This window comes from Trichosurus vulpecula, chromosome 9 (assembly GCF_011100635.1).
Source record: "Trichosurus vulpecula isolate mTriVul1 chromosome 9, mTriVul1.pri, whole genome shotgun sequence".
Taxonomy (NCBI): Eukaryota; Metazoa; Chordata; class Mammalia; order Diprotodontia; family Phalangeridae; genus Trichosurus; species Trichosurus vulpecula.
Window position 1 is genome coordinate 191,826,084 of NC_050581.1, and position 144,179 is coordinate 191,970,262.

Below are 144,179 nucleotides of genomic sequence, written 5' to 3' on the forward strand. Positions count from 1 at the left end.
TGCAGAGTAAGTGGTGGAGGGTGGGGCATAAGGTATGGGGGGAGGGGAATAGATTATGAAAGGCTTTGTACACTAAACAAACTTTAAACACTTAGACACTAAACATAAGATTTTATATATGATCCTGGAGGCAATAGGGAGCCACAGGAGTTTACGGCGGGGGGGATTGTTGATGGTGATGATACCATCACACTTGTGCTTTGGGAAGATCACTTTGACTGCTGGGAAGAGACTTGTGGCAGGCAGACCAACCAGCAAGCTTCTGAGTGGTCCAGGTGTGAGATGAAGAGGCTTCTCATTAGCCCAGGATGGTGGCAGTGGCAGAGAAGTGTGGATACAAACAATATTATAAAGGTAAAATCAACAAAAGTGGACAGCAACTTAGATCCACAGGCTGAGAGAGTGGGTGAGAGAGGCTGACTCCTGCAAAGTGCTTTGCAAACCTTTAAGGGCTGTGTAAACGCTGTGGTCATTGTTATTCTCATTCATTCATTCATTCATTCATTCCTTCATAGATGGAGCATTCTGCCTTCTCATCCTGCCTAGAATGAAATACAAGTTCTCTTGCTTGGCATCCCCAGGCCTGACATCGCCCACAAAATATTTACAAGAAGATGTAAAATGAGACCTCCTCTTACATCATTCAGGTCCCCTGGTTTATAAATTTCATATTCACAATGCCACGCATGGGCTGTATAAATATGCAGTAGCTTGATCTGTACTTCATGACTGTGGCTAGAAAACTTTCTTCCCTACTGCAGGAGACACTGGCTTAATAAATAGAAGTTTTTTAAAAGCAGATCCTGCTCTGACATAAAAACAATTTCCCAGATACTCTTGGCCAGGGGTTGAGAGATCATTTGTACCATCCCCCTCATTTTATAGCTAAGGTCCAGAGAGGGGAAGGGAGTTTGTCTGAAGTCACACAGCAAGTGAGCAGCAGAGATAAAGTTGGGCCCAGGTCTTATGACTCCCCATCCCTGCTGCCTGTTGGGTGTTCTTTTCTTCCATGGTGGAGGTATGGCCCAGGGCTCATGTTCAGTTCCCTATTTTTCTGAAGCATGGCCATGGACTGTGAAACAGAGTCTGGGAAGTCTTTACCAAGCTGCCCTTTCACCCTCATGTTATAAAAAGGGCAGAGAAAAGCAAATTCAAAAAATTAAAAGGATGGGAGATGGTATTCTTAGAGGAAGAACAAGAACAAGGCATCTGTATACCCCAAGCAAAGTCTGGCAATTATCATCTCTGAATGTGACTGTATGTGGAAGGCTTCTACTCTCAAAGTAACAATGCAAGCTGAAGTATAACAGTTTAGCTATCTATAAGTCATGGACAGCTGGTCTTAAAAATATATGCATTTACAAAAGGTCTTATTAAGAATCACTTTCCCTTCCTCCTCCATGAATATTGTGCCCTAGGAGGCTGCCCATATTTTCTACCCCTAGTTCCAGCTCTGCTTAGAATTCTTCTCATTGAGGAAAGCTTAATTTTATAAAGATGTGGAACAGTTTTATAACTTACTCAATGGCATGCAGTGTCATAGAAAGAGCACTGAATTGGGAAATCAAAGACCTGGGTTCCATTTTGGCTCAGCCAGAATGGAACTTACTAGCTGGGTGACCTTGGGAAAGTCACCTCAACTGCTTAGAGCAGGGATTCTTAATGCGTGGTCCATGAACTTAAAATTTGTTTTTCCTTTGCAATCATGGGATACCATTAATAAAAAAATTACTCTGAGAAGTTATGCATAGGCTTCACCACTGTCAAAAGACTAAAAGCCCTTTTATTAGAAACTCAATTATTTCTCCTGAAAGCCAGGGGTAATAATATTTGACCCATCCTTAATTTTCAGGACCATCATCATAATTCAGTAAGATTCCTGGGGGTTGGGAATGCCCTCCAAAGGCAAATGTCTATGCTGAGACCTTACCTTTGCCTACCATTGCTAGTCCCCCCCCATTATTTAGAAAGCCCCAAGACATACCCTTGCTGCTGGTGGTATCAGAGAAGGCTGGTTAGAGTCCCCTGGGGGTCTGAGGTTGGGGGTGGGGCATGGCATTCCAGGGTGGATATGGAGTCAAGCAGCAGAATCTCTTGGAGCAGAATTCATAGTGAGCCAGAAGGAGCAGGGCAGCAGGGTTGAGGACATGGGGGGTGATCAAAGGGCAGGCAGCCTCAGAGCACATGGGGTATCAGTGTTGAAAGCGCATCTGACTCCCTGTGAGTGTGTCTGAGTGGTCCATGATAGGGACCATGGACGGGATGGCCCTTTGCAAAGTGTTGTGCAAATCTGAGGGATTAATTTGATCATAATTATGGATATTTTAGGGACATGAAATGGCCCCTGCCTCCAAGAGGATTGTATCCTTTTGGGAGAAAGCAACCTGTAGACAGATAACAACAGGGTGGTCCTGTGACTTCAGTGGTAGAGGGAGAAGGGAATTAACTCCTTGCTATCCATGCAAGTGGGCACCTTCTCCCCAATTTAGTCTTAGAGAATTGTCTGGGGCACTGAGAAATTTGAGAGAGAAAGTGCCTGGCTCAGAGTCACACAGGCAGGAAGTGTCAGAGGTGGGGCTCCTGACTTTGAGGACGGACAGTTCTTTGCAAAACATAAAGTGCCAGTCAATGTTAGTTATTATTATTGTTGTGGTTGGCATCGTTTTCTTTATCTATGCTGCCATGCTATGTTTTCTTGTTGTTACTATTAATCCTTGAGTAAAAGAGAATGGATTCTACCAGCGCTGGCTATGGTCCCAATTTCTGCTCCCTCTCCTGAACCCCCACTTCTGCCCACCTGCTTTCTCCTTTCCAGGAAAAAGGAGGAAAGAGAGTATGACGGTCATGATGAATGAGCAAGACGGAAGGAAGGGGTGTTGGGAGCTATCTGTGCACACTGGGAATGTTGGGTCCTGAATCTGGGGGCAAGCTGAAGAAGTGGTGTTCACTGAAGAACCCTGTGCCAGATCATACTGGCACACTCAGAGGTGTAGGGGGTCCTGGAGTTGCTTCCCCCTTCTTGTCACTATGCTCAACATCCTCCAATTGCCTCATAAGCACCCAAGGTGAGACTGGATGACTTCCTCTCCCCCCACCCTCTGTCCTCCAAGGAGCTGAGAGCGGGGCCTACATCCAAAGTCAGTTTCGAAGTCCTTTCCGTGTCTCACTTTCCACGATTCCCTGCCCATTGGAGATGATTACAGTCAGAGGACTGAGGGCTTTCCCAAGATTCTGAGCCAGTGGCCCTGGCTCTGAGTTCCTGAGTCTATAGCTCAGGTTTAGGAAAGAAGCAGGGGCCACTGGTACTTAATGGATGGCATGGGTGGAGCAGAAATTCCTTGAAGGTGGCCTTTGGGTTTTTGATACTGTTTTTGCCTTTATCTCTCTGGTACCTGCATGAGCAATGTACATTTTAAAAATATTTTTAGGTCCTACTTGATTTATTTTGGGAATTCCTGATATGGGAATGTGTTCCACTGATGCACACCAGCAACTCATCCATACTCAGAGTCTTAGAATTGTGCAAGGCACTCATGAGTTAAGTGGCTTGCTCAGGGTCACACAATCAGTATGTGTCAGAAGTAGGACTTGAACCCAGGTCTTCCTCACTCCAAGTCACTATGCCACAGGGTCATGCATAGTAACCTTGCACATCGTAGTCTCACACATCTGCCTTGATAGAATGTAAGCTCCTTGAGGGGAGGAATGTGCTCATCTGTCTTTATATCTCCAGAACCAATCTAGTACCTGGCATATAGCAGGTGTTTAAATGCTTATTGAATTGAGTATGGTTTCCCCCATCCAAACTGAATATTGGAATCAATCATGGGATCATGGTTGGGAGGGACCTCAGCAGCCATCTTGCCCAGCTCACATCTAAAGGCATCCTCATTATACCTGGTTATCCACTTATGGGTCTAGAGGTAACTTGGGGCTGTGGTTAGAACACTGGATTTGGAGAAGGGAAGATGAGCTTGAATGCTGCCTCAGACAGCCCTCTATAAATAATGTTAACTATTACTATTATCCAGCATATATTTGCATGGGCTGTGCTCCGCCTTTGGAGACAGCCATCCCATGCCATTATTAGGACAGTTATCCGGATACCCAGCCTCGATTCACCTTTTTGCTGAAAGAAGCCTTGCAAGCCTCTCATTTTACATGTGAGAATCGAGGTCTGGGCTGGTAGAGAGAGTGACAAGCCCAGGACCCTCGTGCCTGACTTAGATCCTTTCGTGCTTCCTTGCTGTGTGACCTTGGGCAAATTCCTTAATCTCCCTGATGCTCAGTTTTCTCATATAAAAACTGAGGGGCTGGGATTAGAGGGGACTGAAGTTTTCTTCCAGCTCTAGCCGCAGAGAGACACATTTCAGCTTGATGTTGGAAATATCCAGAGAGTTAGAGCAGCAGACCTATGCTCCCATGGTCACCAACACCAACTACTTCAGGAGCAATTAGCAGTAATGACTGGAACTAATTTAGTTGTAAAATACTAATGGCAGAGGAAGGGAAGGGGGGTGTTAATGACAAATGTCAACATCATTTCATTTTTAAAAAATTATCTTTTTAAATAGGATGTTGGTCTTGACAGCAAATCTCCCTTTAAAAACATCCACTTTAATAGCTGTACCCACATCCTTTTACAGCATCTCCAGTGAGTGGTACATTGGGCCAGAGGGGGTGACACTGGATTTCTAGCATGCATCCATGCAAAGTTCTAACTAAGGTCCCTGGTCTCCACAGGTGATGTTTGCTGGCCTGGCTCTGTGCTCCAACATGCTGGTAATCATTCCAATCCTGAGAGTTTTCCCCGTGGGAGTCCCTGCTCCTCTTGTCTCCCTATTAGAGAAGGGACAGAGGAGAGAGGAGAAAACTCCTGGTGGTCTCAGTGACAAGGCTAGAGGAATAAGCTTCTTTCTTCTTCTTTTATTCTTTATAGGGGTATTGGAAAGCACTCCTGTATCCCACCCTGCCAATGATGAATCTTGGGGCAGGCAGGTCAGATGGAAATATAATAACATTATGGGTCCGAATTCTCTCTCTCCCTTCTGCCCAGGATTGTAAGAAATCCAGTTCCAGCCACCAAAATTAAAAAAGAAATGAAGATGAAAACAGCAGTGCCTTGTTTTCTTTTTAAATAAAGTTGGTGCTTCTGGCCCTCACCTGGCAGACCAGTTGTTTCTCCCCCAGTAGGGATGGCTAACCCTGAGGCATCCACATGCTCTTTCCCAAACTCCCCTCTCCCCTAGGCCCTTGGCATGCATTTATGAGAGGTGGGCTGAGCCTGTGGGGCTATCTCTGGTCAGAAAAAAAGCTAAGGATGCATGAAGAACTGTGTATGAGTTTCTGCTGATCAGATTTCAGTCCTGTCCAGAGTTCTACATTGATGATGCCTTGTCCAAGTCCTGAGATAGCTGGTCATAGCTACCATCTTCCTCCTTTAGGCCAGTGTTGGATGTATCTAGTTGGCCTTCCTCACTGAGCCCTCTGGTGACGCTGTCATAAGATGGGGGAAAAGACATGGTCGAAGCAGTTTCTGATTTGTCTGGAAGCTCACTGTTTTCCTTCATCATGAATTCAATCAAGGCTTCATCTTCAGTGGCCTGCACACAAGGCCGTTCACCAGCATCATTTGGACATACAGTGGTGACCTGTCTTAAGGAGTGGTGCATGAGGTAATTTCTGTAGGCCCTTTGTATGATGACAGCAGACAGATTTTCCTGTTTTGATCTCAGAGTAGTTGCAATTGGTTCATAAGAATCTTTAGAAGGATTAGCAGCCATGAACTTTTCCTCCATCTGGGCCTTCAGTGTGTCCATCTCCCCAGATTCTCCCAGCACTCTCTTGGTAAAGGTAAATAAGATGTCTAAACAGTGAATCTTGTCCCCTGTGACCAAAGGCAGGTCCATCTGGATGAGTACATTCTGGTTGGGTTTTGGAATGCGCAGTGGTCCTGTCAGAGCATCTGCAAAATCTGAAAGAGCTGAAAACTTAATGAATTGAGTGGCCTCCGGGTCGAACTTCTCCCAGGTCTCGTAGAACATGTCGAAATCATCCTCACTCAATGGCTCCGCGCTCTCTTCTGTGGCCACGTTGAAGTTCTCGAGGATGACGGCGATGTACATATTGATCACGATCAGGAAGGAGATGATGATGTAACTGACAAAGAAGGCGATCCCTATTGTGGGGTTTCCACAGTTTCCTCGGGTCTTATTGGTGCTTCCTGCATCTGGGTCACAGTACGGCTTCCCGGTGTTGAGGATGGGGCTGAGGAGCCCGTCCCAACCAGCAGATGTGGTGATCTGGAAGAGGCAGAGCATGCTGTTGGCGAAAGTCTGGAAGTTGAACATATCGTCAATCCCGGCCTCCTGCTTCACGTAGGCGAAATTGGCCATGCCGAAGATGGAGTAGATGAACATGACCAGGAAGAGCAGCAGGCCGATGTTGAAGAGGGCAGGGAGGGACATCATGAGGGCAAAAAGCAGCGTGCGAATCCCTTTTGCCGCTCGGATCAGCCGGAGGATGCGGCCGATCCGGGCCAGGCGGATGACTCTGAAGAGCGTAGGCGAAAAATAACTTTCAAGCGACTTCATAATGCCCGAAAATACCAAGCCTTTAAAGGAAGAGGAAAGGGGGATTTTAAATCTTTAAAATCCCAGGATCCAAATCAGAACAAGGACAACACAAACTGTCATCTCTTGGTCAGTTCCTTGACTGCTATACTTCTTTCCTTCTTTCCTCCCCTCCTCTCCTTTTCTCCCACTTGCTCCTTCTCTCCTTCCCTCCCTCCCTCTCTCCCCTCGTCCCTTCCTTCCTTCCTTCCTTCCTTCCTTCCTTCCTTCTTAGCTTTCTTCCTTTCTCCCTCCTTCCTTCCTTCCTTCCTTCTTAGCTTCCTTCCTTCTTTCCTTCTCTCTGGTACAGGGCCTTGTACATGGTGGATGCTAGATAAATGATTGCTAACTGAGTGGATTACTGAATTCTACTATATACATCTATTTACAACTTAGAAAGGCATTAATGCCGAGGGTGTCATAGTGAACTTGGATGTAAGTTCTTGGAGAATTTGCTTAGCAACCATTGTCCCATGCTCTAGAAGTTCTTTATTTTTCTGGAAAATGACTTGGGGGAGAATCCATTTGGGGTTAATGGAAGCTGGGGGGGGGGGGATGGAGAAATGAACTCAGAGAGGGAAGCATGAAGTATTTCCAGGTATTTTTCTCCCTCTCCTTCTTTCTCCTCCCTGCCCCATCCCTACCAGGTGAAATTTTGGAGAGGAAAAACAAGAAATTTTGACTTTTTTGTGGTCATGGTTATAACCTGAACTTGAGCTGGGGGAGATTTTTATATAACTGATCATTGTAACAAATCAGGTTCCAGTTTTCCTTCCAACAGAAAAATATCTCTGGAACAAAGCCAATGGTTATGGCATTGTAAAAATTGGAAGAAAGGAAGGAAGGAGGAAGGAAAGAGGAAGAAAAGGAGGGATGGAAGGAGAGAAGGGGCAAGCAGGAGAGAAGGGGAGGAGGGGAGGAAGGGAGGAAAGAAGTATATTATTTATGGCAATAAATACAGAGTTTTCTTGACTTTCTCCAGAAAAACATTTCAGAGAGACTCTGAGACATGGCCCCTGGTTTCTTGGATTCCGTGTGGGAAGGACAGCTGGAAACATAGCTGATTTCTACAAAGGCTGGTCTCTCTCTACATTGTACTTTAAATGAAGTACAGCTGGCGTGCCATTATGAGTTCACTTCCCATGATGCATGGTGTCGAGAGAGGATTGGTTATGGGGAGAGATTCTCAGGACTATGTGGAACAGTCCCTTTTTATTTTAAAGAGGGGACTAGACTTGTGAATTCATTGGTACAGGGAATCCTCAGTGAGGAAGCTCTCTCTAGCAATGCAGAAGGGCAAGTGCTCTGTAATGTGGAGTTTCAGATAGTTGCCTGGGACATTGAAAGGTGAAATCATTTGCCCAGGATCACACAGCTGATATATGTCAGAGATGAGACTTGAACCCAGGACTTCCTGACTCTGAGGGTGACTCTCCAACCATTCTGATGCCACATAATTTGTTATAACAAACTCCAAAGCACTTACTCCAACCAAGATTAGCTATCTCATCAAGAAGACTGTGATGGTAAGGACATGCATGAGGGACCTTTAGTAGAGCCATGTGGCTTCTTGGGTGAATGCATGGAAGTTCAAAGAAGCATTGCTTTGTGACTCCCTCATCAGTTTCTAAAGCATCTCAGTCACTCATTCCACCCAGACCATGAGCCCAGGGCTCCCCCTTCCTCCCCATGATCACTTACTTGCAACTGAGAGGATCACAACAATTAAATCAAAGATATTCCACCCATTGATGAAATAGTAATGTCTCAGGGCAAACATCTTCAGGACACACTCTGCTGCGAAGACAGCAACGAAGAACTGGTTGATCCGGTTGAGGATTCTGGTCTTCTCCTCACTCTGGTTATCTGTTTCTACCATCATGGTGATCATATTAAGGCAGATGAGGACCATGATGGCCACGTCAAAGGCTTGTTTGGTTACAATATCAAACACGAAGCCTTGGTATTTGTTCTGGGAAAAGAAGGGATCATGTTGGCCAGTCAATAAACATTAAGTACATAGTATGTGTTAATGAGAAGGGTAGGAGTGGGGACATAACTAAAAATTCTGGTGCCTAGGACAAGCACTTCAAAATGCTTTCAGGGCAAGACATATTGTGTGTGTGTGTGTGTGTGTGTGTGTGTGTGTGTAGGGGGATGGGAGGAATAGGGATGGGGAAAGACGGAAAGACCTTGAACCACAGGACATGAGGGATCTCCTATCACAGAGGAGGAAGCCTACCATCTATTTATTAGATTAGTCTAGTTAACTCAGTCCTACACTCATTTGTAGGACCAGATCAAAGCTCTGGTCATCCTCCCCTGGACATGGGTCTGGGTAGAGGTTCTTTAGCTAATGTGTTTTTTTTAACCTTTGGCTTCTCCCTCTTTCCCTCCCTCACCTTCCATGGCCATTCTGCCCCCAAGTTGTGCTGATTCTCCCATCACAGAATATTTTCATTCCCATCATCACCAACTAATTTAGTCCTTCATTGTCTCCTACCTGGGTTATTGCCCTGGACTCCTAACTGTTCTTCTGGCCTTCAGTCTCTCACCCTTCCTCCATGGGGATTAGAGGTAGGTGTAGTGAATGATGCTGGTTTTGTACTCAGCAGGCTTGGGTTTGAATCCTGGGTCTGATACTTACAATTTTGCCTTAGGCAAGTAATTTTACCTTGCTATATTTCCTTTTGCAGACTTCTAAATGAGGGGGTTGGACTAGATGACTTCTGAGTTTCCTCCCAGCTCTTTGTCTATTATCCTATGGTCCTATCACAAGGACTATATTAAAAATAATGACAGCATCAAGATTGGCAACAGAAGAAGAGATTGGAAAGACCACAAGAAATTAGTGGCCATTGTTATTGATGGTCTAGTTCTTTCTTAAACAACTGGGAATACTCTGGAGTTCTTGGAGCCTTGTGGGATTTTATTTTTCATTTCCTTCATTCATCTGAAATTTTGCTGTTGTCAGTGGCTTTCTGTTGAGTCGATTTCTTTGCCCAGAGGACCTGTGATTGTATCCTAATATGAAAACTTCATTTAGCAAAACAGACCAGGAACACTTCTGTAACTTAGAGACTGAAGGAGTTTACTTGGGGCACCAAGAAGATGGGACTTGCCCAGGGTCACAAAGCCAGTATTGTCAGAGGTGGGATTTGAACCCAGGTCTTCCTGGCTCCAAGACTCATTTTCTAGCCACTGTACCATACTGCCTCCCTGTTGATGGCTATTAAATTTACCAGACAAGATATATATATATATATGTATATGTATATGTATATGTATATGTATATGTATATGTATATGTATATGTATATGTATATGTATATACATGTAAGATCATAAGAAATTCTGGGGCTCACCGGAGGTCTTGGGATTGGTTTTTGAGGTTTCTTGGATCCTAGTTTTTTCATGGCATTATAATATTTCTTCTGTTCTTCAGTCATGAATATGTCTTGACCACCTAAGTACAGGAGTTAATATTACCATTATCAAAGAGGAAAAGTAAGGCTGGCCAGCTGGACACACACAAGGACAGCTCCCACAAATTCACAGACTCAAAGAATTTAGAACTGGAAAGGATCCAAGACATCTCTTAATCTAGGCTCTTGGCTCCCATAGAAAGTCACTCTATTGGACAATGACCATATTCAACTCCACTCTCCTCACCCAATGACTCAAACACCTAATCTCATTATCAGCTCCATCTCTAGGACCACAAGGCTATATCCATCTGTAAATTCAAACTCTCTTTTCAAAAGATGCATCACAGACAGCCAGGGGCCAGACCTTGTTAGGTGCAAATGTGTGACCAGCTTCAAAGGCAGATAAGGACACTCTTTGTGTAGTCTTGGGATTTGTTGTCATATACAATAGAGCCTCAGGCAGCTGTCCATCCCACCTGCCTTTCAACCAGGCTATCCCCAGCATCATGTATCTGTGTTCAAGCCTCATCCTGGACTATAAGCCCCATGAGGGCAGAGACTATGTCTTAGGCTAAACTTTTATCTCCTTCAGTACTTAGTGCACACTGTAGCCACTTAATAACTGTTTTCTTTAGTGAAGAAAGAATCCTTGGGTAGAAGAGAAACTGGAGCCTAAAAGGTTCTTTTCCGGCCACCTCTACCCCGAGGCTGCCACCACCTGGTCAGAGAGAAGGAATTCCATTAAAATGTGAGCTCCTTGAGCACAAAGACTGTCTTTTGCCTTTCTTTGTATTTTCTGCTGTTAGTACAGTGCCTGGCACTTAGTTTGCAGTGTTTATTGACTGTTGGAAACAGGACCTCTGCACTAATTCAAGAGCCTCAGAAAGCCACAGGTTGAGGGCACAGAAGAGCTTCACCAGAGATTCAAGGGGTTAGAAACTTAAAAGAGACACTTATCTTTTTCTTTTGTTGATTGAAATTGTCGATTATGACTCCAACAAAGAGGTTCAGTGTGAAGAAGCCCCCGAAGATGATGAAGATGACAAAATATAGGTACATGTACACGTTGGCCTCCCACTGGGGCTGCTCCTCTTGCTACAGCCAAACAGAGCAGAGGAAGCATCAGGAGCTGGGGCTACAGGCTTGTGTGGGCAAAAACAAACTGAATGGACATGGACCCAGGGGCATCCTCCAAGGGCTGGCTGCCCAAGGCAGGGTTCAGGTTTGGCCCAGCCTTAAAGATGGGCCTGGAATGGAAGCTCATGGCAATCAATGAGACAAGGTCATGAAAAATTTGGATTGAAAAGTAACAAAGCACAAATCTGACTGAATGAGAAACCTTGAGCAGAATCTTGACTGCTGGCCCTTGATAGGATTTCTAGGAGAGCCTGTGCCCATGGAGACACTGAAGAGGGTTCCCTTCCTTTCCGCTTCAGGCATCAAAGTTAAAAGATGCTTTCAGATCTCGATGGTTAAAGAGCAAAACCCACAGGAGGAGTAGGTAAAGGGTGCCAAGTAGGTGTCTTTCTCCAAATATCTTCCCCCACTGTCCTGATATTGGGTCTGAAACTACCTCCCCTTAAAGATTCATTCCTTGGCTAAGGCATGGGCTGATATAGGTCTCTGTCTTAAAATGCAAATTATCTTGGGGAGAGAGGACAGACATGGTCAGGGTTTTTTTTTTAACATCTTAGGAGAATGATTATGTCATATAGATGCAAGAGAGTTGGAAAATACCTTCACCCCTTCCTGCCTTCCCCCTCACCCCTTTATGGGTATCTTGCCCTCTAAGCCTCCCTTCTACCTGCTCCGTATTTATCTTTTGTGTACTGCTTTGTAGATGTTATTTCCCTCATTTGGAATGTAAGTCCCTTGAGAGCAGGGACTATTTTTGCTTTTTGCTTGTCTCTCCAGCATTTAGCATAGTGCCTGGCACAGAGGAAGCATTTAAACATATTTGTTTACTGATTGATGGCCTGAAATGCTACCATTAATTTCATTACATCAAATTAGGAATTGCTCTCTCTGGTCTCCTCTTTTCAAGGCCCACAACAGCTCTGGAAGGACCTCAAAGTCAGTCTCTAATTTCTCATCAGATGACTTCCTCCTGTTTGGGAATGGGGAGGAGTGCCAAGAGGAGGCCAAAGGACAGAGGGAGCACTGGGGCTTGGGGGTGTCTTTTCTGACACCATGATTTGGCAAGGAGCTGGTGCTAATGACAGGCAGTCACTTTTCCTCTCTAGGACAGATAGGAAGGTCTTTTTTGGAGGTGGGGAGGAAGACAATTCCTGTCAGCTAAGCCTCACTTGTGGGAGAAAGCTCCTCATTCATGATAATTTCTGGCATGCAGTCACTGCTTTTGCCTTTAACTATGAAACAGGGGGATTGTGATATTGCTGCAAACTGAGAAAAAATGATATGAAGACATGAGGCCCCAAGGATTCTGCTCCATAGTCACCAACCCACCTTCCGGGAATCCACAGCAGCATACATGATGTCCATCCACCCTTTAAATGTTGCCTGGAAATGAAGGGTACATGGCAAATTTGAGAGTTGGGCAGCAGCATGTGTCTGAAACTCCATTTCCAAACACTTTATATCACTTATGTCCCCATACAGTTGGCAGAGAGTTCTTGTCTCATGTGTCTTCATAGAAAGAAACACTTTTGTCTATATAACTGAAGGAACTTCCAAGGCTCTCTTTGGCTTCCATAAACATGTTTGGGGGCCAGAAGCCTGGGGACAGCATGGGAGAAGGTTCCCAGAGATATGAATAATCTATCTACATCTGGAACTTTGGGAAAATGGTGAATGAAATCAGCCATTCCGTGGGTCTGACCCAAAGCGCCTTTTACATAAGTATGGTATAGTGAAAAGAATGCTGGATGAGGAATGTGGGGATCTGGATTCAAATCCTGCCTCTGCCAGTACCTGGGTGACCTTGGATTTGACACTTAAAATTTTGGACCTCAGTTTCCTCTTCTGTAAAACAAGGGAGTTGGACTAGATGAGCTTTGAGATCCTACTCAGTTCCATGTGTATGATTTAAATCCCAGATATGTTATTTACAGCATGTGTGACTCTAGTGGCACAGAGTGGCAGGTTTGCAGTCAGGAAGAACCGAGTTCAAATCCATCCTGAGATACTAACTAGCTACGTGACCCTGGGCAAGTCAGTTAGCCCTTACTTGCCTCAGTCTCCTCATCTCTTACACGAAGATGATAATAGCACCTACCTCCCAAGGTTGTCTTGAGGACCAATAGTACGGGGCCTGGGACATTGCAAGGGCTAAACAAATGTTAGCTATTGATATTATTATTGTTAATAATCTTTGTGGGCCTCAGTTTCCTCCTCGGTAGAATGAGAGGTCTAGAGTAGGTGACCTCTGAGTCTTGGGATTTGTATTTTGAATTTGCGATCTAATGATTCTAGTTGGTGCCTGACAGACGTTGGATGGAGAGAAGCAGCCAAGTGTTTACACTCCTATATTCCTACTTTAGAGAGTGTCATGGAATAAGACTGTCATGCAACCAGAGCACCTCCAGCTTGGCATGGCTCATCATTCATCCTGGCTGATATTTGAACAAGAATCCCTTCTATACTATCCCTGACAAGCAATGTCTCCCTTTGAAGACTGTCAATGATGAAAAGCCCATAGCATTCCAGGCAGTGCTCTCTGCTTTGGGGAAATATTCCTTATAACCTGAATTTGCATAAGTCAACATAAACAGTCCATTTCCCATGACAATCTTGGCAATACTTGAAGATAGTTATCATATACTGTCCAAGTCTTATCTCCTCCAGACTAAATATGCTTGGTTTCTTCAATGGCTTTTCTTAAAACATGGCACCCAAATGAAGGCCATAATGTCAAATGGATAGTCTGAGCAAGGAACGCTACAATGAGGCCATTGGCTCTCTTGTTGAAAACATTGGTCCAAACACTAGGAGTAGGGAACTCCTATTAAGTAAACTCCCTCTACCAATGCAGAGCAGCACCTGCTCTAAGACTTGAGTCTTGTAGGGTTTCCTGGATCACTAAGAGTTTAAATGATCTGCCTAAGGTTGAACAGCTCATATGTGTCAGAGGTAGGATTTGAACCCAAGTCTTTCTGACTCCAAGTGCATTTCTCTAGGCACACTCTGCCATGCCATGGACATCATGCCTCTCTCAATGCAACCTCAGGTTAGGTTGGCTCCTTTGGTTGCCATGTTATACTGCTGATTCATATTGGGTTTGTAGGTCTCTGGTGTCTACCCATATGGCAGCCATCTTGGATTTGTACCAATCTGCCCTTTATTCATAGCTGTCACTTGACACTGGAAGAAACAGAAACATTGCCCACTTTCTGCAGTCACTGGAAAATTTCTCCTGAAGAGGAAGTGGAAAATTTTCCTTTCCATCCCTACTTGCTGGAAGTGATAACCCTTCTTTCTTTGTCATTCTTAATAGTAGTTTAATACTAGACAGTCAGTTTATCACATCTGGGGCTTAGTTGTGATGGTGATGGGGTATCCTCAGCAAGGTTCTATCCATAGTGGGCTCCCCACCTTTTCTTTTTCTGCAGGTTTCCCCAATTTTTCTTGTGAGTCTCCTCTTGTTTGCTCAGCTGTCTTTTATTCCTAATTAGTAGAGGTCTGCTTCTAAAGCTCTAATTTCAACAGAATTTGCTGGCAGCTATTGTCTCTGAGAAGCTCTTAACTAGAAATCAAACTGGCAGGCTTCTCTCACCTCTGCTTTTCTCTCAGGTAGGTGGTTCACTTTAATTCCTTGACCAGAGTCCCTCTGCTCCTGGCACATTACTTGGGCTTCTCAGAAAACAGACCATCTGGGCAAGGCTCAGATGTGATGTAGTCTATGAAAGGAGACTGTATACATGGAAGATTGACTCAAGGCACAGTCTTGAGGTGTCAGGTATGGTGGAAACTGGTGCAGTAAATGGAGTCACTAGGCTGTTTTCATGAGGGGTTGCTATTAGTCAATCCGGTGGCCAGACCCTTGGCATGGCAGCCACTCCAGAACATAAACAACCATCATAGCTCCCCATGGGTGTTAAGGAATTAGAATAGGTCCCAGAAGTCCTTGGGGATTGTGCTCATGGGGTCCTCTGTGTAGGTGTAGAGATTCATACAAGCTGGTATTCTGTTGGAGATATGGCCACCATATTTTACAGGTGCCTGTATATGCCATTTTGAATAAACCCATGTGTCCCACTGCTGAGTTGTCACACTATAACCCTGGTCTGATGATTATGTTTCTTTTAGTGGAGGGGGTGGAGTACTCTGGTGCATGAGAGGAGTAGCCCATCCAGCCCTGCTGGGAGGGTACAGAGATATGCATCCTGAGTTTGCTGCTGGTGAGTCAGGCCTATAAGACACAGCTGGTGTGGAGGAGCTGTTTAATCTTTTGGCTGAGATAGCACCAGGATGGGTGGTTGAAGATATAAGTTTTGTACAGTGGAAAGAACTCTGGACTCAGAATCTGGAGAGTCCACACTCACTAGCTGTGTAGGCATGTTGACCTCTCTGAACACCTGTGCTTAGCCTCGCCTTTAAAGTGTAGATTAAGACATTTGCCTCCTGTACCTTGCAGGGTTGTTGAGATTTCCTCATTGTAGGGAATGCTTAGTGTAGAAACTCCTTTTCCTGATCAAGAAAGATTTGGTTTGGAGTCAAAGGACATTGGTTCAAATCCAGTTCTGCCATTTACTGTATGGGTGACCTTGTGTAGGTAATTATATGGATTATATGGATTATAAGACCATGGAGCTAGAGCTAGAAAAGACTTTAGAGGCCAACCCCTTCATTGTAAGGATGAGGGAACTGAGGACCAGAAAGGTTGAGTGAGTGGTTGGACCAGATGGTCTTGACAGTCCGTTCTAGCTCCAGATCTATAACCCTATGATGCAGATAGCCACCTCTCCTGCAGCTTCTTTATCTCAGAGAGATTCTTGGGTCACTGCAGGAGTGGGGCCATGCCCAGGGCCTCACAACCTGTGTGTCAGCTGCAGGATTTGAGTCTTCCTGCCTGTAAGACCAGAATGGCTTCACTTCACTGTGTAAACTTTAAAATGCTATAAAATAGTGTGAGTTATTGATACAATGTGACAGTTCCTGGGATGAGGCATTGGTTTGATGGCTGCAGCCTCTAGGAAAAGATAACACAGAAAAGTTTTGTAGAATCACAAATTTGGAACCATACAGGACTAAAGAGGTCATCTAGTCCAATCCTCTCCTTGTAAAGATGACTTAACTGAGGTCCAAGGCCACATCGAGGTGGGATTTGAAACCAGGTCCTCTGACTCCAAACATGCTGCTCTTTCCCTTGTACTTTCCCTTGTCTATTACTTATTAGATTTAATTGGACTTAAGTTTCATTAATCCTTTGATTATTTTGTTGTAGCTGCAGACTTGGGATGTTGATGCAGCAGACTCCTGAGGATTCGGCATTCCCATGGCAAAATAGGTGATGCACACCCTGGGAAACAGAATCTTTTGTACTGACCCATTGAGCAAGATTATATGCCTTCTGTTCCCTAGCTTGCAACCCAGTGCCAATAAGGCACTATGGGGAACAGAAGCAAAGGACTCAACCTGGAGAAGTCATTTCCTCTGGGAATCTGTAGAAGGGGCATCCTTGCATGTATGGTGTGTGGGGGGGAATGGGGTGAAGATTTTTTCTCTTTATTCTGCTCTGCTTATTCTTTAAATGTCTTTTGCCATGGACTAATAAATCTCTGGCTGGTTTAGTAAAACAGCATTGGTGGGGGCTCGTGAGCTGAGGCTTTAAGTGAAAGCTGATCTAAAACATGCCTTTAACCTAGAAGAGCTTTCTATGCTTAGAATCTGTAAAGACTAGTTATACTGAGCTGTCCACTTTAACGAATGGCATGAGCTTTACCTATGCATGGATTCCCATCACTGTGTCCATTTCTTCCTGCCATTCTTGGAGACAAACAGGAACTGGCAGAGTGCTCAATGGCATTCAGTTTATGCAAACTCTTGCTGCCCATGGGCTTTTGGGTGCCACATTTCTATGACTTCTCTTGGCCATCTCCTCTATCACATTATTCTCCCAATGGCAAGAGAGAAGAAAAGGACTTACCACCTGCAGGAGAGCAAGGTAACCTATTCCCACATTATTAAAGTTGACTTTCACAGTGTCCCAGAAGAGACCTGAGCTATTCTGGTCATCACATTGGCTCCTGTTATTGGCAATGGACACATCCACAGGGGTGAAGTCTTCCAGGGTGATGTTAACGCATCTGCTAAATTTTCCTGAAAAGAGATTCACTCCCATGATGCTGAAAATGAGCCAGAAGATAAGACAAACCAGAAGGACATTCATGATGGAAGGGATTGCACCAACCAGGGCATCTACAACCACCTGAAAATAAAAAGAAGGGGGGAAGAGGGAAGGAGAGAGAGGGGAGAGAGGAAGGGAAGGGGTGTGAGAAGAGAGGGAGAGAGGGGGGAAGGGGGGAGAGAGAGAGAGAGAGAGAGAGAGAGAGAGAGAGAGAGAGAGAGAAAGACAGAGAGAGAACAGTGACTATAATTACTTATAAAATGGACAAGTTACAGACAAATAGAGCTGATTGGACAACAGAATAATTTTGTCTCTGAAAGTGGTAAGACACTGGGATTGGACACTCATCGGGGTTGCAGAATTGTTTTTCCTCAGGGTTTTTAGAAAAGTGATTGGGTTTCATTTGTTAGGAATGGATTCACAATACTCTGCCTAAGACAAGGCACACCAAGGTCCAGCAGTATGGTACAGTAGATAGAGCACCATACCTGGAGTCAGGAAGACCAGAGTTCAAATCCTGTCTCAATCCATTTGTCAGCAATCTGATTCGGTACAGATCCATTAAGCTCTCTGAGCCCCAGTTTCTTTAATTGTAAAAAAAAAAAGGGACTTTGTGTAAAGCATTTCACAAAGCTGCAAGCACTTACATAAAAGCCAGTAATTTCTAAGAGATAAGGACGGACAATTTCACAGTCATACCGAACACACGCATGCACTCACACGTGCAGACACACACGTGCACACACATATACGCACACACACTTACACACATGGGCGCACACACACATGCACGCACATGCTGTGGATCCTCATTTTGATATAATGAATTACAACATGGAATTTGGTGCCTTGCATCCCTCTGGCTCCCAGCTAGCCAAACAACAAAGCAGACCGAGATGCAGCCATCATCACCAGCAGCTGCAGCTGCTGTATTTTTCTATAGTGTTTTTAGGTTTGAAAAGTACTTTACTTCTACGCTCTCATTCGAGCCTCACCAGAGCCCCAGAGGTGGCCACTATACATATTATTATGAATAAGGAAACGGAAGCACAGAAAAGTGAAGTGACACAGGTAGCAAGTATCACATTTGGAATTTGAAGCCAGGTCCATCCTGACTCCAAGTCCAGGATTCTTTCCATGTTAGCATGATTCTTTTCCAGCACACATTCTCACACAGATGCATGCTTGCCTGTCCATATGTGAAAGTGGGGCCCACTCTAATGCCTATAATTACAATTTTGATTATTCTTAGTATATATTGCCTTTATTATTGATAATTGTTGCAGGAATTCTGGAGGCAGGGTAGACACACAGGTACACATTAAGGTATGTAATAGCAAGAAACGAGCCATTTTGGAAGTCTGGCACATAGGACCTGTCCGAGCAAGAATCATTGCTGACATTTATATAGTGCTTTGAGATTTGTAAAATATTTTATGCATTTTCTCATTTGCATTACTTGATTCAAGACTGGAAATATAATCAAATTAATTAAAAAAATTTTTATTTGATAAAAGTCAAAACTATGATTTCAGAAGTAATTCAGTCAATTAGAAGTGCCTCTTCCCCCATCATTAAGATGAGGAAGGAGGACAACATAGTAGACAGAACCACTACACTGGGAATTAGGTATGAGTTTGAATCTTGGCTCTGTACCAGAATACTGGTATAATGTTTGCATGAACAACCATGTGGCAGGAAAGTGTGGAGAAACTTCTGAGGCAGCATCAAGTAGCCTGGCTTGGATGCCTTTTCAGCTATGTGTACACATAGAAAATGCTTACTCAATGTTTGTTGGATTAGATTGGGTCGGATGTAGAGAAGTCACTGGTAAGACTGAATAGAGAGGGTGGGGCTATCTAATACAGGGCCTTCAGTGCCAGGATGAGGAAAATGGAATTTGTCCTATAAGCAACAGGGAGCCATAGAAGATTTTGGAGCAGAGGAGTAACATCATTGGAGCTATACATTTCTGGGGTCCCTCTGCTAGCACTTTGTAGAATGGATTGGAGAGAGAAGACTAGTTAGAAGACGACTGAGATAGGGCAGCTCTCGTTTGTCTGGTGGGAAAGTTCACGGATACGGACCTTAAGGTAAATACGCAGGGGCCTTGAGAAATCATTGGCATGAAATTGACTATGATGCGGGTCCATTTTGCAACCCCTTCGAAGGGGCTCCTTCTATAGGGACCAGGAGGACCTGGCACAGCCTAGTCCCAAATGTATTTACTTACAGCAAAATGTAGACCCTATCATCATAATAATTAGCATTTACATAGCAGCTTAAGCTTTGCAGAATGCTTCACATTTCATGATCTCATTTGACTCTCACAACAGCCCTGGGAGGTAGGTGCTGCAGATCTTCTTATCTCCATTTTGCAAATAAGGAAATTGAAGCTTGGACAAGTTGAGTGATTTACCCCAAATCACATAGCCAGTGAGTCCCTGAGGCTACATTTGAACTCAGGTCTTCCTGACTCCAGGTCCAGCTGCATGCAGCCTCTCATCTATCGACCTCATTTTTGACAGTTAGATTGTTGGAGACACTTCAATGACGTACCCAGATCTGAAGCTAAAAGTTCCATGAAACATGCAAATGTCCAAACCTGGATGAGAAAAGACACTCAAGGAGTGACAGCTCACTCACTGTAGCAGGAACTTTTATTCACATGTTCGTTTTAATTTTCAAAAGGGACTTTCCCATGTGATGGTGATATCTGGAGAGAGACTAAGAAATCCTTCTAAACACTTCCCAGTTGGATATCACTCCCTGTAGTGGAGATCAAAAGCAACTACCTTATCCAGATAAAGACAAGCACCATTTCCTGTATCAGGCTTGTCCTGTGTCAGTAAAGACACACTGGAAAGGGTGCTGGATTTGGAGTCTGAAGGTCTGGGTTCAAATCCTAACTGTCTGTTCTCGGTGTGACCTTGAGTCAGTCACTTCATTTCTATGGGGATGAATTTTCTCATCTGTAAAGTGAAGGGAGTTGGACCTGATGGTCTCTGAGGTCTATTCCAGCTCTTAATTTATGAACCCAGGGGAAAGGAAATGGTGGATTTCAAATGATTTGGAATGGAGATGATTTTTGCAGATTTTACCATTTCAGCCTTACCCTCATGCCTTCAAATCGTGACAGTGCTCTCAGGGGTCTCAGTGCCCGGAGCGTCCGGAGGGATTTAATGGGACCAATGTCATCGTAGCCAAGTGTATGTGCTATGAGGCTTATCATTGAAACCTGAAAGAAGGTAGAAAAGTTACAGAGGGTCACATTGGGAGCAAAACTGGTTCTTTGAATTAGTTTTATTCACCAAGAGGAAAAAACCACGCACAGAATTGGGAATGAGAGTAAATACAGCAGGGGTATGTTGGTAAATGTTTAACTGTTTCTTTGGGGGGGAACATACTTCCATGACACTTTTAATTCATTGTTAATTTAGCATCACTTTCTTATGTCCAGACAATCAAAACCAATAAATCAAGCCTTAACTTGTCACATTTGCTGATTTTTGAGGTATGAGTGCTCACATTTGAATGGAAGCATTTAACCCACCCAGTTTTGATAGAACAGCCATAGAATGGCAACTGAACTAAAATGTATGTATGTGCGTATATCCATATATATGTACACATATACATCTACATACAATTGACTCCATGAGCTGGGATGATCTGGCTCCAGCACACCCCTGGGTCAGGCTAGGGATCCAAAAAAGTCTCAACAGGCTATAAAACATTGGGCTGAATCTAATCAAATGAGGTCCTCTGGGGTCTCTAGCAATACTGAAAATCAGTGATTTTGTTATTCTTGTGGCCTGAAGCACTGGGCTGGACACATAGGAAATATTTCATAAATTCGTCTTTGATTCTGGATTTAAAATCAGGGAATCTATGTATGAATCCTGTGTTTCATATACAATTGTATGGTCCTGGGCAAATCTTCTCTCTGAACCTGTTTCCTCATCTGTAAAATGAACTGGAGAAGCAAACAACAAACTGCTTCAATATCTTTGCCAAGAAAACTCCATGTGGGGTCACGAAGTGTCAGACATGACAAATGACTAAACAAAAACAGCCAAAATGAGAGGGTTGGACTGGGTTGGGGGGGGTGTCTAAGGCCCCTTCCAGCTGTAAATCCTGGAATCTCATGTTTCAAGATGGATGTGAGGTAGGTTGCAAAACAATCCGTGAATACTGTCTGCTTGAGTTGCTTGGGTCCTTCCCCAAAGTTTGCTTATTTAACAGTCAACAAGGGTTCCAGTCCTTGGCCCTGGACTTTCTCAGCTCCCATTCCAGTCTTTCTGCAGTCCTGGTGCCAATTTCCCACCCACCTTTTCTGAATGGAAAACATAGCACTCAACAGAAGTACAGAACACCTCTTGTGATGTCTTTGTGTTCCACGATGACATTTCAAGGCCCATGGAAAGGCAACAGAAAGCACACAGGGCTCTCAATTCTCTCTGAACAAGGAAATAAGGGCCTGTGAGTAAAAGACGCTGCCTCAGCATGAAGCCCTTTAGCTTCAGATGCTTCAAAGAGTTGTCACTGTTCCACATCCCATCCATCAGCCAGCTCCAGGATCTCTCCTTTGTTCCTAGAGACATTGTGGGGGCCAGTCCCCAGATGTCTCAGAAAAGGGCCCCCTTAATTTGTGATTCTATCTTGGTAGCCTTTCTGTGCTGCCCAACCATGGGAGAAGAGGGTTGGGAGGGCCGTACTCACATCCACGATGAGGAAGTCCAGCCAGCACCAGGCATTGGTGAAGTAGGTCTTGAAGCCATAGGCCACCCACTTCAGCAGCATCTCGAGGATAAAGATGTAAGTGAACACCAGATCAGCAAAGTCCAGGATGTTCCTCAGTGTGCGCCTGTTCTCCAGATAGATGTCTTCAAAAGCCTGGAATGAAGAGATTGAGATGATATGCCCACCTACTTCATCTCTGGGGGGAAAGTAGTAAGAGATCCCGGCTCTCACCCTTTCTCATGGTCTTTCAGGTTGCCACTGTGCCACTGACCCTGACCCATTTTTTCCTTTCTCTCTCTCTCTCTCTCTCTCTTTCTCTTTCTCTCTCTCTCTGCACATATGTGTATGTATATGCATACATATATATGTATATACACACATACATACATTTCAGTTCAGTTGCCATTCTATGGCTATTCTATCAGAACTGGGTGGGATAAATGCTTCCATTCAAACAACCATGGGGAGCCTTGCAAACAACAATAAAAGGAACCTTTCACAGGATCCAGGAGTTCTTGACCTTGGGCTTGTGAACTTGGTTTAAAAAATATTTTTTTGTAGATAATTGTCTTTGAAAATAATCAGTTTCCTTTGTCATCCCATGTCCTTTAATTGACACATTTGCAAACATTATTCTGAGAAGGGGTCCACAGGCTTCATCAGACTACATCAGGAAAGGTCAGCAGCCTTGAGAGGATCTAGGGGAACCTCCAAAGCCATCTTATCTAGCACCCTAATTTTACAGAAGTGGAACATGAAGAAGATGAAGTGGCTTGTCTGTGGTCATACAGAATAAGTGACAGTAGTAGGTTTTGAACCCAGACCCTTTGACTCCAAACCTGGTGCTCTTTCCATGACATCAGGCTGCCTTTCTTAGGTTGTCTCATACTTTGGAAACAAGCCAAAAGGAGTTTATTAAGACTTGTAGCCTGCTTGGTTTAAAGGAAACCAGATCCAATGTTTTGATACTTGAATAAATTTGGGCTCTCATCAATGTGGGTGCTCCTTCCACCAATGCAAATCTCACCCTGTCTGTGCCTTCCCATCCTATGCTGCTCTTGTCTCTACTTCCTATGATCCTCCTTATCAGGGCTTCATTTCATGTGCTAGAGGCCTCCTTCTAGTTGTCTGGACAATGAGGGGATGGATATTGATGGACTGTGTACTGGTTATTTTTCACTCTCAGTACTGGACTCGCCCAATTGTTTTTCTGGTTCTACATTTTCTTATCAAAAAGGAAACTGGACTCATTGCAAATGTATGAGGAATATTGGGCGTTGGTGAATGACTCAAGTCCCCAGATAGCCACAACTGGGCCAACATCCTTCAAGAAACACCCCAGGGAGACAGGGCTGTGTCCCAGAGGATTGGCAGGCTTCAGCATAAGGAGGAGAAGGGGAGGGGGGAGGGTAGAGAAAGAGTGGAGAAAGGGCTGGAGTTCGGGGGAACTTGGGTGCAAATCTGGTCCCCAGCACTTACTGTGGGACCCAGAGAAAGTCTTTGAACCTCTGGCCTGAGCAACTCTGGAGGACTGGAAATTCTGTCAGTTCTGGAGGAGCTGCCAATCTGTCTCATTAACCCCTCCTTATATCCCACTGATGCAATCACAGGTCCCAACCAAATGAAACCAAAAAAGATTGGCTATCTTCCACTCAGTTTGTTTCATGAATTTATATTTCTGCTTTCAACAGGCAGTGAGGTGGTGCAGTGGATAGGCACTGGGTCTGGGGTCAGCAAGACCTGAATTCAAATCCTGCCTCAAATACTTACTGGTTGTGTGACCCCGGGCAAGTTAACTTCTGTTTGCCTCAGTTTCTCAACTGTAAAAGGCGATAAATGATAGTACCAAAATCGCAAGGTTGTTGTAAGGATCAAATGAGATAAGATTTTTAAAGTACGCAACATAGTACATGGCACATAGTAGGTGCTTAATAAATACTTATTCCCTTCCCTCCCATCTTCTGGGTTAGAATGGAAGTTCCAGGAGGGCAGAGATTATTTTGTTTTGTCTTTCTATCTACAGTCCTTAGGGCAGTGCCTGGCACAGTGTCCTTGCTCAATAAATGCTTGGTAATGAATTCAATCTGGCTTCAGGAAACAGTGCTCTGCTCACCAGACTGCCCACCCCCTTGCCTCCCTTGCTCTCAATTGAAACCTCCAATTACCAGGGCTCCGCTGCTCAGCAGAATCATAAAGATGATAAAACTCTCAAACCAATTGTGTTCTACAATACGATAGCAGGTTTTTCTCAGGTTCCAGAAGACAGATCCAGGAAACCTTCCTGTGTCCACAGTGCAGCAGGGACAGAGCCGAACACAGTCTGGAAGGAGAGAAGTCATTGAAGTGGGACATACAACATGGTAGCCAGCCAATCTCCCCATCTCCAACTCCCCACTCCATTACCCACAACCAGGATTCCGATACCCTGGCTGTTATGCTTTAGACAAGGACTTCCAGAGGAGCTGGGTTCTAGTCCCTTCCCAATTCTGCCTCTTAATATCCATAGGATCATAGCTATGGAGTGGGAAGGGACCTTGGAGGTCATCTAGTCCAGCCCCTTTATTTTGCAGATGAGGAAACTGAGGCCAAGGAAAAGATGATGGTAAGTAGGAGTCTTCTGACTCCAAATTCAGGGCTCCTTCCACTACACCAAGCCCCATCTTTCTTACAAGCACAACTTTGGTGCCACTTCCAACCTGAGACCGTACCTGATTCTCCTGGTTGTTAGTGTTCTCTACCTTGGGAAATTCCTTTGTATATGCTTTGTATTTACTTATCTGTGCATATTTTGGATCCACTCAGTTGAATGTAAGCTCCTTGTCTTTGCCATCCCAACCCCTAGCCCAGTGCCCTACCATAGTAGATGCTGAATCATCATTTGCTGAGTCTGCCCTTCATCTGCTTGGACAAGTCACTTGTTTTTCTCATTTATAAGGTTACTTTTATATTGAACATGACAGATTTTACAATCTCACAGATTGTAGGCTCATTGATATCAAAGCTTCTCCTGGTAGATATTGACCTTAGAATCCCACGGACAAAACTTCTGTAGAAAAACTGTTTAGGGAGGCTGGGAAACTCTTATCAGAATGAAATTCTGATAATACAGACAGAATCAGCACTGACAAGGAGGAAAAACTAGAGTTTTTGGAAGATAATAATGAGAGATCAGAGAAACTCCGCAAGTAACCTGGATTCTTAAAAGACATGAATGGGCGCAAGCATAGTAATAGAACGTGTCAAGGGACCATAAAAATAGTGGCAGGAGCACTAACTCAAAGAATGCACTGAAGCTGTTGGGGGCAGCCAAGAACAACAAAAGAAAATCGTTATTAGAAGCTAAATAAGGGGAAAGAGGAGGATCAAAGAAGGGGCAGGATTACTGCTATCAGTGGATGGGATGGTAACCGTTGACAGAAATCAGAGCTACTCGATCTAAATCTTACTTCTATCCCCTCTTCCAAGGAGAACACTCCTGTAGACTGGAAAAGATAAGACAAAAATGACTGAAAGGGAGTATGCCCAAGATAGGTATGACACTAGTAAAAGAACACACAGCTATCCTGAATGAATTTGGAGAAGCAGCATCCTCAGGTGTTATGATTGGGAAGCCCCTGTCTGCAACATCTGAAGGATCATGGAGAATGAGAAAGCCCTCCAGGAGCTTAGAGAAGGATAACTGGTGCACTTTTCAAAAAAGGGAAGACAATAGAATCTTGAGGTACAGACAACTGAATCCGACTTTGATTCCTAGGGGAATTGCATAAAATACCATTAAAGAAAGGGCTAGAGACTATCCAGATAAGGAATCAATGATTGCAAAGGGTCACTGTGGCTTCATCAAGGATAGGTCAAGATAATAATTGCTCAGTAACTTTAAAAATTTAAGTTTTTAAAAGAGAGCAGGTCGTTTACCTTTTTTGGACAGAGTAATAAGCTCATAGATCAAGGGATTGATGTAGATATGTTTTACCTAGATTTTAGCAAAGCATTTGATGAAATCTTTTGTGTGATTCTTGTGGAAAATACAGAGATGTAGGCTAGAAAATAGTATAATTAGATAGTTTCAGAAACAGTTGAATGGTTAGAACCAGCGGACTTGTTCAATGTCAACATGTCAGGAGGTCTCCAGTAGAATTCCTTAGGGATCTATGCTTGATTTGGTGCCATAACATTTTTACCAATGACTTGAATAGAGATACAAATGTTGTACTTATCAAATTTGCAAATGACATGAAGTTGGGAGTGATAGCCAATACATTGGATAATGTAGTTTGGATCCAAAAAAGAGCATTGAACTGAATTGAATAGGATGAAATTGAAAAGGGATAAATGTAAAGTCTTAGACTTGGGTCCAAGAAATTGACTTCATAACCACCAGAAGGAGGAGGCATGGTTTGTCTGAATAAGTTCTAGAGGTCTTAGTGGATTGCAAGATCAATATGAGTCAAGGGTATGACACGGCAACCAAAATGCTACTCTGATGTTGATTTCCATCAAGAGAGGCATTTTCAATCCTTTTTTTTTCAGCCATGTCTGACTCTTTGTGACCTCATTTGGGTTTTTATTGGCAAAGATACTGGAGTAGTTTGCCATTTCCTTTTCCAGCTCATTTTACAGATGAGGAAACTGAGGAAAACAGGGTTAAGTGACTTGCCCAGGCTCACACAGCTAGTAAGTGTCTGAGGCCAGATTTGGACTCAGGAAGATGAGTCTTCCAGGCTCCAGGCTCAGCTCTCTATCTATGCCACCTAGCTGCCCCAAGCTATGCCCTAGGAGAGAGATAGCTTCCAGAAACAAGAAGATGGTTCTTTGGTACTCTGCCCTAGCTGGACCACAATAGGAGTACAGGGTTCAGTTCTAGGTATCACATTTTTGAGGACAGTGACAAGCTTGAGACCATCCAGGCAGCTAGTCTTGAGTTTTTGGACTGTGAGAAACAGCAGAAGGAAGTAGAGATGTTTATCTTGGAGAAGAGAAGCCTCAGGGTGGGACAGGAGAGCTGTCTTTGAACATCTGAAGGGTAGTCATGAGGAAGAGGGGATTGTTATGTTCTGCTTGACCCCAGAGAGCAGAATCAAGAGTAGGTGGAAAGCTGAAAAGAAGCCATTCAAGCTCTGTGTCAGGCAAGACAAAGCAAATTCCTAAGGAATAGAACTGACCAAGAGTAGAATGTGATACCTCAAATGGCTCCCTGTCCTGGGAGGGCTTCAAACATATGTGATGGATGACATAGAGGATTTTTTTAAGGTATAGGTTGCATTAAATGAGCTCTGAGGTGGCTCCAACTCTAAAATTCTGTGATTCACAGAGTGGATTTCTCTGTGTGTCTCTCTGCCTCTGTCTCTGTCTCTGCCCTCTCTCCTCTTCTCTTTTTCACCATCCCCCCTCTCCCCAACCCACCCTCCATTTCTGTCTTTTCCTTTGTGAAAAATTAAGAAGTCTTAACTCATGTCCTGGCATATTCTTCTGGGTTTAGGACAGGTATGGATTTAGAACTCAGTGCCTATCTCTTCAGATGAATAATTGTATGCCTTATATTTCTTGTATTATTATTAAGTGATCTGCTTTTATTAAATGGGAGTTATTATTGAGATAATTCATTGTTGATGAGCTTAGGATTACCTCGATGGTCCCTATGCTTGGCATTTCAACTGCTACCAACTCAATATGTTCATTATGGAGCAGTGAATTCCCTCAAAGCTTGTATTCTTACAGTCCCTCTTAAATACCTCTTCCATGTCATTATTTTGTAGGTTAAACTTGCTAAGATGAAGGCCAAAGAAACCTAGGAGGTGGGACACCCCAATTTATTTGGGGGTGTAGCAGACTCAAGAACTGGAGAGAGTTGGGGCTTCCCTTCCATCTTTGTGCCCAGTCATGCTAACACTGTGTTCACGTTTCTGTATTAGATTGGAAGCTTTCTTCATCTATGTTGTTTTCTAGGGATGATGCCCACCTTAGCTCCAAGCAAGATCAGGAGAATAGCAGCTTTTTGATGATGGGAAGGACACTGGCCAGTGTTTGAAGGTATATTTCTGATTGATTTTAGTTAACTTTCCCTCCACAAACTGGAACAAACCCAAGTGAAGGAGAGATTGAAGAAAAAAGACTGGCTTTGTGGCTAGCCAGGTACCAATTACTGACCCTCTGTGAAGCAATCCTCAGGTTCCTCCAAGTTCTCACTAAGATCTGTGATTTTCTTTAGTATTATCTCTGGATCATGGATGTCCACAGTGCTGCCTTCAGAGCAACTCGTGACATCTCCTTTCTGCAGGACAGAAGTACAGATCAGTGAATCCCATGCTTGTCTTGTGGTCACAGAGCACAGGATGATGAAGGCACCTCGGGCATCAATTCGTTCAGGAAGAAACTGAGGCCCAGAGTGAGGGGAGGTCACCTGCCTAAGGTCGCGCAGACTGCAAGTGGCAGAGCCTAGACTCATTATCACCAGGATTGCATCAGCTCTGATACATCTCTTCAGCACTCTCTTGCCCCTGCCTCAGTGATTGGAGGGTGAGAAAACTGAGCAAAAAAAATACCCCTCCCAAAGCCCCCATTTAAAGAGGACTCAGAAACCCAGACAACTCTTCATTTCCCACCAACTGCACTGCTTGGATTAACTCCAAGACCATCATGCCCTTCTCCTAGGTACCTTCCCCTCCCTGCCTTTTCAGCTTCCTTTTGTGTCTTGTCTTTCCGTATTAGATTGCAAGCTCCTTGAGGGCATGAACTGTCTTTCTTTCTCCTATTTGTATACCCAGCACTTAGCACAGTGGCCGGCATATAGTAAGAGCTTTATAAATACTTGGTATTGATTTCCTCAGCTGAGGATCTACCTTCTACATGAAGCCTTTCTGGATTCCCCCCAGCAGCTGGGACCTTCCACTCTAAGGTTACCTTGTATCGACTTTGTATGTGTCTTTAATTGTCTTTTTGTTTCATATATTTCATATATTTGTTTCATATCTTTATTCCTCTTACTATGCCTGTTGTATGTATCTTTAGTACAGCCATTATTGTATATGTAATCTTCCTGCTGTTAATATGTCTATCATCATAGGTATCTTTAATATGTGTATCTTTGTACCATCGATGAGCCTGTTATTGTACTTTTAACACACTTGTTATTGTATATGGATAGCTTTATGCCACTGACATGCCTATTATCATATGTGTCTCTAATGCACCTCTTTATTTACTGACCTCTCCCCTCCCCGCTCCCTACTCCCATGTAAGACTCTTGAGGACAGAAGTCAGTTCACTTTTGTCATTCTTTTCCCAGCATTTAACCATAGATGGTCAATGAATGCTTGTCGATTGATTGATTCTTAGGTAAAAGAAGGGTGAAGTGAGGTAAGAGGAAAATGTCCAAACCTGACCACTGTCCTCAGTCTCTCCTTACTTGCTTCTCCAAAAGTCCAACTTTCTCAGTGCATGCCCTTCCTGCATCGTTCTTTCTCTCTCCCACTCCCCAAGCCCAGCTCCTGAGCATAAGCCAGTACCAAGCTCTGATGAGGCTCAAATCTGGCTTCTGTCTCTAAGGCAGGCTAAAATCTTTTGGCCATGGGCGACCCTGACTCTAGGGAAGGGCTCATTTTTCCTGGTGTCCCTACTCAGTGAAGGAAAGCAGAGTGTTAAATAGCACTGGTGCCAACCAGCCAAGCTGGTCAGCCTCTAGCCCCAATGCCGAGGCATCTCATGTTACCTCTGTGGGGCTGCCACCTGATTGGGTATCCTTCCATTGCTTATCCAGGTGCAAGGCCAAATCCTCAGAAGAAGTCTCAGACATGAGGTGATGTTGGTTCTCCTGTAGCCTTCCTTTTCCTTTCAGGGAGACTTCCTAATGGGAGAGAAGCCCATTCACCTTCAGAGTCAGCCCTGATGGGTTTCAGACCCCCAGAGAAAGTTCTTAAATGAGAATAATTTAAACAAATGTGAGAGCTCTCGACAAACCATATTCTTCAAAGCTTCTCAGATCATCACTCACACATTTCTCTTTGACTTCCTTCATGAGAAAGGAAGCCCCTCAGTCAGTGCCCAAAATTCTATTCCCACCTATGTAAAAAATGGGCCGTGAAGTCAGCAGGTAGCTGAAGGAGGAGGACAGAAGAATTCTCCTTTACCCACCAAAAGGACCTTATTCTAGCCCTGATCCTTTTTTTCCCAGGCACTTTCAAATTTCCCATTCTCCACTGATTCCTTCCCATCTGGCTTCAACATGCTCAGGTCAACAGAAACCTAAAAAAGTCTGTCCCTGATCTTTTTATACCAACTTTGCTACTGTCACATTCCTCTTGTCTCTTTCACTGACCAGCTCATTGGGAGGTAGTTGGTTACCACTCACCAGATCAGCAGAGGGCTGCCAATCAAGCCTGGACAGTAATGCTGAATATATCTAGCCCTCTTTATCAAGGGTGTAACCTATGATTCAGTGATTCTTGAAAAAGATGTTTCAATTTCTTCACTAGCCACTCTTTTCTCAGTGCCTTAGAATCTGACGCCTCCTGCCCCATTCTGCATTACTTAAGACTTTTTAGTCACGAAAATCTAGTGGCTTTTTAGTTATACTGGGAGAAAAAAGAAGATTGAAGAAGAGCTAGGACCTTTGCTTGGTTTGGATGAGACTGTGGTAACTGACACTCGAGAGAAGGCAGAGATGTCTTCATTTGTTTCTGTTGTCCCTTCCAGAGAGAATGACCTTTATATTGGAAATGGCAGAACGAAAAGACTAACTATGAGCTGATAATTATCATAAGGAAAGAGATGGTAAGAGTGCACTTGGCTGCCCTTGAGTCTCCTGGTTCGCATGAACCTTGTTCTCCTGTGTAGGAAGACCTGGCAGGTGCGATGGCTGAACCACTGCAAGAGTCCTTAAGAGCTCACAGGAAACAGGAGAGGCAGTAAAAGACTGGAGAAGGGCAGATGTATTGATTTTCAAAAAAGGGGTAGAGAACAGAGTCTGCAAGCTATAAGCCAGTGAGGACATCGATTTGTTGGAAAATCCCAGAAAGAGTTCTTAAAGAGATGCTTAGTCAATACCTAGGAAGGGAAGTGGTTGTTCCAAAGAACCATCCTGGCTTCATCAAGAAGGAATCAGACCCAAATAACCAAATTTTCTTTTTTTGAGGGATCACTAAACAAGTAGACGAAAACGATACTGTGGGTATCACTTACCCAGATTTTAACAAGGCTTTTTTTGATAAAGTAATAATAACAAAAATGATGATAAATTACAAGGATAATGATGATAGCTAGCATTTATATAGTGCTTTAAGGTTAGGGAGACACTTTACAAATATTATCTCATTTGTTCTTCACAAAACCCTGGGAGGCAGGTACTATTATCACCCCCATATTATAGATGAGAAAACTGAGGCAGACAGAAGCTAAGTGATTTGTCCAGCTAGTAAATATTTGAGGCAGGATTTAAATTCAGGTCTTCCAGACTTCAGGTCTAGTATTCTCTCCCCTGCACTTCCTAGCTGCCTATCTCATACTATTCTTGAAGAGATGATGGAGAGATATGAATTCAACAATAGAACAACAAGGGTCGTTGGATGTGGTTGAGTGGTCCACTATCAGCGTGGCAGGAGGTCTCCAGTGCAGTACCTCAGGGATCGGTACTTGGCCCTGTGATGTCTCTCAATTTTTATCAACAATTTAGATAAAGGCATCGATGACATTTTAATCAGATGTGCAGATGACACAAGCCCCAAGAGGAGAGTTAAAACAGTGGTTAAAAAAATTGGAATCCAGAAGGATCTTGCCAGGCTAGAGCACTGGGCTGAATCTCTTCAGATGAAATGCAATGGAGACAAATGTAAAGGCTTCCCCTTGAGTGCCAAAGACCAGTTCCCTAAGTATAGGATGGGGGAGGCACGGGTGGACAGCAGTCATTCTTCACAAGACCTGGGGCTCAAATGAGTCAGCTGTGAGATGAAACAGCCCCCAAGTCTAATGAGACCTTGGGACTACACTAGGAGGAGGTGTTGACTCCAGGAAAAGAGAGGTGATGGTTCCACTGCTCTCTGCCCTAGTCAGACCTTGTCATCAGTAGTGTGTCCAGGTTTTTTGCACCACAGTTTAAGGATGACATTGACAAACAGGAGAGTTCCTAGAATACTACTGATCCAGCCCAAGAGACCATGGATGGAAATTACAAAGAGCCAGATTTAAACGTGGTGTTAGAAAAAGGAAAATTAGCTAACAATGTGTGCTGTCCCAAAGCAGAGAGAGTGGGCACTGGGGATGGCCTCTTCCTTCTTGGAGGCCTTCAAGCAGAGGCTGGCCAACTCCTTGTTGGGTGGGTTAGAGTAGGGACCCTTTCCCATATGGGTAGGACTCGAGAGCACAAGAGGTCCCTGCCAATTCTCCAATTCTGGGATTCTCTAATTCTTGAGCCCTCTGGGGCATGTGCCCCTCTCACCACTCCTTTCCTGTTGGATACTCTTCCTTTGGCTACAGAGACCCAATCCTTCTCTTTGACCTCTTCCTCTCTCTCTTTCTGTCCCTTAAGCCAGATGATCTTTTCCTAATTCCTTATGGTAAATGATCTTTAAATGTTCACATGTAGGGGAGAGTGCTGGATTCAAAAAGTTCTGAGTTCAAGTCCTGCCGCATACACTTACTAGCTCCGATTTTGAGCGAGCCATTTATAACCATTTGCCTCAGTTTCCTTGTTTGTAAATAGGAATAATGATAGCACCGACCTCCTCCTATGGTTGTTGTGATGACAACACTGTAAAGCTATGTAAATGCTTGCTATCATCATCATCATTATCCCCAAATGTCTGCCCTTCACCTTTTCCTCCACTCTCCCCTTTGGCAAACTCATTCTTTCTCTAAGCTTCAGCTCCCACCTTGACATAGGTGCCTCCCATATCCACCTGTCCTCCTTTCCAAGCTTCAGATTCACAGCTTTGACTGCCTCCAGGTGACGTCACAGGCCCTATACCTTACAGTGTTCTCTTATTATACATTCCATGCACTGTGCTAGGTGTTGGAGATAACCCAATGGCGGTGATAGCAGTAGTTATAGGAATAATAAAAACTCATATTTGCGTAGTGGTTTAGGGTCTGTGAAGCACTTTATAAACGATCTCGCTTGCCTCACAGCAACCTTGGGAAAGAGGTTATTAGTATTATCTTCACTTAACAGATGAGGAAATAGATGGAGACGGAGGTGAGTGACTTGCCCAGGGTCACACAACTCATCAGTTTTTGAGGCCATATTTGAACTCAGGTTTTGCTGACGTCAGCACTGTAACCACTGTACCCCCTAACTACACCCAGAGAATGGAAAAGCACTCTGCACACACACACACACACACAAATATATATACACACATGTACATATACACACACATATACGTGTTTATATATACACATACACACACATACAAATATATACATACATATACATATATACACACACATATACGTGTTTATATATACACATACACACATACAAATATATACATACATATACATACACACACATATACTTGTTTATATATACACATACATATCTGTATATGTGTATTGTACACACACACACACACACACACACACACACACACACACACGAATTCCATCAATTTTTTTGGGTACAGAAGGACACAGAGATTTCCCTCTCATCACTTTATAGATGCCTCAAATGAAAAGTCTTCACCTGTGGGGCCACGTCTAATGCCACATTCAACGCATCCTCCTCCTCCTCCTCCTCCTCCTCATCTTCAATATCAGATTCTGCCACAGCCATCGGGACTGAGATCTCCATGTTGCTGTTGGTCATGAAGTTTACAGGGTCATTGATGGGGCACTCGGTCAACTCCAAGGCCAGCCCATTGGGAGCTGGGTTGTCTTTGACACTCCCAACAGTGGTGAGCACTTGGGCAGCCACATGGTTTGGGGCCCCAGATTCTGAGAGGGCCATTTTCACCAGCGCCTTCTGCTTCTCCTCTTTAGCCTTCGAAGCCCTGAGCTTTCTGCTCCAGAAGTCCCGAATGGCCTGCACTGTGAGATGCAGAAACTTCTGAATCCTGGCAAGGGCTACCTGCAGGTTGTTCAGTTCTCCATCATCTTCTGAGGCGAGGTTGTCAGCACTGAAGGAATTCAGCAGCAAGGCAATGAACAAGTTTAGGACCTGGAGATGAGGGGAGACAAAGAGAATCAGCTGGACCACCATTTTCCAAGTCAGTCATGGATTTGTAGATTGAAGAACATGTTCCTTAGCTCTACAGTAGCCTGGTGAGGGCAGCTACAAGCTGAAAATGAGGCAAAATGGGAAAAGACAGTAAAACAGAGTTAACATTTCTGGAGTGTTCACTATGTGCCAGGCACTGTCCCAAGTGCTTTACAAATGTTATCTCTTTTGATCCACTATTATTATCCCCATTGATTAAGCTGACACAGACAGAGGGAAAGTGACTTGCCCAGGGTCACATATCTGAGGCTGGATTTGAACTCAGGACTTCCTGATTTCAAGACCATGGTTCTATCCACTGTGCCATTTAGCTGCCACCAAAACCTGGTCATTCAAGACTCTTACTGACACAAACTGAGGGAGCAGCCTGAGATGACAGCTTTGCTGTCTTCTGTCCGGCCTGAATCACAGCGGACATCATGGTGCTGAGAAAAACTTGTTACTATATTGTCCAGCAAAATTGTGCAGAAAATTCATGATTCTGCTGAGCAACGGAGTCCTGGTAATCGGAGGCTTGAACCGAGAGCGAGGGAGGCAAGGAAGGCAGTGGTGTGGTGAGCAGAGCACTGTTCCCTGAAGTCCTCAGACACTCCCTAGCTGTGTGACCCTGGGAAGGCCATATGATTCTGCCTGCCTCACAGGGTCATTGTGAGGATCATATTAGCTAATATTTGGAAAGCACCTGGCAAAGTCTAAGAGTGGGAAATCCTGTTAATTATCATTGTTATCATCACATCAGGAGTGCTGTCCTTAGTACTGGGTACCATATTTTAAGGCTTTGGGAAGATTGGTTTCACTTGTGGAAGAGAAAGACCCAGGCAATGTGGATGTACAGACATTTAAGGGGGGCACTGAGGAAGAAACAGCAAAGAAGAGGATCAGAGAGCAGCAGAGAGGCAGGAGAAGAACCGTGAAAGGCCAGTCTCTCCAAAGCCAAGGTGGGAGGGAGTGTCAGGAAAGCAGTCTGAAGTGTCTAAGGCCATCGAGAAGTTTCAGAGGATGGGCCAGCTTTGGAATCAGAGGATGTGGGTTTGAACGCAGTCCAGGCTCCCTGGGCAAGTTATTGAACCCCTGTGGGCAGTGGTTTCTTCATACCTCCTTAAATGGGGTCTGGCCACTTACCACCAGGTTCCCTAGCACCATCACCATTAAGAAGACGATGAGGCACATGTATACCCCAGATGCTTCCATACAGTCCCACATAGTCTCAATCCATTCCCCACAGAGGATTCGGAATACAATGAGAAAAGAATGGAAGAAGTCCTTCATATGCCAGCGAGGCAGGTGCCCTGTGTCAGGATCACGGAATTTTTCATAGTTGCTCCCAAACAGCTGCATTCCAATCACGGCAAAGATGAAGACGATGATGGCCAGGATCAGGGTGAGGTTGCCCAAAGCCCCCACGGAGTTGCCAATGATCTTGATGAGGTTGTTCAAGGTCGGCCAGGACTTGGCCAGCTTGAAGACCCTCAGCTGGGGAAGAGCAGAAACATGGTAGGGGGTTACTCAAGGTGTTAGCATCATCCACTCAAATGCCTCCAAGTCTTCCATGAAGCCATTACCCTTGAAAGATAGTGGCCTGGGCAAGACCTGAGCTTTGAGACCTGGGACCAATTCCTTACATGGCCACATGCTTAGCTGTCGTGAACTCCCATGAGCCTCAGTTACCTCATTTATCAAATGAAGATAATGATATCTGATCAAGTGAGAAAATGTATGCAAAAACCCTTGAAACTTTAGAGTGGCTTATTAGTGTCAGCTTTGTTATTAATCAATTAGTTAATCGAAAAATCCAGCAATAAGCAATTATGAACAGCCTGCTATGAATCAGGCACTGTGCTAAGCACTAGGGATACAAAAAGAGGCAAAAGACAGACCCTGATCTCAAGGAGCCTACAATCTAATGGAGGAGACAACGTGTAAACAAAAATATACAAAGCAAAACATAACAGGACAAATAGGAAATAATTAAAAGAAGGGCACTGGGATTAAGAGGGCTTAGGGAAGGGTTCATGGAGGCTATTTGGCAGCTGAAAAGTGTTTTTTAGAATGAATAACCTTTGGCTCCTTGCCTTTCCAGTCTTACTCTATATCACTCCCCTTCACACACTCTCCCTTCTTGTCAGTCTGGCAGCAGCCGATTGCCTGCCTGTGACACCCCACCTGTGTACCCTGTGCAGGTTATCCTTCCTAGTCCAAATGCAGACCCTTCACCCTTCTACCTCTTAGCATCTCAGCTTCTTTCAAGGCACAGCTCAGGCCCTGACACCTACTCAAGGCCTTTCCTCATTTTTCCCAGCATTGGGCCTTGCTCTTCCTCTTAAAATTCATTTGTATAACTGTATGTATATCATGTCCATTCATCTGTGTGCACGTTGCATGCTCCTGGTGGGCACAGACAATTTTGGCTTTGCCTTTATATGCCCAGCAACCAGCATGATGCCTTTCATAGGGGAGTCCTCTAGTCAATGTCTGTTGACATGAATCTAGTCATTTTTTTTTCCAAAAATGTCTCCTAGGCTTAGCTGGCCACATATGGGATCAAGTTTCCATGACTTCCAAGTTTCCAGTCTGTGGCTGGTGTCTTAGGGGCTAACAAGGCCAGAGTCACGGGTTTCAGCCATTCTGTGGGTCATCTGTCTACACTCTGCTGTTCCATAATCATATGCCATCCTGCCCACCCCACCTCCCCAACCCCCACCATCTCTTGTGAATGGTACAAAGTTTGTTGGGGGAAAGGTAAAGGGAACTGGCCAGAGTCTGTGGATAAGTCAAAGCAAACTCATTCCCCAGACTGGCAGAAACAATTCAGACTCTAAGGCCTGGATCTCTAGACAGCTACAGATCATCTAGTTGGGACTATAGGGGACCTTCGATGTCATTTAGCCTAACCCCCTCATTGTCATTAGCATCCATCTATGAAGTGCTCTCTGGGTTCTGAGCGCTGTTCTGTGGTGTACAAAGACAGACAAGACCCAGGAGAGAGAAGAGCCCTGGATGTGGCCTCAGAGGAGAACCTCAGCTCTGCCACTTTCTACCTATGTGGCCAAGAAGAGTCCAGTCACTTTCCTTCACTAAGCCTTGGTTTCTTCATCTTTAAAATAAGAGGATTGGATAATGATGAACTATGTGAGGCCTTGAAGCTCTAAATGGACGATTCTAAGAAAATTAAACACATAGTGCTAGTGATGCATGAGATCAGGGAAGGGGGCTATGGATCCATATTGATTTTCTTATGTCTAGACTTCCCCAGTGCTCCCCTAGGGTAATGGGGTGATGTCTCAGAACAACAACCATGATGATTATGGTGGCGATGATGATGATGATGTGACCATTTCTATACACTTATGATTGCTCCCCAAACTTCGCCACCCATACTCTGATCATCTCCCTGGACTAGGCCCACTGCTCTGGGCTCTGATATGTGAGCTTCCATCTTATCTTGCATGGAACCAGGCCCCCACATCGCTTTCCGGCCATTTCTAAACTAGGCCACCACAAGCACCATCTCTATCCCCTTCTAACTCACCTTTACATGATGTCCCCCCTCATTAGAATGTAAGCACATTGAGGACAGGGAATGTTGTGTTTGCTTGTATTATGTGTAGATCCAGTGCTTAGCACAGTGCTTGGCCCAAGTGTTTAATAAATTCTTTTTCATTCATTCATTCATTCATTCATTGTACTTTAAGGTTTGCAAATATTTGAGTTTCACAACAACCGTGGGAGATAGGTATTATTATCATTATTTTACAATTAAGGAAACTGAGTCTCTGAGGAATTAAGTGACTTGCCCAAGATCACACAGCTAATATGTGTCATAAGCAGGATTCGAACCCAGGTCTTCTTGTCTGCTAGTTCATAGTTCTTTTCACTGTTCCAATCTCTGTATCTGGACAGGTCCAGGAGCCCAGAGCTGCTGCGGAGCTGCCTCTGCTGCTCCCGGGACCACTTGTCACAAGTAGCCTTCGGCTAGCCACGCAAAGGATTCAGGCCACACTCATGACCCCCTTCGGGGCCTCCTTGCTCTGAGACCATCCTCTCTACTATGGCTTGGAGGCCCTTCCAAGCTCTTGAGAGACCCACTTCACTTATTGACAAATGACTTCTCTTGGGAATTCCCAGCATCATGATTTTCTCCTGACCTTTTCTGATATCAGCACCTGGACAGCACCAAGGACATGAAATAATGATGTCCAAACTCACTGGCTGTGTGACCACAAGGAGGCTGCTTAACCTCTCTTAGACTCAATTTACCCACCTAGAAAGAAAGAACAATAACATCCTAGCTGGAGAGTCGGCAGAGGTCTTTGAGGCCACTCGGCCCAACCCCCTCATTTGACAGACAAGGACACGATGCCTAGTCAGGCTGAAGGCATCTTCCAGGGCCTTGTGGATTGGAAGGGGAAGATTTGGGGTTTGAACCCAAGTTTTCTGACACCCAATCTAGTCCTCATTCTACTTCAGAAGGTTGTTCTAAGGTAGGTGCTTTGAAGGCTTCAATCTGCTGCATAAATATGAACGGTTGTTATGAATAATTAGCATTTGTAGCTTGGAACCAGGAAGACTCCCCTTCATGAGTTCAAATCTGGCCTCAGACACTTACTAGCTGTGTCACCCTGGAAAAGTCATTTAACCCTGTTTGCCTCAGTTTCCTCATCTGTAAAAATGGGCTGGAGAAGGAAATGGCAAGCCACTCCAGTATCTCTGCCAAGAAAATCCCAAATGGGGTCACAAAGAGTCAGACATGAGCTAACAACAACATGGTTGGCAATGTGCTTTACAAATATAATTGTACTAGTAATATTTCTTGGTTTGTTATTTTTAATATCATTTATCAGTAATGTTATTGTTCTCAGGGGCAAGGCCCAAGCAAAAGTCACTCTTCCCAAGTTTCCATTGAAAAAACTGCTACAACCTGATTGGAGACAAAAAGACAAAACTGAGTCTGAAAGAGCAGCTTCCCCTGCCTGAGGAAGGCCAGTGTCTACTTCCCTTAAAAGCTGATGCCTCGGATTGGGGTGGGGCTGCTGTCATGGATGGGAGTGTTGGGAGAAGGAGGCTCATACCACGAAATGAGCATTTCAGGCATGGCTTGTAACTCATGCTCTGTTCCCTGAGTCTGGGAAGAGTTTGCCCCAAATACTTCTGAGTGAAGGGGAAGGTGCAGTTTCCTTGATGGAAACCAAGCAGGAACAGCAACTTCCCAGTTCCCCCTTAAGGTCACTGGCAGGACCTCAGAACAATGGTCACATCTGAGACACAGCCTGGCCTTCATCCAAGTGGCCTCCTCATCACTGACTTGCCCTGCCGGGTAAACTGACCCTTTACCAACCGTAAAGGTAGCAGACCAGGCTTTGGCACACAAGGGCTCTTCAGGCAACATGAAGATATAGATACACTCATTTGTGCTTCCACTGGCTTTCTCACACAGAGACTCATGTAGAAAACCATCCATCAAGTGATATTACCTGGGTAATAGTTTTTTCCTCACTGAAACCTGGAAGCTTACATGTGCTTGATTCTCATTCTATAACCAGCCATAGAATCACAGAATTATTTAATCCACCCCATACATATAGCCATACACAGAATAAGGCACCTCATAGGGGATCATTCAGCCTTGCTGGAAGCCTTTGAGAGGGTTCCCCTCCAACCCCCCATCCTGCTGCAGGCAGCCCAGCCCACTTCGGGACAGCTCTCTTAAAAGCGACTTCAAGCCTAGATCTCCCTCTCTGCAGCTCCTGGTACTGCCTCCTGGGACCAAGCAGAACAAGATTAATCCTTTTTTCCTCTTTTCTATATCATGTACATCACTTTTGGGAGGCTGATGAAGCCTTGGGACTCTTTCTTAGAACAATTGTTTAAATGTAGAAAATGGGGGGAGGAGCCAAGATGGCAGCTGGAAAGCAGGGACTTGCATGAGCTCCCCCCGCCTCAGTTCCCTCCAAACACCTATAAAAAATAGCTCTGAACAAATTCTAGAGCTGCAGAACCCAAGAAATAGCAAAGGGAAGCAGGGCTCCAGGCCAGGAAAGCCTGGATGGTCGCTAGGTGAGGTCTATCGCATGGGGCTAGGAGAGGAGTGGAGCAGAGTCCAGTGTGGGCTGCACTAGGACCAACCAGACCAGGAACCAGGTGGAACAGGCCACAGGGCCCTGAATCATTGAGCTGCGGCAGTTACCAGACTTCTCAATCCACAAACACCAAAAACAACAGAGAAGGTTAGTGGGTAGAACAGCTAGAACAGAGTGAAAGAAGTGTAAGGTAGGCCCCAGCCCCAGGGGCATGGAAGTGGTGCAGTTCTGGGGCTGCTTCCAGCTGCAATGACTTCTGGCCCCAGGCCCACAAAGTGGGAGGAATTAAGTGGTTGATCACAGCCGGAATGCAGAGCCTGCTTGGATCTGAGTTGTGGTCAGGGTTGGTGGTTCTTGGGGGAGGAGGAGCACTGGTGTAGCAGAGATTGCTGTGAAGTAACTCTGAAAACAGCAGCACAAGGCCCCTAAAGCTTGGGACAAAGTACTCTTTACTCTACAAGCAGTCATACCTTTACAAAAAGCTCGAGGGTCAAGTAGTTGGCTAGGAACATGGTCAGGAAGCAAAAACAGACCCAGATTCAGACTCAGACTTTGGAATCTTTTTTTTTTTTGGTGACAAAGAAGAGTAAAACATACAGCCAGAAGAAGTCAACAAGGTCAAAGAGCCTACATCAAAAGTCTCCAAGAAAAACATGAACTGGTCTCAGGCAATGGAAGAGCTCAAAAAGGATTTGAAAAAGCAAGTTAGAGAAGTAGAAGAAAAATTTGGAAGAGAAATGAGAGAGATGCAAGAAAATCATGAAAAACAAGTCAATGACTTGCTAAAGGAGACCCAAAAACATACTGAAGAAAATAACACCTTAAAAATAGACTAACTCAAATGGCAAAAGAGCTCCAAAAAGCCAATGAGGAGGAGAATGCCTTGAAAGGCAGAATTGGCCAAATGGAAAAGGAGGCCCAAAAGACCACTGAAGAAAATACTACCTTAAAAATTAGATTGGAGCAAGTGGGAAGCCAGTGACTTTATGAGAAATCAAGATATTATAAAACAGAACCAAAGGAATGAAAAAATGGAAGACAATGTGAAATATCTAATTGGAAAAAACACTGACCTGGAAAATAGATCCAGGAGAGATAATTTAAAAATTATTGGATTACCTGAAAGCCATGATCAAAAAAAGAGCATAGATATCATCTTTCAAGAAATTATCAAGGAGAACTGCCCTGATACTCTAGAGCCAGAGGGTAAAATAGAAATTGAAAGAATCTACTGATTGCCTCCTGAAAAACATCCCAAAAAGAAAACTCCTAGAAATATTGTTGCCAAATTCCAGAGCTCCCAGATCAAGGAGAAAATACCACAAGTAGCCAGAAAGAAACAATTTGAGTATTGTGGAAACACAATCAAGATAATACAAGATCTAGCAGCTTCAACATTAAGGGATTGAAGGGCTTGGAATATGATATTCTGGAGGTCAAGGGAGCTAGGATTAAAACCAAGAATCACCTACCCAGCAAAACTGAGTATAATGTTCCAAGGCAAAATAAGGATTTTCAATAAAATAGAGGACTTTCAAGCTTTCTCAGTGAAAAAACCAGAGCTGAATAGAAAATTTGACTTTCAAGCAAGAATCAAGAGAAGCATGAAAAGGTAAACAAGAAAGAGAAATCAAGGGATTTACTAAAGTTGAACTTTTTTGTTCACATTCCTGCAGGGAATGATGATGTGTGTAATTCATGAGACCTCAGTATTAGGGTGGCTGAAGGGAATATACATACATACATACACACACACACACACACATACATACATATATATATATATATATATATATATATATATATGTAGAGAGAGACAGAGACAGAGAGAGACACAGAGAGAGAGACAGAGACAGAGATAGAGAGACAGAGACAGAGACAGAGATAGAGAGACAGAGACAGAGACAGAGAGAGAGAGAGAGAGACAGAGAGAGACAGAGACAGAGACAGAGAGGGCACAGGGTGAGTTGAATGTGAAGGGATGATATCTAAAAAAATAAAATAAAATTGAGGTATGAGAGAGGAATATTTTGAGAGAGGGAGAAAGGGAGAGATAGAATGGGGTAAATTGTCTCACATAAAAGTGGCAAGAAAAAGCAGTTCATTGGAAGGGAAGAGGGGGCAGGTGAGGGTGAATGAGTGAATCTTGCTCTCATGGGATTTGACCTGAGGAGGGAATAACATACACACTCAATTGGGTATCTTACCCCACATGAAAGTAGGGGGAAGGGGATAAAAAAGGAGGACAATAGAATGGAGGGCAGATAGGGGGAAGAAGTACTCAAAAACAAACACCTTTGAAAAGGGACAGGGTCAAGGGAGAAAATTGAATAAAGGTGGACAGGATAGGAGGGAGGGAAATATAGTTAGTCTTTCACAACATGACTATTTATGGGAATGTTTTGCATAATGATACATGTGTGGCCTGTGTTTAATTGCTTGCCTTCTTAGGGAGAGTGGATGGGGAAAGAGGTGGGGAGAGAATTTGGAACTCAAAGTTTTAAAAGCAGATGCTCAAAAAAAAAGTTGTTTTTGCATGCAACAGGAAAATAAGACATACAGGCAATGGGGCATAGAAATCTATCTTGCCCTACAAGTAAGGGGAAAAGGGATGGGGGGGGAGGGGAAGAGGAAGGGGGGTGATAGAGGAGAGGGTTGACTGGGGAATGGGTCATTCAGAATATATGCCGTCTTGGAGTCAGGGGAGGGTAGACATGGGGAGAAAATTTGTAACTCAAAATATTATGGAAATCAACGCTGAAAACTAAAAAATATCAAATAAAGAAAATTATCATAAGTGTAGAAAGTAAAATATAGAGGATTAGAAAAACTATTTATTTTAGAATTGTCCTCAACATATTAACACAAAACCAAATTCCTGGATCCTGTGTTAAGGACCCCTAATTTAGATTGATGCTCTCATTTTAAAGATTGGGAAACAGCCTCACCAGGGCTCTTTCTGTCCAGGCCTAGTAGCACAGGGGTCACCGGACCCAAGGGCTCCAGACTCCAGAGTTCTTTCTGCCTCAAAATCCTCTGTTTGCCTTCTAAAGCCCTTCCTGGCCTGGCTCTTGCCTCCCTTTTCAGAGAGAATAATATTACTGATAAATGATATTACTGATAAATATTGTTAACAATCATAAGTTCTCCTTGATGCCCTCTACATTCCAACCCAAATGGCCATCTCCTTGCTCTCTGAACACATCCCATCTTTTGTCTCTGGGCCCTGTCTGTCTTCCAGGTGTGGAATGCTCTCCTTTCTCCTCTCTACAACTTGAAAATAAGCCCTGGCTTCCTTCAAAGGCAGGCTCAGGTTCCACCTCCTACAGGAAGCTCTCTATGATTCCCCTCCCCTTTCAGCCACTAGCACCTTACCCCCAACTACTTTGTATTTACTTTGTTGATATTTTGAATCTATGTGTTTGTTGTACCTCCTAGGTTCCCCTCCTTCCCCAACTGCAGAGCAGGCACAGACATCCTCTGATAGCTCCCTTAGTTCTATGAGGATTGTTTTAATTGATGGCTGAGCTGGATCACCTAATGGTCAGTTAGGTGGTGCAGTGAGTAGAGCACTGAGCCTGGAGTCAGGGAGACCTGAGTTCAAATACCATCTCAGACACTTACTGTGTGACCCTGGACAAGTCACTTAACCTTTGTTTGTCTCAATTTCCCCAACTGAAAAATGGGACTAATAATAGCCCCTACCTCTCAGGCTTGTCGTGAGGACCCAATGAGAAAAGCTTTGTAAAGTCTTTAGCACAGTGCTTGGCATATAGTAGGTAAATAGATGTTAGTGATGATTGTTATTATAGTCACCCCCTCCCCCTGTAGAGTGGAAGCTCTTTGAGGGCAGGGACAATTTGGTCAGTTTTATCCTCCTTGCATACCCAGGGGCTGGGGCACAGTACATACATAATATGGGCTTGTTGAATTGAGACGAGCTGAATCAATTTAAACCGAATAAAGTTACATTTCCCAAACTCCCCAAGAAAAGAGCTTACCAGCCTGAAGGAGCGGAGCACTGACAAGCTTGCTTTTTGGGGCAGACCCAGCTCCACCAGGCTCAAGGTGACAATGATGCTGTCAAAGATATTCCAACTCCTTTGGAAGTAATAGTAGGGATGTAAGGCGATGATCTTGAGCACCATCTCAGCAGTGAAAATCACTGTGAAGAACTGGGGAAGGAGAAGAGGTTTCAGCAGAGCTAGATTGTAAGCCATGCTCCCCCTCAGGACACAGCGGAAAGCTGAGGTTCTGTTCCCCTAGATACCTTCCTGCTTAAGCTCTCTCTTGGATACACCGTGGTTACCAAGTGTTGGCAGTGAGAATGATGGCTTTGGTGGGATGACGAGATGGGCTGTGGTCTGGACCCACGTCTGCCAGTGAAGGGCTGTGTGACTTTGGGCAAATCACTTTCCCTCTCTGGGCCACTGAAGCATGCACACACACGTATATGTGTATATTTACACACATAGACACACATAAATGCATGCTAATACATGAGCATGTATATTATGTGTACATGGATTGTATAGCTATGCACACATATGTCTATATACATATATGTATATGTATGTGTGTATATGTACATCTAAGGCTGTTAAGGGACACAGCGGATAGAGTTCAGGACTTGGAATCAAGAAGTCATGAATTCAAATCCTGCCTCGGACACTAGAGGGATAACCCTGGGCAAGTCGCTTAACCTCAGTCTGCTTCTGTTTCCTCATCTGTGAAATGTGGATACTATATCTGAGTATGATTATAGATATCTAAGTATATACGTGTGTTTATATGTATACGTATCGTGTGTGTATCTGTGCTTAATTGTAGCCTCCTTGGGGGAGGGAGAGAGGAAGGGGGGAAGGAAGGGGAGGGAAAAGAGCAAGGTAAAAAGCGTACAGCAGAGAACAAAAGGAAACTGACAAGGAAGCAAGGAAAAGATGGACAGCTCTGAACATAATGTGTAGTGTTTATCACAAAGGCTTGCTTGGAACGGAAATCCATCGCTGTATGTTTTGAATCCTCTCTTAGGTTCTGCTGGGCACATTACGAGGCTTGTTTTTCTTTTCTTATTTTGGATTTGTTTTAGCATTCAAGTGTATATGTTTCTTTTCCTTATTGTATATTTGTTTGAAATAAATTTAAAAATAAATAAATAAGTGGGGATAATAATGACGCCTACTTCTCAAGGTCGTTGGGTGGACCGAATGAGGTAACATATAGAAATGCATTTCAAACTATAAAGCATTATATAACTGCTACTTATTATTATGCAGATGTGGATGTGTATATATTGATGTGTGTATGTGTCTATACATGCGTAATACATAATCTACACAGAAATAAGAAAAATCCAAACGAAGGAAAGATTTGCTCTTCCCAGTGGGAAGGAGGGGTCCCCAAAGGCTCCCATTTCAAGAAGGCATCATGCATTTCTCTCCAGCCCACTACTAAACCTCCTTAATGAAATTCAAATAATGAGACTGATCTTCCCATCTACCCTGATAAAACACAGTACACGCAAAATTGCTCTTGCCCTGCTTACGACACCCAGCCTGACGGGCCATCTACTGAATTTGTGCACCATTCTATGTGCCTTGGCTAAGAAGATGGGGCTGGATAATGACACCATCACCACCACCAGCCACAGCATCTATGAAGTCCTTTGTTCTGCAAAGTACATTGCATACATTCTCGTGTTTGGGAAATTGCCCTGTGGTTTCTGTGACCTCAGCCCACTCATTGTCAAGGCTCTGGGCCATGGAAGGCAGTGAACACAGGAAAATTAAGACCAGTAAGAACTCAAGGGTTGATGCAGAGATACAGGGGGTGTGAGAGTGTTACCAATTATGTTCAGAGTGTAAGAAGTGGAGCCAAAATGTGTGATTAGAAAGCAAAGTGAGAACAAGAGACTACAGATCATGGCTGAAGTGGCCTGGTGATGCCCTTGAGATAAAAGTTATGTACAAAAGCCCCAAGAGGAATGGGCAGCATTGAGAGGTTGCAATCTGCGTCACAGGAGGTATAGGTCACCCTAAGTAAACTAAGCACAAGGCAAGCAAAGGTATTTTTTCTTTATGTTATGATGAATCTGACAGATACACTCCAGGTTTGACTCCTTAGAGAAGCCCCATAGGATCCAGCAAGTCACCAAAATAAGCTTTTTTCTGGTCCTAACATAACAAATTTTGGAGCCAGGTGAGACTTCAAAAGACATCTAGCTTAGTCTCCTGCCATCAGACTAATGACATATTAATATACTCATATTGAGAGACAAGGCAACTGAGACCCGGAGAGGTTAGATGACTCACTCAAAGTCACACAGTTATTATTAGAGAGAAAACTAAAACCCAGCTCCCCTTCCAGCTATCCAAGTAATCTTTTCAGTCATATGACATTGTCACTGACCTCCTGGTACAACCAGAATTTTGATAGTCCCTTTGTCTTCTTTCCCACAGTCAGCCCTATATCCCATCCTGCCCTCCATCCTTCTTTAACCTGCCTATTAGCTAACTAAGGGTCTCCTCCAACCACCTGCCCCCAACATAATCTTTCCTCAATGGAGATTATTTCCATTGCTTCCATCAGCTGGAGTTTGGGGTTGCCCCCTTTCCCAACAGTGGGCTAAAAGAAAATATGATTTACTATGTTGCCCATTTGGAGCATCGAAGAAAAGGATGAGGTCATATTATAGTGTTCCATGGACATGAACAGGGTGTTGGTCACAATGCAGAGGGTGACGACGAGCTCTGTGAAAGGGTCCATCACGATATTTGATATCAGATCCTTGAACTTCACCCAGGGCTCACAGCATTCCCAAATCAGATACTTCCGAGCAAAGCGGATCCAGCAAGGGGGGCACCTCTGCTCAGATTCTTCAAGTTCTAAATAAAATAAGAATCAACCCATGAGTGCTCGATTACATGTCAAAAGAAAGAAGTTCTACCAAGCACAGAATGGAAAGTAATTAAGAATCTGAGCTAGGAAGGACTTGATGAGGGCTTCCTACTTTTTTTTAAAGCGCTCCAAGGATAGAAATTCCAAACATCCCTCTATTCCCTGGCCCAGGGTTAAATCATGTCAATGTTTTGAAAGTTCCTCCCTATGTTTCAATGAATTCTCTCTTGCTGCTTTAATGAAGATTCCCAGCTCTCTCTGGAGATACAACATTAATGGGGTAGGATTGAATTGTAAGAATGCTTTAAAGCAGGGCTGTCCAAAATATGGCCCCTGGGCCACATGCAGCCCACCTGTGAGTTTTAATTTTCACAAGCAAAAAAATAAAATAAAAATTTGCACGGAATGCATATTAGATTTTTAATTCCATCACTAATAAATAATCTCGTTGATGTTAATTTTCTTTGGTGTTTTAAAGCAGTATTACGCACAGAACATCACACGGAATTTTCAATAGATCTGTGGGATGTGTTTCACCTGTACGATGCAGTCTAGTCAGTATGCACCTACCTTTATGCTGCTGTGTTGTCGCTTTGTTGTTTTGTGTTTGTTTTCATGCTTTGCACCTGTCATATTGATGACACATGTTCCTCCACTTTCTATTAGTGTACCATATTTTTTATTCTGGGTGTGGCCCTCGAATAATTATCTTATTTTAATTTGGTCCTAAGATGACCTAAGGTAGGACAGCCCTGCTTTGAAGACTTGATCAAGTAGCCCTTCAGTCTTCTTGTATCCAGGATAATCTGTCCCAACTCAGCTCTACTCTAGAGAACTATTTCCATCTTTTTGGGCAGCTCCATCAATCTTGTCTGGAACAGTTCTGGTCTCTCTACCTCCCTATTCAGTGCTCAGGAATCTCTTTTTGATGAGATCTCCAAAATTGATTGACCCATCTCACTAAACTTGTCCTGAATTTCCTCCTGCCTTATAGAAGTTAGATTTAACTCAGCACATGCCCAAACATGACTCTGTAGATTTAGTCTTTGGGACTCTTTGTCTCTGTACCACTCAAAGTTCTCTGACCAGATGTTGTTCATTTGAGAAGGTAGAAAGAAGGAAAAGGAAATGAGGCACTCCGGACTTAGTGTTTAAATTTCAGAGTTCATAATTATTTCTGTGGAGGAAACACTTGCAGAAAACCTAACCTTAACTCTAGATGTTTATTGATTATTTTACAGGTGAGGAAACTGAGGCACACATAAGTTAAGTGACTTTTCCAGTAAGTTCAAGAAACAGGACTTGAACCCAAGTATTCCTGCCTTCAAATCCACTGCTCTATTATTACACCTCTTGATAAAGTCTAGATCACAAGTTCTTAACTTGGGGGTCTATGAACTCTTTAAAATATTTTAATAACTATATTTCAATATAATTGGCTTTCTCTGTAATTATATATTTGTACATATGTATATACATAAATATATGTATATGATAGTGTGTATATACATATGCATATATTACGCCTTTAAAAAGGTGATTCTGTGTAGGAGGAGAAGAGAAGGCAGGTGAGGGAGGAATGAGTGAATCTTGCTCTCATCAGATTTGGCCTGAGGAGGGAATACCATACGTACTCAGTTGGGTATCTTACCCCACAGGAAAGAAGAGGGAGGAAGATAAAAAAAAAAATAAAAGGGTGGGGATGATGGAGGGGAGGGCAGATGGGGTGGAGGTAATCAAAACAAACACTTTGGAAAGGGGACAGGGTCAAGGGAGAAAATTCAATAAAGCGGGATGGGTTGGGAAGGAGCAAAATGTAGTTAGCTTTTCACAACATGAGTATTGTGGAAGGGTTATACATAATAATACATGTGTGGCCTAGGTTGAATTGCTCAACTTCTTAGGGAGGGTGGGTGGGGAGGGAAGAGGGGAGAGAATTTGGAACTCAAAGTTTTAAAAACAGATGTTCAAAAACAAAAAAAAAGTTTTTGCATGCAACTAGAAAATAAGATACACAGGCAATGGGGCATAGAAATTTATCTTGCCCTACAAGAAAGTAAGGGAAAAGGGGATGGGAGGGGAGTGAGGTGACAGAAGGGAGGGCTGACTGGGGAACAGGGCCACCAGAATATACACCATCTTGGAATGGGGGGGAGGGTAGAAATGGGGAGAAAATTTGTAATTCAAACTCTTGTGAAAATCAATGCTGAAAACTAAATATATTAAATAAAAAAAATGTGCATTAAAAAAAAGGTGATTCTGAGAAGGGGTGTGTAGTGGGCTTCACTACTCCTTGGTGAGCATGACATATGTCTTCCCTTATCCTTTTGTCTTCTATGCCCAAAGGAAGGAAGGATAGGAAAACCATCCTCCATATCCAAAGTTTCCCCAAATTTATATAAAAAGTCTATTCCTTCACCTCCTGAGGAACTTCTCTAAAACACCAGGCCAAGCAGTTAGGCATAATTTATCTTGGGACTTTCCCCCAGACAGAAATATCCATCACCCTCAGCCTGTGGGTTGCTACCCCTATCATGAACATGGTGGAAGGGTTGGCTGCAGAGTGAATGTCCCACAGGGGACCATATCTATTGTCATATCTCATGGGGGCTAAGTTTTCTTCCTTGGGAATTTAGGGCTCCTATTTCTGTCTTTGGGATGACTTCCTTTCTATTGCCATTTTGGGACAAGTATATTTCATATTCCCAGATCCTGATTATTCTCAACCAACTGATTCAGTCACCCCAAAACAGGTTCCCAAGATAAATCCAAGTAACTGAATGACAACAGCTGACATTTATATGGTGCTTTAGTGTCCATGAAGCAGTTTACACTCAGGTGAGTGTCATGGACACACTTTGAGGTAGATGCTATTATCAGCCCGATTTGACAGGTGTGGAAACTGAGGATCTGAGAAGGGTCAGGGACACGCTCATGGTCTCACACAGCTGGTATGTGTACAAGAGAGGATTTGAGTTCCTGAACTTTCTGATGTCCTTCGTTGGCACCAGGGTGACCCTGGGTTCTTCAAAGCAACACCAGTGGAGAGCAAGCTTTGGCTAACTGGTTCTATGGGGACTTTCTGGCTCTGTTTTGTTGATTTTTGGCATTTGGGTTATGTTCCTATCACTGGCTATGGTCTCATCCATAATCCTCAGTTCTCCAATCCCTTGGGCCCAGTGGGCCAAGTGGCTCATCTCTTGACACCTGCTTCAAAGATGCCTTCAGACCTTTCAGCCATCCTTACATACTTCTCTTTGCCTGCATATTAGGACTGAGTGCCCTTCATGTCAGAACATCCACTAGGAATTCTTCTACTCAGGATATAAAAGCTATACATTGATCACACACTATGCCCAAAACAAGTGGCACAAATACTGTCCTCAGTTAAATTGGAGTTAGAAGGGACATGAGAGGGAGCTTAATTATTTCTAGTAACAAGGTGATAAGTTTCGTTGTTTCTCTGCTGCTGAAGAATTGTAGGTATGGTCAGGACCCTCTAAATTTGGCGCCCTTGGGAAAAAGTCTGATCACCCTGCCCTAGTTATAGCTCTGCTTCTTATTCTGGAGGCTTAATTGTTTTACTTCCAGATGTAGTTTCAGATATTTTTCTCTACTTTTGTCTTGCCCCCCTTTTAGGGGGCTAGACTCATGTTTTCCTTGATATAAGAAACTCCCAATAAGAAAATGCCCTCTATCACCATACATTGGCAACTATTCTATAGCTTAGATTCTCAAGAGAGTCATGCAGGTCCCTGAGAGGTTAAAGGGCAGCTGGTATGGGTCAGACACAGGATTTAAACCTGTCTTCCTAACTTTGAAGCCAGCCTTTTATTCACTACACCATACTGGCTTGCTACTGTGCATAGAATAAGGCCTTAATATGTACTTGTTGAGTTGAATTAAATGGAATCCCCATTTCTCTTGTTTTATTCCTGCTAGCCAGCTCTGGGTCCTTAGAGGGTTAGCTGTCCTCCTGATTCATGCTGACATGTTGCCTACACAGCATCACTCTGGCCTTAGTCAAGTATTTACAATATACCAGTGTGGACTGGTGCGGGTGGCTGGTGATTAACTTCCATAAAGATGTGAGACACAAGGCCACATAGGCATGATGAAGAGACCCTGGCTAAATCTGGGGGAGGATCTTAGCAAGGACCATAACAAAAACAACAAAGGGAATGTATTAAAGTGAAAGTTTACCCTCGAGGACAGAAGTAATGATACTGACTACACTCACTGCCCTTTTCACTCGGAATGGTTCATCAAAATACTCTGCAGACAAGGTGTGAGCTGCCAGTGCATTCTTCTTTCTGCCTTCTTCAGAAGTCTGTGGACACACAAAGGTGCAGTTAGGGATGAGCCATCCAGTGGGGCTCACCCAGCATTATCTCTGGTAGGAGAGGGTGATGGTTTGTCCACTTTGAGGTGAGATGCAAATTGTGGGAGAGGGATGGAGAGATGGGCAGGAGAACAGTGGCTCACTCAATGTGGCGGCCAGGCTCCTGAGAAACTGTTGGGGATGTATTGGGTTGGGCAGGGGTTCTACTCTCTGTCCCTGTAAGAGCTTCTCCCTCTCAGTGGATGGCTTTTCCTAGAACCTCTATTTAAGGAGGGCGCCCAGACTGGCATACTTCCTCTGCCAGGTACCTCTGTCTCCCTCCCCATTCCCCTTTCAGCTTCTTTTTATGTGTTGGGGCCAGTGGCCATCTTTCTTTCCACTTGTTTTTATTTTTCCACCATTTAGCACAGTGCTTGAGACACAGGAAGCACTCAATAAATGTTTGGTGAGTTGACTGGCTTGGATACCATCCAATGCAATCCCTGTCATGGAAAGCATTCCTGAAGCTGCTGGGAGTTTGGACTGGAGGATTTCTGAGATCCCTTCTCACCCCATGTTTCTATGATTTTCCCCAAGAGGGACAGTGATTTCCATAAGGTCACACAACTGGTGAGTGGTCACCCCACAACAAGAACTTAGGTGGCCTGACCACCCCAGTCCTAATGCTCTTTCTAATTTTTATCCACTTTATCCATACTTTCTGTGACATGGTTTCCAGGACCCACTGTCCTGATGGACCCAAGACAAGTGGGTAGAGCCTGGGTAATTCACAAACTGGATATTGAACTTCTGAGGAAGTGTGAGTTATAGTTACTATTGAGGACACACCAGGAAGTGAGGGCCTCAGGATCAGGGAATGTGAAGCACAATTAGAGAAATTAGAAATGATGAGCCAGAAAAAAAGATGGGAATTGAAATGGAGAGGCATATAGGATAACAATCTTTAATTAGCTAAAGGGCTGTAATGTGACAGAGGGATCTGACCTATTCTTCTTGGCTCTAGAAGAGAGAGTCAGGGCCAATAGATGGAAGTTTCCAAAAGGCAAATTTAGATTTGATGGTGGGAAAAACTTCCTAACAATTTGAATTGCCCCAAAGTGGAATGGTCTATCTGATGACACTGGGTTTCTCCCTTCCCTCCATTCAAACTCTTTAAGCAAAAGGAAGATGGCCATTTGTTGAAGATGCTGGCTAGGGCATTCACACTAAGGGTGGGGAGGGACCAGATGGCTTCTGGAGTCCTGTCCTTCTCAAAGTGTCTTGGATCATTCCATTCTAAATCCCAGATTGCACCAATATTGGCTTTCCCACTTACCATATCTACTTTTTCAGATGTTTCAGTCACCCCTGAGGATGTGACATTCCCAGAAGTAGGGTCTCCACCAAACAAAGAAGGCTTCCCGTTGCATTCTCCAGGGTTGCTTGGCTCTTTGCCATCCTGCCTGGAGGTGGGCATGGGAGGTTGAGATGAGGCAATCCTTTGGTTTTGCATACTCATGCGCCGCCCCATATGTGACAAAAGCAAGGACCCTCGACGACTCTCATTCTCCTTATTGGTGATTTTCTCATCATCGGTAAAGACAGAGTCCAGACCATCTTGACTCTTGAGATTAAAGTTTCCATAGCTGTACCTTCTCTTGCCTGAATTGCCATAGTTAATGCTAAGGAAAGACTGGGTACCAACCCCAGAGGAAAGAGAAGAAAGCCGTATTTTAAAAAATCTTATAGAATGACAGAGCCGTCCTTAATTGAAGTTGACCTTTTCTCATTGTTCCCTGGAAAAATCTTTTGCCCCTGACCATCATCCTTCTCCTGGCCTCAGATTTAATCTTCCAAGTAACTTCATTCTCCCATGTATTCTCGTTCCAGGTTCCAATACCTCACAGCAATATGGTTTTTGTGAGTGGTCCTCATCACTGACACACGACATTATGATTCCTTTACAAAAATGTGACTACTGCCTATCATCAGAGATCTACTTCAACCCTAGCTACTTTGGAAGTACTTCCCAGAGTTGGAGTTCCATTTCAATTGCATTCAACCAAGCAAACACTTATTAAGAGCCTACTGTGTACAAGGTGAGAGGCAGCGAAGTATGGGGAATAAGGAGCTGGCTTCAGAGCCAGGAAGACTCCTATTCAAGTCCTTCCTCTGACCCATCCTGGCTGTATGACCCTAAGCAAGTCCCTTACCCTCTCAGTGCCTTGAAGCAATAAACTTTTAGATAAGCTGCCAATATGCATCCATGAAGGAAGTTTTCCCACAAGGAGTTTCTTATGCTATTAAATCACAGGTACAGACCAAAATGTGTAAGGAACTACACTACTAGGTACTATGGATACAAAACTAAACAGGAGCTGGAATTCTGCTGAGGCTGGTCTCAAGGAACTTCCAATCAGGAGCCCAGGCTCTCCTTCATGCCACAATCAGGCACTAGAGGCTAGATACAGAGCTGACAGGGACCAGAGAGGCCATTAAATTCAATCCACTGAGGCCCAGAGTATGGAAGGGACTTGCCAAGGATATAAACATGATAAGAGGAAGAGTTGACTTTGGTGGAGTCTGGTTAAATATCTTTCTATAATAAAATGGTAACCCTCTGGGCTATTTGTGTGTGTGTATGTGAAAACAGAATTAGTTGAGTGGTTCATAAACCATGTTTGTCAAACATGGTTCTCCATTAAGTATGAGGAAAAATTTTATAATTCCTAGTGGGGATAGTAGAGGGAATCAGCAACCCCATTAAAATCTGATTATCCTAACTTTCACTTCTCATTTCAGACTATATCATAAACACAGGAGAGATATAGGGCTCTGGAATACTGGGGTACAGTAGGCCCCCATAGGGCACAGCTCAGCCACTGGCCTCTCTGCCAAGGCCATCTGCAGCAGTGAGGTTCCCAAGGTTTAGCTTGTCGGGAGAGAGGATCTGCAACAAAACATTGAAAGAAAAGAAGCATAGACTCCTAGGACCTCAGAGCTGAAGGACACATTCTGATGCCTACCCTAGATTTGGGGAAAGTCAATATCAAAGGGTTCAGGGAAATTGTAGGCAGGGTCCCATCTTCTAAAACTAGTTCTACATGGGAAGTGAGCTCAAGAGGGTTGGGAAGCTCTCAAGAATGCATTCCCAAAGACAAAAAGAAATTACTACAGGGCAGTAGAAAGGGGAGAATAAAGAGACTGATGTAGCTGCAGAAGGAACTCATCAGCTAACTCAGATTAAGTAAAGGTCGCTAATTGAGGCAACTCTAAGAATAGTGTCAGGGTGCACAGTGACCTGAGGCTGGTGATAAATGGCAAGAAAAAGTAAAAGGGCTGCTAGAGGTGAGAGGAAAATCAAAGAAGGAATAGAACCACTGATCAAAGTGGATGGGACAACAATAATGGAAGATCGGATCAAAGAGGAACCACTCAACTTAGATTTGATTCACTTCTTTTGCAAAGGTGAATGATTTTTATATTGGAAAGAGACAAAAAATAACTATCAGAGCGTTGAAACCCTCAATGAACTCAAGTCACTAAGCCTGGACAGATGAATCTTATAGAATTAAGAGAACTGGCAAATGTAATTATTGAGCTGCCAGAAATCTTTGAAAGAACACGTCGAGTGGATTTGGCACACAGGACTGGTGAAAGGCAAACGCTGAACTGCTTTTTTTTCCTAAGAGTAGGTTGACATCTGTCAACTCTTGGGTGGTGAGCATGACTTTGATTCCTGGCAAGATTTTACAATGTATTATTAAAATGATGGTTAGTAAATATATAGAAAATGAAGTACTGATCACAAAGAGCCAACAGGGCTTCACCCAGAACAGGTCACGTCAGACTAACCTCTTTTCTTCTTTAGATTGGGTTACTAGGAGGGGTGTGTTGGAGCGAGCTGGAATGGCTTATGAGAACTGGTGGTTTAATATTCAGCGTGAGTTTTTCTACCTCAGAGAATGCTGCAATGCTATCAGGTCCTGATTTATTGTTTTGTTAAGGTCTAGACTTACAAAAGGGATGAAGAAAAATGTTAATAACGCAGATTAAACTTAAAGTGTGTACTGTGCTTTTTTTTTTTAGAGAGTCAGTTGTTAAATACTTACCAACACACTTCTGATTGCTAGATTATTAGTAGAAGAATGCTATAGACATCGTTTTACCTAGATTTTAGCAAAGTATTTGACAAAGAATTTTACATAATAGGAAACCAAAGAGCACTGACACAATAAAACCACATTAGTGATTAAAAGCAGAGGTAAAAGTGATGGAATAATGACAATAATATCTCAAATTGATATAAGGTTTGCAAAGTGACAGATTACATACATATATACATATGTGTGTGGATATATATGTGTGTGTATACATATACACATGCATACATATATATGTATGTATCAATTCTCATTTGATCTTCATAAGAACCCTGGGAAATAGGTGCTATCATCATCTCCATTTTACACACAAAAAAACTAAGGCTGAGAAACATTAAGTGATTTGTCCAGCATCACATAGCTATCTAGTAAGTATGTGAGGTAGAATTAAAAGTAGGACTTTATGACTCCAATTCAGTGATCTATCTCAGGGGTTCTCAGTTTGTGTGTGTGTGTGTGTGTGTTTGTGTGTGTGTGTGTGATGGGCCTATTGGAATTTTGAGGAAGACTATGAACCCCTTCTCAGAATAATGGTCTTAAATAATTAGAGAAAATGCTAAATTTCAATTAGAGGTTAGTAAAAAAAGAGATGCAATTTCCTTCCATTCAAATTCAAGGGCCTCCTTAAATCTAGCCATGAATTCCAAGTTAAGAACATCTTCTTCAGGGGACAGAACCAATACTCCAGAGTGAAATCAGCATACTTGCCAAGCTTTCCCAACACATCACTCTACAGCAACTTTTAAAAATGAGCCAAACCAAATTCTGAGTGGGAAAGTCAGCAAAAAGTCACAGTGAGTCATTAAATCATTAAGGGCAGCTAGGTGGCCCAGTGGACAGAGTGTCAGATCTAAGTTCAAATCCAGCCTCTGACACTTACTAGTTGTGTGACCCAGGGCAAGCTACTTAACCCTGTTTGCCTCAATTTCCTTATCTGTCAAATAAGCTAGAGAAGAAAATGGCAAACTACTCTGGTATCTTTGCCAATGAAGAGTCAGACACAACTGAATCAACTAAACAACAACCTTCAGCTTAGGAAGTCAGAAAAAGAGGTCTACAGACACTAGGATGGGGGCTAGTTGGGAGCATGGCATGAGAGGAGCAGCACCATGCTGGCTGTGGTCTATGGTAGCCTCAATGGACATTAGGAGCAGTCAAGTACCCAGGAATCAATAAGTGGACTGAACAACTGGTCAGAAAGAGATCCCGGGGCATTGTTGTATCACTGGGAGCAGGACCAGTTGCTATCTTGCAGCTTTGTCATCCATTAACCAGTTTTGGATCGCAGTTCCAGAAAGTCCCAGTCATGTGGAAGCAGGGACCAGAGTATGTATAAAAAAAAGGTAAACTCAAGTGAGATATCATGAACTGTGCAACAAGGTTAGTTTATATTCGTATATGGAATGAATTAACAACCCACATATCATCATTATTATCACCCCAATTATGAGGCTACTTAGACAGAGGGTATGAGTGTAAGTCCATTATGCTGAGATGATCTCAAAAGAAGAATGGAAGGGTAAGAAAGAGGAATGCACTAAGAAAAGGCGAAAGAAGGGAAAAGGACCCACATATACAAAAATATTTGTAGCAGCTCTTTTTGTGGTGGCCAAGAATTGGAAATTGAGGGGATGCCCATCAGTCAGGGAATGGCTGAACGAGTTTGTGGTATATGAATATAATGGAATACCATTGTGCTATAAGAAATGATGGACTTCAGAAGAACCTGGAAAGACTTATATGAACTGATGCTGAGTGAGGGGAGCAGAACCAGGAGAACATTATACACAGTTACAGCCACATTGTGCGATGACTAATTTTGATAGACTTGGCTCTTCTCAGCAATGCAAGGTTCTAAGACAACTCTGAAAGGCTCATGATGGAAAATGCTATCCACATCCAGAGAAGGAATTATGGATCTGAATGCAGATCGAAGCAGACTATTTGCTCTCTCTCTTTTTTGTTTTCTTTTGTTTCTTATTTCTCATGGTTCATTCCATTGGTTATAATTCTTCTTTACAACATAACTAATGTGAAAATATGTTTCACATGAATGTATATATGGAGCCTATATCAGATTGCATGCCATCTTGGGGAGGGAGGAGGAAGGATGAGGAGAAAATCTAACTAAAAAATTTTAACTCAAAAGCTTGTGGAACTGAATCTTGTAAATTAAAAATAAGTAAATAAATTTAAAAATAATAAAAAAGAATGGGGGAAAGAAAAAGAAAAATGGGGACTGTTTCACATAAAAGAGGCATACAAGGAAGAGTTTTTATATATGAGGAAAATGAGAGAGAGAGCAGGCAACACTTAAACTTCACTCTCATCTGAATTGGTCCAAGCAGGGAAATGTGTGTGTACACACACACATAGAACATGAACACACAGAATTGAATATAGAAATTCATCTTACCCAATATGGAAGTAGGAGGGGAAGGGGCTAAGTAAAAAAGGGCAAGATTGATAAGAGGGAGGGTAGATTAAAAAGTAAAACAGACTTTTGAGGATGGGAAAGGGTAGAAAAGAGAAGGATAAATAGAAGAGAAAGGGAATACACAATTAGCCAGCATAACTGAATATGAATGGGATAAACTCACCCACAAAATGGAAGGGGACAGCAGAATGGATTAGAAACCAGAATCCAACAATGTTTTGTTTACAAGAGACACATTTGTGAAGAAATTAAAATTATGCTATATCATTTAATAATTGATTCTACTCCATAATCAACCCTAGCCCTTATTTTGTCAAGTGCCATTTTTCAGTTAAGTTAAAAAACACAGTCCCTCCCAGTCCAAATCAGTTGAATGCATGGATAAAAGAGTAAAGTATGTTATCATACTCTTTCAAATAGTCCCTGGGATATTTGCTTACAAAGTAATTAACCTGGAACCTCTGCTTTGTTGCCTGTAAAAGAAAATCAGATTAGGCTGAGCCCCTACCCAAAAGACAATTCTTCTGTTTTTATCTCTTTTTGTGAAATTAGGGGTGGTTTGATCTTTCCTAAAGGAACAACTAACCCGATAGATGGTCCTGATTGGAGTGGTTCTGATTAAAGTAATTCTGATTTTCTAGCCAAGACTACTAGAGGCAGTTGAGACTCCTAAAGCAATTAACATTCCTTAGTTGTCAGAGGCACAATCATCCACACCTGATAGCCCCTCACCTTTCCCAGATGCAGCCAATTGTGACATTTCCCCAGCCACCTAGAACTTCTTTCCTGTTTCAGTAAAGAGGGTTTTCTCCTTTTCATGTTGGTCATTGACCTGACTGAGGGGACCAGTCTGACCTACTTTATTAACAGCTATATTAATAAACTGTTGGAGAAAATATATCTCAGTTCTGCCTTTGTTGAATTTTACTTGCCACAATTCTTGAAACAAAAAGACATGCAGAGTTAAAATAAAGGGCTAGAGCAGGGCTTATTCAGCTTAAGTAAAAAACAAAAAACAAAAACTTGTCGTGGAAAAAAATTGGAAAGTAAGAGGAGGGTAGGAGCCTGTCATTTGGGGAATGGCTAAACAAAATATGGGTTTTGAATTTAATGAAAATTATTGTGCCATAAGGAATGATAGCTAAAGAGATAATTTCAGAAGAAGCTGGAAAGACTTATGTGAACTGATGCAGAGTAAAGCAAAAAGAAGTGAACAGAATAGTTTTTTTTTCTATAATCAACATTATAAAAATGAATAATTTTGAAATATTTAATATTCTAACCAATTCCATGACCAACTGATTCTAGAGGCTCAATGATAAAGAATGCAACTCACTTCCTATAGGGGGGTGATAGATTAATATACAGAATGAGATGACTTTTTGGACTTGGCCAATGGGGGAATTTGCTCCTCTGTGCTTATTTGTTACAATGGTTTTCTTTCTTTCTTTTCTTTCTTTCTTTCTTTCTTTCTTTCTTTCTTTGGGGGAGGGAGCTAGGTAGGAAGGAGAAAAAAGCCTAATAATTGAAAAAATTATCTTAAAATTAAAAAATAAAGTAATAGATTTAATTGTAAAATTATATTACTGAAAGGCAGCATAGTGGATGGTATAACGAAAGGAGAAAAAATAAACTCCTACAATTACGGAATTGGAAAAAGATCTAGAAGCAAACAGACAAATGTGTTGTGTGTGTATGTATGTATGTGTATATATATATATGACAGATCAGAGAAATAGCATTTAAGAATTGCTGTTTTTCCTGAAAACTGTGAAGAAAATAATTTGAACTTTAGATGTTGGCATTATATAAGAAAAATTTTCCTAAAATATTAAAATGAAGAGATTATAAAAAGAAAGAATTCTCAGAATGCCAAAGGCAATGAACCCCAAGTTAAAGTCACCTAGATACAAATTGTTAAGCCTCAATACTCCAACAAAAAGGAAATGATCCTTCAAATAGCCAAGATAAAAGGTATAACATATAAAATAGTCATTTGAATTTCACAAGATTAAAAATAACAGGAGTTGGGATATTATATTTAGAAATGTAAGAGGGGATTTCCAATCCTCCCCTGGCCCAGGACAGATGATATAATCACTTGATAGAATCATAGATGATGAAGTATTAATGTGCTTAAGAAGTATTAACACCCCCATCCATCTCGTTATGCTGTGAGTACCTTTTTCTTACAATATCAGAATGGGCAAGGCCATTGGCTGGGCTAAAAATCGGCTAAACCCTTTAGGGTCCTTAAGAGGTTGAATTGCTGTATCTGAACACAATTCTGGCAAGAACCTATAGTCCAGGAGTAATCCAAACTCTGGTGGAGGTAGGAGAATTTATCTTTCCTCCTCCCCCATCCCCTATCTAATAGCAGAGTTACTTGATCAGAATGAGATGCCCTATTCAGGAACTGGAGAGTAAGTCTGAGATAGTTCTAGGCCACCTAGGAAGAAAAAGAGATACATATTCTTCACCAGACCCAAGAACAGAGAGAAATCATTTAAGAAGTGTAAAGACGTATCTCTACTGGCTTGCTATGAACTCAAGAGATACCTTAGCTCTGGCATTTAAGAGTCAAGATGTGGGCAAGACCCTGGGAGTTCCACTGAGTCATTGGACAAGCAGAGAAATTGTAGCTAGCAGGGTGCTTTATGAAGACCATACAAGGAAAGAAAGGATATGGAGATGCTGCAGTACCACAACTATGAGCTGTTTTGGCTATATACACATCCACCTTATGGGCGTGCCTTCCTATCATTGTCCTCATTCATTGTGCCCACATTCTCCATGGAAACCACATGCCTTTGTGGCTGAGTACACCTGCGATTTATAGGGAAAATGTTTGGTAGCTACTGTTCTTACTGTTCCATCTTAGCAAGTGCTTTTGCTAAGACTTAATTTTGTCTATGGGCTGATTATTCAGGGAAACACATTGGTAGAGGATTGTGAATTACAGTTTTTATGAATGAATATCCACAGAGGGTTACCCAGACCCTGAGGGTAGTAGCTGCCCTTTAATAACCCAAGCTATGAGGAGGAGTGCAAGTGGAGGGAGTATCCCAGAGGGAATTCTACAGAAAGGTGAGAAATTGAGATCCCCGCCCCCAACTTAGCCTCCCAGCATTCTTTTTGAAAACAAAAGACTGCCATGTAATAACCAAGAGAACTTTGAACAATTTGTGGACAAAAAGGCCCAACATTGGAGAAGCTTTTGACTAGAAACTAAGAGAGGAGCCTCCAAACAAACTGGGTCATAAAGCTAAACGCTTTAATTAGCAAGGTCGTTACAAGGGTGACTAACTAATTGCTATGTTAGTACAATCACCACAGGGGGATTAAACAAAGCAAAACTGTAGTATTGTTTTGGTAAACTACTGACTGACATAATTGGGCTCAAATGAAATAAGGGAAAGGATAATTATAAATGGATTTACTATGGCCATTACAGACAGAAAAAAGGTGGGGGAGGGGGGAGAAGGCTTGGAGAGGAAGAGGGTGGGAATCATATTTTTATAACAAATCAAAGGATTGGGACAGACCTATGATTTTACTGGTCTAAGGAACTCCTAGGTAAAAGAAATTCTCTCTACTAATGCAGGTTGGCATCTTTCTGAAATGTATTGTCTTAGAGAGTTACTTAGAGTACTCAGAGGTTGTTAGGTTACTTTCCTAGGGTTACAGAACCAATATAGAGCAAAAATGGGACTTGAAAGCGGGTCCCAGATTCAAGGGCAACTCTCTGTCCATTATACCATGATGTCTCTACACTAAAGAAAATTCCCTAAAAACAAAGTGAGGGGAATAATTTTCTCAAACTTATAGAGATCTCTATTTTATCCACAGAAACAGAGCTTTGTTTAGGAAATGGTTATATATTTCTGAGTCTGTAAAATTCGGAAAAGGATTAGTATTAGTGAAATAAGGAATAATGCATTTTTTGTCTGACAATGAATAGTTTAATTTAAAATAGTAGACAATTTAGTAAATGTAACAATTATAACCTGGGTTGTAATAGATTGAATTCTAGAAAAGGATTGTTGAAAGAATAAGAGTTATTGGATGAATTAAAGATAATCCAAGATTATATTGCTTACATGTCTAGTATTGAGGGGTGTATATAAATTTAAGGTAATGAATAGACTAAAGCTTCCCATGTTTCAACTAATTACAAAGATCTAGAGATTTGGTGATATGATTTTGATGGGGAATGGGACCTGGACTCCTAAAAGGAAAAGCTCCTCAAACTTTCCCACACAACCCAGCCCCCTGAACCCATTCCCTGGCATTCACCTGAGGCATCTGGCCCATCCCAGTCTACCCAGTTACTCAATAATCCTTTTAACTGTCTTTTCATTGTGGCCCTACCACTTAACTCCTTTCACTGTCTGCACCTGGACCACCCCAGGCTACTTGCCACTCCTTAATCCCATCCAGATCTTTTCACTGACCCTGTTTCTGTATAAAAGTACCAATCTTACCCCCATTAAATTGCACAGACTTTTAGAATCTCAGCCTCTTCTTTTGGTGATAAAATAAACCTCACTACTGCCTGGAAGGCTTGAGTGGTCAAATTCTTTCCAGGCAGAACCCCTGTACCCTTGCACTTCAGGGTTCCCAGCACCCAAAAAAACACAAGAATTTGACAAAGGAAAACTGAATTTGTAAAGTTTTAAGAGGGACATATAAGAGAATTATAATGAAAGGTGCTATTAATAACAAAAGTTACTAACATAAATAACAAAAATTATCAAGCATCTACTAACATAGTGGTAAAAGTATAGTGGAACAGTTAAATAACTTTAAAAAATAATTAGAAGTCAATAATACTGGGAGATTTCGATACTCCAATACTGGAATACAATAAATCAAACAAAGTGAAGTTACAGATTAATGTCCTAAAGAAAATAGATTTAACAAACATATGAACAGAATGGTATAGAAAAATTGGGAAAGATATATTTTCTTCAAGAAATGATGAGGTTCAGGGGCACCCCAAAATGTTGAGGTGCAAGGTCATCTCAAAAGAATTTGCTTAGGCCATCTCCAAACCAAATGAAGGCATTTATTGTGGGCAACACAATACACCAAGCAGGCTCCTTTGCCCCTGAAAGGAGATAAAACTAAAGGGAGACCCCAGCTTAAGGGGGGGGGGTGGCAGCCCCCTAAGGGAGAGGGGGTGCTTAAGGGGGATGCCCACTAGCCACTAGAGGCTATTGATTCTTATAGAGGAAAATCTACCATGGGGAGGGAGATGAGGTAATCAGGGACAGTAGTTCAAAGTTTTGGGCATGATCTATTATTATTATTCCATTGTTCAGCCCAGGGTGGAGGGGCTGGGGGCTCAGAGTTAGTTTTGGTATTTCATTGACCAGCCTACTTGAATCTCATTGTCTCCTAAAGTGGTACTTTAAATGGTGCCTGAGATAATGGGCTTCTCATTGACTGCTGTATTTGAATCTCGTCAAGACATACATTTGAAACATATAGAGAAATTGGAATATTTATAGAAATTGATCACATACTAGGACACAAAGGAACATAATTTCTGTTGTATATAAACTGATTTCAAAAACAGTGAAAGTTGGAATTCTATCTCAGTCCTTCTGTAAATGTAATTCTGATCTTCAAAACTGTCAGAAGGGGGAGGGGGAAAGAAAGGAGGCAGAGTGGGGGAGGGGGCAGTCAGAAGCAAAACACTTTTGAGGAGGGGCAGGGTGAAACTAGAGAGTTCTCTGATAAAGGCCTCATTTCTCAAACATATAGAGAACTGAGCCAACTTTGTGAAAATAAGAGCCATTCCCCAATTGGCTGAACAAGTTGTGGTATGTGATGATCATAGAATACTGCTATATTACAGAAAATGATGAGCAGGATGCTCTCGGAAAAACTGGAAAGACTTGCGCGGACTGATGCAAAGTAACTACAATATTGTAAAATGATCAACTGGGAATGACTTGGCTGTATTCTCAGCAATACAATAATCTCAGACAAGTCTAAGGGACTTAGGGTGGAAAATGCTATCCATCCCCAGAGAAAGAACTGATGGTGTCTGAATACACACTGAAGTATATCTTTTTCTTTCTTTATTTTTCTTGAGTTTTTTTTTCCTTGTCAAAGTTTTCTTTCATAACATGACTATTATGGTTATGTTTTGCATGTATACATGTACACATATATAACCTATATTGAACTGCTTGCCTTCTCATTGAGGTGGGGAGGGGGGAAGGAAGAGAGAGAATTTGGAACTCAAAGTTTTAAAAAAATGTTAAAAATTGTTTTTGCATGTATCTGGGGAAAATAAAATACTAAATAAAAATACAGAAAAAGCTGTCAGAAAAAGAAAACTATAAGTCGATATCAATGAACATCATTGCAGAACTATTCAACTAGATACTGGCAAGGAGAACACAATAAAATATTAAAGAACCATTCAGTATGATCAAGTAGGGTCATTATGATAACCAGAAATACGGGAATGGTTCACTATTGGGAAAATGATCAGGATAAGAAAAAAGCAAACATAAAACTTTCAATAAATGACAAAGAGGCTTCTGATAAAATACCATATCCTTTACTTTAAAAAAAAATGCTTGAGAAGTAAAGGAATGAAAGGATTAGTCTTTATCATGAAAAAAAAACACCCAACATTTATCAAGAACTGGCATGCCAGGTCATGGAAAAATGTTGGAAGTTTTTCCACTAAAAAGAAGAGTTGGCCATTCTAACCATTCCACATTGGTTTAGAGATACTAGCTACAGCAACAAGGTAAAGAGAAAAAAGTTAAAGAAATAAGAATAAGCTAATAGAGGTTAATAGAGATGTAAATCTCTCTGTTGGCAGACACTATGATCACAGATTTAGAACCAAAAAATTTATCAAAATAATATATCGTTTTTGCTTTATAGTAGGATATAATATAAACCAAACAAATCCTTAGTATTTTTACATATTCCTAACAAAAAAAAAGTAGAAGAGATATTCAGAGAAATACCACAGCCAGAGTGCTAGACTTTGTGAGAGATTGGCAAAAGTTAGGGAAAGTTAGGTTTTCACAGAAGGGTTAATTAAGTTCCACAGAATAATTAATGAAGTGTCAGCTCGAACAAAGAAGGCAATAAAAATTAAGTAAGGTAGGTGGACTCAACCAAGGAGAGAATAGCTAGTGGCTTTCTGAAAACCACAAACTCTGGATATAGGCAAAACTGGTCTAAACTGGCCAGATAATGGTCAGGCTTGAAGAGAAAACTGGCTAATTTGCTAATTGAATATTACATTACACACCCACAGGGAGGAGTTTTCTGCCATTTTTGAACATGGGACGTATGTTGAGGTGGGAAGAACATACTGAGGAGCTGCATGTGGGGGGCATGTAGGGAAGGTTGCAGCCCAGAAGGGGGCAGACCAATCCGTTCTCTGAAAGGAGGTACTGATGGTGCATTAATCTATGTCAGTCTAATAGGATAAAGTTGGTCTCACTCCTGTACTTTTCCACTCCTTCTTCCTAAAGAAGGGTGGAGTCTGCTTCCAGCCAGGAATGTTTACCAATTCCTTTGGATTCCTCAATAATAATAAATTGTCCTTGATACCTGAATTTCAGTGTCAAGCGTATTGCTAACAACTTGGAGTAAGGAAAGTCTGGGTTCGATTCCTGCTTTTTACATTTATTGGGATCCCTTCCTTCCTTCCTTTCTTCCTTCCTTCCTTCCTTCCTTCCTTCCTTCCTTCCTTCCTTCTTTCCTTCCTTCCTTCCTTCTCCTCCTTCCTTCTTTCCTTTCTTCCTTCTTTCCTTCCTTCCTTCTTCTTTCCTTCTCTCCTTCTCTTTCTCCCTTCCTTCCTTCCTTCCTCCCTCCCTCCCTCCTTTCCTCCCTTCCTCACGTCCTCTCTCTCTTCCTTTCTTTCTTTCTTTGTTTCTTTCTTTCTTTCTTTCTTTCTTTCTTTCTTTCTTTCTCCCTCCTTCCCTCTCTCCTTCCCTCCTTCCCTCCCTCTCTCCTTTCCTCTCTTCCTCTCTTCCTTCCTTCCTTTCTTTCTTCCTCCCTTCCTTCCTTCCTTCCTTCCTTCCTTCCTTCCTTCCTTCCTTCCTTTCTTTCTCTCTTTCTTTCTTTCTTTTCTTTCCTTTCTCCCAGTTCGCTCTGAAGGTTATAGCTTGGCCTCCCCAAGCTCCACTTAATGGCTGTATTTTGAGCCCTCCGGGCTTAGAGTGAATGTCAATGGTAATTGTTTCTCTTTTGAACCTCAGACCCGAGGGTCTTCCCCTTCCAGGTGTTTTCTTTTTCCTTTTTTCTAATTAATGGGGCCAGCCCTTGACTCACTTCTTATAGAGAGGCCTATTCACTGGAGGGGCATTACCTCACTCTTAAGTGAGTACATGAAAACACCTTAGCCTAAAAGGGCCAGAGTCTGCCATTGCATCCTGGGTCATCTCCAGTCATCCCAATGAATATCTGGTCACTGGATCCAGATGGCTCTGGAGGAGAAAGTGAGGCTGGTGACCTTGCACAGCCCTCCCTCACTGAAATCAAAGTCAACTGCAAGTCATGTCATCATTTCCCTGATGCCATGGTCCTCTTCGAAAATGAAGGACAAACACAACAACATGGGAGGGTTACAGCATCATAGCAACTGGAAGAGATCTCTGAGGTCATCTAGATCAGCTCCCTCAAAGAAGGGAAAGAGAGGCCTGGCGAGGGTAAGTGACCTGCCCAAGGCAGATGGGATTGAATTCTGAGACTGGCCCTTTTCCTGCTCCATTATTTGTAAAGTGGGAGATAATGAAAGCTCCCCTTCCCACCTCAGGGAGTTGTCATGAGGCTCAAATGAGATAACGTTTGTAAAGAATTTTGAAAACTTTAAAACATTCTACTATTCCTGTTATCATTAATGACAAACTATCAACCACTTCTACCTTAACTGGCCATGACACCCTCAAGTCCTATGTAAAGACAAAATGAAAACAATTTTAATGGAAAGAATAGAAAAAATAAATAATTAGTTATCCAATGGACACAGCTTGATCAGGCCTATGTGATTAAAGGTGTAAATACTACATGGATGAATTTATGGTTGTAATAGGTTCTAACATCAATACTAGTGGGCTACTTCATAGAATTAGATAAAAGGCTGGTAATTCCATCCCGAGAAATCAATAGACAATAGCACCAAGGTGATGTACATAGGATGGAAGATGAAGAAGACTTAAACTGCCAGATCTCATTGGCTAAATAGAAAGTTATCAGAACTGTTCTGGAGTTGGATTAAAAACATCTACCGATCAATGGATCGAAATGTTCTAGAAATAGAGCCTTGGTTTCTAGAGCTTCTAGAACTGAACAATTCAGGATTAAATAACACTGAGGCAAGGAATCATTATTCAATAAAACCTGTTAGTGAAATTGGAGAAGAGCATCGTGGAGAAATGGGATTAGATTAACAATGAGTTCCAAATGCATAAAGGATCAGCAGGTTTTAAAAAACATATTATTAGGCAGTTAGAAGAAAATGGAATAATATATGCAGCAGGAGCATGGGGAGGAGGGAAATTCTTATTTCTTCAAATAATAGAAGAAATTAAAGGACACAAAAAGGATGGATTTGCTGATATAAAAATAGAATTTTTGTACCACAAAAAACAATGCATTTAGAAAAAAAAGGGGAAGAAAAGGATTGCAAAAAATTGTTGGTATAAACATTTCTGCTAATAACTGGCTAGGCAGAATCTGTTAGGAAGTGACACACTTATAAGTGAATGATCCACTCTTCAATGGATAACACTAACAACAACCACAACCATTGCTAGGGCTTCTATGGCCCTTGAAGATTTGCAAAGCACTTTATGTGTTATCTCATTTTATAAGCCAGAGGTCACAAGATAAGGGTGAGAAGGTCTCCAAAGAGGAAACAAATTATCAGTAGAAAAACTGTTCAAACTGTTAATCATCAGAGACTTGCAAATGAAAACAAATCTGAGATGCCACTTTATACCCACTGAATTGGCAATGGCAGTTTAAAATGGTAAGATTCAGTGTTGGTGGGGAGGTAGGGTAGCAGGCATGGTGCCACACTGCTGGCAGAGCTATGGATTGATAGAATTTTCTTCGCAAGCAATGAGGAATTATGCAACGAGTTACAAAAATGTTCATATCCTTTGATGCAGTGATGTCACTACTAGAATAAAGATATTAATGATGGTATTGACAATGGGAGAAAGCAAGGCATACACAAATATTCATGGAAGTTTTACTAATAATGGCAAAACAAGCAAACCAACCAACCAACAGCAACAACAACAAAACACCTTAGAAACAACCTGTGTTCCAGTGGTTAGGGGATGAAGGATAAATGACTGGGTATTATATATATATGTGTGTGTGTGTGTGTGTGTGTGTGTGTGTGTGTGCATATGTATATAGGAATGTCTTTAGCATATGGAAAGACAGATATGAAGAATGATGGGGAGACTATATCAAGTAATAAACTTTGGAGTCAGAGGACCTGTGTTCAGATCCCACCTCTGAAACTTTCTCTCTGAATGACTGGGCAAGTGACTTCTTTCTAGGCTTGTTTTCCCTCCTCCATAAAATGAGAGTGTTGGCATCTGTATGCTCCTGCAGCTCTAAATCTATGATGTGGGAAAAAGGCCAATTGGATATCAAGGTAACAATAGGAAGACACAGTATTATAGAAGAAATAGCAAGAATAAAAAAGTGTTGACGAGAAATAAATAAGAAATTTAAAAATACTAGGAACTAAGAGATTCAGAAGGGGACTTAAAAACTGTCTTTAAAAAATCATCTTGTTAAAGCTAACACTTTTTTTTTTTTTACAGAAAAACTGAAAGTAAGAAAGGTATAATTTTTAAAATCAGTTTATGTAGTGTTGTTGTCAGTGGTCAGCTCAGTTTGGAATAACTGCAGAAGTTCCATCATGGTGGCATCATAGAGAAGGTCCTGGGCTGGGAATTGGAAGATCTGAGTTCTAGTCTTACCCAGTCCTAACCGTCTCCTAACAGATGGCCCTTCTGGAGGCTTTAAGATTCACACACTACTTTATGGGCACTTGATCCTCACCTCAACCCTATGGGTCAGGTCAGGTGATGCTTGATGCTGCTAAAGGAGCTAATAAGTGCCAGAGGCAGGATTTGAACCCAGCACCAGGCACTTCATCTTTCTGTGGCCTATCTCACAGAGCTGAACTAGAGTAAGGGTTCTTAACATTTTTTGTGGGTCCTGGCTTCCTTGAATAGGCCGGTGAAACTGGTGAACCCCTTCTCAGAAAAATGTTTTTAAATGCATAAAACAAAAGGCAACCACTAAGGAAACCACTAAAAAGGAAACCACTAAGAGTGAAATCCAGTCATCAAAATATTCTTTAAAATCCACAATTCATGGAGCCTGGGTTAGGAGCTCCCAGACCATATGAACTCTCACAAATCTTTTAGCTTTCTGAGTCTATGAGTCTATGAGTCTGAAGGGTCAAAGAGGGATAAAGCCATCAATTAGAGGAGTGGAGACTAGTTTCTGTGAAGAGAGGATGATGGAATGGGGAGGACCAAGGTTGGAAAGAAGAGAACGGGGGGTGGGTCTGGGAGGTGGGGTGGAGAAGTGGTTTGCTATTTTGCTATGTCTGAGACTGTTCTCTATATCCATCCAAGAAATAACATGAGGAAACCAGGCCAAATTAAAGGCAATGAGATGATGGCCAGACATAAAGAATCATAGCTTGCACAAATTGCCTAATTCAACTCAATCCAACCCAACAAACATGTACGAAGATGCTAAAATCCACCTAGATAAAGAAAGGAACCCAGTGAAGGGGGCTGGGCTTCTTCATAGCATCAGACCCTTCCAGCTCCAGAACCACATAGTGTCAGAATCTGAAAGAAGTCCAGTCACCACATCATACATACTCAGTACTTCTTATGTAAGGAGAAACAGCAGAGCCTCTTTACCCAACTGCAAGACACTGGGCCACTTTTGGTGACCCTGTCTTCCTCCATCCCCAGTTTGTGACATTCTTCTCAAGTTCCGAGCTCTTCAGGCTTGAGACAGAACCTTGAACATAGTAGGGAGGAGGTGGGGCAGTGTTCAGGGGCTGGATTATTTTCCTCTATTACACTTACATAGGACAATTTCAAAACCTAGCCAGTTTCTATTACGTAGCAGAGTACTGAGTGTCTACTGAGTGCCTGTGAAAGTTTGCTAAATGAATGAATGATTTCAATTGCCTGAGAAGTTCTATGTCAGTCTGGTTCCTTGGCTCCTGACTCCACGCGTGGGGGCCCCTGAGTCTACATCTGTTAAGAAACAGACAAGGACTTTATTGTATTATGAGCTTCCAGAATTCCCCAGGGTAAAGCCTTGTTACTTCATTAATGTTTTCTTCAAATCGTCGAAAGAAAGAGCTCCAATATAATTGCCTGGGTGAAATACACAGTCCCTTCAATTTAGTGTCATTTCCCATCATATCGGCCATGGAAGGGAATTGATGACTTCCAGTAGTCTATATGCCTCATCCTCCTCAGGATCCTTAGGAGGATTTTACTGGCCAGTATCCTATTCCCATTCTGTCTCTAAGTTCAACTATATCCCAGCTGAAAGAACATGCAATCTAGTTCCAATCTGATTTTCCAGACTTTATTTTACATGGCTTCCATTATGCACCCTGGGTTCTGTTGTCTGAATTCATCATTCCATCTCCAACTGCTGCACATTTGCCTGTCATCCATCATGCTTGGAATGCACTCTCTCCTCATCTCTGTCTCTCAGTATCCTTACCTTCCTCCTAGGCTTAGCTAAAGTACCACTTCCTGTAGAAGCCTTCTCTAATCCCCTCATTTCTCTCACCTTGCATCAGGTTATGCTGACTTATCTGTGATCCTGTTAAACCTTTCCCACCTCCCTTCAGTAGAATGTAAGTTCCTTGTGGATAGGGCCTGGGGTTTGTTTGTTTGTTTGTTTTCCCTTTGTATCTTCAGCACTTAGGAAGGAAGGAAGGACAGGAGGAAGGAAGGAAGGAAGGAAGGAAGGAAGGAAGGAAGGGAAGGAAAGAAGGAAGGAAGGAAACAAGTATTTATTAAGTACCTACTATGTGCTAAGCACTTTTTAAAGAAATCTTCTTATTTCATCCTCACAGCTACCCTGGGAAGTAGATGCTGTTATTATCCCCAGGGTACAGATGAGCAAGCAGAGGTGAAATTATTTATAATACATGGTCACACAGCTAGTATGTAACTCAGGCTGGATTTGAACTCAGGTCTTCCTGACTCCAGGTCTGGCACTCTATCCACTGTGGCACCACCTAGCTGTCTCCTAGCACAATGCCTAGCACATAGTAGGTACTTAATAAATACTTGTTCAATTTGAATTCCAAGTCAATTAGACTTTTCCCTCTTGTAAGTTACTTGGTTCATCTGCAGATTCAATTATATCAGCTTTATTTTTTGTTCTTTAATATAATGACCTCCCAGCTTGTGGCCCTGCCTCTGGGTTTCCTTCCATATAAGGTTCAGTTGGAAGAACTTGTGTAATGGCAAGCAGGGTGGGACTTTTTGCTGTTTTTTCTTTTCAAGTGCTTCTTAGCATTAAGGCAATCAAGTGCCTTTGAGTCTTGCCTTTGTTTCAATCAAGAGTCTTTGATTGAATCAAGAGTCTTTGATGACCTGCTTAAGTCACAAGAAAGCCTAGGTCACATGGGTTTGAGTTGCATGGTCGCGATGCCCTCTGACCCTGAAGACCCTGAAGAAATGTATATATATGCTTGGAGGTTAGAGTTTTGCTTTGGGGGCTCACTCATTGGAAGAACATTCCTGCGATTTTGCCAGACGAGACTCTGGATAGCCGTTAAGGAGCCCCCCAGCTTTGAAAACCCAGATGTTGGTGCTTCTCTCTCTGGTAACTGTGCTATGGTTAGACAGATAGAAGCCTGTCTGTTGATTTGTGTTATTTTCTCTGTTTATGTAATTTCTGCTTGTAATTTCTGTTTGTGTTTTCTCTGAAGTTCAGGATGCTGACTTTTTCCCCTGAACTAAGTGAATGATATATGTGTGTTTAATTAAAGTGAGATTGTAAACCCTTTAAAGTTGCTTTCTTTAGAAAAGCAGATCAAAGAACCTGTGCTAGCAGCCCTCCTGTGTGCTGGTGTTATTGACCTTATACCTCCACGGCAGGTGCAAGCGACATTGTTATTATAACTGGTGACGAGAAGACTCTGGAGACCCTGAGAGTTCTAAGTACTAGGAGGGTAAGCATAGGGAACAGTGGTTAAATTCGAACTGCTTGGCCCCAGGAAGGCTGAACAAGGGTTAAGGGTAGAAACTGAAAGGGGGCAGATTCCCGGTGTCATGGAAAGCTTTCTGACAATTAGAACCATCCAGAAGAGGAGGAGGTGGCCTCAGGAGGCAATGGATCTCCTTTCCCTGGGGTTGTTCTAGCACAGGTGGATAAGCACCTTCACTGGGCATGGGCAGAGGGGCATCTGGTTCAGACATAATAATTTAGGTGGCCTCTGAGGTCCCTTACATGTCTGAGATTCTGCATGTGTGTGTGTGTGGGGGGGGGCAAATGGAAAATTCTGTGAGGGTTGGGGGTGGCCAGGTGCCAATGGGGAAGTATTTGGGGAATATGAATGGGACAGGGCTGGCCAAGGGATGCATGGAGATGGGCTAAGAGGGGAGCCTTGTGTCCCTGGGGAAACACAAAATTCTAAGTACCCTTCCTTCACTTGGGATAGCAGCAGCTTCCCACCCTGCTCCATGAAGTCCCTATCACAACTACCCAGCCCTTTCCCCTTCATGCATTCAATTTATAGAGTCTTGAGGCTCTTTTAATTTTGTCTTTGAATCTCCAAAATGAGCAAGAGTCCTGTAATTAGTAGGGGGTTGTAAAACTGAATTGCATTGCACTGAACTGAATCAATAGAATGGAATAGAATAGAAAAGAATTTCTTTGGTCCAGGAGGCACTAGGGAGATTCCTCATAGGACCAGCTAGAACAGTGCCTGGCACACAGTAGGCACTTAATGAATGCCTGTTGACTAACTGACTGACTAATCAGTTCTTTCCTGGTCTGAAGGAGTAGGGATGAATACCAACCTGAATCCCTCCCCCACATATATCCGCAGGGAAGGCTATGTTTGAATGGATCTCAAGGGTCACTAGTAACCCAGTCACCCGAACCACCAACCTCAAAAGGCGACCTGGGAAAGTGTCCCACTAGAGACACTAACAAAGTTGTAAATATTTAGATGAACTGTTACCGTCTTTCTCGGGTGGTGGTAGCTGGCATCCTCCATGGAATCATCAGATTTCCTTTGATTCATCTTGTTTCTTCTTTCTTTGGCATTTTTGGAGGCTAGGGGTGACATTTCAAAGGAAAGAAGTGAGCCCGTGTCAATCCCCATGGCAGCCAGGACCTGCAGAGAAAAGACATTGAGACCCTGGACCCAGAGGGTACCAATGTCAATTACAACCATTATTGTGAAATGCTTAGGAATCATGGCACATTTATGCCCTGGACTACTCTGCTCACAAAGTTATGTATCAGGAAAATTAGCTTGTTAGCAAAGGCAAGTGAGGAGTGGAAATGGTCAAGCATGCTCTTTGGAATCTAGAAGAGCAAACTTCAGAGAGCTTACAAGTGGCAGTGAGCTCAGAAGCCTTCTAGTCCAACCCAGACCTGAATAAGGAAGGAAGGAAGGAATGAGAGAGGTAGGAAGGTGAAAGGGAGAAAGGAGGAAAGAAGGAAGAAGGGGAGGAAGGAAGGAAAGAAGAAAAGATGGAGGAAAGTAAGAAAGGATACAGGAAAGGAAGGACAGAGGGAAGGAAGAAGGAAGGAAAGGAAGGGAAATGAAGGAAGAAAGAAAGGAATGAGAAAAGAAAGAAGGAAGGAGAGAGGGAGGGAGGGCTGGCTCACTAACCTCCTGCTCTTTCCTGAGCATCTCAAGGGCCTCCTGAAACTTCTTTTCCTTTGCTTCTATTTCAGCCATTGTGGCTACATTCTGCTCTTCATAAGCCATGGTCACAACTGCCAGGATCAAGTTGACCAGATAGAAGGATCCCAGGAAAATGACTAGCACGAAAAAGAGCATGTAAATTTTCCCAGATGCTCTCAGCGTCTATCGAGGAAAGAAAGACAGAAGCAATTAACCAGCTGCTCCCAGGTCCCCCAGAGTCTCTCTTTAAGTCTTAGGTCTATGGAATGCACTTCCATACTTAGATAAAGGAGAAACATTATGCAGGGGCCACCCCATTCATAATAGGACAAGAATCCCAGCTATTTTTCCTCTATCTATCTATGGCGAACCCTGTGAGGGAGTCAAGATAAATTCAACTACATCCTGGACCAGGGGCTTGGGCTGCCAGGGAGTGAGCAGCAAACCAATGCCATCCAAAGAAAGCCAGAGCCAGTGTGATGGAGGCAGACTGGGGCACTGTCCTCAAGAACACTGGAACCAAGGAATCTCACCAAAGGGATGAGAAGAGCCACATCTGTAAGCATGGTGTTGACCCCCACAGACCTTGGGGGTCTGACTTGCCAGTCCCTCCTTGAGGTCACTGGAGATCCATTCTTATCTTCAGTTAAGACCTATAATTTTATTAGTCAGTCCTAGTGTGTAATCTCTTTCTACCAGTCCTTAAAGCCTTAGACAATTACTGGAGCACTACAAGATTAAGTGACTTACCCAGGGTCACACAGACAGTATGTGTCAAAGGCAGGATTAGAATCCAAATTTAGCTCTCTCTCTATTTGCCTTGCTACCTCTCAATTCTCCATGGCCAGCTAACAAATGAGCATTGAGCACCAAACTTGTCACCCAATTCTGCCAATGCAGAAAGGGCCCCACTGTTTCAATGAACAGGAAAATGACATCAGCCATTCCTTATGTAAAACCTCCTCTGGGGCTGTGTGCTCAAGGTTTTCTCTCCAGGAGTGGTCTTGGTCCTGGTAGAAGCTGGTCTGGTGGGGATCAAACTATGGTAGAAGCTAAGCTGACTCTCACTCCTTCTCCCTCTGGACACCCAGGGTACTCACATTGCTCTGTGCCTGTGTGGGCCCTCATTGTGGTAACCCACAAAAGCCTGCTTTCTTTGGACAGAGCATACTGACCAGACCTCCCTCTCAACCATCAAGCCAAAGCCACGTCTCATTTCTGTTGGAAAGGGTCTGATAAACTAATTCAAGCTAAGGTGTTAATGGCTAGTGCAATGAGATGTGTTCTAGACTTGAGGCCATGGACCCTGAGTCTGATCCTTTTCTGTGGAAGATTTGAGTGGCTCCACTCCCTATTAAGTGTGTGACCTTGGGCCAATTGCTTCATGTTATGGCCTCAGTTTCCTCATCTGTAAAATGGAGGAATTGGACCAGAGAGCTTCTGAGGTCCTTTCCAGCTCTGAATCTATGACCCCATGATGCCTTCATGTGTTACTTATCACAGGGGAACTGACTTTTGGAGAGAGAGCAATGCTCTAATACAGCTCCCGACCCAGGGCCTGGCACTTGGTACATGCCTAGTAAATTCTTGTTGAATATCAAATGAATGGTGGAACTTCAGACGTTGGATTTTGGCTGGCGCCCTGCATGATATCACCTACTCACAGTCACAATGCCCACCTTCTACATAAAAATGCCAGGGCCAGTCCTGACCCTGGCTCTTGAAATGTTGCAAGCTTCCCTTGTGCCTGCTAACATCTTTCTTTACTCTTTTTACTTGGCTCTTACCTACAATCGTCACATCCAACAACCCAACGCTTCTTAGTTTTGTGACCCTGGGCAAATCACTGGGTCTCAGTTTCCTTACACGTCAAATTGAGCTAATAACACCGGGTTTTAGTTTTGTAAACCTTAAGCTGCTAACGATGCATGGCCTTTTCTTATCATTGCCATAATCATATAGTGCTGGAAGCCTCCTCTAATAGGGTAAAATCATACATAAATAAACCTAAAGATAGATTAGCTGGGGGTCCCCCAAATAGTCCATCAGGCACTGAGCTAAGTCAGCGTGCTGTTAACTGAATGATAATAAATAAATAACATGTATATGCTACTTTAAGGTTTGCAGACTGCTTTATGGATGTCATCTCACTGTTTCTCACAACCCTCGGGGTTGTTTCCTTGCTATGATCGTCTCCTTTTCACAGATGAGGAAACTGAAGTTGAGAGACTCGTTCATGGTTGCACTTCCAACAAATGTCTGAGGCAGGATTTAAACTCAGATCTTTCTGATTCCAAGTCTAGTGCTCTCTCTACTATGCTACCTAGCTAATTAGCATCCTAGATTTAGAACTGAGAGACCTTAGAAGTCATCTGGTCCGACCTTCTCTGAAGCTTGTGGAAGGGGAGTAACCTGCCCAGAGTCACACAGATAATAAACATCAGAGTCAGGATTTGAACCCAGATCCCGAGTCAGTACTCAATATTCTTTTTTGTGCCACTTATGGAGGGCATTCTTTCTTTGGCTGATCAATTGGTTTTCCATTCTGGTGATTAGATTATAAAGTACAGTCAGTAAAGGGGAAGAAGAAGCAATGACCACTTGCTGCCCGATGCTGATCTTAACTTGCTAGGATGCTCATGAAGCCAAATCTCTTCACTTAAGCATGCCAAAGGGCCAGAGACTGGAGAGTCTGCCAAGCCCCGGGGAAAGACCTGCTGGTAGAGCCGCTCCCAGTAATCCTGTGTCATCAGGCGGAACAGGGCCAGGAAAGCCCAGCCAAAGGAGTCGAAACTGGTGTAGTCAAAATCGGGATTTCTTCCTGTCTTTAGGCAGAAATAGCCTTTGGGACAGCTCCTGTGGACAACAACAGGACAGGTGAGACTGAGAGGACCTTGTCCAGAGCCTGCATTGGGATGAGGCAACGTGGTCACCCTAGGAGGCTGCGTTTAAAGGGAGCTTTCCCACTGGTCCTCTCCCTGAGGCAATGCGCATCTCATTGTTCCTTTCCCAGATTGTGCCTGCACCCTTGGTTCATACTCTATGCTTACTTGTGGTGCTGACAATGCTTAATTACGGTACTAGCAATTGTACTTGGAGTCCCTTCGGCAGCTAGAAACAACAGTTTGGCTCCTAGTTGGCAAGGATAATTTGTTGAAGCAAGAAGCTACTAAAGGATGGTGAACTCCCCCACTCTGCCTTGTCGCCCACATGCTGACTGCTTTCCCTGCCATGCTATTGCTTGTCTCAGGTGCAAAATTTCTTGTTATGGCTGTGGCCTGGTGGGTTTGAAGTTCTTCATTTTTTCACTGAGATCACTGCCCCAAGCAGGGATGAGGGAAAAGGAATTTACCATAAGCCTCGGACATTTCTCTTGCCAAACCTAGCACTGGTGCCACACTTGTCCGTTGTCTCTGGGCTCAGGGACACAAGTCACCAAGAGCCAGCTCGTAAACTCCTTCCTGCCAATTTCACCAGGATAAAACCAAATAGGAATTAGATGGTATTTATTTAGTGCTTTCCATCCATTATCCCATTTCAGCCTCTCTAAAATCCTATGAGTTTGGGACTACATATAGTAGACATCTTCATTATTAAGATGAGAGAGCTGAGGTTCAGAGAGATTGACTGACTTGTCCACGGATACATAGCCAATAAATATCAGACACAGGATCCGAATCCAGATCTTCCCAACTGCAAGTGCAGAATTCTCTTCACTATAGGGCCTCCCTAGTGCCAAAGAGCATCTCAGGGACATCTTCCCTTAAAGTGAAAAAGTGGGATATGAACCTTCAAAGCAGGACAAGCATCAGCTGATTTGATTTCTTTTGCCCCTTCTCTTTAATTAGAAATTTATATTCTGCTTCCACTTGTGACAATTATGACTTGTAGTCATTAACATCCTGAGGAAGTGGCTTCTGCTTATCTACATCTAAAGGAACAGACTTTTAGAGGCAGCAAGGCATGGTGTAGGGCAAAATCCAAAGACTTGGGTTAAAATCCTGCTTCTGATATATATTGGCTGTGTGACCCTAGGCAAGTCACTTTATCTTCAGTGTCTCAGGCATATCCCTACTAAAAGAATAAGTTACAGAGGATTTGCTGTCCTCTGTCAGTTTCAGAAGTTCCCATACCCTAATGAAATAACAGCTTTAGATCCCTTCTCTTCCCCCCCCTCCAATTCCCCAATTCTGCCACCAATCTGGCTGTCTTTTTACTCCTTTGGTTTCGGACCATGTTCATTTCACATCACTTATCATGGCAGATGTATGTTCCTTAAGTTTTGCCTCTTTCCCTTCATACAGACCCTGGTTCTTGTCTATCCTGTCCACCTACTATTTTTTGACCCCATCCTCAGAGATGAGAACCACCTGCATCCCAGTCCAAGGCTCCTCCTTTACTCCAGAAAAGAGTCTGTTGCTTATTGGTAGCAGCCACCTCAGTTTCAGCATGTATGAAATGGGGAAATGACTACCTGTACATGCTTCAAAGGACTTTTGTGAGGCCCAGATGAGATCAGGACAGCAAAGCCCTTTTTAACCCCTATATGTCATGTCTTACTATTAGAAGGAGAGAGAAAAAGGCTAAAAACTTGAGTACTTTGGGGCCAAGAACTTGGGCTTCCGCCAAAGTTCATGGAGTCAGATACAAATACACGATAGCTATAAACTGTCCCTCAAACCAGAGTTTGGGGCAGCCAGAGCAAAGGAAATGCCATTGTTTCCATCTCATAGAACATGAAATTACTTTCAACTAGGGTTTCAAGCCAACATTGGGGTGTTTCGTGTGCTGTGTATGTGTGATCCTGGCTTGGTGGGTAGACTGCTGAGTGTGATGGGATGCATAAGGGATGGAGTTAGTACGAGAACTTTGGGAGAGAAGAGACATTCTTGATTTCTTTTATAAGAGAGACATTCATGATTCCAGGCTCTCTTCAAGGAGAGATATGTGGGAAGAGAAAGCAAGATTTTGGAAGTAGCAAACACGTAGGGGAAGCTGGTTCCTCAACCAAAGCTACTCCTTATTTTTCATGTCACACTCAGCATTCTCTTCACCACTCTGAAGTCATGTATACAAAGCAGGCAAAATTTTCCAGACTTGGTTTGAAACCTGGGCTATATAAGAAATAGTGGAAATGCGGACAGTCTGCCAGTCTCCTAACATAGATGGAAGACCCCAAGAATGTTTAGCTAAGGAGACAGAAAGAGTCACTCCTACTGATTCCCCAGGACAGTGCTGTCAGCAATAGTCCAAACTTTTTCCTTCCTCCCATTGGCTTCAATCTCACTACCTTAAAGAGCTATGTAAATGGTAGCTGTTATTGTTGGCATTAATAATGTTAGTTTAAAAAAATTACTTCAATCCTATTGACTGAGCAAATCAAAGATCTCAGGCCATAACCTGCAGTCCCTGTAAAAGACATTAGGATGGCATTGTATATGTCTTTACCCACCTGGCCTCACTGCCACCTTAATTATGTATATTTGTTAGCAGCCACACCCTTGGGCTTCAGTGCTGAATTTTAACTAGGAAAAAACCCTGTTTTATTCCTCCATTCTCTCTTTCCAGTAAAGAATGTGGAATTCTGGCCAATCACTTGAGGCATACTTGAATATATATTATAAGCAGCATAAATTAATACACAATGGAGCTCCAGGTACTTACCCCAACTATGCAGTACAATGCATGAGCCCATACCTACTACATTACACTCATTCCAGAAGTGCATCCAGCTTGCATTAGTGCACACAGCTAACAGATTACACGCCATATGACCAAGAGCACGTACGACAACATGGAATATATTAAATTAAGGACAGAAATCTCAGTGCAATACACACAGGGGAATGCTGGTAAATGTTTAACCAGCAGCTCTCTAAAAATGTAGGCAAAACACGCTTTTCATTTCAATCTGCTTTATTAGGAGTGTCTCCATAACTTCTTAATTCTAGACAATGAACAAAATAATCAATCAGCCCTGATTTATAATATTTGCTTGTTTGTGAGGTGAATGTTCACAATGAAAACTTAACAATCATCTCTTGCAAGTTAGTACACACTGTCTCTGACAAACCCGTGTACACACAGCACCCAGCATCACATAAACAGTTGTATGCAGTGATTGAATTCAGAAACATGCTGCATGCACATGTGCTAAGAGTCCACATATAACATTGATTACTAGTATATCTAGCAAAGAAACATAACTCGGAAGTAAAAGCATATTGCATAGCAAACTTCTAGGGGTGTCCAGGCTAAGGACTGGACCTGTGATTTCAGTGTACAGAGAACTCCCAAGTGAAAAAACTCCCTCTACAGATGATGGTTGGCACCTTCTATGTAACTGATATAATCTTAGGGAGTTGCCTATGGGCACTGAAAGCAATTTTCTCAGACTCTTAAAGGCCATGTGCATGGAGGGTGGAACTCAAACCCAAGACTTCCTGGTGCTAGGGCCAGCTCTCTAATCACTACATCATGTTTTGCTTTGCATAGCAAATAATTAAGGCACATAAAATATGATAGAATATATTGAAGTCCCTCGTGAAGCCCATTATGTGTACTCCAATAAAGGGCACTGGTTGGTTGCATGGGTACCTACTTATCCCACTTCTTACAAAGCATTATCAGTAAGTTTGGTCATAGACTACAAGCTGGCCATATATACTATGACCTTAAGTCATCATATAGCTCACTGTACTATGAGCTGCTGGATGGCCCAGCCTGCCTGGAACAATCCTTGGTCTTCCTGGCCTGCAATCTCAATCCTGAGCCGGTGGATGGCTCAGGCTGACCATCAATGTCTCCAGGCTGTATGGGTTCCTTCTGTTCTATAGCTATCTCCATGATTGGAATGTTAGGTCAGAAAGAGGCAGCCTATGAGTTCAGCCTTCCCTGCCCCTCCCCACCTCCTTCTGCCCAAGTCTTAACTCTCCTCTTAGACCATAAGCTCCTAGAGGGCAAGACCAAGGCCATAGTCATCTCTATCTTGCCTGTGTCCCTGGGTCAGGACCTTGCACATAGCAGGGGTTCAAGACCCATTTGTTGAATGAACAAACAGCACATTGCTGCATGACATATACTCACCCGGCTTCGGAGCCATTGCCACAGAGTAGGTGATCCTTTGTGCCAGGCTTGTACATCAAGTAATCTACACAACATGGAAAGGAAAGAGGTCAGGCCTTTGGAAACTTCTGCATCCTCCCCCACTAACCATTTAAGAGCTGAGGAATCCAGATTCTCCAGGGAATCTTTGGGAGTGAACTGGATGGTACATCAAAATGGCTATTATAAATAATGCATCCTTTGTGCATTTTTCGTTTGCATAGAGCCATCAAATTGAGACATATGTAAAGTGCTTTGCCAACCTTGAAGTGCTATTGTTATTGTCAGTACAAAATGTTCAGGGTATATAACGTTAGCAACTTTGTGTAATGCAAAGAGGGCTCAGTTTGGAGTCAGACAAGACCTGGGTTTAAATCCTGACTCTGACACTACGGAATGATCATGGACAAGACATTTAATCTCTCCAGGTCTCAATTTTGTCATCTGGAAAATGGAGACAAAAGCACTTGTATTGTGTATCATATCGGGTTGCTCTGAGGAACATGAATGATACACTGCAAAGCACTCTAGAAATGTGAGTTATCAGCATCATTACAGGTTTGGAATTCACTCAGAAGGAGTGACGATGAAGGTATTAGCAGGTATGTTTGGACGTACTCAGGGCCAGAGGCACAAAAGAGGAAGTTGATGTCTGGAATCTCAGATTGCCCAGGGGAAAGTAGAAGCAGGCAGCAGAGCACCGAGGCCTGTGGATTTGTATAAAGGGACCAGATATCCGAGTTTGTTTGAATTACCACCAAATGGGATAGCATGTAGAACACTTTGCAAACTTCATGCTTATGCACTACGTAGGAGCTGTCCAAGGTTTGGACAAGCCACACCAGAGACGTGGTGTTCTCAGGAGCCATCCAGGGTAGGCCCAGTGGGAAACCAGCATTTCACTGCTTGTCCACTGTAAAATGGTGTCAGTTGCTTTGTGAATAACCATGTGTAGGCTAAGTAGGTGATAAAGCAATGGGAAGGAGCTGAGGCAACTTATCTACAGCTTAAGGCTTGGGATCCTTTCTGTGGACATGACACTAGCTCCCAAATAGGCCTCTTCTAGACCCTTAGGCCTTGGACTGCTCTGAAGGAGTGAAAATACGAAGTTTGGGCCTGATAGTTTCCTCCTCCTCTTCTTCATCTCTGGCTTCCCAGGCTTTCCTCAAGTCCCAGGTAAAATCCCACCCTCTACAAGAAGCCTTTCCTGATGCCCCTTAATGTTAGTGACTATCAATTCTACTGATTACCTCCAATTTATCCTAACCATATCTTGCGTGTATCTAGTTGTTTGAAGATTGTCTCCCAACTGCCTTTTGTAATTTTCTTTGTACTCCAGCACATACCACAGAACTTGGCACAGAAGAGGAGTTTAAAAAATGCTTCTTGACTGACTGACTGTTTGGAGATCCTCTGAGCCTATTACTAGCTGTTTTCTTTCCTCTTTTCTCCTTTGTTCTCCAGGACTTTTCTTTTCTTCCATATGACTCATCTTCCCAGCCCCTCCAAATGCTTTAGACACCTGGGCACCTGACTTTTCCTTCATATATAGAATATTAGCTGCTTGAGGGCAGGGGCCATTCCCCAATGTCTAGCCAAGTGACAGGCACACAGCAAGTACTTTGAATAAATGAATGAATGAGTGGAAACGCATACATCAGGTGTTTTCTATGTGTGATCACTTTATAAATGTTGGTTGACTGAACCTCTTTTGCTCATCCCCACCAGCTTCCCTGTGAAATGTAAGCTGTCTATCCTGATCTGCCTGGATCTCTCTCATTTCACAGTCTCATCCCTATCCTCTACCCTCCCCACCCCATTAGGTACTGGCATACCATTGGCAGGCTTCCCAGTCTTGTCTGATGTATCGGAGCAGGGCCCCTATTACTGAATTTGGCCTTGAGGATAAATTTCCATCAAGGCGCCAGCTCACATATGTACCACCAATGAAGAATTAATTTTTCATTATGAAAATAATCTATGTATAATCCACTTACCACCCCCCTCAAAAATAATCACCAATATTGAGTGAAAAGAAGGTCTAACACTGCTCAGCCTATTTAACTACTGGTTCCCAGGCAGGCAGGACTACATGTTGAAGATGAAGGTCCCTTCCAGCTTGGACATTCCAAGAGTGTCTAAGTCTATACATTTGGCCAATTGAGAACTTTCTATCTCAACAGACTGAAAGCTGATTTTAGCCTTGGGGACTAAGGTTTTTATCTCAGTTCTGCTAAAATGCTATGCATGCCCCTCATGAAACAAACCAGCTCTGAAACTCTCAACTTCTCATTATACTGATCTGTGTACATAGTATAGTTCTCCCCCAGTTGAATATAAGCTCTTGGAGAGCAGACACCATTTTGGTGTCTTTGTATCCTCAGTTTCTAGCACAGTGCCCAGTTTATAGCTGGTACTTCAATGCAATCCAACTAGTTTTTATTATGCCCAGACTATGTGGCAAGATACTATGCTGGGCAGTGGGCATACAAAGACAAGAACCCAATAATGTCGATTGCAATGAGTTTCCATTCTATGGGACATTTGTTGAATGAATGAATGAAATAGCCATTCTTCTTCCTCCCTGCCTGAAGGGAACAGGATCCAGACTCTGCCCTTGATTCTCTTACTTATCAGATTCTCCTTGCACTTGCTCATCATGGAACATGGTATTTGAAGCCATCTGAGGGTCTGGCTGCTGTAGGCAGACACTGTGGAGACCCAGATCTGAACATCTGGGTTTTAAGCCCTGATCTGCTACTGGCTGGTGCCTTGGGGTAAGCTGATTCACATCTCTGAACTGTTTCTCTGTCTTTCAAATGAGGGTCTGTACTTGATCTCTTCCAGACTGTTGCATTTAGAGATCTTCTAAGATGAGGAAAGGGGGAGGGATGTGAACCAAGAAGAGCCAAAGAAAGAGTGTGCACTCTGATCATTTCAAACAGCTATTTCCTACATAGCAAAAGGGACATTTTCAAAATTTATTTAATTTAAGAAGCACATCTTCACTTGTCTCAATGTTCCACATTCCTCCCATTGCCATTCACCTTACATTCATGACACAGTTGTCACAGACAATGAGAGAGAAAGTCCTTATGTCAAGTTCACATATTGAAAAGGAATTCTGTTCTTTGGGAATATCCTTATTATAAAGTCATAGAATGTCAGATCTAGAAGAGACCTCAAAGATTATCTAGTCTATCCCCCCACTGCCCACTTTACAGAAGGAAATACTAAGGCCAGGAGAGATGTAATGATATGTCTTTGGGCAGATCCATATTTAAGAATTTGGAGCCCTGGAAAAAGGGTAAAGGATGAGTAGAAGGAGCTTCCCTGAAATATGGCCATGATGATGGATGAGGAGGTAGGGAGAAATGTACCTGGATGCACCAGGTGTTTTCTATACTGCTAAAGCACTGGTCACTACTGAGAAGACTGAAGATATGGCCTCTGGAGGGAAGAAATTCTCTAGGGGACAACACTGTAAGTTTCCTATAAATTTTGGCAAACTGGGTCAAGGCCCCAGTTGTCCTACCCTAGTTATGGTTCTGCCTATGCAGTGCTCTTTCCATCCCATTATTAGGCCTTATTTATGACACCAAAGTAGTGTTTTAGCAATGCCAAGAGCAATGTGGTACTGGTTCGTTAACTCTGTAAAACAAGGCACAAAGAGACCTTCAAATACACAGAAGATTTACCGGAGTCATTTTTGCAGAAATCCCACTCCTTGTTTTCGCCATAGGGATCACTGGTCACATTAAAGAACGTGCAGTTCTTAGTGCATTTGTGCCTGAGATTGCCCTTAAAGAGCTGCAAGGCCACAAGAGCAAAGACACTGAGGCAGAAGACCGTCAGTATCATGACATCTGCAAGCTTCTTCACGGAGTGGATCAGGGCACCCACGATGACCTTTAAACCTAGAGAGATCAAGGAACAACACCTTAGAAGCCCCAGAGCAGAAAGAAGGTCCAAACCTTTCTTTAAACATGGAAATTGTATGATATGCGTCCAGCACTGTAACTAGGATGGGACAGCTGGGATGATTGCTCAGGTAGCTGACATTTAGAGGGTACTGCCAGCATTTCCTCCTTTTGCAGTGACACAATGGAACATAGCACATAAAGAGCAAGAATAGTCAATGAAAATAAGAAGATACTGGGTGGTGTACACTTAAAGGTGATGCCTCAGGTCAGCCTGCTCCAGGCCACCTGGGGCAGCAGCTCACATTACAGGGTCTCTCCTTGCCAAGGTATCTTTCGTTCTGGGGTCTCTCACCCTCCTGATGCTTCTTGGTACTTGCTCCAAGGACATTTTGGGACACGTGTGGCAAACACCAATATGTCTCATTCCGGGGGTATATATTCACTTCTTACAATTATATGAACAATATTAACTCCTTGTGGCATCTCAGGTTTCTAGTCCAAGGCCAGGAGGGGTGTTTGCTGAAAGAATGGATGCAGGTAATCCCATTTCTTTCATTTTTACTTCAATATCTCTGAATGACCTCTATCAATCAGCAAACCTCTGTTTAGTTCCTATTATGAGTCTCCTTCCTCATTGTCAAAGTGAGAGTTGATTTGTATAAGAGTCCAGCATGTACAGTGGGTAGCAGGGAACACCTGTCTATAGCTAAAGATTGGTATTTATTCAATGTTTTCCCTTCAATGAACTTAATCACCCTTTGCTAATGGGTGAAACAGTTTGGCACAGAACCCTCAGCTGGGAGCTAGTAACCCTGGCCACTTACCAAATGCCTGGCCTTGGACAAATGACTCATCTGGAAAATGAAGTGCTTCTTAACCTGAGGTCTATGAACTTGTTTTCTTAATTAAAACTTTTTCCATAATTGTATTTTAACAAAATTGGTTTCCTTTGTAATTCTCTGTATTTCATTTGGTGAATTTGAAAACATTAATCTGACTGTCAGAGGTGTCCATGATGCAAAAGGTTAAGAACTCCTGAACTAGATGATCTCTAGGGTCCCCTGCAACTGACACCTTCTCTGGCCCTACGGAAAGTAGGAAGCAATAGTGGCCCGTGATTCCAAAACTTAGATAAGAGAATGGGCAATTTCAGATTAAGCTTTGGTCTCAGAGTTCTGCTTTGTCTCTGGAATATTGAGGCTGTCTTCACTGATGGGGGCTTTTCTGTGCCTGGACCCTGAGACTCTTGAGTTTCATGGATGAGATTGCCAAAAAAGCTGTAATTTATTGTCTTTTGGCCAACATAGCAGTCATGTTTCATCAGAAAGGTCGCATTGGCACTTAAGCCCTGGCCAAGACTCTGCATTGTTGGAAAACCCACACATTGGTGGCTCAAGAGCCAAAGTCTCTCTGTCTTGTGATCCATCTATAGGGCCCCCAATCAAGCTAAATTATCTTAATAAAAACCACGTGGGAGCAGGGTGAGATACACCTCATCCTCTGAGCAGTTGAGGCTGCTCTCATGGCCTACAGAGGATGTCATTGTTTTTATCCAAATACAAAAAACCCCACTTATTTTAACCACTTGTGTGAAGACCATTAAGCAGGAAAGCAGGAGGGGAACTTGTCCAAGACCATTTCTATGTGAACTCCACTAATGACAGTGGAAGAATGAGGTAATTATAAGAATAGTGACAAAGATTCTGATGAGAAGAATAACAGTGGTAGTAACAGGTAAAATGCAGCATTTTAAAGATGGCGACATGTTTCTCTTCCAGAATCCCACCTAAGCCTCACCACAGCCCTGATAAATAAATGTTGCAGGTAAAGAAACTGAGGCTCAGCTTTGCTCAGGGTGCCCCAGCTATTAAGTGTCAGAGTCAGATCTCAGTTCTGTCTTCCTTACTCCAAGAGTACAGCTTTGTCCACTGTGCCCTGATGCCTCTGAGAAAAGGAAGTTTTGACTCCAGGCCCGATAGAACAGTGCCCAGCAGGCAAGGAGTCATCAGGTCCTGTCCAGCTCTACATCTATGCTGACAATTCTGATAAATTTGGGCAGGCTGGCCTTGACACAGGGAACGTACATTGGAGCCACCCTGGGAAGAGTGAAGTCCCTGAGTGAGGGCAGGCCTCATGGCATCCTACTCTCCCCAGACCCTAGCCAGCCCTTCACTGGCACCCAGACTGTTCGGTGGTAGGAGGTGACCAAACTCCCGGGAAGTGTGTTGTCAGCTTCCTTTGGATACCTAGGTGCTTGCTTGACGAGCAATTCCATCTCCTTACCTGGGATTACTGAAACTGTTTTCAGAGCCCGGAATACTCTGAAAGTTCTTAGAGCTGAAACTCCATGTAGGGGTATAACTTCAGCGATGTACCTGCCAGATTAGAGCAATCAAGCAGTCAGTCAACAAAACGTTTATTAAATGGTTATTATGTACCAGGAAAAGGAAGAACAATCAATCCCTGCCCTCAAGGAGCTCAGGGGGGGGGGGGGGAGAAGACAACATGCAAACAACTATATGTTGGAGATATGTACTGAATAGATGAATAGATGGAGAGTAGCCTTAGAGAAGTATTGGCATCTGCAGAAGGGGGTGCTTGAGCTTAGCCTAGGAGGAAGTCAGGGATGTCAGGAGGCTGAAGAGACAATGGGAGAGCCTTTTAGACATGGGGGACAACAGTCAGCACCAAGGAGACTGAAGAGGGAGTGTCAATGTGTGAGGACCAGAAGGTGGTCTAGAACGTTTTATATTGAAGAATTTGCGGAGGGGAGTAAAGTGTAAGAAGATTGGAAATGTAGGAAGAGGCCAGCTTGGGAAGGGTTTTGAATGCCAAACAGAAGACTTTCTTTTTCATGCTGGAGGCAAGAGGAAGCCACTGGAGTTTTTGAGAAAGGCGGTGACATGGCTATACCTGGGCTTTAGGAAGATCACTTTGTAGCTGAGGGGAGGATGGACTGAAGTGGGGAGAGACTGCAGTTAGGGTGTCCATTCAGAAGGCCCTTGCCTTGGATTAAGGGAGAGGTGATGAGAATCTCCTAGGTCTATGGCCATGTGATGGAGGGAGAGGTGTTGTGAAGGTAGAAATAACAAGATTTGGCAATGAACTGGATTTGTGGGGTGTCAGAATGCTGTAGAAAAGAACATGTTCCAAGGGAAGGAACATGAATCTGATTTGTGCTCTCCCAGAGAGTGTCTGTGCTGCCCTCTCTGCTCTCTGGACTTTGACTGACGCTGCCTGTCTTGACTCTTACCGGTCACAGAAGACTCCTCATTGTTCTCTTGCCCCCATCTCCCTCCTCCCCAGACCATCCCCCACACAACTGCCAAGTGGATAATCCTGAGTGACAGATCTGACCACAATACTCACCTTCACAAGAGGCTTCTGTGGCTCCTGACTGCCTCTAATTTAAACACAGGCGTCTGTTTAATTTGTGTCTTTGTGTCCCCGGGGACACAAAATGTACACTGCCTGGCACAGAGATGGTGCTTAATAAATGCTTATTTAAATTGAATTTGATATGAAGAGGGATAAGGAAAAGGGAACAAGCATTTATTAAGCACCTACTATGTGCCAGTTGTACTAATATTATCTCATGTAGAAATAGTGAGCACATTGAGTTCATTTAATCAAATGAGTGGGAATTGAGCCTCTGGTGGCTCTTTTTCTGCTAATCTCTGGGTACCTCTTCAACATCCACTGCAACGCTGGGTGCTGGGGGATTCTCTTGACCCATGCTTGGAAGACTGGCCCTTTGTGTCTGCTAGGTCCCAGCTTTGCTTCTATCCTCCAGTGGGGCCATGTGCTCTCATCCGGGTGGGCAAACTACCTCCCTGCCTTCTCATCTTGTGTGGCTTCTGATGATACTCAGAGGATGGGATAAGAAGAAAAGAAAGCTGGATTTGTGTGTTCCAGGGGACCTGGATTCAAATTCTGGCTCTACTACTCACTACCTGAGTGACCTTGGGCCCTTGGCCTCAGTTTCTTCATCTGTAAAAATGAAATGTCAAACTCTGAGCTCTATGGTCCCTTCCAGTTCTGGGTCTTTGATCTTATGATCCCCTCACAGGCTTTTGTTCTTGTTTTTAGACTAAGACTACCACTGTGATTACATTGGCAGGAGGGACACTCCTGGTGCAAAAAACATTCTCTATAATTTATTGTTTTAGGGAGTTGCATGGGACACAGGGGGCTCACATCACTTGCCTAGGATCACATAGCTAGACTGAGCTTGGTCTCTTCTTTACTCCAAGGTCAACACAAGATGTGTTTCTCACTCTTTATCTAACTCTTTATCATGAATCACTGTCCCAACACACCCCCTTTGTCCCATTTCCTCTCTTTGTCATATCCTTTGTTCAGTCATTTTCAGTTGTGTTTGACTCTTTGTGACACCATTTAGGGTTTCTTAGCAAAGATACTGAAATGGTTTGCCATTTCCTTCTCCAGCTTATTTTACAGGTGAGGAAACTGAAGCAAACAGGGTTAAATGACTTGCCCAGGGTCATACAGCTATTAAGAATCTGAGGTCAGAGTTGAACTCAGATCTTCCTGACTTCAGTCCTGGCTCTCTATCCCCCATGCCACCCAGCTGCCCCTTGTCATGTTCAGGGCAGCCTTTTTTAATGGAAAAAACTAAACCCTACTACGGTGACCACACTAAAATGACTTGAGCCCAAGGGAGAAAGAAGGCCTCGTCACTTTGAAAATGAGAGTATCATTCACTCAAAAAAGAATATATTTAGTACCTGCTCTGGGCCAGGCACTTTTCTAAGCCCTGGGGTCACAATTACAAAAATGGAATAATTCTCATTCTCAGGGAGCTTACATTCCTCTCCCAAAGTTTTGGTCTTATTACATGAGTTTACATGTGTTCATATATGCACACACATATGTACATACTTGAAAATTACTTACGCCAGGGAAATTACACTAAAATCCAGCCAATTCCATGGATCTCGAAGGTAGGTGAATTCATTCAGACAAAATCCTCGGGCCACTATTTTTATTAAGGATTCAAATGTGTAAATACCTGTGAAGACATATCTATAGAGGCAGAAAAATGCAAGGGTTAGTCACAATAGGGGAAGGCCCTCGATGCTTCTCCATTTGGTAGAAAGTAACTGATCTCTTTTTTTCCTCTTTCTTTTTAAATCTTTAGTTGTTAAGGATGAGTTGCTGGCAAAAGGAGGGGGGAAGAACATATTTGAAAATAGATATTTTCTAAAAGCAAAAGATATCAATAAAAATAAGATTTTTAGAAAGTAAATTGGAGGGCAGAGCCAAGGTGGCAGAGTAGAGGAAACACTCAGCTGAGCTTTCCCCATATTCTAAACAACTTTAAAATAATGCCTCAAATCAAGTTCTGAAGCAGCAGAGCCAACAAAAGGTCAGAGTGAGACATTCTTCCAGCCCAACACAACTTACGAGGTCAGAAGGAGAGATCTGTGCCATAGCGCTGCAACACTAGTGCTATAACTAGGTGGCGTGACAGAAGAAGCAGTAGCTTCAGGAGCTCTCAAATTAGAAGCAGTAAGGGAATCTGGCAACTGATCAGAAAGAGATTACAGGGAACCCCTGCACGAACACTGGATGTGGGACTATAAGCTGCTTGGAATTCTATTTTGTATACCCACCTCTGGCTCAAGTTCAAGGGTGGAGAGGAACACTTTTGGTGAGGTGAGTAGGGGCCCTTCCTGGGCAATGACCAGAGTAGAGATCAAGAAGTCAGTGGCCACACCCCTTCCCAGATCGCACCACATTGGAATCACTGAAAACTTCCAAACCCATGGAACTAGCTATAAAAACAACAGTGCAGAAAAATTCTCCATGCTGGGGAGACAGCCCAACTTTAATATAAATTCAAAGTCAACAAATGGGCTGGAAAAAATAATTAAACAACAACAAAAAAAGAACCTGATCATAAAAATCTACTATGACGACAGGGAAGATCAAGACAATTTCAGAAGAAGATAATGAAGTCAAAAAGGCTACAAGCAAAACCTCAAAGAAAAATGGGAATTGGACACAAGTCTAACAAAAATTCCTGGAAGAGCTAAAAAAAAGTATTTTTAAAATCAAATAAGGGTGGTAGAGGAAAAAATAGGTAAGGTAATAAGAGCAAGGGAAGAAAATTATGAAAATACAACAGCTTGGTAAAAGAGGCACAAAAAATACTGAAGAAAATAACACTTGAAAAACAGAATTTGTCAAATGGAAAAAGATGTACAAAAATTTACTGATGAAACTAGTTCCTTAAAAATTAGAATTGAGTAAGTGGGGACTAGTGACCCCATGAGACAACAAGAAACAATAAAATAAAGTTTAAAGAATGAAAAAAATAGAAGAAAATGTTAAATATCTCACCAGAAAAACAACTGACATTGAAAATAGATCAAGGAGAGATAATTTAAAAGAATTATTCGACTACCTGAAAGCCATGATTAAAGAAAGAGCCTAGATATCATACTGCAAAAAATTATAAAGGAAAACTAACCCAATATTCTAGAACCAGAGGTTGAAATAGAAATGGAAAGAATCAACTAAAGAGATCCAAAAATGAAAACTCCCAGTAAAATTATAGCCAAATTCTACAGCTCCCACATAAAAAAATAATATAAGCATCTAGAGAGAAACAATTCAAATATTGTGAGCCATAGTCAGAATCACTTAAGATTTAGCAGCTACTACGTTAAAGGAGCAAAGGGCTTGGAATATGATATTCCAGAAAGCAAGAGAGTTAGGGTTACTATGAAGAATAACCTACTCAATGAAGCTAAGTATAATCCTTCAAGGGAAATATTGGATATTTAATTAAATAGAGGACCCATAAGCATTCTTGATGAAAAGATTAGAGCTGAATAGAAAATTTGGCATTCACAGAGAAGACTCAAGAGAAGCATAAAGAGGTAAACAAAAAAAGAGAAATCATAAGGAACTCAATAAGGTTAAACTGTTTACATTCCTATATGGGAAGATGATACACTTAACTTCTAACAACTTTATTATTATTAGGGCAGTTGAAGAATTCTACATAGAGGCACAGGAGTGAGTCATACATACCTATGTATGTACATATATACACACATACATATGTATATACCCATACATACATATATATGTGTGTATTTGTGTGTGTGTGAGAGAGACAGAGAGAGGGAGGGAGGGAGGGAAGGAGAGAGAGAGAGAGAGAGAGAGAGAGAGAGAGAGAGAGAGGGAGAGAAACAATGGGAAAAATTATCTCACATAAAAGAGGCATGTAAGGAAGAGGTTTTACATTGGAAGGGAAAGTGGTGTGAAGGTGGTAGGCAATACTTGAATCTCACTCTCATTTAAATTGGTCCAAAGAGGGAAATTAGATAGATAGATATAATTATAGATATACATACATACATACACACACACAGTCAATTGGGTAGAGAAATCTATCTTACCCAACATGGAAGTAGGAGGGGAAAGGGATAAGAGAAAGGGAGGTGATAAAGCGAAGGTGGATAAAGTCAGTAGTCAGTAGCATAACAGGTTTTAGAGAAGGGACAGGATAAAAGAGAAAGATAAACAGAATAAAATGGGATGGAAGGTAATGCACAGTTAGTAATGACAACTATGAATGGGAATAGTATGAACTCACCCATAAAATTTAAATAGATAGCAGACTAAACTAGAATCCAACAATATGTTATTTACGAGAAACACACCTCTGAGACAAATACAGAATTAAAATCAAGTGCTGGAGCAGAATCTATTGTGCTTCAGCTGAAGTAAAAAAGGCAGGGGTAGTAATCATTATCTCAGCCAAAGCAAAAGCAAAAAAAATATAGACCTAATTAAAAGAGATAAGCAGAGAAACTACATCTTGATTAAAGGGCATCACAGACAATGAAGAAATCACAGACAATGAAGAAATTTGGATGCTATGCCATTTAATGCATATATAGTAACTATATATGCATTAAATGGCATAGCATCCAAATTCTTGAAAGAAAAGTTAAATGATTTACAGGAGTAAATAATAAAATTATACTAGTGTGGAACCTCAACTTTCCCCTTTCAGAGCTAGATAAACCTAACCACAAAATAAGAAAGCAGTTAAGAAGATGATTCGAACCTTAGAAAAATTAGATATGACACAACTCTGGAGAAAACTGAATGGGAATAGAAAGGAGTATATCTTTTCTCATCTACCTATTGTGCCTTCACAAAAAATGACCATATATTAGAGCATAAAAACCTCACAACCAAATGTAGAATAGCAGAAATATTAAATTCATCCTTTTCAGAGAATAATGCAGTAAAAATTATGTTCAATAAGGGGCAGTGGAAGCATAAATTAAAAATTAATTGGAAACTAAATAATCTAATCCTAGAGAATGAGTGGATCAAAGAAAAAAAATCAAAAATCAATCAATAACTTCATTAAAGAAAATGATAACAATGAGAAGACATATCAACAATTATGAGATTCAGCCAAAGCAGTACTTAGGGGAAAAATCATATCTCTAAATGTGTACATGAACAAAAGGGAGAAAGAGCAGATCAATGATTTGGGCATGGAATTAAAAAAAACTAGAAACAGAATAAATTAAGAATCCCCAATAAGAGAAATGATTATTAATAACCAATTTGGGGGAGACTAAGAGCTCTCCCCTTCTTCCAAAGTCCTTATTTTAAAAGTTGAATCTCCTGAAGGACATTGATTCAGATCTCACATAACCTTACAAGAAATTTAATCTAAAGTGGGGAAGCCCATTGTATCCTACTCAAACTTGGGTGGAGACAGATCCTTTTGTCTAGACCTTCAGAGGCTGGGGGTGGTCTGAGTATAGAGATAGTTTCTCTGTCCAAGGGTAAAATGAAGTCACTCTCAGTGCCTCATTGTACACCTACTCTTCCAAAGGTATGTAAACTGTGAGCCTGCCCCCACGATTTTCTTTGGTCTAAGACAGATGGCTAAATGACCACCCTTTTATGAATAATGTGCCAGCCTTATTAATAAATGATTAAATTACCCAGAAACTGTATCTCTTGAACCTTTTTAACCAACACACCAACTAAATACCAAATTGGAAATCCTGAAATTCAAAGGAGAGATTAAAAAAATTGAAAGTTTAAAAAAATTAAACCAATAAAACTAGGTGCTGATTTTATGGGAAAAACAATAAAATAAGCAAACCATTAGTTATTTGATTAAAAAAAAGGAAAACCAAATTACCAACATCAAAAATCAAAAGGATGAATGCACTACCAGTGAAGAGGAAATTAAAACAATTGTTAGAGATTTTTTCCAATTATATGCCAATAAAACCAATAATCTAAGTGGAATGATGAATATTTATGAAATATAAATTTTCCATATTAACAGAAGAGGAAACAGAATACTTAAATAAACCAATCTTAGAAAAGCAAGTTGAACAAGCCATCAATGAGTTCCCTAAGAAAAAATCCTCAGAATTAGATGGATTTACAAATGATTTCTACTAAACATTTAAGGAAAATCAATTTCAATACAATATAAACTATTTGAAAAAATAGGTAAAGTAGGAGTCCTATTGAATTCCTTTTATGACACAGATATGGTTTTGATACCTAAACCAGGAAGAGTAAAAACAGAGAAAGAAAACTATAGACAAACTTCCTTAATGGATATGGATACAATTCTGAGAAAAGCCCCAAAAGCCCCAAACCCTAAATGTAAACTATCATTAAGAGTTCTCTAAATATGTGCTAATGATTCATTTAATAAGGGCTTATCAAGTATCTATTATGTGCCAGGCACTGTGTTAAGCACTGGTGATACAGACAAAAATGAAATGGGGATGATGGGATGATGGAGATGAGGAGGAGGAGGAGGAGGAGGAGGAGGAGAAGAAGAAGAAGAAGAAGAAGAAGAAGAAGAAGAAGAAGAAGAAGAAGAAGAAGAAGAAGAAGAAGAAGAAGAAGAAGAAGAAGAAGAAGAAGAAGAAGAAAGAAGAAGAAGGAAGAAGAAGAAGAAGAAGGAAGAAGAAGAAGAAAGAAAGAAAGAAAGAAAGAAAGAAAGAAAGAAAGAAAAGAAGAAGAAAGAGAAGAAGAAAAAAGAGAAGAAGAAGAAAGAGAAGAAGAAGAAGAGGGAGGAGGAGGAGGAGGAGGAGGAGGAGGAAGGGGAGGGGGAGGGGGGAGAGAGGAGAATTTTTGAGATAGATTCAATAAAATAGTAGGGGAAATAAACAACTTACAGATGGGAACATCTAGCTTCTTGTTTTCAAATGCGTGTGTGTGTATGTACATGAAATTATTTCACTAAATATTTTCCAATTATGTATTTTTAAGAATTCAACATTTTTAAAAATTTTGAGTTCCAAATTTTCTCTTTCTCCTGCTGCGGCCTTCCCTACCCTGTGAGAAGGCATATCTTCCTGTTTTAACTGATTATTCTCATGTGTCATGTGCATAATGAATAGAGATCCAGCCTAAGAAACAGGGAGACCTACACTCAAGACCTACCTCTGATACATACTGGCTGCATGACTCTGGACAAAGAATTTTTTATTGTTCCCAAGCAATTCTCCACAACTATAAGTTGGAAAGAAGGCACCAACCTGCATTAGTAGAAGGAGTTTCCTTATCCAAGAGTTCTCTATACCAATGAAATTATAGGTTTAGTTCCTCCCTTTATTCTCACTTAACTGTTGCTAAACTCAGTTATTTCTAAGGTGCTAGAGAGAGTGCATGTTTTAAATTTTTGTGCTCGGGGCCAAAGCCTTTACTAATCTATTTTAGTTATGGCTCTGATTTCTTCCCATAAGGAAACATACAGAATACGTAGGTAGAGACTATTACCAACTAGCAAGTCTAGAGAGTGAGCCAGCTAGGAAGGGAGATAAGTGAGAGTAGGATAGAGACAAAAGAAGTCAGAAGAGAGATCACTTAAGAAACTCATTAGGAATATTAGGAAGGACTCCATCCTTGTAGCCTCACCAGCTTGGCTGAGCTAGCCATTGGGAGCTACAATTTCATCCCTCCTTGTTGATGTTCAGTGTGATACTTGCAGCCCCAGCACGTGCTAAGGAGACTTCTGTGTCTTCCTCCTGATCACTGACCATATCAACAGCAGAATGGCTGCCTTTGGGTTAGTGGCTGTTTAAATGTCATAAAAACTCCAATTGGATTGTTTCCATGAGTTTTTATTGCAGTTATTACCTGAAAAATGAAGACCTGATGCTTAGAGAGGTAATGTGGTATAGTGATTAGCATCCTGGACCTGGAATCGAGAGACTCAGGGGTAAATTCCTGCCTCAGATGCTCACTGGCTACATGGCTTGACTTCTAAAGCCTCACTTTTCCCCATCTGTTAAATAAGGATGGTAATACTCATACCTCATATGGGGTATTGAGAGAAAGACATTTTGCAAACCTCAACATGGCAGAAATGGGAGTTATTGTATTAATTTCCATGCCTAGTTATCCAAGCCCAGTAGACTGGAAGTTCCCTGGGGGCAGACCACACACACACACACACACACACACACACACACACACACGTTTTCCTTTTGTACTCTCATTACTCAGCACAGTGACTGTCACATAGTTGGTGATTCTTTTGGTGTAGTCTGAGAGTTTGTTTAGATGTTAATTTTTTTCCATTTCTAATTTAATAATTTCTGAAGGGGACAGAGTCAAGATGGTAGAGAAAAGCCAGGAAGCTACCTGAATTCTCCCCAGTTTCCCTCAAAACAATGTTAAATCAATCCTCTAAATGAATTCTGGAGTGACAGAACCCCCAAAAAGGTGGAGTGAAGCAATTTTCTTGCCCGAGATAACTTAGAAGGACTGCAAGAAAGGTTTGTCTCACTAAGGTAAAAGGGAAGCGCAACCCAGCACAGGTGGTGTCCAGTCAATTCAGCCAACAAGGCCCTATGGTCCTGACTCAGCAGGCCAGCTTTGGGGCCTTTAGTCCCAGGGCAGAAGGCAAACTATTAGCCTTGGAATCCCTGTCACAATGAACTAGAGGCTGGGCCACCTCAGCATAGTGGGCAAGCTGCTAGCTCCAGAGGCCCTGGGGCAGAAAGCCAGTGACCAAGTTCCTGGTTCCCAGGACGAGAAACTTGGGACAGTGCTCCCTGTATCCCAGGAGCAGAACTCAACTTTAAAATCCACAAAATAGACCGGAAAGTGGACAAAACAAAACAAAAAACAAGCCCTGACCGTAGAAAGCTACTATGGTGATAGGGAAGATCAAAACGCAATCTCAGAAGAGGACAACATTGTCAAAATACCTACATTTTAAGCCTTGAAGGGGAATGTGAATTAGTCTCAAGGCCAAAAAGTCCTCTTGGAAGAGCTCAAAAAGGATTTTAACAATCAAATAAGAGAGGTAGAAGGAAATTTGGAAAAGAAATGAGAGTAATGCAAGAGAATCATGAAAGAGGAATCAACAGCTTAGAAAAAGAAAAGAACTCCTTAAAAAAAGTAGAATTGGTCAAATAGAAATGGAGGTACAAAAGCTAACTGAAGAAAATAATTCCTTAAAAATTAGAATTGAAGAAGTGAAAGCTAATGACTCCGTGAGACATCAAAAATCAATAAAATAAAATCAAAAGAATGAAAAAATAGAAATAAGTGCAAAATACCTTGGTAAAACAAGACCTGGAAAATAGATCCAGGAGAGATAATTTAAGAATGATGAAAAAAAGAGTCTGGACAGCATCTTTCAAGAAATTATCAAGGAAAACTTCCCTGATATCCTAGAACCAGAGGGTAAAATAGTAATTAAAAAAATGCACCAATCACCTCTTGAAAGAGATATCAAAATAAAAACTCCAAGGAATATTATAGCCAAATTCTGGAATCATCATGTCAAGGAGAAAATACTGCAAGCAGCCAGAAAGAAACAATTCAAATATCAAGGTGCCACAGTTAGTATTACACAGGACTTAGCAGCTTCTACATTAAAGGAGCAGAAGACTTGAAGTATGATATTCAGGAAGGCAAAGGAGCTTGGATTGCAACCAAGAATCAAACTACCCAGTAAAATTGAACATAATCTTTCCGGGATAAAAATGGATAGTCAATGAAATATGGGATTTTCAAGCTTTCCTGATGAAAAGACTAGAGCTAAACAAAAATTCAATTTTCAAATACAAGACTTAAGAGAAGCATAAAAAGGTAAACAGAGAAGAAAAAAACCCATGTTATTCAATAAGCTTAAACTGTTCACATTCCTACATGGGAAGTGATACCTATAACTCTTAAGAACTGTATCTCTATTAGAGCAATTAGGAAGAGTATACAAAGACAGAAGGTGTGGGCATAAGCTAACTTTGATGGGATGATAAAATAAAATTAAGGGGTGAAAAAGAGGATTGTACTAGGAGAAGAGGAAAGGGGGAGGCAGAATGAGGTAAATTGTATCACATGAAGAGGTACAAAAGACCTATTAAATAGAAGGAAAGAGTGGAGGGAGGCGAGTATTGTTTGAACCTTATTCCCATCAGATTTGGCTCAGAAAGAATAACATACACACTCAGCTGAGTATAGATATCTATCTTACCCTATGGAAAAGTAGGAGGGGAAGGGGGAAAAGAAAATGGGTAAGGGCTGATAGAAGGGATGCCAGATTGAAGGAGGTGGTGGTCAGAAGCAAAACACTGGTGAGGAGGGACAGGGTGGAAGGAGAGAGAAAGAGGGGAAAATATAAACAGGGAAAAAACAGGGTGAAGGGAAATACACTGTTAGTAATTATAACTGTGAATGTGAATGGGATGAACTCTCCCATAAAGCAAAAGTATATAGCAGAGTGGGTTAAAAACCAGAACCTACAATATGGTGTTTACAAGAAACACATCTGAATCAGAGAGACACACACATGAGTAAAGACAAAAGGCTGGAGAATATATTATGCTTCAGCTGAAGTTTAAAAAAAATGCATGGGTAGCAATCATGATGTCAGACAAAGACGAAGCTAAAATAGATGTAATTAAAATAGACAAGGAAGGAAACTACATCTTGGTAAAAGGTAGCATGGAGAGTGAAGTAGTATCAATACTAAACATATATGTACCAAATGGCATGGCATCCAAATTTGTAAAGGAGAAGTTAAATGAGGAAACAGGAGGTTACAGGAGGAAATAGACCGTAAAACTATACTAGTGGGGGAACTCAACCTTCCCCTCTCGGAATTAGACAAATTTAAGCACAAATAAACAAAAAAGAAGTTTCATAGGTGAATAGAATTTTAGAAAAGTTAGATGTGATAGGCCTCTGGAGAAAACTGAATGGGATAGAAAGAAATATACCTTTTTTATCTTTTACACAAAAATTGCCAATGTGTTAGGGGATAAAAACCTCACAATCAAATTCAAAAAAGGAAGAAATAGTAAATTCATCCTTTTTAGATCATGATGGTTACATTTAATAAAGGGCAGTGAAGTGATAGATTAAAAATTAATTGGAAACTAAATAATATAATCATTAAGAATGAGTGGGTCAAAGAGTTTCCAAGAGTCTTCTCACATTCACTAACTCCTTTGACTGTCAGAGCATTCCTATGAGGTAGGAAAAGCAAGGATCTATTTTTTTTGGAGCCTCTCCTTTACCAGTGAGTGATGAAGGGAGGTGGGCAGATGTCCATCATACCAATTAACCAGCCCTGAGAACTTGTCAGTCACTCTAAACCATATACGTACATGTGTGTATATGCAGAGAGAGACATATGTGTATGTGTGGGGCTGGTTATATAATATATATGTATTATACATGTGTATACATTATACACCCATATATACATGTGCACATATACTTATTATATGGGGCTATGTAGTTATCTTCTATATTAGTTCTAGCAATGTTTGACTTTAGTTTTGTCCCACAGATGTTGGGGGTCTCAGAGAGACCTGTGGTTTTCTAACAGAAAAGCAACATGTCACTGCTTGGTTCAGCTGTCCCCAAACAAGCAAGCATGGGTTAATATATATAATTCTTGAAGTTTACAGAGAAACATTTTATCATTTCTACAGTCAATTTTAGTGATGAGAGGCAGTGTATAATATTAATAATAGTTAATATTTATACATTACTTTAAGGTTTGCAAAGCACTTTATATAGAGTAACTCATTTGATCCTAAGGACAGACTCCAAGAGTCAGGAAGATTTGGGTTCAAGTCTTGCCTTTGACATACACTGGCTGTGTTACCCTGATCATGTCCCTAAGAGTATAAACTGCACTGTGGGTACTGCTATGCATTGGTAGAGAGTCCTCTCACTGGGAATTTCCCACACAGATGAACTCACAGGTCTAGACCCCCACCAAAGATAATTATTATTTTCAATGGAAAATGGAGGCTAAGAAAGGTTGTTTATGTAACATCACTATTCCCACAGCTGACGAGTGTCAGAGGAATGACTTGAATGCCGATCTTCCAGAATCTCCATTTGTATTACTGACCAGAAACCTGCAAAGCCAAAGAATATCAGGCAGAGAAGTGGGTGGGAAAACGGGGGTGGGTGTAGGGGAGGGGGAGATAGGAAGAAAACAAAAGCTACGGCTGCAGAATGAGGGGAAATGACTTACTCAACAGTCCGTGGGGTTTCACTCTGGGTCATAAACACACAGTTGACCATAATCGTCACCATGATGAGGAAACTGAACAGGGTGAGGAGGATTCGTCAAGGAGAAAGTGTGACTGATCTCAGCGGTGGCAGGAAGCCACTTCCTGGAGGTCCTTCTCCAAATCTGCTTGTTCCCAACACAGCCGGAAGCCTTCCCTTAGATATGCTGCCTGAAAATCCCTTCACTGACACTTGTTTGGTCAGAAAGGCAGCCTTCCTCAGCGTGCCCATATTCCAAGCAGACAGGACTAGATTTCCGAACACAGGTGCACTCATTCTGCTGTCAGGGAATATGCTGTCAGAAAAGAGGCACTCAAAGGAAAACATGAGGGGAAGGGCTTCTTCAGGCCCTTTGACCGACATGGAGAAGTACTAAATTTACTAATACTTAAATTTTCAAAAGAACAATAATAATGACGTATCTACGTGGCACTTTCATGTTTGCAAAGAGATGTTAGAACAAGCTCTCACAGGAGCCACATCACATCACATTATTACCCCCATTTTATAGATGGAGACACTGAGGTTCTGAGCAATGGGATGACTTGGATCAATAAATACCAAGCAAATATGCTTGTAAAATGCTAAGTGACTAGGGAACAGTTAAATTTAAGATGAATGAATCCCCTAGAAACATCAAGTGACCCTTCAGTTTTTGTACTTGGTCATCCCTCCCACCCCGAGTAGAATTTTATCAGGACCCTGCCTGAAGCTATTCCTGGGCAAGCCAGAGAAGTGGGTGGGGGCAAGAGCATGCCCCATTGTGCCTTTTGGGAGCTTCCTTTGGGAAGAAATATTCTTGTGAACTAGGTGAATGTCTGTTATGTTTAAAAAGGAACATACTTGTGAAGATCCAAAAGCAGTGAGGGAGCTCAGTGGATAGAGCACTGGGCCCAAAGTCAGCCTCAGACACTCACTATATGACCCTGGGCAAGTCAATTAGCCTCCATCTGCCTCAGTTTCCTAATCCATGAAATGGGTATAATAATAGAACCTATCTCCCACAATGGTTCTGAGGATCGAATGAGATAATATTTGTAAAGCACTTAGCACAGTGCCTGGCACATAGTAGGTGCTTTATAAATGTTAGCTATGATTATTAAATGAACTGTTTCCATCCTGGGCTTTTTTAGATTGCACCTGTGCCTTCATTAGTGTGGGGAATTCTTGGCGTGGCAATTCCCTTTTATGCACATCGGCAGAGTCAGCATCTCTCCATTTTACATTCCATTTTTTTATAAAACTTCACTGGATTGTTTTGTTTTTGAGGCAAGCTCTATGTTCTATTTCAAGGGGATGTAGCCTGTGGCCCCAAGACCCAGACACACTTGACTTCCTTTAGAGGAAAAACATCCAGGAGAAAGGATATGAATGGACCGATATTTTGATGGCGATTCTCCTGACAGGATGGAAAGGACTGAGCAGCCCCAAAGCCCGTGTTGCACTGAACCGGAAGATGGTCCTCCCCTTGTTTAGGACTATAAATGTCTGTTAAAACAAAATACAAAATCGAACCTAAGTAACCAAGCAGACCTATTCACTCATCCCGGTGCTGAAGGCAAGAGGAGAGAATACCCAGATTCTCCTGCCCAGGGAAGTCAGGTCCCTTCTGATGGCCAGCAAGAAAGGCACCACGTCCCCACGGTCCTCCCAAGGGCCCCAGCAGTGGGCTATGAGTATTATCTATTTAAACCAGTGAACACTGAAGTCAAGGGTTTCAATGAGGTAAAGTGATGCTTGGAAGCGTGGCATCAAGAGAGAAGGCTGGTCTTGGTGTTAGAAAGCCCTGCATTAGAGTCCTGTCTCTGACACATAATGGCTTTGAGATCCTAGACAAGTCATTTCCCCATGACCCAGGCAACCCTCTAAGACCAGGTGTTAATCTTCATTAGTGGATGGACTTTCCATTCTGTGATACTCCATTCTGATGAAATCATAGGCTAAACAATGATAAAACCATGGGTCAAAATAGTGAAAAATGAAAGGTCCAGCCCAGGTTGATACTGAGCTTCTTCATTCTCAAGCCTGGCTTCAGCACTATCCTTTAGTTCAGTTATGAAAATAAGAATGTGTAGGTACGGAGGACAACCAGGTGTTAGGGTGTGAGTCACACTCCTCAAAGCCATCCATGCTACCTTCTCTTCCTTTCTGGTCCCTGTCATCCTTTCCTGCTGCTCCTATCTTGGCTTAGCTCTCACCTCCTCCACCTGGCAGCAGGCACTCAGAGTCTGTCAGCAGCATCAAAACATGTCCTGTGCTTGATTCATCAAGGGACCCTACAGAGACAGTGACCCAGGAGATGGGGACCCTTTGCAATTGACTGACTCTGTTCTGCTTGGGGCCATTTTAATGAAAGAAAACCAACAGGGTTATAGCACAAAACTTTTGGTCATGCCCCCTTAGAAAAGTAACTATGCTTTTAGAGACATCATATGTGAGTTCCTTTCCTCCATCTCCATCTACAGATCAACCATTCCATGAAGGTGGAAGACCAGGGCCAAGGAGAGAATGACAGGGTGAGTTATATGACATTGAAAGCCACCAACCCTGACTGTCTTCAGGCTCAGGGTCTAACCTCTTTTATGACCTGGACCCTTGATTACTGGGGCCAAACCTTTGAGGTTATAGGGGTGGCCTGAGGGACTGTGGGGCAAAGCTCTAACCTGGCTACTTTCAGTTTCATTCCTGGGGGTTAGTTAGCAAAATGAGCCACTAGAATTCACCATAAGTAAAATAAAGAGGAAAAAGCATTCTGGATTGGATTTATGAGGCTTTTGAAGACTGAGTGGTATGTCACCTGTATCACAAAAACTTTGGGTCACAGGAAAGGGGACCAAAAGCTTTGTAGTGGGGACCAAAGGGCCTGTGGCGAGACCGTTGGATCCCCCAGTCCAAGAGGCAGGCAGTATCAGTACAAGCACGAAGCTGTCACCTGAGTCAGGCTCTAGTGCCTGGGTTCTTACCCTGCGATTTCTGTAAAAGGGGTCCAGGTCCTCCAGTGGCTCCCCTACCAATTCTGGGGGAAGCTCGCCATAGAACTTGGGCAACTGGTTATAGGCTTTTAGGTCCAATTGGGGTCGGGGCTTCTCAACTTTGGCCTCTGACTCTTTCTTCTCCTCTTCCTCATGTTCCTTCTCCTCCACCTTCTGAAGTTTCTCGTATGCAATCAGCCTTTCAATGGCTTCCAGAGATTCAGGAGTAAAAGGGTGGAAGTTGTTTGTCTCCAGGGAGCCAAAGTGGTTTTCCATCTTTTCATTCTTCTTCAGGAAAAGTTTCTAACTCCTAGTAGCTGAAACAACTGAAAAAAAGAATAGTAGTGATCACGTCTGAGAACCAGAAAAGTAGAGAACACCAGCTTAGTAAGTGGTGGTGGACCCTTGGGCATCTCCAGCTCAGCAAGGCCAAAGCAGAGCTCATCATCCACCCTTCACCCCCAACACCATCCTTCTTCAACATCCCTGTTCTATCAAGGGCACTTCCATTCTTCCAGGCACACAGATCTGAAGCCTTGGAGTTTCCCTTGACTTTTTATTCTCCTCATGGCTGGTCAATCAACAAATATTATTAGGTGCTTACTACATATGTGCCAAACATTGTGCTGAGTGCTGGGGATACAAAGAGAGGTAAAAACACAGACCCTGCCTTCGAGGAGCTCACATTCTACTAAAAATCCCTTACCAAGTTCTGCTCATTTTTTCTCCCCAACGTGGCTCAAATCCAACCCTTTCTCTATACCCACTCAACCACAACCTGAATTCAGGCCCTGCTCACCTCTTGCTTGGACTATCGCAGTAGCCACCTAAGCAATCTCCCTGCCTCAAGCCCCCTGCCCCCGCTCCCCTCTCCCCCCTCCCATTCCCTGTTCCAATTCATCCATCACTCAGCTGCCAAGGCAAATTTCCAAAAGCATAGTTATGACCAAAGCATTTCAGGAACTCCTGATTTTGTCTAGGATAAAATGCAAAGCCCTTTGTTTAGAATTAAAAACCCCTTACCATCAGGCTCCAGCCTCTTCCTCAGGCTTATTTTTCATTAATCTCCTTTATAAACTCTAGTTATGACTCACCTGTACCTCTACCCCTGGGAAACCCTTTGTTGCTGGTCAGTTGTTGTTTCTCTGTGACCTCCCAGGATGGGAGGATCCATTTTATTCCTCCCTAGCAAAAGAATTGGCTAAAAAAGCTGGACCCTGTGAAAACTGGGAACCAAGTCTATGGAGAGGAGATCCTACGGATTTGGAAAAGTGTTTACAAGAAGTTGGGATTCAGTCAGGGGCATCACTATCTAGGCAAAGCTGGATAGTGTTATCAGCCTACCGGCTAGTATACGAAAGATTGAGATTAAGTGAAAGACATGGGGGCACTCCTACCCCACAGCAAGAAGGGGAATCTCAGATAGCAGGAGACCAAACTGACTCAAATGAGAACTTTTCTATTAATGTGGCTAGGAGCAACAGGAGACCAAATAAGCCAAGAGTGCATTTCAACCCAGCCCAGAAAGAGCCTGACTGCCTGCTTCGTCCTAGCCATGGTGGCAGAGGAAGTGAGTGGGGGGAAAATGAGACAATGTTAGGGGCTGAGGCACAAAACAGGATGTCCCTCACACAGAGAATAGGAGATGGTTAAATGATCAGACAAGGGCTCGACCCATACAAAGGAGGAAGACAGAAACCCGAGGGGAAGATTCAGTTACAAGGGAAATTCAGGAAGATTTCTCACCACAAGAGGTCACAGATATTTTGAGTAGATTCAGCCAAAGAACAGGAGAACCATTAATATCTTGGATGGTAAGACTCAGTGATCAAGGGGCCAGTGGAATATCAGTAGATAGGACAGACTGTATGAGATTCATAGGTATCAGCCATGATCCTCTAGTTCAACAAGCTTTTAGGGAACATCATTAGCAAGGAGATGGTGATAGCAGGACTACTCTATTGGCGTCAGCCGCTGTGGGATGCAATAAGAGATATGCTACTGATTCTATGTGGCCCACTGAGCACAGACCCTGGTATTCACTTAGAGATTGTATCATGAGACTAAAGGAGGAGGTAATGAAGACTGCTATTATGATAGGAACCGCAGACAAATATTACAATGATCCCATAGGAATCCCTCATAGGAATTTAATAATTAAGACAGCTCCCCCTGCTTATAAACAACTAATTTTGAATCTGTTACTTGGGGAAGTAGGGAGCCATCTTACAGAGGTGATAAATAAGATTTTACAGTTACATGACTTAGGAGACTGGGGAAGGGATAGATCTCCTTGAGAGAGAAGGGTGAATAGCCAGCAAACTTGGCACCAAAATGGAGTGACAAGAAAAGAAATGTTCACTGCTCTATTGAGAGCAGGGGTAGGTTTTGAAATGATAGATGGCATTCCAACCAATGAATTGTACAGGATGTACCGAGATAAAGGACTTGATAACAGGAGAGACAGGGAAATAAGAACTGCTCCTGCAAATGCTACAGATGGTGAACCTTCATACTCAAGTGAATCACATGCTAGGGAATACTAGGAAACAGGCCAGGCCCCAGCCCAAATTAAGGAAATACGTAAGCTGGATTGCAGACCTCACATTAACTTGACCATATATTGGAAAAATGGGTCAAGTACAGTAACTAGGGCATTAATAGACACTGGGGCCGAGGCCACCCTTATCTATGGGAATCCAGACAAATTCAGCCATGGAACTCCTATTACCATCACAGGACTAGGAGGGACTGAAATATCAGCCAGACAAGTTAAATTGATGATGAAAATTGGACAGTTGCCCAAGAAAGAATATAGTGTGGTTATTGTGCCTATTCCTGAATACATCATTGGAATAGACATTTTGAAGGGTATGACCTTAAATTTACCTGAAGGGAAATACCAATTTGCTGTGAGGAAAATGGACATTAATGCAGTCTTAGTGGGGAAAATCAAGGTGGATCCAATCACTTTGCCCGAACCTTCTGAAGTAATTACTTTGAGGCAATATCGTGTGCCAGGTGGGCAAGATGAAATTGCCAACACTATAAGAGAATGTGTTGAGGCAGGAGTGTTAGTCCCTACAACTACTCAATGGAACAACCCTGTCTGGCCAGTCCGAAAGTCAGATGGGACATGGAGGATGACAGTAGATTATAGACAGCTGAACAAAGTGACTCCTCCCTTGTATGCTGCCGTTCCAGACACGGTTACTTTAATAGAGAGAATACAAAAACATGAAGGGACTTGGTATGCAGTTATTGATTTGGCCAATGCCTTCTTTACGATCCCAATAGACCCCAAGCAATGGAACCAGTTTGCTTTTACTTGGCAAGGCTGACAGTATACATTTACACGCCTGCCACAAGGATATATTCATAGCCCAACTATTTGCCACAGGATTGTAGCTGAGCATTTGGATGAATTAAAGCTACCTGGTGTACAGCTTACACATTACATAGATGACATCATTATACAGGGAAAGAATATAAAAGAAGTGGAGGAGAGTTTAGCATTATTAATTGACCATATGAAAAGCAAAGGATGGGAAATCAACCCCGCAAAGGTTCAAGGGCCAGCTCAAACTGTAAAATTCTTGGGGATACAGTGGAATAGAGGACTGCAAGAAATTCTCCCACAAGCTCGACAAAAAATTCAGGATTTTCCCACCCCTACTAATAAGAAAGAGGCCCAAAAGTTCATAGGGCTATTTGGTTATTGGAGACACCACATCCCACATTTGGGACAAATTTTAAAACCCTTGTATAAAGTCACCAGAAAGAAATATGAATTTGATTGGGGCGTTGAACAAAGTAGACCTTTTGAGGAAGCAAAGGCTGCTATACAATTAGCTCTGGACTTATGGCCTATGCAAAATGAGCCAGTGGAGTTACAAGTGACTGTACAAGATGACTATGCAAATTGGAGTCTGTGGCAAAAACAACAAAGCCGAAGTGTACCTTTAGGCTTTTGATCAAGGAAACTGCCCTCATCTGGAGTGCAATATACACCTTTTGAGAAGCAGCTGTTAGCTGCATATTGGGCTTTAGTAGAAACTGAGCAACTAACTCTGGGTCATGAAGTGGTATTAAGGCCTGGAATTCCAATTATGACTTGGGTAATGAGTACCCCAGCTTCTCACAGAATTGGACATGCACAAGAGGCAAGCATAATCAAATGGAAGTGGTATATTCAGAATAGGTCCAGAGCAGGCAAAAATGGAGTTTCTGCTTTACATGAATCTGTGGCGAACATTGATACTGAGAGGAATGAAAAGCCCCTTGAATCTAAGCAACAGATGGTACCATCCTTAGTGAAATGGAATAATGGATATGACGGACTAAACGAAGAACAGAAGAAACATGCTTGGTTTACTGATGGGACAGCAAAATATTTAGGACAGAAGAGACATTGGAAAGCAGTAGCCTATAACCCGTGTACAAGGTGAACTCTGGAAAGTTCTGGGATAGGTGGAAGTAGCCAATATGCTGAACTGATGGCAGTGCATCAGGCCATCAGAGCAGAGAAAGGAGGACAGTGTCATATATTTACTGACTCGTGGGCGGTAGCTAATGGATTAGCTACGTGGATGCCTGTATGGAGGAATCAGAATTGGGAAATTCATGGCAAACAAGTTTGGGGTAAAGAGTTATGGGAAAATATATGGGACATGTCTTTGGTTACAGATATGTCAGTTTTTCATGTTGATGCTCATGCGACCCTGACCACACCAGAACGTGAGTACAATGCACATGCGGATCGACTAGCAAAGATTGCTACTGAATGTATTGTCCCTACTCCGACTCCAACTGATGACCCAGCCTTAGCAAGATGGGTCCACCAGACTGCTGGCCATTTAGGGGTCCAGGCCACCCATCGATGGGCACAGGATCGAGGTATCAGTATTTCTCATGCGTTGTTAAAACAAATAACAGAGGAGTGTTGTATATGCCAATTAGAAAAAGAACGAACTCTTCCTAGGATAGTTACTGGAGAAATAGCAAGGGGAAAAGTTCCAGCCCAAATTTGGCAGATAGATTATATTGGCCCACTACCCCAGGATAAAGGATGTAAATATGTATGTACGTGTGTTGACACCTATTCAGGTGTACTAGTGGCTTGTCCTTATAAAGACGCAACTCAGAAAAACACCTGTAAAACTCTAGATATTGTAAGTTTATATTATGGAACCCCGACGCAGATTCAAAGTGACAATGGGTCACATTTCAAGGGCAAAGAAGTGAAAAGATATTGTGTGTTGAATAATATAGAATGGATATATCATATTCCATGTTACCCACAAGCATCTGGGCTAATTGAAAGAATGAATGGATTGTTGAAAGAACAGCTGAGAAAATTAAGCTCTAATTCATATCGACATTGGAAGGATAATTTGTCTATTGCCTTACGTAATTTGAATAATAGGCCCTTAGCGGGGAGTACACCTCTAGCCAGAATGATGACCCCAAATCTGCAGATCAGAGAACAGCAAACATGTGAGATCCAAAACATTGAATTTTGGACTGTGAGGGAAGATGTCCCACTACCAAGTCCAGGGACACCTGGTTCAGCAGGATATGATTTACATTGTATAGAGAATTTTAGGTTGAATAGGAAAGAGATAAGAAAAACCCCTACTGGAGTATGTATGAGAATCCCCAAGAATCATTTTGGACGGATATTACCTAAACCAGGATCAGCGGCTCAAGGAATACATGTATTGGCTGGAGTGATAGATTCTAATTATCAAAAAGAAATTGTTGTGACACTCCAGAATATGGGTAAAAAACCTGTACAATTTTGTAGAAATGATAGGATAGTTCAAGTGATTATCATCCCCTGTGAAAAAATACCCTTTGTGAAAACTGACCCTCCTCCCAAAATAACTACTAGAGGGGCAAAAGGGTCTTGCTCCATTGATAGAATAAAGTCAGGAGCTAAGGTATGGGTAAAACGGAAGCCAGATGATATTCCAAAGACTGCAGAAGTTATAGCCCATGGGAAGGACAACACTGTAACAGTTGTCTATTCAGGGGAAAATAATTACCAAATCGTACCCCTGAACCATATATTTTACCGTGAATAGGTTATAATAATAGATTCACGGACTCCACAGGTATGGCTGATGCTGGCAAATGCCATAAGCCACTCAGAGGAAAGGTGACCTTGTGTGATTAACAGATGAAAACTTGTACATCTGGGGAAAGGCTGGGAGGACAATCCTAGTCTCTATCTAGGATGGGATCCTCTTAGTTTAATTTTCCCATTGTGTTTCCTTGTACATCTGGGGAAAGGCTGAGAGGACAATCTTAGTCTCTATCTAGGGTGGGATCCTCTTGGCTTCCTCATTATGTTCCTTTTGAAAAGAAACATTTCCCACCTGAGTTTGGCTCTGATGTTGGATCTTTGCATAACTGAAATCTCAACCAAACTTGAGATGATTTTATTTGAAGGATAATAGCCCATACTTGTCTACTCTTTTTGTCCTTTGTTTTGGCTAACGTTGTTGCTAGTTCTGTTTCCTTTAGGCTTAAGCACCCTGCACTTTCTGGTGACTGCCTAAGCACGTAGCATTCTTGGAATTCCTGCCAGCTCGTTAAAGACCTGACCTCTGGAATGGGACTTTTTTGGGGCAGGGCCATCTCTACATCCAATTTCAGCAAGAAGAAGCTATGGAAAGTGAGACCTTCACCCCTCACCCCAAGATTTTGAGCCCCAATCGTTCAAGGGGGGTGGGAATGATGATAGTGTTCTCTTTACTTATTTTGTGTTATCCTTGCTGTGTTGTCTTATTGTTATGATATTATTGATCCTATGTAATGGATACAAGGATCTAGGGGTGGACATTTGAATTATTAATAATTATTTTTGGGATGATTGATTGAAGAGATTATCTTGCTGGGACCTAGGGGTGGATCACATTTGAATCATAAACCAATATTTAGGAATGTCACCAAATGATATGTTTTGCTTTATTATGAATGATATGTTTTAGTTTCCTTTGTAATTGGATCACAATGTATGTTCTAGGATACATGGCTGATTAGATGTATCCTAAAACAAGGGGTGGAGAAGTGTGTTGGCAACCAAAAACGGGCTCCTTAGCACTTAGTCAACAAGTAGCCTTGACTAGTTTGGCTTTTTCCCCTGAACTGAATGCTGTTTGTATGTTGGACTGGAGTAAGCTTGTCGGCCCCTTCACCTTGCTTCCCTTGCTTAAGCTGATGGAAAGAACCTGTGCTTTCCTGGTCAACCCCTTCACCTTGCTTAAACTGATCGAAAGAACCTGTGCTTTCCCGGTCAACTCCTTCACCTTGCTTAAGCAGATTGAAAGAACCTGTGCTTTCCCCGGAGTACCTTACCCCCCCCCCCCCCCCCCCCCCCCCCCGCAGAAGCTGGATGTTTAAAAACAGCTTCCGTTGGAGCCAGAGGCTGCTACAGCCACAGCCACAGCTGAAGCAGGAGCTGCCAGTGGCAGAGCTGACCTATGGGAGGAAGCTGAACAAGGACTTCAGGCCAGTGGGTAATCTTTTTACCATAGAGGGGGAAGCATGATTTTGCTTTATGCAATCATGCTTCTCTGTGGCCTCCTGGTTACTCTTTCAAGGCGTACTTATTGGGCCTGGAAGCTTTTGATCAATATATCAAAATGGGGTTGCTGGTTCATGGGTTGGTTACTGTGGAGCCTAAATATATGTTTTGATTCTTCTGCCTTCTACTTTGAGAGTTTCTTATATCCGGCGGTTCCGAACCTTTCAGACATGTATATGATCCTCTTTGAGATTATAAACTCTGCCCTCCTAATACACAAGGCAAATTTCCAAAAGCATAGGTATGACCAAAGCATTTCAGGAACTCCTGATTTTGTCTAGGATAAAATGCAAAGCCCTTTGTTTAGAATTAAAAACCCCTTACCATCAGGCTCCAGCCTCTTCCTCAGGCTTATTTTTCATTAATCTCCTTTATAAACTCTAGTTATGACTCACCTGTACCTCTACCCCTGGGAAACCCTTTGTTGCTGGTCAGTTGTTGTTTCTCTGTGACCCAATTTGGAGTTTTCTTGGCAGACATACTGGAGTGATTTGCCATTTCCTTCTCCAGCTCATTTTACAGATGAGGAAACTGAGACAAAGAGGGTGAAGTGACTTGCCCAGGGTCACACAGCCAGTAGGTGTCTGAGGTCAGATTTGAACTCAGGAAGGCTCATCTCCCTGTCTCCAGATCTGACACTTTATCCACTATGGTGCCACCTAGCGCCACCCTTGGAAGCCCTAGCTCTCTTCAAATGCCACCTGCTGATTTCGCAATTGTTGATTCTAACCTGAGATGGCACAGTGGATAGAGCACCAAATCCAGAGACAGGAAGAGCTGAATTCAAATCCAGACTCAGAAACTCTGTGTGTGACCTTGGATAAGTACTCTGCATGCCTCAGTTTCTACATTTGTAAAATCAGGATGATAATAGTACCTACTTCCGGGGTTGTTCTGAGGTACAAATGAAATATTTATAAAGCACTTTACAAACCTTAAAATGTGATATAAATGCTAGCTATTGTTATGATTATCACCCCTCTACAAGTCCATCCTATACACACACACAATTTTTATTTATTTTGTATGGTTTTTTTTTGCTTTTCTGCATACTTGTGGTCTCCCAAACCCTCCAGCCCCCCAGGACTAAAATGTGAACTTCTTGAGGGCAGGGACTGTTTTGGTTTTTAGCCTCTAACATACTCCTTAGAACATAGTAATTACTTAATAAATGTTTGCTGATTGATTGACCTACTGGCACAATGCATGGCACATAGTAGGCATTTAATAAATAGTTGTCCAATTGAATTGAGTCCAACACAATTGAATTGAATTGATTGCTACTGCAAGGACGGTTGAGGTGAAGGCCCCAGACCTGGCACCTCTGTTTGGTTAGGGATGGCCCCAAGATGACAAATGTAATTTGTATTTAATTAGTTTTGTGCACTAATGTTCTTGTGGAACTCTCCCCTACCCAGGTTCAACTAGTGCATTGGGTTCATCTCTGGGCAACTTCCTTCAGGCCAACAGGCCAGTTTTCTATTTTGGTCCAGGTCTTCCCTCCGTGTCAAAGGCCTCACCCAGGTATGATTTAGTATAAGGATTTTAGAGTTTTGTGGCTGAAAAGTTCATTCTTTGCCTCCAATGGGTTGATGAGTCCCTTTTCACACTTGGCCAGGCTGATCCTTGGACAGCAGGCACATAAACTGTGGCCAGACCACACTTGACACTTTCTAGCTTGGTAGCACACATTGGAACTTGCCCACAATTGGCATGGCCACTGGGAGACCAGGGCTGACTGTGAGTCCACATCACAGTGAGTGAGGCCTTGAGCAGGGAGGGGCTCCTTATGTCCCATGATTCCCTCTCGCAATGATAGCAGCCAGTAGGTCCCTGGGGGAGACTCCGGCCGTCACAGAGAAGTTTCGCATGCCAGAAGACACTGTGATTGCCTTATTGAATATTTAAATTATAGCCATTATCAATCACCTGACAAATCTTTTTAAAGTGTTTGCCATCTTTCCTGGCACTGTGCTGGCTGCAGCTTCTAGCAGAGAACCTGGCTGTGGTGGTCAGCCACTTCAACAAGCATCCTGAGTAATAATTGTCCTAGATCCTAGAGGCAAAGACAGTCCAGGGGCATAGGGATCTCAGCAACCAGCGAGCCTAGGGATTCTTAACCTGTTTGATTCATTGGACTGTTGGGCAGTCCGGGGTAGCCTCTATGTGGACCCCCTTTTAGAATCATTGTTTTACATGAATGAAGAAAATGTCAAATTTTAGTTAGAGGTTAGTGAGGGGAGAGGGTGTCATTTTCTTTTTTCATCATAGTTCATGGACTCCTGGAAACCTCCTCAGGGGGCCCAGGTTAAGAGTTATTGATCTAGTCCAATTAATATCTGTAAAGAGTTCCATCTGTAGTGTAACTGATGAGGGGTCATCCATCATCCTTTGCCTGTAGACCTCCATGGGGAGAAGATGATGCCTCCTGCTCCACTCTGAGATGACCAGGATGGTTCATCATAAGCTTGCTGTCCCCTCAAACCCTCAGGTCCTTTTTAGGGAAGCTGTTGACCAGTGACCCTTAAAACTCTTTATCAATATGAGTTATCATCCAAACATTGTTACAGTCAGACCACGCCCCTTCCCCTGGATGGAGAAGGCAGAAATACCTAGAACGACCGATAATTCCACAGACAGAATGATACCAAAGTCATTTAGACAATTCTCATGTTTGTCCCTATTGTGAGATGGCATGGTAGTGTGGACAGGGCCCTGAACTGGGAGTCAGGAAGGCTTGGGTTCAATCCTGCCTCAGGCACTTACTAGCTGTGTGACCCTAGGCACTTAAGCAAGTCACTTTGCTATGCCTTAGCTTACCCACATTTAAGATGGGGGAGTAAGACTTGATGGTCTCTAAGATCTCTTCAGCTCTAAATCTATGATCCAGCTTACTTTGATTAGTTTGTCCAAAGGTATGTTTATCCCAGAATGGTAAAGAGCCACAGCTCTATATCTGGGTATAAAACAGTGATAACTCCTACATGCATAGGTCACCCTGTAGCTATAAACCTAGAATGTTTTTCCCTCCCAGCCTGATGAATTGTTGGCATTCTTTATAGTCAATACAAATTTTTCCTCTTCCAAAAAGCTTTCTTTATTCCCCCCACCCCCACTCCCTTTACTGATCCTTCCCTTTTGGACCTCACATAGTATTTTCCTCATATCTTTTTAGATACAAATCAAGTACTATAATGCTTATTAGTATATATGCTCTTCAGGGGTATACTAGAGCCAACCCAAAAATGGTTTGGAAGAGCCAATCGTTAAATTTTCAGTGTGAGTATTTACAGTTCAGAAAATGGCAAACACTATAAATCAGGGCTTGACTTATCATTTCTTGATTGTCTAGACTTAAGACAATGGTGGAGAAAAGATAATAACACAGATTAAAGTGTGTTCTGTGTACATTTTTGGGGGGAGAACTGATTGTTGAACATATACCAGTGCACCATTTTGCTATTCCTTTCCCTTATCCCACCTCCACTCTAATAAGTGTAAACTTCCTGAGGGCAGTGCTCTGGGCAGCAACCTGATGGAGTAGAAATGGCACTAGATTGGAAATCAGAAGACCAGGCTTTTCTACCTCTTAACTGTAGGACCTTGGACAGAGCACTTCTGAATCTTAGTGTCCTCATCACTACAAGGATGAAACTGGATTCCATGACCTCTAAGGTCCCTTCCAGTTCCAGACTCCTATAATTCCATGGCCTGATCTGTGCTAGCTCCTCCAGTCCTTGGCACATTACTCTGCAAACAGCTGGAGCTTAATCAAAATCTGTTGAATTTAAATTATTAAGCCTCACCACCCATTGATGACTTTAAACTTCAATTTTCTTTGAATGGAAAATAGCACATTTTGCTAAGCTCAGAGTTCTGGTAATAATGCCTTGGCAGGCACAGGTTTTTCCCAAGATACTAAGAAAAGAACATTACAGATATTCAATTGGTTGACCCCAATCTATAGCAGAAATGACACAGGAATAAAAAGTCAAGAGATGAGCTTGACTCCTTCTAATGCTTCCTTGCTGTGCAGCTTTGGGCCAATCACAGAATTTTCTGTACCTCAGTTTCTCATCTACAAGATGGGGACAATAATACATTCACTACCTCCTGCTTCCAAGGTGCAAAGGAAAAGCGTGTTATATAGGAACATATGTGTCTGTGTGCTACATAGGGGTATATATAGTATATATAGCCCCATTCGTTATCAAGAAATTGGAGCATCCTAAAAATATTTACTGATTTTGGATGGCTTCTTAGCAAAGGGAATGCTCACCATGAGCCTAAGGTAGGTAGGGTAAGTCAGAAGTATGCTGGACTTGGAATCTAGAATAGCTGGGTTGTCATCCAGGTCCCATAACTTAGTAACCATTTGAAATCACTTAAACTCTCTGAACCTGGTTCTTCTTATAAAACAGAGGATACCACTCTTTGCCAAGTCTTCCTCCTAGGGATGCTATGAGGCTTAAATGAGATGGTACATGTGTCTTGTTTCCCTAGCATGTTAAGCAAATACAAAATCCTCTGCTTGGCATTCAAAGCCCTCCATAACCTGCCCCCTCCTCCCTTTCCAGTCTTCTTACACCTTCCTCCCTGACACATACTCTTTGATCCAGTGATATTGGCCTTCTTGCTGTTCCATAAATAATATCCTCCATCTCTTGGCTCTGGGCATTTTCTCTGGCATCCCTCCCTCATGCCTGGAACACTCTACTTCCTCACTCTGACTACTGACCTCCCTGGCTTCTTTCAAGACCCAACTAAAATCCCACCTCTTAATTCCAGTACTTCCTATTTTCTAATTATTTCCTATTTGTTCTGTATATAGTTTGCTTTGTATATAGCTAGAATGACTGATTAACTCCATAAGTAGAAAAATACCAAAGTTATACTTCACAATTTCTGTGTTTGTCCTTATTGAAAGAGAGCTTGGTAGAGTGGATTTGTTTGCATGTTGTCTTCCCCATTAGACTGTAACCTCTTTGAGGGCAGGGACTGTCTTATGCCTCTTTTTGTATCCCCACCATTTAGCACAGTGCCTGACACAAAGTGCACTTGATAATATTTGATGAATTGAATTGATTTGACCTAAGGACAAGAACTTTAGCAGAACTTTGGGTTTCTCATAATATCTAGCACAAGACTCCATCCATATTGGGTGCTTGAGAGGAACTGACTTGCTGATAGCACTTTGTAAACTGTAAACTTTGTAAACCTGTAAAAATGTACATTATTCTAAAAAAAAGTAAATTATTTTCAAAATGTAAATTATTCTGAGGGAATCTGGAGATATCTGGGTTCAATGCTAGTCAGAGTCAGAACTCATTCAAAGACTGATCTAAAAGCATAGAGATTAATAGATCAATGTAAACACAGAAGGATCAAGCTGGTGCCTCTGCCCTTGGCTTGTGCTGGCTAATTTCAATCATTGACTTGGATGAAGGCATAGGTGATGTGTTTATCTAATTTACAGATTACAGGAAAGTGTCTTGTGTAGTTAATGTGTTGGCTGATACCAGTAAGTCCTACAGGGATCTCAACAGGCCAGAACAGAAAACAGAACTGAATAATCTGAAATATAAGAAGATTACATATAGTTTTCCACTTAACATCCATAAAACATCAATTGTAAAAGGACAACATGGTTAGACATTGTATGTCTAATAGAACCAATGAGGTGGTTTAATGGATAGAGCATTTGGACCCAGAGTCATGAAGCCTTGAGTTCAAATTTAGACCCAGACACATATTAGCTGTGTGACCCTAGGCAAGTCACCTAACATCTGTGTCCCTCAGTTTCCTTATCTGTAAAATAGAGATGATGATAATGGGCATCGCCTATACTGTGGAGGTGAAGATCAAATAAGAACATTTTACAAACCTCAAAATGCTATGTAAATGCTAACTATTATTATATTAGATGTTAGTTCACATGAAAACACAACCAAAAACTCTGGGGGTTTTAGTGGGCAGAAAGCTCTACGATTTAAGATAATGCCGTTTGGGACTGCATTAAGAGGCAGAAGCAGAGTGAGCAGCATTTGAGAGGTAAGGGTTCCACCCCCTTCCCTGTTTGTCCCTTGCCCTAACTGTTTAAGTCAGAAGGTGATCTTGCTCAATTCTGGGCATCGTATTTCAGGAAGGAGGTTGACAAGCTGGCATCCATCTAGAGAATGGTGATAAGAAATCTGACAGGGCCAGAGAACTGGTCATATTGGGATTGGTTTAGAGAACCAATGAGAAGGCATGGATTTAATAGGTGTCTTCAAATAATTGAAGGGGAGTTGTAAAGACTTAGTATGTTTGGCCTCAGCCCAGAGAATAAAGCTATGATTGAGAAGCTGTTGAGGGAGGGGGGCAGATTTCAAGCTGACATAGGGGAAAACTCCCTAATAATTAGAAGCCCCACAAAAGTATAATGGGCTATCTTGGAGGCAGGGAGTTCTCCATCACTGGAAGTCTTCAAGTGAACAATGAAAGATCATTTGCTTGAAGTATGGTAGAGCAAGGTCTGCTGAGCTACAAACGGGACAAGATTATCTCTGGGCATCCTTCCGAATGAGGCTATAGGTTAGCTTTTTATTTCTTCTACTAAGCCTACTATTTCAATTCCTAGAGATAAGTAATGCTTTTAGAAGATTTATCTGACAAATATTTTTAATGTTCTTAGGCACTAATAGGTATTACAAAGACGTGGTCCTTGCCTCCATGGAGACAGCAATCCTGTAGTCAGATAAGTCATATTTATAAGCAATTGGAATGTGACACAAAATATGATGATGAGTTCAGAGAAGAGAATGGAAAGCAGAGGTCAGAAGTAGGGGGAAAATAAAGCAATTTTTGAAAGTTTGGGTCTGATTGTATTACATCCTCCTTCCATAAGCTCCAGTGGCTCCCTACTCCAGTCCATCTTCCACTCAGCTGTCAAATTTATCTTCTAAAGTGCAGATCTGACTATGTCCCTCCCATACATATTTAGTCAACTCCAACGGGTCCCTATCACCTCCAAAATCAAATATAAAATCCTCTCTTTGGATTTTAAAGCCCTTTGTAACCGGGCTCTTTCCTATTTTCCCAGTCTTCTTATACCTTACAATCAATCCTCTATGACACAGGACACTGGCCTCCTTGCTGTTTCATACACAGAACTCTTCATCTTTCTACTCTGTGCATTTTCCCTGGCTGTCCTCTATGTCTGGAATGTCCTTGTCTCCATTTCCTGACTTCCTCCACATCCCAGCTAAAATCCCACCTTCTACAAGAGGCATTGAATGACAGTGCCACCAATGTAGCCTTTCTAGAGCTTGTTTTTACAGAGCTGTTCGCATGTTGTTTCTCCCATTAGAATATGAGCTCTTGGGTGGTAGGGACTGTCGTTTGCCCTGTCACAGCCCCCAAATGCCTTCCCTGATCTTCCAGTTAATAAAATGAAGAGGGGAAGATAGATTGGCCTCTCAGGCCCCTTCTAATTGTAAGATACTTCTGTTTCTAAGTGACCTTCAAGGCCAATAGAAGTCCCACCCTGACCACACTGCCCGCCCCCCCCCCATCCTGGGTCCTCTTTTCAGCCCTCACTGTTGGCTGCCCCACCTGAGGAATCCCAGCATCTCAAGGTAGAAGGGACCTCAGAAGTAAGCTAGGCTTTGAGCAAGACTCCCCTTCAAGGCAGACCCAAAGGCCTCCAGGGACAGGGTTCAGTCTTCCTGACTCGGCCCATGCCACTCTGGGTTGCCCTCATTGTTAGCAAGTTTTGTTTTGATATGAAGCCCAAGTCAGCCTCTGTGCATCTTCTACTCACTGTAGTTTCACCCTCTTGGGCCAAGCAGAATGACACTTTAAAAACCTACCTTGGCAGGCCTCTTTACTAGTGTGTCTTATCTTTCCAGCTTGACTATAAGCTTCCAGAGGGCCAACCTGATTTATCTGGGCATCGCCCATTCCTTATCTACCTTGGGGCCAAGGGTTATAATTTTAGCTGATTTCTACCCAGTCATGAAGCCAAAACTTTATAACTACTTTAGCCTTGACTTTGAAAATGATATTCTTGCTACAATCATTTCAGGGGGAAGGTCAAGAATGGAAAAGTGTTTTGGGATGCAAACGCTTTCAGTCCCCAAGAGACCGCTCCCAACTCCACCCCAGCAGTGGTCGGGCTCCTGGAAGGGATAATTCCTAGGTCTGAAGACAAGGGAGAGATAAATTCCTGAAATTGTTCCCCCGACTCTTCCTTCCAGCAATAATAATAATAATAATAATAAACATCTATATAGGGTTGTAGGGTTTATAAGGGCAGCTAGGTGTCTCAGTGGACAGAGAGCCAGGCCGGGAGTCAGGAAGACAGACTCATCTTCCTGAGTTCAAATCCTTACTAGCTGTGTGACCCTGGGCAAGATCACTTAACCTTGTTTGCCTCAGTTTCTTCATCTGTAAATGAGGCGGAGAAGGAAATAGCAAATCAATCCAGTATCTTTGCCAAGAAAACCCCAAATGGGATCATGAGAGTCAGATACAACTAAAAAAAAACAACAAAACTTGGTAAAGCACTTTACAAACTTCATTTCATTCCCACAGGTATTGTATTCCCTGGGAGGTAGGTGCCAGTATGATCCTCATTTTACAGATAAGGAAATTGAGCCACACAGAGGTTAAACTAGTCACATAACTAATAAGTGTCTGAGGCTGGATTTGAGCTCACATCTTTCTTATTCCAGGCCCAACACTCTATTATTCCATCACACAATTCAATGCTTTATTGTTTCACAAATGGAAGAGACTTTAGTGACCACCTCTTTCATTTTACAGATGAAGAAACTGAGGCCCAGAGGAGTCTACTGACTTGCCCTAGGTCACATAGACAGTAAGCACAGGATTTGAACCCAGATCATTTGAATCCAGAGACAGGATCCTTTCCATTGTACCATGCAGGGGGTCTCCAGGGCTGCTGTGGAACAGTTCTGAGGGTCCTTCCACCTCTTTTCCACTACGGCATTCAGGAATGCCGGGCCATCCCATCACCTGCCCTCCCTCCTCAGAGAACCTAGCCCAGAAGCCCGCCACGGGCCTTTAGGATCCACCCTTCTCCTGCTGCTGGATCAGCATTCTCACTTCCCCAGAGCAAGCATAACTAACTTCTAGAAAAGAGCAGAGAAGGTCCCTTAAGGGAGGAATCTTTTATACTCAGCTCTTTGGCTGCCGCTGGGGGAGAGAGTGAGTTTGGGGAGAAAGGCTACAAATGAGCCCCAAGCTGTCTTTAAGTATGGGAAGGGCTGTTAGGTGGAGGAGTGATTAACTGGGGCCTTCTTGGCCCCAGAGGGCGGAGCCAGAAACAGCGGGGTGAAAGTTCCGGAGAGGCGGCTTTAGATTTAATCTCCTAAAAGACTTCTCTACTATTAAAGCTGTCCTGAAGTGAAACAGTTAGCTTTGGAAGATACTGAGTTCTTCATCCCTGAGGGTATTCAAGGAAAGGCTGGATTACTGGGGATGTTAGGAGGATTAAAAGGATTGTATGTAAAATACTCTGCAAATCTTAAGTTGCTAAATAAATGCTAACTATAGTTGTTATTATTTGGCTTTGGAGCTGTGATTTCACTGGTGGAGGGAGCCCTCAGGTAATGGAACTTTCTTTGCCAATGCAGGGTGCTAACGAGCACATCTGACAGTCTTAGAGTTGCTGGGACCTCTGAAGCGGTTCAGTGATTTGCCAAGAGTCATACAGAGTCAAGGTGTCTGAAGTGGGTCTTGAACCCAGTTCATACTGACTCCAAGGCCAGAGCTCCAGACACTGTGCCACTGGCATCATGATTATCAGAGAAGATTCCTGTTCAGGCTTGGGTTGAACTTGCTCGTCACTAGGGTACACTTCCAGTTCCCAGGTTCTGGGACGCTACAAAACTTTCCTGACATTTCTATTAAGCGTTTATTCAGCCCTTAGAACAGCACTTCTGTCTCCTGACTGACCACCTTCACTTTTTTCTCCGTTAGTGCCCAGCCCCCATCCTTGGGCACTCTTATCCCAGATTCCTATCACAGTACACTTCAACTGGCAATTCACCTGTTCCCCCTTTTTGTGAGAGCTCTGAGGGTTGGGAAAGATTCTTTTCTAGCCCCAAATGATCCTTTTAAGCAGCGAACTGACATCAAAAACACTAGAACCTCGTTGTGCACAGCCACAGATATGTGGATTCTGTGAGGACCAACCCTGACATACTGCGCTTCTCTCAGCAACCTAAAGGGGCAAGGACAACTCCAGGGGACTCACGATGGAGAATGCTATCTTCATTCAGAGAAAGAACTGCGAAGTTTGAATACAGACTGAGGCACACTACTACATGCTCGCCTTTTCTGCTTCTCTTTTGTTTTTGGTTTTGGGTTTTTTTTTTTTGTTTTTTTTTTTGGTTCTGTTTCTTCTTTCTCATGATTCATTCCATTGGTCAAAATTCTTCTCCACGACTTGACTAGAGCATAAATTAATTCAATGCGAAGTTATACATGACAGTTATATGAGAATTCATGCCGTCTTGGGGAGGGAGGGGGGAGGGAGGGGAGAAAGACTGGAACTCAAAACTATGTAGAACCGTGTGTGGTAAACTAAAAATAAATTTAAAAAAAAAATAAATAAAAAAATAAAAAAAAAAAACACTAGAACCCTGGAAAAGAGAGGCCATAGAAACCAGCAGCCTCCTGACTTTGGAACCCCAGCCTGCTGGGGGGAAGATGTCACAGGCTTCCTTTCTTCCATACACTTTTTTATCCAACTCTTTTCTATCCTGCTTATAACAATGACAACGACACACATAAGCATGTGTCTCACTGATATGGCCCTTAGCAGTTTACATATCTCTTCCTAATGGTAATACTGTCTGGTGGGTTATGCATTTTACAGATGTTGAAACAAATGCTCAGAGAGGTTAATTGCTTGCTCATAGTCACACAGCTAGCTAGTAAGTGGTAGACCTAATGTTTGAACCCAGGTCTTTTGACTCTAACTTCAAAGATTTTTTTCTATGCCACTCCCCTCGCTCCCTCTCCAGCTCTCTTTTTATTTTTGGTCCACATTTGCAATTTTATCAGTATAGAAAAATCTTCAGTGAGGAAACTTTCTCCGTTGGTGCACACCAGCAATTTATATGTATTTTTTTAGTTTTGGAGGGCTGTCTGTGGCGTGGAGAAGCTAAGACTCACCTAGGTTCACAAAGGCAGTGGCTATCAGAGGCATGTCTTGAACCCAAGTCTTCTTGATGCCAGCCAACTCTCTATAGCACAAAGCCTTTTACTGTCTCTTAGAAAAGACTCTAAATACACCCCTTTGGTTTACCTGGGCAACAAAGTACCCTTCATTGACTGCACCTGAGATCATTCCTCTATTGTGCCAATATGCCATGGAATAAAGGGAGTCCCAGAAGCCCATGGTTCCTAATGAGCTGAAGCATAACCCCCCCCCCCCACTGTCTCCCTGCCTGCAGACCCTCAGCATTGGCTTCATGCCGTTTCTCGGATGTTTCTCATTCTTTTCATCAATATTCCTAGAACTATCAGCCCAACATTCACCACAGTCCTAACAACACTGTTTGACTCAGACCTGCTGATTGAATTTTTCCTTCTCCCCGAGGGGATGCCACCTTTGATGTGGTTTGTCTTACTGGTGGCAGGCTGGCAAGTGGACAGAAGTGTTTCTCATTGCATTACTTGATTGGTGGGCTAGCTTGGGAACCTACCCCATGAGATAGGAAGGGAGACATTATGGTTCCAGAAGGGCAGAATCCAAAATGTCCTACCCTGCTTACAAACACGATCCAGAAGCATCCTATTGAGATGTTGGCCGATGAGGACACTAATCAAGAGTCCCTTCGTTGGTCAGCCTTCACTTTTCCCCATAGAGCTTTTAATTCATTATCATTTTAGGAGATAATTAATCAAATCAAATAAATAAGGGAGAAGCAGTGCAATTCTCAGGAGATGAAGAGGGAGAGAAACTTTTAACATCTGCCCTCTGTCCATTCCTTCTCTGGGAGGTTAGATTGCCCAGCTGTGATGCAAACCCAATCCCCCAGGCAAATTGCTTACTTCAAGTGCAAGACTAGGGCAGACACTTACGTTTTCTTCTTCCTCTTGCTGGTCAAGGTACGTGTCATGACATCCAGAGGGAACCAGATGGCCTTTCAGAAAATGGTAGAAAAGCTTGCTTTATCGGGTACCATTTTTATCTCCAGTCCTGGGTTCCATCCTGGCCGCCTCCCACTGTAGAAAATGCGTTATCTGGGGGCCGGGAATCATGGAGGGAGGGAGAGAGGGAGCGTGTGTGTGCGTGCCTGTGCGTGCTGGAGAGAGCAAGTTGTGTGTGTGTGTGTGTGTGTGTGTGTGTGTGTGTGTGTGTGTAAGAACAAGTAACAAATGTGATTTTAAATGATCTCTAGGGATATCCTGTAACCTGAGGAAGCAAGTCGGCAAGCTCCAGCACTTAGCCCAAGTCCAGATTTCTTTCTTTAAACATTGGTGAATGATTCTAGCCCCAAAGCAAGGAGCCTCTCTGATAATGGAGCAAGCTATTTTATTCATGCTGGACCGACTGATCAGAAGATGTGAAACGAAGAGCCGAAGACTAGTTGTTCTCTCTTGTTTCCAATGCCTGTTTCCAGCGTGCTCATGGGAGCTTGTGAAGGAGACTTTCCTCTGAGCACCCTCGGAAGCCAGGTGACTGTCAAATTGCCCTATTTGAGTTGTTGCATCTGGGGAATGTGGGGCCGATAGAAAACTGCAACAGTGAAAAGTGAATTAAATTCCAGTCCTATGAAATGCCATTCAAGGCTTAGTCTCCTAACGCACATGGGATGAGCAGGCCTGATCCCCTAAGGGATGCTGGCTCTCTTTCAGTGTCAGGTCTGGGGTAACCCCATCAGGTTGTGGGGTTTTCTCTAACACCATTGACTTGAGCTCCTATCTGGTATGTTCCCCCAATACCACTTGCCAGTACCAATATCTCTCCAATACTACTGATGGTCAATTAACACAATTCGCATCACTCAAAGGGATACTAACTGGCAGGCTCTAGGAAGAAGCACAAACTTATTGCCTTGAGCTAGAGGCACACTATCTGCTCTCCACTTGGGTCCTGAAGAGGAGAACTTAGAGCAGTTAGTGTGAAGCATTTGACCCCATCATCTTCACTCCTAAATGTGCCGTGGCTTGCTTATAAACCAAGTAGCTCCCTTGCTCTCAGGTCACAGCCTCTCGGCTCCCGGGTCCATTCACTGCTGGACTGGAGCGTGCAGGTCTCTCCTTGGAGCTCTGCTGGCATCTCCTGCAGATTTCACAGAAGATACAACCAGGACAGAGCCCCATCCCTGCCCATTCACAATCCAGGTACTGGCTTACCTAGGAGGCCACGTGCTCATGGTAAACGGCAAGACAAATTCTCAACTGGCCCTTCAGAGCTCAGAGAGTCATCCTTATACCTCATGGCCAGCAGGAAGGAAAGTAAGCAAGTTTCTCCATTGGCAACTTCTGTATGCACTCTCAGTTCTGGTCAGCCATCAACCAAAAGGCCTTTTCTTCATCATGCACTAAGAATCAGGAAACAATAGCTATACATACTCTGAAGACAAAAGCTAGGCCCTTCTATTTTGTGTCATCATTGGTTTCTGGAAATAGGGTCCCCAAGGTTCCACAGGCAGAGTGCCCTATAAAGGCTCTGAGAACCGGACCCTCATTGGCCAGATCACCATGGCAGCTGTGTCATTCAAGTCAATATTTTCAAAAGCTCCAAACTGCCAAATGGGAAATGTAAGGGTTAGAAGAGACCCTTGGAGGTATGTTTGAAATGGACACAAGCTTCAGAGTACAGAAGAAACATTGTCCCTGCAGCCAGGGGATCAAAGGAAGACAATTTGTTTCTTGGCCATCTCAGTAGCTGGGTTGAAGCATCATACAATTGGACAGTCAAAACTGTATCCCTTCTGTGCTCACCCTCCTAACTCCCACTCCCACTGGCAGATTGTGTCTCCATTGGGCCTAGAGTTAAGCATGAGAGTTTGTGGCTTCATGAGCCCCTATCTGGTGTGCTTCCCCAATATCTTTCAACCAGTTGACATCGATTAGCTTTTACAAAAGGGAATTTACTGAGAAGGAGTAGCCGAAACAATATTTACAAAGCAATTCTCCCCCATCCCACCCCCCAACTAGAGGATATTCTTCTTGTACAAAAGCCCAAGTTTCTGGAAGAAAGTAGGCTCAGACTTAATGCACCGAGGTAGTAAGGTACACATGTAGGGAGCCTATAGACCTAGGGATACCTTATGACTCTTGGTCCTGAAGTCCACCAAAAATTCTCTTCAAGGACTGGTAACAGTGATGGAGGAGTCACTCCCCTGCTCAGCTGGGTTTGCTCCTTCCACTAGAGGCATCTTGGCTGATGGGTCCACTGTGGGGTCAGGTTACTCGGGTACCGTGCTGACTCTTCAGCAGACTTTGCTGCCATTTCAGCCCTGGCTCTGGTAGTCTCTGTTCCCACTGCCACTTGTTTAGGAGATCTATGAATGCTTGTCTGAACTTGTCATGATTCCATCTCCAGATACTCATTCACCTAAGATCAAGAAAGACTGAAAACAAAAGAGACAAAAAAGAGATGTCATGAGTTCACAGTCACCATGGGACCAGCTTGGCCCTGCCCCTTCCCCATCCAGCAGCACAGAGCTGTCTTTCTTACTTAAAAGTACCAGGGAAGAGTGGGAGAGATTGACTGCTCAAACCTCTTTGTATGTTCATAGTTATTTAATAGAGTTTTATAAACTTACATGTATAGTCTTCAAAATTACAGCTAGAACAGGATTTATATTTTATGATTATAATCATATAATGTAAATTTTTATTCTGGAGCTTTTGAGGGCGATTGTAGCTATTGTAAACATTTAATGAATAAATTTAAAAGAATATCGGGAGTAGCATATTAAATCACCCTGGGGATTCACGACACATTTTTGTTGTTGAAAGAGGTTCGAGGAACAAAAAATGAAACCACTGAACTAGGTGATTGCTAAAGACCTTTGAATGCTCAGGGGCAGGGGAGAGGTCCACAGGCAAAGAAGTACCAGAGACATGGGCAAATTGCACTAAGGGAGGAATAGAACACCACTGTTGCATATCAATATTTACAAACTTTGTTTCCCTTAAGATCTAAAGTAAGACCTGTTCTTTTGAGAATGATCCTATCGGGTGATGTGTCCCATCTGAAGTCTCACAACAAGTTTAGCCATTGCCAGCATCACCTCCCAGCATTTCTTGGTGTAGTCCTGGGGCTCTCTTGCTGCTGCCATTCTGCTCCAGCTCTACAGCACCATGCTCTGAAGCCTGTGCTTTTGCATGGCTACTTCTCTGCTACCCATCTGCTGCTGGCTGTTTCTCCTCCTTGAAGAAAGTGGCATTGCTATTTTAGAGTGAGACCAAGGGCTGGTCAATAGATTCTTGCTTCTATTGTTACTGAACTTCACACCTTTTCTGGCAGATGAACCAAAGGGCTGCTCACACAACTGTCAAGACTTCTAAATCTCACCCCTCTCAAGGCCAATCCCCTAGCTTTTACCGTATCTGGATTGGGCAGAGGGGAACTCTAGTCATCTCCTCCCTGCCTCAGGCTGTGAGCAAGCTGCTCTCCCACACAGTCAGAATTTCCAGAATCCTCCTTTTAATACTTGGGATAAACATTTACACTCTTCGATTTGCCTTTCCAGCACTTAATGTGGCATTGCCCCGTGGTAATTGGTTTTGGACCATGCAAATCTGTCTTGAATAGACAGGGAGTGCGTGGACCTGGAGTTAGGAAGACCTGATTCTAAATCCTCCTTCAGAGAATTACTGAATGTGTGACCCTGGGCAAGTCACTTAATCACTGCCTGCCTCAGTTTCCTCATCTGTAAAATGAGGATGATAATAATAAAAGTATCTACCTCCCCAGGTTATTGCGAAGATAAGATGAGATATGTGTAAAATACTTTAAAAACCTTAAAGTACTGTATGAAAGCTAGCTATTATTTTTGAAGGTTAAATAAGTTTCAAAATGGCCCTAGAGACACTGGTGGGCAGGGGCACAAGCTGGTGGCCTTTGTGGGCAAGGCTCTTGTTCCTCTTGCCAGTGGTTTTAGCTAACTACAATTTTGAAGTAAAGGAATTTTAACTTAGTTCATTGCAAAGACCTAGCTTACCCATAACGTACACTTTTTATCATCTTGTATTTCCTCCAAGACTAAAAGTTTTATGGTGCTTCTCACAAGACTAACCACAACATTCCTCAGGAATCCTCTTTGTGCCAGGACTCCCAGAGCTCAATTTCCAAATGTCACCTCTCCTGACAGTACTGTGACTTCTCTCCCCCCAACTTCGGTCTCAACTAGAGAGAAAGAGACTGTCTGGGGTAGATTGTAAGGAAGGAAACAAGCATTTATTAAACACCTACCATATGCCAGGCACTGTGCTGAGTACTTTAAAAACATCTCTTTTGTCTTCACAACAATCCTGGGAGAGAGATGCTATCATCATCCCCACTTTACAGTTGAGTAAACTGAGGCATACAGAGGTTAAAGATTTTCCCAGACTCACACAGCTAGTTAGGGTCTGTATTTGAATGCAGGTCTTCCTGACTCTACCTCTATCCAGCTGGAATATGCTCCTTGGTCATGGGTCAGTCACTACTGACCACCACTTAGAAGAGCCAGCTAAAGTTAAATCATACCATTGGTTCCACTCCAAGAAATCCCCAGCAATCCAATCAACATTTTCTTGGCTACTTCCACTTATGTGGGTGGGCCACATGCAAGATGACCCTGAGAATTTGGGGAAAGGACTCAGAGCAAGATTTGGGGATTCAGTTCTCAATTCTGGGAATCTGGGTAGAATCCCAGGATCTCATAGTTAGAAGTGACTTCGAAGGCCATCCAGTCCAGTTGTGCTTGAATAAGAATCTTTCCTACATCTTCCCTGGTGGGTCATTCAACCTTTGAATAAAGATGTCAATCAAAATTATTTTTTATGGATGAATGTCATGATAATAATAAAACATGACTGAAGACCTTAATATATTTGACACCCCCATCCCCACCCTGTCACTTGTGGGAGGATAAGGATAATAGTTACAATGAATGGGTAGGCATGGATGGGTTACAATCTATACCATTAAAAAAATACTATACTAGTGAAATCTGAGATTCGCTGGAGTATCTGAGGATGTCATCAACCACCTCCTGAGGAAGTCTGTTTGACTTGGGGATAACTCTAAGTGTCAGGGAGTTTCCCTTATATCATGCCCAAATCTGCCTCTTACCAGCAAGAATCAAAAAAGCATGGAGCTGGAAGGAGCTCCAGAAACCATCTAGGCTGAAGACAGACTTTCATTCTTGCCTCTGTATTTATTCTTCACTTTAGGTGAAGGAGGAACTGAGACCTTGAGAGTTACAGAAGATAAGGAAAGCAAGCCATGAGTGGACCCAGGAGTGCATCCCATGCTGGGGTCTGCTCACCCAGCAACACTGCCACATTTGGATGTTCATTTGGTGGGACCAGTGCTATCTAGAGCCTGCATGAAGATGGAGCCCACTCTCCTCAAGGACCGAGGTAATACAGGAGGGTGTACATCCCTGAGAGGTTGGTGGCGATGTTTGTAATTCTGTAATATTCCTTTGTAAAGACTTTTTAAAAAAAAATAAGGAAAGAAAAGATATTCTTTGACAAATTCATTGACCTTTCATTGGATATGCAACTTCAATTAAACACTAATCTACACCCGCTCCCCCACCAAAAAATTCTAGGTCTGAATATCACTAAATATTTTAAGCTCATAGAATGTAGAAATGATTGTTATGTAATTTTGATCCAGTCTGCTTTAAGGAGGAATACGGAGAATGGATATAATCACTCACTCAGTCATTGACTGAGAATGAGAACTGCTCTAATCTCAGCTCCCAGAGGGCCCAGGCCTTCCTTCAAGAGATTCTGAGATCAACCCATCAAGCTTTGAACAAGTTCATAGTGAGCACAGGGAGGCATTTCTTCTAGGCTTAACTATTTTCTATTGTTTGATTTTTAACTAGAAGGCATAGCCAACTCTGCTGTCTGCCCTAAGTATTCTAGAAAGTATTTCAGCTGATTCTGAGGTGGAAATGAGACAGCAAGAAAATCTAATGGCAGGGTGTCTAAGCTTTGACTTGTTTTCTAAGAAAAAAAAGAATGTGGCGAAGTCATGAAATTCCTCAAAGCTTTTTTTTGCGGGGGGGAGAAGGGGAGGAACCTCTGATTATAAATGCCATCAATAGGCTGCCTGAGCCCTCAAAGGAAAAATAAAGGAGATTTCAGTGAGAACCAGGTTGCAAACAAGGAACAGTGAATGAAAATACAATCTCCAACTTCGCAGCTACATTTTTAGAGACTAATGAAGCTCCCTAATGTCAAGGGCACTGTTTGCATTACTCCTCTGAGACCAGCAAAAGATTTATGAAAGCTCTGTGTGCATGAGCTAAAGAGACAAAATACTTCCATACAAGACTCCTTTATTGAGGGGCTGATGGACTTGCTTAGAATTAATTCACAAGAGGGTGACAGCCATTTTTCTGGACACCTTGATTAAGGGAAGGCTCCACATTGGTTGGTTTTGAATGGGTCCTGTCAGGTTTCAGGTGGGTAGTTTCAGCCCTTCCACTTACTCTGCTAAGGACACCATGCTTGACCTGGAAGAGTATGAATAACTACTTCAGTCCTGCTTGATCCTAGAAGAATGGACTAGGCACCTGGGGCAGGGGAGAGGGAAGAGGACAGTGACTGTTCTGTAAGTGGGTGGTAGCTGGGCCCTGCCTTGCCATCTTTTGTCAATTCTAGCCCCAAATCTCCAACTACCTAGAGGGACCTCATATTCAGCATGCTTAATAATGAACTTACTGTCTTTAAATCCATATGACTGAGTAAATTAAGAATCTCCTTGGGTCTTAGTTTTCCCACCTATAAAATGAGAGGTTTGGGGTTTTGGGGGGGTGGTGGTCTCTGAGGTCCCTTCTAAAACCTGTTCCACTTTTCAATTTCATTTTTTCTATTTATAGTACTGGCAGTCACTAATATCTCATGGATGAAACCTTGGGGCTCTCTTTGGCTCTTCCCTGTCTATCACTTCTCATAACCAATCAGTTACCAAGTTTTGATGATGTCACCTTTTGCAACTGTCCTTGCGTCTCTATTTCCATTGCCACCATCATAGTACTGGTCCTCAATACTGCCTTCATGGACTGTTAAAATAGCCTCATGGTAGAAGAACCCTAAGTCTTCCTGTCTTCACCCTCTCCTCTCTCCATCCTGTCTTTTCCATGCCTTCCTGACTTAGATTTCTTATGGCTAGATCAGATCCTGCTGTCCTCCCCTCAAAGTCCTCCTTATTGCCTGCCAAGTAAAAGTCAAGCTATTTCACTTGGCATCCAATGCCCTTCCATTGCTCTACCTTTCCCATTGTATTTCATGCTACTCCCTTCTATTTAATCCTTGTTCTTACCAACCTGGACCAGTTCCTGCCCTCCATCCATGAACTGTACTTTTCTGCCTTGGTGTCTTTTCTTGAGTTCTTCACTATGCCTAGAATATGGTACCCTGAAGGTATTGATTTCCCAACCACTTCAAAGCCTTATTCAAATCCAGCCTCTTCTAAGAAGCCTTCCCTAATCTCCCCCAGCAGGGGACAATGACTTTTTTCCACTGCATAATGTTTGGCATTAACCTCTATTATGTGTTATTTTTGTCATGTAGCATGTATTGTTTTTGACTACAGATACAGACATAGATATAGAACAGCTAGTTGGCAGAGTGGGTAGCGTGCTGGACCTGGAGTCAAAGAAGACCTGAATTCAAATCTAGCCTCAGACACGTAATAGCTGTGTGACCTTGGGTAAGTCACTTCCCCTCAGTCTGCCTCAGCTAACTCAAATGTAAAATGAGGATAATAAAAGCACTGATTTCCTAGGGTTGTTGTGAGAATCAAATGAGATGACATTTACAAAGGCCTTAGGACAGTGCCTGACACATGGTAGGCACTTGATAAATGCTTGTTTCCTTCCATCCTTAATTCTAGATGTAAGGAGCTCAGCATTTGGATTTCCAGGAGAAAACAGAAGAGCAGTGACCGGTCATGTTCTGTCTTTTCTGCCCAGCCCCTGTGGCTGGTATCATGAATGTGGAAAGGAGTTAACACAAATTTTCTCACTCTGTTAAACAATAGTTTGGAGATAGACTTGTGGGGAAGTAGGAGAAAGGGAATTTAAAGCTTAGATTTGAATATCTAAGGGCCTCTGTAGTTCACTAACCAGAGCATGAAATCACAAAAGATCTAACAAAAGCCTGATGCTGTGAATGACAGGAGCTGACAGACCCCTCACCCTAGAGCAAAGATGTAGAACAGCAGAGTTTCTGAGAGCAGCAGTGACCAAGGCAGCAGAGAACAGCTCCGCACTGACCGAGGCAGCAGAGGCTCCTGGCTCGTGGAGACCAGTAGCTTATGAAATGGCATCATCAGAACATAATGATAGCTCTGATGGAGAGCAAGAAACAGCATCAGAGGCATGAGATGAGCCAGCTAGGAAGTCCCCAATTACCCATATTCTATGATAGGACCCTCAGCCAATGGCCTGGTTTCTTATTACCCCAAATTTGAGCCGCTATAAGGCAGTACTATTGCCTTAGACCTAAGAACTGTGCAACCATCTAGTCATAGCCTGAGATAATGGAGTTCACTGCATGGCATTAACAGCAGGATGTCTTCATGTGAACTCACCTGCCTGCTCCATGGAGAGGACCCCAAGCCCTCAGGAGTAGGAAATCCATCATTAGCAAGTTTCTGCACCTAAACCACCACATGTCTGAGCCTTTTCAAGAGGGATGAGAAAAACCATGACTGGCCAATGGCCAGGTACACTGGGGCTGGAGAAGACCTTTTATTTTCTCACCTAGGATTTGAGGTGACCCTATATCTGGCAAATTGATACCATTATTTAATGTGTTTATTTGCCTGTGTCCAGGCTAAGCTCCTCCCTAAGGTGATAAATATGCATTGACCCTGCCGAAAATGCACTTGACCTTGGACAAAAGACAGCTACAGCCTCCCTCTACCCCTGCTCCATTGTAACCTCGAACTCCGTTACAGACATAGTATCCCAGTGAAAGTAAGTGTTTTAACTGAAATGTAAACTGTAAGTTCAGCATGAATTGCCAAAGTGACACAGAAGCCTAGAAAGCTAACAGGAGTTTAGGCTGTATTGAGAAGGGTTGAGTGTCCAGAAGAAGGTGAGAATCTTACTGTATGCTCTGTCCTGGGCAGACCACATCTGAAGTATTGTGTTCAGTTCTGGATGTCACATTTTAGGATGGATATTGATCAGCTAGAGAGTGTCTAGAAGAAGGTAAGCAGTTGGCAAAGGAAGTCAAGATAATGCCATGTTAGGATCAGTTGGAAGAAATGGAGAAGAGGAGATTTAGAGGTCACACAACAGTTGGCTCCAAGGAAGGGCTGTCATTTGGAAGAAAGATGAGATTTGTTTTGCTTGATCCTGGAGGGAAAAATAGAATAATGAGACCTAACATGACATAGTGGATTTTGTGTTTGGCTTAGACCTGGATTCAAGTCTTGACTAACATACTTAATGTGACCCCAGGCAAGCTACCCAACCTCCCCTAACCTCAGTTTCCTTATTTGTAAGATGAAGGGACTGAATTTTCCAGCCATGCTCACTTCAATCTTGGCTTGACTCATTTCAGACATCTCCATGTCCTCATCAGCTGCCTTGTCCATCAAAGGTGTCTTCATCTTCCCTTCCATGTCCCTTTAATATGTTGTCTTTCCCTCCTTAGAATGGAAACTCCTTGAGGATAAAAGCTGTCTCATTCACTTATCCCCAAGGCTTAGCACTGCCTGATGCAGAATGAATAAGCACTTACTAGATGCTATAACTATATTTCTGGATTTGGTGACTTCCAAGGTCCCTTCCAGCTCTAAATCTGGGATCCTATGAAAGTACAAAGAGCTATGAAAGTACAAAGGAAGCTTGATCTAGTGAGAAGGTTCCTAAAAACTGTTTAGTCATTTTTCAGTTGTGCCTGACACTTCATGATCCCATTTGGGGTTTTCTTGGTAAAGATACTGAAGTGGTTTGCCACTTCCTTCTCCAGCTCATTTTACAGATAAGGAAACTGAGGCAAACAGGGTTAAGGGACTTTCCCAGAGTCATACAGCTAGAAAATGTCTGAAGCCAGATTTGAACTCACAAAGATGAGTTCCTTATTCCCAAACCACTGCTCTATCCTCTGTGCCACCTAGCCACTCCTCCTAACAAGTAGAGGTGGCCCAAAACAAACTGGGCTGCCTGGATAGAGAGTGAGGTCCTTTGAGAAAGTTGGATATGCTCTTTGGGGGGTTTCTGTAGAGAGAATTCTTATGCAGATACAGGTTGGACAAGACCTTTTGAGGTCCTTCCCAGCTCTAAATTACATGAATTTCTGGCCTTTTCCTAACTTGTCCTGAATCCCCTTCCCTCATTCCCTAACTTTCCACTGCTGAAGGGACATAACTCTTCCTCTTGGAATTATTTTCATTTCTAAGTCTATCTACCATCCTATTTTTTGGCATGAAGCAATATTCATGCCTTATTTCCAGTCTATGCTTTTCTCCACAGTGTCTGTCAGTGGCTATCTTTTTTATTATTCTCTACTCCTAACCAATGGGCAAATGGACAGAAAGGAACATAGATGGATATATACCTCTGTTGCTTTATTACTTACCCTCAGGATAACTGGTTCACCTAACTTGCTGTTGCTGAATTCTATATGAACAATTCAATTCCCAATTCCACTCAGGACAAATGTTTTAAAAACAACAAGTAAGGGTGCTGCCTTGGTTTCTTCCTGCCCCTCCCCCTTCCCATAGCTTACACCATTGTCCAGGAAATCCATCACCACTTGGAAGGAGCTGGAAGACACCCAGAGAAATTTATAAGTCATTCAAGAGGCTCCGGATTCCACATATAAACTGATTGCTTCCCATCACCGGATGTGCAGTGGACTCTTGCAGATCAGGAGCCAGGATTCCCTTTCAACTTAGGAACATTCATATTCATCAACCTTCCTCAAAGCTGGAGGAATGAACAAGTGGTACAGGTAGTGAACTCAGTAGCCTTCTGACTAAAATTCTCCAAAACCATGTGGATCCACTGAGTTGTCCACCAGTCACTACTCAAGAAGGTTCACAATGACCCTGATTTCCACTCTCCAACCACATAAACCCCTCAAGTCATGACAGTTATTCATGTGGAGGTCCTGAGGATTCCTAGAATCATCAGAGGTTAGCTAGTACAAAACCTTCTGAATCAGGACGACTATGTCCTGGAGGAGTGCTCGTGGGAAACTATCAGCACCCTTAATGGTTCTGAATTTTTATTTGTTTTTCTCTAGATTTCCTGATGTAACAGCCTGGGAAGATGGATGGTGCCCACGTCTTACCACTGGCACAGGAATTAAAGACTGCCAGTTGTACCCCCACACTCTCAAGCCATAATGGCCTGCAGATGATACACATGGCATGTGCATTAGGTGTCCAGCCTCTTCAGTGTTCATCTATCACTTTAAGGTTTTCAGAGATATACATAAATGTGTGTATACGTATACATACAACATAGACATGTACATGTAAATACATACGTGCATACACACATATACCTGTATATAAATACATACATATATACACACACATACATATACACACATATATATAAATACATACACACATTATCTCCTTGGAGCCTCACAACACCTGTGTGGATTAGATCCTTTTATCATCTCTATTTTAAGCAGCGATCTGCTTAGGGTGAAATGGTACATGTCTGAGGCAGGATTTGAACAGGGGTCTTCCTGATTCCAAGTCTGGTGTTCTAACCACACATCATGAGAAAGCTCACATTCTAAACCCTCCTAAGAATGATTCCCTTGTGTCTTCATTTCTTGCCTTAAGCTCCTCTTCACCTTCTCAATATCCCCATTTTCAAGCACCTTAACTTAGTCATCAGTAGCTAGGTGACCCAGTGGATAAAGCACTGGGTTGGGAATTAGGAAGATTCATCTTCATGAGTTCAAATCCCACCTCAGATACTTTCTTGCTATGTAACCTTAGGCAAGTGCACTGCTAACTAAGGTGGGTCTCCAGGTGGGGCCAATGAAGGGAGGTCTGATTATATCTTCGCTCCCAAGTAGGCCCAAAATCCCTAGCTACTAGGAGTTAAGCAGATGTGGGCGTGAAGCCCTCAGGGTCCTAAGGGGAGTTGCTAAGACCAGAGCCAATAGTAAGAGCTTAAGTTCTGGTCACTCAGATGACATTTGATGATGGCTAAAGAGTACATAAAAAGGGAGAACAGAGCTATTTGCTTAGGGCTCTCACTCTTGGTGGAGTGCTGATATGAAGGCTCTGGGCAGCTGCGGTTAAGAGGCCTCCAGCTTGTACACCTGGATGTTCAGACTTTGTTAAACCCTGGTAACTATGCATTGAGATTTGAATCAGACAAGGTCTGTCTGCTGATGTTTGTAATTTGTTTGTATTTGCTCTGAAGCTCAGGGTGCTGGCTTTTTCCCCTGAACTAAATGAATGGTATTTGTATGCTGGATAAAAGTAAGATTGTTAACCCCTTAATGCTGCTTTCCTTAGTAAAGCAGATCAAAAGAACCTGTGTTGGCAGCTTCCTGTGTGCTGGCTGTTACTGGGTCTTACACCCCTACAGCAGCCACTAGCAGATTGTTGCAACAGCAAGTTACTCAATCCTGTTTGAGATGGAAAAGGAAATGGCAAATCAGTCCAGTGTCTCTGCCAAGAAAATCCCAACTGGGGTCACAAAGACTCAGACATGACTGAAACTACTGAACAAGAGCAAAAAAAACTTGGTCATCACCAATTCTACCTCTGACTGGATTCATAAGATCAGAGCTTTAGAGCTGGCAGACCTTAGAGGCCATTTACTCTGACTTTTACTGTATTAGTCAATTTACATTACTCCAATTTTAGATTTGAAGAAACTGAAGCCCACAAAAGGGAAGACTTTCCCAAGATCGCACAAATGGTAGCAACTAGCAAAGTGGGGATTCAAGGCCAGGTCCTCTAAATCACAACTTCTGTTTGCTGGAGTAGGCATCACGAACTCAGCATGTCTAAAACTGATCTCCTTCTCTTTTCCCCAATTTTTTCCCTTTCTGAAGGTCCCTACCACACCCAACCTCCACGTCACCTAGATTTAGTGTCGTTCCTTGACTCCTCATTCTCTTACATTCTACCTATCTAGGTCATTGCCAAATCTTTTCATTTCTGTGGCCACTGCCACTCTCATAGACATACCCATCTGTCCACTCCTATAGCCACAGCCCTCATCACCTCTCACCTGGACTATGCCAATAGCTCTGTGGTTGGTCTGACCATATGGTAAGGGAGAGCCTAGCAACAGCAACCTGCTAGTTCATGATCAATGTTGGGGCAAAATGAGGCACTCATATGTTATTGAATGGTGAACAAAAGGAAGTTTACTTGGCCCTAACACAGTAAGGACATGCCTCAGGTATACAGTGGCACTTAGCTTCCCTAGACATGGTCCTCTTCATCTCCATATGGAGGCATATCTGTTCTGCATGGCAGGGCACGGTGACTTGTGTGGGCTTCAAACAGCCAAGTCAGAGGGCACCCGAGTCTTCATAAGTGAGATTTGTTTATGCTTTTAGGTGACCAAGCAGCTGCCTGGCACATTAGTTGTTCGGTTGTTTCTCAGTTATGCCCAACTCCTTGTGATTGCATTTGGGGTTTTCTTGGCAAAGGTACTGGAGTAGATTGCTATTTCCTTATCTGGCTCATTTTACAGATGAGGTAACTGAGGCAAACATGGTTTAATGACCTGCCCAGGGTCACACAGCTAGTAAGTATCTAAAGTGGGATTTTAACTCAGGAAGATGAGTCTTCCTGGCTCTGAACCCACTGCTCTATCCACTGCACCACTTTGCTGCCCTTCTAGGCACATAGTAGCTGTTTAATAAATGTCTGTTGCCTTCCCATTCCCCTTCCCTCGGTGAAGGTAAGAGCCAATCAGGTCCCAGGGACGGTTTGATTGCCTTTTAGGGAAAACTAATTTCTATTTGGAGGAAACCCTATTCCTATCACATCATATCGCCTCTCCCCCTCACGTTTTCCCCTCCCTCCATGTTCAAGGACCTCCAGTGGCTCCCTGTTACTTTTAGTATCAAATATAGATTTCTCAATTTTGAATTTGAAGCTTTTTAGAAAATCCTCAGCCTTCTTACCCTTCACTTCCCTTCATGCATGTTATAATATACTGACACTGGATAACTTTCAGTTCCTCAACCACTTGATCTCTGGGTGATCACACATGTTTCAAGTACTCTATCTCTGTTTATAGTTTTCCTGGATTCTTTCAAGACTCGGTTCAAATCTCACCTTCTGATGGAAGTTTTTCCTTGTTTCCCCAGGCTGCTAATGCTTTTCCCTTTCAGACTGCCTTCCACCTCTCTGTGTCTTTGTCTCTCTAGTCCCTCTCCCCATTGGTTCTCCCCCACCACTATTGCTACGTATACACATACATACATATACATGTACATGTATGTACACACACATAAACACAACACTAAGATTAAATATAGACATTTATATGTATACATCTTGTATAGACCTAAATATTTATATCTTGTCTTCCCCATTAGAATGTGCACTATCATCAATTGGGGAATGGCTGAACAAGTTGTGGTATATGGTTGTAATGGAACACTACTGTGCTATAAGACATGATAAGCTCAATGATCTTAGAAAGGCATAGAAATTCTTGCATGAAATGATGAAGAATGAAGTGAGCAGAACCAAGAGAATGGTGCATACAGTAACAGCAATATTGTTTTAAGAATGGCTTTTTGAGCAAATAAGTCATTTTGACTATTATAAATAAACAAATTAAAAATAAAGGACTTATGAGAAAGACGCTATCTGCATCCAGAGAAAGCACTGACAAATAGAAGTACGTATAGAATAATTTTACATATTGTAGCCAGAATGGACTTTGTTTTCTTTGAATGACTCAGCGCCTCGTTGAGCTTCCCTGGATGCTGGGGCTTGCTCTTCCGGGGCAGGACCAGAGCTTCCTGTGTGATGAGTTGTGGCGCTGGCTGAGGGGAGGTGTGTTAACGTGGTCTATGCTGGGGGAGGGGCCAAGTCAAGAACCAATAGGCCCTGGTCGTTCAGGCGGCGCTTGATGATGTCAAAAACTCTATAAGAGGGGAGAGGACAGCTTGAAGATCCTCCTTTCCTTTTCCGGTTGGAGCCAGAGACGCCTACAGCCGAAGCTGAGCTGCCGGTAGCAGAGCTGACTGGAGGCTAGTGGGTAATCTTCTTACCGTAGAGGGGAAGCATGTATACGATTTTCCCTTATACCATCTCGCTTCTCTGTGGCCTTCTGGTTACCCTTGTGAGGCGGACTTATTGGGCCTGGAAGCTTTTGATGAAAATATCAAAATGGGGACACTGGTTTGTGGGATTGTTACTGTGGAGTGTAAATACATGCTTTAGTTCTCCTGCCTTCTGCCTAGAGAATTCCTTATATCCTGCAGTTCCGGACCTTTTAGGCACATATGAGATTCTCTTTGAAATCATAAATTCTGCCTTCCTAATATACATATACATACCTATTTGTGTCTAATGGTAGCCATGTCTAGGGCAGGGCAGGGAAGGAAGAAAAAAAAGGAAATAGAAATTTACATGATAACTTTGTTGTATATTTTGAGGGAAAAGCAAATTGTACGTGGGAGATTTGCAGTTTCATGTGCAATCATCTTTTTTTTTTAATTGTACCATGTTATGGAAATGCTTGTTTTGTTCTGTGAATTGCAAATAAAGTAAACTTGTAATAAGAATTAAAAAAAATAATTCACACTCCTTAGAAATAGGAACTGGGTTGTTGTTATGGCCTTTCTTTGTATTCCCAGAATTTACCACAATGCTTAGCATACAGTAAACACTTGATAAAAGCTTATTTGCTGACTATCCCTTGTCATATGGGTTTTCTACATGTTTGCCTCACTCTCTTTGTACTTTACGTTTATGTATTCTCCCCATAAACCCTAGGTGAAAGACTGTACCCCAGACTTTTGGAGAGAATGGATTTTGGGGTAACTATTATTTTTGCTATACCATATTATAAATAACCTTTGCTAAAAAGCTAATTAAATCTGGCTGATTGTTAGTAGGAAGCACACCAGTGGGGGCTTGTGAGTGAGAATATTAGAAATTATACCCCCTCATAGTTACTCTTAGAACTTTGAGAGTAAGTAATAGTTGTTCTCTAGGGACTTGGCCTTCCAATGGGTATGGAAGTTGGGAAGTAACCTCAGAGGGCATGTATTAACCAATGTATTGGTTAGCCATGTATTAACAATGTCTTAACATTATTAACCAAATCGACTTGTATCCCTTTAAATGGTGCTTGTTTGTAATAGATCTCTCTTTCCACCATACAGTTTAACTTTGAACTCACTGAGTCTAATAATTCCTGCAATCTACGGCATATGCTCATGTTTCAGTAGCTTCGAAAGAGAGAAATGTACTATTTTTTGTGCTTTTGTATAGGCTGCCCCCACACCTAGAATGATCCCTTCCCTACTCAGAATCCTTTGTTTCTGTTAAAGCAGGGCACTTCAATGTGAGGCTTTTCCTGATTTGCCCAGCTTCTAGTCTCTTCCCTCTGATATTACCTTACATTATTTGCTTATAATTTTGTATATTTGTATGTGCAATTGCTGTTTTATCATGTGAGATATTATTTAAAAAGTACCTAGAACAGTGACAGACACATACTAGGAGTCTAATAAAAATTTATTCCCCTCCCAAACCCTGTTTTCCCCCCCAATAAAATGTTAGTTTCTTGAAGACAGTAACTGTATCATTTTTGTCTTTGAGCGCCAGCCTAGCATGTAGTAGGCACTTAATAATTGCTTTTTGGTTACCTCATTGATTGGCTACATAATAGATTGTCTGAAAAAGTTTTTTGGGTGGGAAAGAAAAAAATTCAGGGTTTTGGGTGTGCGAAAATCTGTTTGCAGAGAGAAAAGACACCAGTGAGCTCAAGGAAGCAGGGCATTTACTGAAAGGGTAAGTAAAGCCCCTGAGGATTGGGAGCTCAGAAACATCTTCATCTAAATGGACCAAGGAAATACTGAATGGATGTTAATGGATATTTCAATCTCCCATGAATTACTCTTCAAAGGAACATTTCAATACTATATATATTTAATTGAAATCAACAATATATCTGAAATCTCAAATCATATTAGTGATGGCAAATGCTGTGGGAATTGCTGTGTGGTCTTTAGATCCTTATTTCAGCTGATATGTGACCAAAAATGGAGGGCTTGGGAACTGGCTTAGAACTTGGTTAAAGGGGCAGCTAGGTGGTACAGTGAGTAGAGCACTGGCCCTGGATTCAGGAGGATCTGAGTTCAAATCCAGCCTCAGACACTTGACACAGTTACTAGTTGTGTGACCTTGGGCGAGTCACTTAACCCCAATTGCCCTGCCTTCCTCCGTCTAAAGAAACAAGACAACAAAAAGAACTTGGTTAAAGAGTTCTAGACCTGGAGTGGGTTTGACTGTGGTCTCAGCCGCTTCCCACCTCTGCGACCTTAGGCAAGGATATCACTTTCCTGAGTCTCAGTTTTCCCATCTGTAAAAGGAGGGAGCTGCACTTAGATAGTGCTCTTAGAGCCTTACGTCTAAGACTTGGAGGAGCTTTCCAGGCCAAAATCTGTGATCTTGGTTCCCATTTTGTAAGTTGAGTAGCTTTCCTCATTTAGAAATGAGACACTCAGAGGAAGTAAAACAGCCTTCAGCTGAAACAGGGAGCTAAAATCACCAGTTAACAGCATCCCTCTTGACACCAAACACTTCCTAGATGGACAGAGTAGGGACTACCCGGCACACAATTCCTGGCCTCCAGCTGACAATCTGGTTGTGGAGACAGGATGTTCCTATAGGAAGTAAAGGAATAATCTTAATCAGGCAGCATGTGAGTGATTTGTCTGGAACCAAACACATCCCCAGCTACTGTGCTTGGGCCTGGGCTCCACCTTTATGGAAGGCCATTGGTAAGCAAGAGACTGTCTCAAGCAGAGTAGCCACATGTTGAAAGTTCTGGAGCTCCCATCTTATAAGAATCTATTTTGGAGGTGTGTGGCCTAACTTAGGCAAGAGAGCTGTCTTGAAGTATTTGGAAGGTTGTCTTCTGCTTTTCCACAGAGGGTAGAACCAAAGCGCAAGTTCCAGGGATGCCGATTAAAGCTAAGTGTCTAGAAAAACTTCCTAAGGCGAATCAAGCCGACATGCATTTATAAGCACCTACTATGTGCTAGCCATGGTGCTAAGTGCTGGAGACATATGGAAAGATAAAAACAGCCCCTGCTTTTAAGGAGCTCTCAGTCTAAAGGGAGAAGGAAATGGCAAACCACTCCAGTATCTTTCCAAGAAAACCCTATGAACAATACGGTCCATGAGGTCACAAAGAGTTGGGCACAACTGAATGACTCCAACAACAACAGCTCTGTGAAAGCATTAGCATTATGAGGAACAAGGAGAAGCTTCTTGCCGAAAATGGAATTTCAGCTGAGATTTGAAGGCAAGAGGCAAAGGGGAGTAAGAGAATTCTCGACATGGAGAACAGCCAGGGAAAATTCCTTGTGTTGGGGAGGTTGTGTCCTAACAACCAGTGCTATCCAAAAGTGGCAGGGATGTCTCAGGAAGCAGTGACAGTCAACTCGTTTAAGGTCTTCAAGCAAGGTTGGATGATCATTTATTGGGTAATTTGCAGAGGAGATAATTTTTGTCAGATATGGGTTGGATTAGGTGCCCTCAGAGGTCTCCTAAATGGCAAATGAGTGGTGTAGATTAAGCTCATGGAAGACAGATCCTTCAGAGAGATCCTGAAAAGTGGCCACAATAAGTATTTAAAGCTGTCCTGGTATACTAGCAGGGATGGGGAACCTGCAGCCCTTTGACTGAATCCACAACAATTGTGTTCTGTGAAACTTGGATTCAGTCAAAGGGCTGCACTTGAGGACCTAGAAGGCCACATGTGGCCTCAAGGCCCCAGGTTCCCCATTCCTGGTAGGGGGTTATGACCTGGGGTCCAGGGATCCCATAGATTGCAAGGGATCTGTGAACCGGGATAGAAAAAAAATTGTCTTCATTTTCTCTAGGCTCCAATTGAAATTTAGCATTTCTTTCAATTAAAATAAATCTTCTGAGAAGGGGGTATATATGCTTCATCAGACTGGCAAAAATATCCATGACATATAACAAGGGTAAAGAACAAAACAAAACAAAACCCCAGAGTAGTAAAAGCATTTTGGACCTTGAACAAGGAGACTCAGATTCAGATCTTCCCTTGACTTTTATAAGTCTCAGTTTTGCCATCTGTTAAGTGGGCATAACAATTCTTGCATTTCTTATCTTCTAGTGCTTTCATAGGATTCATAGACTAATGCTAGTGGGAAACTACTAGTCTGACTACATCATGTTACCAAGGAGGTAACTGAGGCATAGAAAATTTAAGTGACTTGCTTGAAGTTATCCAGATAGTGACAGACTGGGCACAATTTAGGAAGAATGAGAAAACAAATTTTTTAAAGTTTCAATTACATGGTTATTTACATAATTAAGTACCTGATTAAGTGCTAATTAGTACACTAAGGGTCTCTCTCATCTGAACGCATGAGAGGTTAAGCTCTTAGTTCAGCCAGGGTAAAGAGAATAAGAGCTCCAGGAGGTCTCAAGGAATATCACAAAGCAGAGGTGACCACATTAACGCAACTTTTCTGAAGGTAGGGGTAGGTAGTGAAAGATTTGCTTCTTGAAAATTTAAAGAAATTGAAATGTAAATAAAGGAGAAATTTAAAAGCCCAACAGAAGCCTTCTCTTAAGGAAGAAGATTGGTCTAATATAAAGAGGGCTAGCCTGGGAATCAGAGGAACTGGGTTCAAATCCTACCTATATCTTCCCCTATGGCCTTGGGCAAATCTCTGAGTCTCCCCTTCCTAGTGGAGTCCTCTTCCTAGTTGTCCTCTGGAAAAGGAGGTAGTCAGGGGAAGTGGTCAGAGGGGGTGGTCAGAGAAGGTTTTCTGGGTTGCGGGAGATGGTCTCTGTGGTCTTTCCACCTCTAAAGCCAAAACATTATTGGGGAAATGCTCCATTTTACAACATGGACTTCCCAAAGATCTTCACTTGCTAGCCCAGTAGCTTGGCCACAGTCAGCTCCAAAAAAAGTTATTGGACTGAAATGGGAGGAGGCCCTTTAGGGGGAAGTGTTAAGTTTCTATTAACAATATGACACTTAACAGTGACAATAGCCATTAGGTTCCCAGTGGGGAAAAGAGAAACAGCAGCCCTGTCCCTAACTCCTTTCCAACTCCCTGCTGGGACAGGTGTCCTGGCCTGACCAGAGCCTCTGTCCCACTTGGCTTCTTTCCACAAACATTCAAGTAACAGCTACTATATCAAACAGGCCAGAGCCAGAGAAAGGTGGCAATCTCTAAATGTCCTCGAAAAACCATTTCCCTAGGAATGCTTTCAGAGGCAGCATAGCGTTGTAGATAGAGTACTGGCCTTCAAGTTAACGAGACCTGAATTCAATTCCCATTTCTCACATAATGTAGTTACATGACCCTGGTCCAGTCTTGCATTCTCTCTCTGAGCTTCAGTTTCTTCTTCTGTAAAATGAAGATAATTGTATTAGCAAATATATATAGGAAGACCACATGAAACAATGGAGGCGAAGCACCTGGCAATCCTTAAAGCCAGC

The 144,179-nt window shown here is 42.6% G+C and overlaps 1 protein-coding gene across 1 annotated transcript; it reads right to left on the reverse strand.

The window, feature by feature from the left end:
* Positions 1-5,378: 5,378 nt before the first annotated feature.
* LOC118832325 (sodium channel protein type 10 subunit alpha-like) lies at positions 5,379-103,979 on the reverse strand. The gene is made up of 27 exons (XM_036739683.1): positions 103,695-103,979; positions 102,101-102,219; positions 100,694-100,774; positions 90,067-90,195; positions 87,433-87,524; positions 84,902-85,143; positions 81,209-81,255; positions 76,837-76,978; positions 74,108-74,305; positions 73,448-73,603; positions 52,928-53,284; positions 51,474-51,600; positions 47,019-47,257; positions 44,375-44,548; positions 35,419-35,769; positions 33,796-34,236; positions 30,285-30,302; positions 28,236-28,359; positions 24,254-24,408; positions 22,068-22,241; positions 20,461-20,583; positions 17,145-17,426; positions 12,506-12,559; positions 10,993-11,134; positions 9,977-10,077; positions 8,313-8,583; positions 5,379-6,613 (listed from the first exon to the last, which is right to left on the reverse strand). Exons 1-27 carry the CDS (start codon positions 103,977-103,979, stop codon positions 5,379-5,381), a joined length of 5,859 nt encoding a protein of 1,952 aa, XP_036595578.1.
* Between the last annotated feature and the right edge of the window lie 40,200 nt (positions 103,980-144,179).

Coding starts and splice junctions, on each gene's coding strand:
- LOC118832325 (XM_036739683.1), bottom strand. CDS start 103,979: ATGGAAAACCACTTTGGCTCCCTGGAGACAAACAACTTCCACCCTTTT. Junction 81,256..84,901: donor AATCTTCTGTGTATTTGAAG/GTCTCTTTGTGC, acceptor TTGATGTACAAG/CCTGGCACAAAGGATCACCT. Junction 22,242..24,253: donor TGCTGAGCAGCGGAGCCCTG/GTAATTGGAGGT, acceptor TCTTCATTCCAG/GCTTTTGAAGACATCTATCT.